This window comes from Rhinopithecus roxellana, chromosome 2 (assembly GCF_007565055.1).
Source record: "Rhinopithecus roxellana isolate Shanxi Qingling chromosome 2, ASM756505v1, whole genome shotgun sequence".
NCBI lineage: Eukaryota > Metazoa > Chordata > Mammalia > Primates > Cercopithecidae > Rhinopithecus > Rhinopithecus roxellana.
The window spans coordinates 170,570,187-170,714,365 of record NC_044550.1 but is presented as its reverse complement, the minus strand read 5'-3'; the positions used below and the strand labels follow the sequence as shown (position 1 = coordinate 170,714,365).

General features: G+C 40.1%; 1 protein-coding gene across 1 annotated transcript; it reads right to left on the bottom strand.

Annotated features, from left to right (window-relative positions):
* Positions 1–36,636: 36,636 nt before the first annotated feature.
* DHX15 (DEAH-box helicase 15) lies at positions 36,637–94,768 on the bottom strand. Its single transcript, XM_010362990.2, has 14 exons — positions 94,501–94,768; positions 86,385–86,820; positions 80,812–81,005; positions 66,082–66,241; positions 64,512–64,730; positions 59,191–59,358; positions 52,465–52,551; positions 51,376–51,525; positions 50,336–50,444; positions 49,603–49,794; positions 46,551–46,673; positions 42,056–42,246; positions 38,741–38,910; positions 36,637–37,203 (listed from the first exon to the last, which is right to left on the bottom strand). The coding sequence occupies exons 1-14, from the start codon at positions 94,569–94,571 to the stop codon at positions 37,086–37,088; spliced, it is 2,388 nt and encodes a 795-aa protein (XP_010361292.1). The 5' UTR covers positions 94,572–94,768; the 3' UTR covers positions 36,637–37,085.
* Between the last annotated feature and the right edge of the window lie 49,411 nt (positions 94,769–144,179).

The window sequence follows — 144,179 nt, the reverse complement described above, 5'->3', positions numbered from 1 at the left end:
CAGGGTTTGATTGGCCTGCCCTTTGAAGCATCCAGTCTGGAATATTAAGACATCAGCAGCCAGGTGTGGTGGCTTCTGCCTGTAATCCCACTATTTTGGGAGGCTGAGGCAGGCAGATCACTTAAGGTCAGGAGTTCAAGACCAGCCTAGCCAACATGGCAAAACCCTGCCTCTACTAAAAATACAAAAATCAGCCAGGCATGGAGGCATGCCCCTGCAATCCTAGCTACTCAGGAGGCTGAGGCAGGAGAAACACTTGAACCTGGGAGGCGGAGGCTGCAGTGAGCCGCAAGTGTGCCATTGCACTCCAGCCTGGGTGACAGAGCGAGATTCTATCCCACAAAAAGAAAAAAGACATCAGCATTAATCAACAGGAGAATAAGGAGATTCCTGAGGTTTCACAAACTGCACATATTTGTGAGCCTATTGGGTACTGTCACCATATTATGATTAAGATCTAGATAATACTTGGCACATAATTTACTAAGTCTCTCCACAAGGGCAACTTGGAAAATTCAGAGGAATGACCTTTGATCTGTTTACTCCGATAGACAGAGGGAGAAGGCTAACTGGGCCACCCATGACCACCTTTGACCTTTCTCAACTCTCAGTTGATGTCACTGTTGTGGTAGAGGCCATTGGGGAAAAATTCTTTCTCTCTCACTTTTCTTCGTCGGTGGCAGTAAATTGTGTTAAGAATGGCTCTGACTACATTTATATCCATCGCCTACCTTCATCCTCCTTCCTCCTGTTCTCCCCATTTTACAGACGAGGGGACCGAGGTTCCGAGAGGTCACACAGCCAGGTAGGCAGCTCGCCCTGGGCTGGGTCCTTTTTTCGTTCATATACTCAGTCCCCACAACAGTCTTCAAGCCTTTTTGCCTCAGGAACCACTCTTTCTTCCATTTTCCCCTGGTCAGCTCTGACCTGGTCTTCAGATCTCAACTTGTGTCAGTTCCTCAGTGAAAAGCCGGTATTATGGGCTCACCAAGCTCTGTATCTTCCTCCTTCATCCTGCCTATCACAGCTACAATTGCACAATTGTCCATGTGACTGTTGGGTCCATGTATAAAGTCAGAGTAAAGAGCCCAGGCTCAGACGTCAGGGACGTGGGTTTAGAAGTGAGTGCCACCTCGGCCGGGCGCAGCAGCTCAAGCCTGTAATACCGGCACTTTGGGAGGCTGAGGGCGGATCACGAGGTCAGGAGATCGAGACCATCCTGGCTAACATGGTGAAACCCCGTCTCTACTAAAAAAAATACAAAAAACTAGCCGGGCGCAGTGGCGGGCGCCTGTAGTCCCAGCTACTTGGAGGCTGAGGCAGGAGAATGGCGGGAACCCGGGAGGCGGAGCTTGCAGTGAGCTGAGATCCGGCCACTGCACTCCAGCCTGGGCGACAGAGCGAGACTCCGTCTCAAAAAAAAAAAAAAAGAAAGAAAGAAAAGAAGGAAATGAGTGCCACCTCTTTCCAGCTGAGTGTCTTTGGGCAAGTTATTTAGCCCTGCCCATCTCAGTTTCCTGGGGTGTAAAATGAGAATCATAATAATAACTACCTCATAGAATGGCAGTGATGTGAAATCAACTCATGTTGCTAAAATTCTTGGGGAAAATGCCCAAGAGACAGCCTGCGATACATGTAGAGCGGGGCCAGAAGGCCATCTCCTAGGCCACACCAAGCCACACTGCAACCTCCATACAGGCAGGATGGTGTCGCGCTTGGCAAAGCAGGTATTCCACAAACATCTGTAGAATTCAATGAAGTACTATCATCATCATCACCATTATCATTCTCATTTTACAAGAGAGTGTTCAAGTCGCTTGCCCAAGGTCACATGGCTAGTTAAGACACTGAGCTGACACTCGCCTTGAATCCTATTGCTCTTCCCACCTGGCTATTCTGCTGGCCATAGGGTCTTCTGGTCTCCCGTGGAAAAAAATCCACAGTCCAGGCAAGACAGGGAACAGCGGGTTGCAGAAGCTTAGGGAGGAACCATGCCAAGGTAGGTGCACCTTCATACCATCTCCCAAGTCCCACTCCCTACAGAATTTCTGTCTGAGCAGCCAGAAACAAAGATGGCAGCAGAGGGGCTGAAGGTCATCCAGAGTAGGGAGAGAGGGGTCTTGGTGGGCCCAGATCTCCCAGCACCAGGCAGTGGGTTCTCACACCAGCCTTGGTCTCCTGGGCACAGAACGAGGACAGGGATAGGAGACCTCCCTCTCAAATGCCCTGGAGTTTTTAACTTGTTCCTGCATTTTCCTGGGGGACTTGTGTGTGCTCCGGGCCTAATGATTTCCTGTGAACGTTCTACCCGGGGTGTATTCCTATGTCTTCAAAGGAAGGGACTAATCCAGCCAGACTGTCTCCATTCCCCTCCTTTTACCCTCTTGGACCAGACCAGCCTGGCATTTTTTTCTCTTGAATTTAAGAGCCTTGCAGACACGAGGATCCTTTTAGCTTTTAACATATTTAATAATTTATTATTTATCTGATATTTTTGTAAATGTGTTCCTCAGATCGTGCCTTTGCATCTCTAGTTTCCAATTTGCACCTACCTGTCATAGTTCATATCATAATCCCTTGATTCTCCAAAGGCAGGGTTTCCTCTTTTAACACTTTTTTTATAGTCCTAATGAACTTCTATGCTTCATTTACTCAAGAAGACATCTCTCTCTCCCTCTTTCACATTTTCCTGCTCACAGGCATCCAAATCATATGTGTCACTAATACAGTGTTGATTTTTCCTGGGTTGGTTCTTTTTTTAAACATGTTTGCCCTTCAGCCTGCTATTAACCAGTTTCTTCCTACTTTGAAAAACCCACTCTTTTAAATTTCATCATTCAGTCTTTCCTCAGGGATTTTACCCTTTATTAAGAAGTCAAAACCAATTTTGGAGCAATCCTGGATACCAAATAGTCTCCCGAATCACTTGTCTCCTCCCTAGCTCTGGCACAGAAGTGGGCACACAGCAGTGACCTAATAAATACTTGTTGGTTGACCAGGTGGCCAACAAGTGATTTTCAGAGAGGCAGATTGGAGTCCTGCTTAAGTACATGGGTGTGACATCAGGACATGTGGGTTTCAATGCTGGTTTTATTCCACATTTGGCTCTGTGACTTTAAGCAAGCCACTCAAATACTCTAGGCTTCTGTTTCCTCAGCTGTAAAATGGGAATGAGAGTCTTTTCTACCATCTTCCAAAGCTTACTGCAAGGATTAAATACGTAAACCACTAAGGATGATACCTGGCAGAGCAAGCTGTCAATAAACAATAACTTTGATTTCTTGCCTACTGCCTCCTGTTTGCAAGGCACTTACATGATAGAGATTACCGTGAATCCCAGACAGAACAAGGCAATTCACACCTCTCCCCGCACCTCAAAATTAAGAACCACGTGTGAGAAAGGCACTAAGAAGATCTTGCTCCCGGTTGTCCACACAAGCATTTAGATGTGTGGAAACAGCCCATCCATGAGCCCCAGTCTCCTGCTGAGACCTCAAGGCCAGCATCTGTAAAAGGGGGATGGTACTTTGCCCCTTACTGGAGAAAGAATTCACCATCCCTATTCTTAAACCTGTTGCCTTCATTTAAATGATCTATTGCCTTTTTACCCTAACATGAATTGCCCTCACACCAGTTCCAAACAGCTGGTAATAAACCAACTAGGACCACAGTGGCCATCCAGTGCTCTTTAAGGATGGGTTGGCTCAGGTGGCCGAGGCAGAAATGCCCACTAGGGGGCGAGCGTACTCACTCATCGATCCCCGTGGTGGCTCACTCCTGGAACTAGAAAGGGAAGGGGGAGCTAACACGTTCCAGGCATTGTCCCAGGCCCATCTCTGGATGCACTACCACATATAATCTAACACTGCCCCAGCTGAGGAGGTTGTGTTTTCTCCGTATTAAACCTAGGTATTCTGAGGCTCGGGGGGGGGGGGGGGGGGCGCGTAGTTAATTGGCCCAAGATCCCAGAGCTGAAAGTACAAATTGTGATGGAACCCAGGCTTCTCCTACTCTAGCAGGCCACCTCCAGGGTCCCTGTAAAGGGTAATACTCAGCTTTGACCGTTGGAAAGGAAGGTGTGCAGACACCAGACATGTGGACACTGACAAAATGGCGGGTCACATACATCTTCCTCCAAAAAGGGGGATAGGTTTAGGCCTGTGTTTCCCAAAGTGTGCCACACAGAACATAAATCCTGAAAGGTGCTCTGTAAAAAAAGGTCTCTGGGATCGTAGAAGTATTTGAAATGTGGCATTTACTATTCTCTCTGAAATACAAAATACCAATGAGTTTGCTAAAGGTCCTGGGAAGTCCTGCAGTAAAGAAACCTGTTTGACTTTGTTTAGTTGAGCACTTGGCCAGCCTATTGGACATCAGGTTGTTACATACATATGACATCTATTCATTTTTTAAAAATAAGCTTGCTCAGAACATTAGGAACATGCTGAAAGTGAAGGAATGGGAATTCACACATTCAAATAAGGGATTGACATAGATGTTTCAAAGACAGAAGGAACTGTGTCCAAGCAGGGTATTTATGGAAAGACTGAGTTATGAAACAAAAACAGTCCCAGAACCATACAGTAACCTAAAGTCTTTAGGACATGAAGAACCATTTCAGCATTCAGGATGACTCCAAAATGTAATCCAGAAGACAAACTATCATGGTAACCGAGATGTTTCACACCAAGGGGTAAAAAATTTACATTTTGAGTCCTTAATCTCTAAAGCATGCTCAGAGCTGGATCTTAGCAAGGAATGTGAGTTTCTTCATGAACTTACTATTTCATCAACACACATATGCACAATGGAAAAAAGTTTTGCTATGATTGTACTGAATGGCTTAGAGAGTACAGTCCACAGAGACAGATGGTTAGACCCATGGCTGGCTCCCAAAGCTGCATTCTCCAGTTCAGTGAGAGGCCAGCAGAGACAAGCAAGGAACCAGCTGCTTTCCACAGCTGGAACAGCTGCAGGGACTGACCTTGAGAGGCCCCACAGTCAGCACATGAACCCGATGGCTCATGCTGACTTCATGCCTGGGGATGGAGTACAATGAAAAAGAACATCTACTATTCCTGATGGGTTAAAGATGGCCACAAATCCTTTGATACTTCCCCTTTCAATAGGCGGGGTCTAATTTCCCTCCCCTTGAATCTAAGCTGGCCATAATGGCTCACTTGACCAAGAAAATGCAGCAACAGTACTGTTCTGGGACCTTTGTGGCTAAATCATAAGAAGCTTGCAGCTTCTGTCAGTCTCCTAGAACGCTCAGTCCTGGGACCCAGCTACCTTTCTGTGAGGAAGACCAAGCAGCCCCATGGAGAGGCCACATGGAGCCCTGGTTGAGCTCCAGCTAACAGCCAGCACTATCTTGCCAGCCATGTAAATGAGCCATCTTAGAAGTAGATGGAAAACCAGCAAGTCATCGAGCCACACCCTACTCTTCTCACCCCTAAATAATCTGATCCTACATGCATGAAATACAGTACAATGATTGTTTTAAGCCACTAAATGTGAGATTATTTGTTAAACAGCAACAGATAACTGGAACACAATTTTATTGAGCTACTGTAAGTGATGGCACCAAAGTAGGTACTTTGAATATGTTATCTCCTATAATCTTCACAATTTTCTTTAATTGTACAAATGTGAGAATTAAGATTTTGACCTTGGAGAGACTCATCCCAAATCACACAGCAACCCTGTTTTTCCGTCTCCAGTATCTTTAATTATTAGAAAATGTATTAGGGAAAAAAAAATCTACAAAATGTGCTATAGAGAAAATAGGTCGTAGAAAAGTAGAATGAATGGTGAGTTTGTGTGGGTGCAAAAGAAAGCACTTCTGATTCTAGCCTAAAATAAAACAAAAGTTGTAGACAATGGAGAATTCTTATGAAAATATGCCCTCCCTCTGGCTTCAGTTATATCACTGCTATGAGACTGAATAGGAAAGAGGAAATGTTTTCATAATGTTAAAGATTTTTTCCTTTATATTAGCAAGGCCAGCACACCAGCTGGGTCCTTGACATTTGTCTTTACTAAGAGCACTTATGGATTTAGCACCTACTATGTGTTAGGCATTGCCTCAGGTGTTTCACCTGTCAGATAACCACAGGCACATTTCCTTACATTTGTAAAAGCCTTAGAGTTGACATAATATATTTACCCACATGCTCTCATTTCATCATGGGAGCAGATGCTTTTCCTGGGGAGCAAAAGGAGCCAAATTAATCCACAAATGATTAATATTTAGCAGGCACCACCTATATGCCTGAGACATAAGATCATTCCCTGCCTCCTTCTCCCCACTGGCTGGTTTATTCCCCTTTGCTTTCTTACTTCATGGTTCATATTGTATGGTTTATACCTCTTTCCCTCACGAGTCTATAAGATTCTCTTGCATAGCAAAAACCTAAGTACAGTGCCTGGGGCAAAATAGGCAAGGTCTGCTAGTGAAATAGATGGAGGGAGGGAGGGAAAGAGGGAGGGAAGGATGGATGGATGGATGACTGGATGGATGCATAGGTGGGTGGGTGACTGGATGGATGGGTGAATAGATGGATGGGTAGATGGGTGGGTGGGTGACTGGATGAATAGATTAATGGGTGGATAGGTAGGTGACTAGATTAATGGGTGGATGGATGAATGAGTGGGTGACTAAATGGACAAATGGATGGATAGATAGGTTGGTGACTGGATGCGTGGATGGATGGATGGATGGATGGATGGATGGATGGATGGATGACTGGATGGATGGTGGATGTCAGTGGGTGGGTGACTGGTTGGATGGATGAATGGATGGATAGATGGATGTACAAATGGATGGATGGATGGGTGGGGACTGGATGGATGGATGGGTGTGTGAGTGGATAGGTGACTTGTTGGATGGATGGATGGATGGATGGGTAGGTGACTGGATGGATGCATAGGTGGGTGGGTGTGTGAGTGACTGGATGGATGGGTGACAGGATGGATGGGTAGATGGGTGGGTGACTGAATGAATAGATGGATGGATGGATGGGTGGGTGACTGGATGAATGGGTAGATGGGTTAATGAGTGGGTGACTAAATGGACAAATGGATGGATAGGTGAGTTGGTGACTGGATGGATGCATGGGTGGATGGAATGATGGATGGATGGATGGATGGATGGATGGATGGATGGATGGACGGATGGATGGATATGGGTGGGTGGGTGGTTGGTTGGATGGATGGATGGATCGGTGGATGACTGGATGGATGGATGGATGGATGACTGGATGGATGGATGGATGGATGGATGGATGGATGGATGGATGGATGACTGGATGGACGGATGGATGGATGGATGGATGGATGGGGACTGGATGGATGGATGGATGGATGAGTAGGTGAATGGATGAGTGGGGACTGGATGGATGAATGGGTGTGTGAGTAGGTAGGTAACTGGTCGAATGGATGGATGAATAGGTAGATGGATGGCTGAGTGGGTGATTGGATGGACGGATGGATGGATGGATGGGTGGGGACTGGATTGATCAATGAGTGGATAGTTGGGTGGGTGGGTAGATGGATACATGGATGGGTGGGTGTGAATGAAAGGACTGTATGAATAATTAAGTAGTTAAGAGTGGTTAAGACCTTATGGAATCACCCACTCTTTATTGCACTCTTTTTTTTAAGAGGCAGAGTCTTGCTCTGTCACCAGGAGTGCTACAGCCCAATCATGGTTCACTACAGCCTCCAACTCCTGGGCTCAAGGGATCCTCCCACCTCAGCCTCCCAAACAGCTGGTAGTACAGGCATGCACCACCATTCCCAGCTAATTTTTGAATTTTTTATGGAGACGGGGTTTCACTATGTTGTCCAAGCTGGTCTCAAAGTCCTGGGCTTGAGCATTCCGCCAACTCAACCTCCCAAAGCTCTGAAATTATAGGTGTGAGCCACTGTGCCTTGCTCTTATTACAAAAGCTACTAGTTTTGAGACCTTTTGTCTCAAAAGCTACCAGATTTTTGAAGATGAGGAAAAAGATAGTGAAGAGAACGAAGAGATGGAAGAAAATGAGGATGAGGAAGACAATTCAGGGAAAGTCATCAAAACAGGTACTAAGGAAGGGAAAAGATGCATTTAAAGTATTGTCCATTCCTCAAAGTGGCTGAGGGGGGTGGATCACTTGAGCCCAGGAGTTCAAGACCACCCTGAGCAACATGGTGAAACCCTGTCTCTACAGAAAAAAAAAAAAAATATATATATATATATACACACACACACACACACAATTTGTCGAGTGTGGTGGCACATGCCTGTAATCCCAGCTACTCGGAAGGCTGAAATGGGAGGCTAGCTTGAGCCCAGAAAGTCAAGGCTGCAGTGAACCGTGATTGTGCCATTGCACTCCAGCCTGGGTGACAGAGCGAGACTCTGTCTCAAAAAATAATAATAATCAAGTGCCAAGTGTTGGCACAGACACTAGCAGACAAAGCAGTAAGGGAAGGTTTTAAAATGGAAAGAAGACGGGCAGGATGTGACCTGCTGGGGCGGGTGGAGGCTGGGGGAGTGCAGTGGAAAAGGAGGGAGCCCAGTATTAGACAACCAGGTGAGGACACAAAGTGAGAGGTTCCTTCAGGGGCAGTGTGTTTGGGGAATCAGGCCTTGTGTCACTGCGGAGTGCACGTGGGAGGTTGAAAGAAGAGACAGGACAGGCCAGCTGTGTAGACCTCATGCAGACTAAGGAAGCAGAAGTCCTCCTGGCAGGCATAGATGTACATTTGAAAAAGAAAACACAGGGGTTGGAGTGGTAGGAGGGCATCACAGCAGTGGTCTCCCAGTTTTTTTAATGGCTGTTGTGTGCAGAAGGGTTAGGAAGCATCCCATGACAACAGCTACTATTAATGTGCCAAGTGGTCTGCTAAATCATGACATGCATAAGCTCATTCAGTCCTCACCCCAAACTTCTCTGGTGCATACTCTTTTTCTTCCTCTTCTTCTTCTTCTTCTTATTATTATTGAGATGAAGTCTTGCTCTGTTGCCCAGGCTGGAGTGCAATGGCACGATCTCAGCTTACTGCAAACTCCACCTCCCAAATCCTTCTGCCTCAGCCTCCTGAGTAGCTGAGATTACAACCACCCGTCATAGTGCCGGGCTAATTTTTATGTATTTGTAGAGACAGAGTTTCACCATGTTGGCCAGGCTGGTTTCGAACTCCTGACGTCAGGTGATCCACCCACCTCGGCTTCCAAAAGTGCTGGGATTACAGGTGTGAGCCACCGTGCCAGGCCCCTGGTGTGTACTATTATCCCCATTTTACAGATGAGAAAACAGAATCGAGACGTCAAGTATGTTGTTGAAGATCACACGACTCATAAGTGATGGAGCTAGGACTTGAATCCTGATTTTCCCAACTCTGAAAGAGTAAGATAAAACACTGTATCCAATCAATTTCCCATGCTGTTCAAACCGAGCAGAAGGTAGAAGTTACAGGGGCACAATTACAGGGCTCAGCAGAAACATTTTTCTCAGAATTAGAGCCGAGCCAGATTCTTTCCCAAAGAAAGTAACCTGCGGCACTGAAGAAATGGAAGTGGAGGTAGCTGATGGGGAGAGGCATTTGGTAAGAGCACTGTATGGGCGTTTGTCATGTTTCCTCAATGCCCAGCCCTTTAGAACACCCTTCCTATACCAAGCAACACACTTTCCATATTAGGTGACTCTCTTCCCTAAGCCACAGCCTGAAAGCATGTTTTCCCAGCCTCTCTTGCATCTAGGGCACAGACATGACACCAGGTTTCAGCAACTGGAGTGTCCAGACTGTGATTCACGAAGAGGGACATGGAATCCATTTTGCTAAAGAGGCTGTTTTTTTGAGGGTGGTGGTGGCCACAAAGCCTACTTTCTGGCACAGAGCTGGCATTGGAGCTGGTGACAGTGGCAACTTTGGTGAAATCAAGTTCCTGATAGAGGCAAACTAGCTGCTTAGAGGCAGCATCAGTGGTGGATTCCTCATCAGACTAGATTGATGCTTTCAAGTTTGGCTCCTGAATTTTGAGCCCCATTCTGCTGTATCTTAGCAGGTTGATAAGCCCCTAGTGTGCTCTCAATAAACTCCTCTTCAGCCAAATGGACTGGGGGCCACTTCTGTTGCTCCCTGTGTAGAACACTGACCAAGACAAATGCCCAGAGGGAATTCCTATACTGTGCAGAGTTGGACACAAACACCTCTTATCCCTGTCCAGAGCTGATTCCAGAGTCTAGAGAATTTTTGTCAATCAGCTGGAAAGACAATTTCTAGTGACTTTAACACACTGGTGAAATGGCTCTGAAAACTTGAAGGCAAGACCTGTTAGGGGCATATTAGTCAGGGTTCTTCAGGGAGACAGAACCAAGAAGGGAGAAAAACAGGAAAGAAAGAAGGAAGCGGGGAAGGAAGGAAGGAAGGGGGGGGGGGAGGGAGGGGAGGGGAGCCGAGGAGGGGGAGAGAGAGAGAGAGAAAGAGGAAGAAAGGAAGGAAGGAAGGAAGGAAGGAAGGAAGGAAGGAAGGAAGGAAGGAAGGGAAAGAAAGAAGAAAGAAAGAGAAAGAAAGAAGAGGGAGAAGGAAGGGAGGGAGGGAGGGAAGGAAAAAAGGAAACAAACGGAAAGAGAAAGGGAGAAGAAGAAGGCGAAGGTGAAGAAGAAGAAAAGGAAGGAAGGAAGGAAGGAAGGAAGGAAGGAAGGAAGGAAGGAAGGAAGGAAGGAAGGAAGGAAGGAAGGAAGGAAGGGAGGGAGAGAAAGAGATTGAGAGAAACACTGATTTTAAGGAACTGGCTCACAGGATTGTGGAAGCTGGCAAGTATGAAAGCCAAAATCTGCAGGGTAGGCCAGCAGCCTGGAGATCCAGGGAAGAATTGCGGTTCAAGTCCAAAGACCATCAGCCAACAGGATTCCTTCTCCCTCAGAGAGGTCAGTCTTTTTCTCTTAAGGCCTTCACCTGGTTAGATGAGGCTCACCTACATTATGGAGGGTAATCTCCTTATTCACAGTCCACTGATTTAAATGTTAAATCTCGTCTAAAATATACCTTCATGGAAACATCTGGAATAATGTTTGACTATATAGCTGAGCACTGGGGCCTAGCCAAGCTTAGATGTAAAAATTAACCATCACAGGACTCATACCACGCAATGTAATTATTTGATAGAGGTTGATGTACATAAGTATTGATGTAATTATTTGACAGGTTGAGATTCTCATTTGACAAAACACCGTTTTCGTCCCTGTGTGTCTCCGTACTTCACACAGCACTTGGCACAAAGACTTGATGTGCATTTCAGAGTTGGGTGTTTGGATGGCTGGGTAAGTGGTAGGTCTTATTGTCCAGTTCTTTGACCGCATTTTATTTTTCTTCTCTGTATCTTCTCAACATTTTTTATATATTTCAAAAGTGTATAGCCAGGCACGGTGGCTCACACCTGTAATCCCAGCACTTTGGGAGGCTGAGGCAGGTGAATCATCTGAGTTCAGGAGTTCAAGACCAGCCTGGCCAACATGGCAAAGCCCCCTCTCTACTAAAAATACAAAAACTAGATGGGCACGGTGGCATGCACTTGAAATCCCAGCTACTCAGGAGGCTGAGGCACGAGAATCGCTCGAACCTGGGAGGTAGGGGCTGTAGTGAGCCAAGATCATGCCACTGCACTTGAGTCTGGGTGACAGAGCGAGACTCTGTCTCAAAAATAAATACATAAATAAAAATAATTCCCTCTGTTGGCATGGGGAGCAAGGGCGGTTGTCTGGAGCATCACTCTTTAGCTGAGGTGAGTCTTTAAGCACGAGCAGGCGTTGAGTTAGCATGGTGATTAGCCCAGGGAGATGCAGGTTTCAAAGGGTGCACACCCAGCAGCAGAGGGAACAGCATGTGCAAAGAAAAACTAGGAAGAACACAGCGCCATCCTAAAGATGCAGCTAGTTTTGGTGCTGTTGGCTTTGTGGTTATTGCTTATTTTAATATCTCTGGAAAAGTCACAGAAATGGGGTTTAGCCTAGATAAGGAAAAATTGAGCTCCACTGGTTTGTGTGAGGAATAGGTTTCATATCCTCAGGGAACTGATTAGGAAGAAATAGGTTTAAAAAGGAGGGTAGGAAACAAAGAACTTGAAATTGCCACTAGGATAATCAAAGTTGGGCTTGTGCTACAATACCACGGAACTGTGTGTGGAATGTCCTTCCACCCGAGGCAGCCGGGGGGAATGACCAGAGCTGATTCCCTGGGGAGGCCAGACCAAGTGACTTCCACCATTTTGTGGCTACTGTTGGTGCAATGGATGGTGCACCATCAGCCTACGACTCTTCCAGAAAATGCTCCAGTTTAAATTGGCTACAAATACAGTCAATTGTTTGGTCAGTGAAAGTCTGCAGTCTCTATGAACTTTACTATACGCATCTATTTCAATGAGCTAAAATGCTAATGCAACTCCATCCTGTGGAACTATTCCCGGAGGTTAGTCTAAAAATCAGCTTTACTCGACGGGTGAATCAGTTGACCACAAAATCCCACTGAGGAAATAACATTGGGGAAGTACCCAAACAGAATCCTGTTGTGATTTATTTGGAACAATCATTGCTATGTTTTTATTTTTATTTATTTATTTTGAGATGGGGTCTTCCTCTTGTCGACCAGGCTGGAGTACAGTGACGCGATCTCGGCTCACTGCAACCTCTGCCTCCCAGGTTCAAGGGATTCTCCTGCCTCGGCCTCCCAATTAGCTAAGACTACAGGCACCCACCACCACACCCGGCTAAGTTTTGTGTTTTTACTAGAGATGAGGTTTCACCATGTTGGACAGGCTGGTCTTGAACTCCTGACCTCAGGAGATCCACCTGCCTTAGCCTCCCAAAGTGCTGGGATTACAGGCATGAGCCACTGCTCCTAGCCAAAAACATTGCTATGTTTTTAAAACATGGTTTTTCAATATTTTAAAAAGATGCCTTTTAAAATATTGATGGGAAATGACATTTTCCAAGCCTACACTGTCATAGCTACATTGCCCTTAAGAGATACACTTCTTATTGAGAATCTGTTTTCTCCCACAATATTGATTAAGTCAGGACCATTTGCCAGGCATCGATAATATGCTGCCTTCATGGGACTTACTGTCTAGAATTGCTGCTGCTTCTGCCTGTTCCCACTACTATATTTTCCTGAGCTTCGCTTTCTATGTGTTATGAAAGCAGTAGGTATTTTTCATTTATCGTATTTTTAAAATATGATAATTATGTTAAATAGGTTTCTTCAAATGATGCATGCTCCTTATCGCCTGCTGGAATGCAGATGCCATCCCCCTTAACATACCCTCCCTCCAAGACACACCTGCTCACCAAAAGAGACAAACAGATGTTTCTTGATTCTTCCCCTAAATATTTACTTATAATATGGTAGTGGCTTTCACAACTGACCATCTCTTAACTACTCTGTTGGATTCACTGTAAACCATGTAGACTTCTGTAAACAACGTTGATGATTCCCATGGCCCCTGAAATACCTGAAGCTGGCAGCTCCACCTGAGTTTGTCCATGGATTCCCACATATTGAATTAACCCTTTGTTCCCCAAACCTGTCAAAGCCAGTTTATTCATTCACACACAGACATCTGAGCACCTACGATGCGTACACACTGTTTTAAGCTCTGGAGACAATGTAGTGAAAAAGGACAGAGAAGTCCTGCCCTCAAGGAGCTTCTATGCTAGTTATATGCTTCTATGGTTTAATTACATGTTGTAAAACCTATTTAACAATGAATGGGAAGCTGGGCGTGGTGGCTCATGCCTGCAATCTCAGCACTTTGGGAGGCTGAGGCAGGTGGATCACCTGAGATCAGGAGTCCGAAACTAACCTAGCCAAGATGGCGAAACCCCATCTCTACTAAAAATACAGAATTAGCCAGGTGTGGGGGCAGGTGCCTGTAATCCCAGCTATTCAGGCGGCTGAGGCAGGAGAATCGCTTGAACCAGGTAGGCAGAGGTTGCAGTGAGCAGCGATCACGCCATTGCACTCCAGCCTGGACAACAAGAACGAAACTCCGTCTCAGAAAAGGAAAAAAAAAAAAAAATGGGAAAAGAAGTTCTTGTTTCTATGAAAACCAAGTCAAATGTTTTGGCATGACTGAATAGATGCAAGTTGCTTCAAACAAATGCTGTTGAATTTGGCATGGGCCAGACAACCATCAACTATTGGAGAAAACGGTAGGAATTCGAGATTCTGCTTTGCAAATGTCTGTAAGTTCTTCCTGGAATTTTAAAAAACTGAAACTGGAGGTTATAGATGAATTATTTCGGGGTGCGGCTTAGACAAGATAGACAAGGAATGCCACTCAACACACCTAGATGGCAAAGCAGAAAGGCAAGAAGAGAGGCACCTAGAGTGTAAAGGTGAAGAAGGCACTGCCCTCAGGACCACGCAAGTGTAGGGTCAGCACCTGAGAGCAAGCGCCTCATTGAATGTTGTGCTCTTACTTCTGACTTGCCTCACCCTAGTCCCAGCCCTGCCAGATGGCCTCAGGCCTATTTATGCTTTTAAACTCAAATATGGAAGGAGTGTAACATTTTTAAAGATCCATAATTTTATTAACTAACCAACCAGTTCCAATCTGTTGGAGGGAAAGCCTCTACAGTATCAAAAATATTGAGGCTGGGCGTGGTGGCTCACGCCTGTAGTCCCAGCACTTTGGGAGGCCGAGGTGGGCAGACCACTTGAGGGCAGGAGTTCGAGACCAGCCTGTCTAACATGGTGAAACCCTGGTCTCTACAAAAAATATAAAAATTAGCCAGGTGTAGTGGCACACGCTTGTAATCCCAGCTACTTGGGAGACTGAGGTGGGAGGATTGCTTGAACCAGGGGGATGGAGGTTGCAGTGAGCTGAGATCACTCCACTGGACTCCACCATCGGAGACAGAGTGAGACTGAGAGTCTGTCTCAAAAAAAAAAAAAAAAAAAATTGAGCTTGCTGTCCTAATAACAAACATTTATGGAGTACTTTACATGGATTGGTGAATGTTCTAAGCACACTGTGTTAACTCTATGCTATGGTCTGAATGTTTGTGTCCCCTGCCAAAATTTGCATGTTGAAAGTCTAACCCCCAAGGTGATAGTATTAAATATTAGGAGGTAGGCGGAGCCTTTGGGAGGTGAATTAGATCATGACAGGGGAGCCCACATTCATGGGATTAGTGCCCTAATAAAAGTGGCCTCAGAGGGCTAGCTTGCCACTTCTACCACATGAGGACACAGTGAGAAGGTGCCATGCACGAACCAGAAAGCAGGCACTGAATCTGCCAGTGACTCAATCTTGAACTTCCCAGCCCCCAGAACTAGGACACATCTCTGTTGTTTATCAGCCACCTGTTTATGGTATCTTATTATGGCAGCCAGAATGGGCTAAGATACTTCCAGTGCTCAGAACATCGCTGTGTGGTGAATACTATTATTATTGTTCTTCCTATTTTATGCATGAGGAAACCGGCATCGTGAGATGAATTGCCCAAAGTCCCACTGTCCGGCTCCAGAGCCAGAAACAGCAGCACTCCAGATTCCTTTAAGGAACCCCTTCTCCCTTCCTCTCAGGTCACATGAGTCATGTGGGGCTCTACCCCTGTCCAGAGTGAGGTGCAGGACCCAGCCTGGCAGTCAGCAAAGTTCCAGCTCCCTGGCTGAACTGCTTGGCTCTGGGGCGAGTGCAGATCTCAGCTGATGCATCCTGGGACCGGGGCTCCCAGGAAAAGCCTCTGTCTTTTCAGCTGAGACAACTGGCAATGAAGTAGATGATTATTGGGGTCCCTAAGAGGGGTCAGAAAACAAAGCCAACAGAGAGGAAAGCAGAGGCAAGAGGAGGAGAAGGACTATGTCTCAGTGTCCTTGTTGAAGACTTGGATGAGTCTTTTTTTTTTTTTTTTTTTTTTTGAGACAGAGTCTAGCTCTGTCGCCCAGGTTGGAGTGCAGTGTCGCAATCTTGGCTCACTGCAACCTCTGCCTCCTGGGTTCAAGCGATTCTCCTGCCTCAGCCTCCCGAGTAGCTGACATTACAGGTGCCCGCCACCACACCCAGCTAATTTCTGTATTTTTAGTAGAGATGGGGGTTTCACTGTGTTGGCCAGGCTGGTCTCAAACTCCTGACCTCGTGATCCACTCACTCTGACCTCCCAAAGTGCTGGGATTAAAAGCGTGAGCCACCATGCCCGGCCTGATGAGTCTTGCCTGAAGCCAATTTACCCCTGAACTTTTCTGCTATATAAATCAATGGATTCCCATTTTTGCATAACCCTATTTTGAATTGGGTTTTCGGTTGTTCGGAACTAAAGATTTTCTTTTTTTTCTTTTTTTGGCAGGGTCTCATTCTGTCACCCAGGCTGGAGTGCAATGGCATGATCACAGCTCACTATTAGGTATCTGGTCCAAAACCGTAGGTTCTAAGGGAGATTAAAAAGTCTAAGTCATGGTCACTATGAATTTATGGTCTTGTCGGGAGTGACACGTCCACCCCACCCTCTCTGACTCTACCAAAAGTTGAACAATATTAGAATTACCACAGGCAGTGAATAGGTGCCAGTTTGAAGAGGGATGCTCAGTTCACTGCTGAGGAAGGAATAGGCTGAGCAGTTTGAGAAGGGAAGCAGGGGTTTTGGAGGATAGGTAAGATGCCACTGAAGGCTGAGAAGGACTGAGGCAGACAGAGGGAAGAGAGGTGGCATGCTGGGGGTGGGAATGGCATGGACCGATGCTCAGAGGCCTGGGTAGCTTCCATGGTGTGAACCATTTAGTGAAGGAGCCGAGGGCTGCTTCTCAATCTGGGTTCCCCAGAAGCGAACTCACAGTCAAGGACTCAGTGTAGCTATTTAACTTGAGATGATCCCTGGAAATCCTGGTAGGGAAGTGTGGACAGGGAAGGGAAGAAAGCCAATAAAAAGGGGCTTGATCAAGCCCGTTCCCGGAAAGGCAACTGGAGCTCTCTCCTGCTGGAGGACCCTGTGTGGATGGTACCTGAAAATCACCCCAACTTGAAAGGAAGGAGGCTACACAACCTTGCCCCCTCACTGACTCAAGGCTACTCCTGGTGCCATTTACTCTTCCAGCCTGCCCACTGCTGGAAAACCAGGCAGAGCCCCAGGCAGCCAGGCTGAAGTGCTAGGCACACAGAGGGTGCAACTGTCACCAGTCGCCTGAGGGCCTCTGCATGGAGCCAAGAGAACAAGGATTTCTCTGTCCACAGCAGTATCCCCAAAACCCATCAATTCTCAGCCTGGGGAGTTTGGGGCCAGTCAGGGGAATGGAAAGGGAACACCCAGGAGTGCGAGGGCTATTTTTTTTTTAACCCCGGACCCCAGGAATGTTTCAACAGTCACGCTCCAAAGGCAAGGACTGAATCCAGAGAATTGCCCAGTTCGTTCCCAGCTCTGCTGACCTCAGATGGTGAATTAGGGTTCCATGGTGCCCCCAAATGACTCTGCTCCTCCTGGGAAGCCCAGGTAAGCCATTCCCTCAGAGTCACCGGGTTCACCTTTGCCCTCGGCCCAGCACAGTAGCTCAAATCCCTACAATTACGGTTTTAAAAAAGCTGTTGGCCTCGGACCAGGCACTTTTGTTTCTCTCATTTGCAGTGCAAAATAAATGCCGATTTCTTGTTGGCAACCTGCGGTGCACTTGAAGCATTCCATGATTTAAGCACTGTCCTCGTTTTATGGAAAAGGATTCGAGGAAGAAATAGACAAACCACACGAAGAATATCGGTGAAGTGGGAATATTTATTCACTTAGGAAGCCCTTAAGTTAGAGGGTTCTTACCACAGGCAAGAACTTTCCTCAATTTCCAACAAATATTTAATGGGGTCCCTGCTTTGTGCCAGGGTAGGGAGCAAAACAAAGCCCTGGCTTTCATATATAAATAAAGATACATACTTTTCTATAAAGAAAAGTAAAGTCAAGCAGGGCAAGGGGGAACCCTGTGACAGGGAGTGTTTTATTTGAAGTAGGCCTCTCTGAGCAGGTGGCATCTGACTAGAAACACCCAAGAAGGGGAAGGAGGTGCAAATGGAGGCCATGCAGGTACCTGGGGGGAAGGTTATTCTAGAAAGAGGGAAGCAGAAGGCATTACCATGGTGATTAACAGCTTTTGCATAAACATGCGATACTGGTTGCTTTAGTTACCTACGACTGCTGTAACAATTTACACATTCATTGGCTTAAAATGCCACAAACTTACAAGCTTACAGTTCTGGAGGTCAGCAGTCTAAAGTAGGCCTTGCAGGCCAAAATCAAGGCGTCAACAGATCTGCATTCCTTCTGTAAGTTCTCAGGGAGAACCTGTCCCCTCACCTTTTCCAGCTTCCAGAAGCCGCCGGCATTTCTTGGCTCATGGCCCCTTCCAGGCATCACTTTGCTGTCATCATACCTCCTACTTGGTGACCCTCCTGCTCCCTCTTGTAAAGATCCTACGATGACATTTATCCTACTGTAAAATCTAAGACAACCTTCCCATTTTAAGGTCCTTTATCTAACCACATCTGCAAAGTCCTTTTGGGAACAGAAGGTAATATATTCAAAGGTTCCTGGGATTAGGATGTGTACCACTTAAGGGGGCTGTTATTCAGCCTACCACACTAGCATTCGGCTAACAGTTGGCTAGTCAGAATGCTGGGACCTTCAGTCTTCAGGGCCTGCTGGCCTGGGGCGGAGGATGGACAGGAACAGACCCAGAAGCAGGTGACTGGCATGTGAAGCACTGGGGAGGCTGGGCACAGAGAATCAGAGTGAGGTTCAGGCAGCCTTAGTCCATCGGGGGCCTATAGGTGGGGCTCCCAAAGGCAGGAGGGCCACAAATGTGCCTCCAGGTGAGAAGCCAGGCATGGAGGCTGAGGAACAAGGTAAGTGACAGCATGAAGAAATAACCGGCCAGATCCAGACAACTGAGAAAACCTGAATATGGATATTGCAGAATTGTCCATTTTATTAGTTGGCATAATGGCATAAGTGATGTTTTCTTAAAAAAATCCTGATTAGGCAGAGCTGCAAGCTGACTTTTGAGTGAGATAGCTTGTGGTCTGGAATTGACTTTAAAACCTTCCAGTGAAAACAACTAAAAAAAAAAGTGGGGGGAATAGCTGAAACAAGGTTGGCAAAATGTTAACTGTTGATGCAGGGGATGGTTACATGGAAGTTCATCATAAAACATCTACATATTTGTGCATGTTTGAAAAATCTCATTAAAAACCTAAAGTCTTTTGGGAAGAACCAAATGAGGGTTAAGGGAAGGAAACTGGCTTTTGAATTAGAAAATGTATATGCACATAAAGACATATTCAAACTCGCTAGTAATCAAAAGAGATGTAAATTAAAACAAAGAGATATTAACTTGGCAAAAATGAGCAAGTAGAATAACACCAGTTGCTGGCAGAGATGTAGGTGGACGTGTCCACGGGACAGGCATGGTGAAGAGCAATATGGTCCTATTTGCTTGAATAAGCCTGTTCTATGATCTGGCATATAGCACAGAGAGTCTCATAGGGAAAATGTGCAAGAATGGCTCACTGCAGCTTCATTTACTGCAGGGCAAAGCTGTGGGTCAGTCACTGGGAGGGTGGGTCAGGAAGATGTGGGGCTTGTACCCGCAAACAGTATGGAATAACCAGAAGCAACAGACTAAATGTCCCCATAGCAAGAATGGGCCTTAAGGCATTAAGCTGAGAGAAAAACAAACAAAAAACAAAATGATGTCAAACATGTAAATTCAAAATACAGCCCCAAAAAACAAAATATTCATTTGGAAGGACTACATAAACAAGAAAATTCACATGAAACACAGAAGAGTTACCCGAAAGCAGCGATCAGCAAACTGGCTCTCAGGTGCAATCCACCCTTAGCCTGTTTTTGTAACATTTTATTGGAACACCGCCACGCCCTATGTATTGTCAGAGGCACATTACGTGAACAAGCGATGATAATGTGCCATATACTAAAGGGTACATAGGATTCACTCAACCCTCTGCACCCGAACTTTAAAAAAAGAAGGTAAGAAAATTTAGGCTGAGTTTCAATAACTAATAGAGCCTTGGGAAGGCACTTTTCCTGCTTGAGCTGCAGTCTTTAGTGTTCACAATTACAAAAACAGGGTACCGTCCATCTCAGAGATAATATACCTGCAAGCGCCTTGTGAATTAGAATCAGCCTTTCAAATGCAAAGGTTTCTTATTATCAGGGTAACAAGGAGACAGCAATGGTTTTGCAAATGTATTCTCTCAGCCTTCTAATAGAATGTCTTATCCTTTATTTTCTTGCCCACTTTCTATGGTGAAACTAATGGTAAGGAAGTAATTAGTAGGCAAAACAAAGACAAAGGAAACCGCAGACCAACAGGATCCACAAATTGGAAGCAAACTGGGGCAAGCTTGGAAATGCCACAGAGGAGCTAACAAGGGCAAATGGGAATAGGTTTTCCATGAAGCTAAGTGTGATGAGTCTGACTTTGTATCCACTGCCCGTCAGCCCTAGAAGAGGAAGCAGGCTTCATGAGGGTAATGTCACCTCATCACATCTGACAGAGGGATGGAAAAATGGGTGATTTCCTGTAACAGGATACAGCAAGTGTAGCTGCCATGGCTCAGGTGTTGAGCACGTACCAGGCATATGCCCAACATCTCACAGTTGTCTGATTTAATCATCAAAGTACCCTATGAGATAGTTATTACTATTATTATCTCATCTTACAGATAATCATACTGAGGTATCAAATATTGTAATAGGAGGCATCAAAGATTAAGTAATTATCCCCACGTCACCCAAGAGGGAAGTGGCAGAATCAGTAGAGTCAGCCCTACTCACAATCCTAAATGACAGGTATTACCATCACCAGTGAATAGAGGTACAAACTGTCTCAGAGATATGAAGTTACTCAGCTGGGAGTGTGGAGCCAGGACCTGAACCAAACACTGGCTGACTCCAATTGTCCAACCCTTTCACTACTGCATCATAATGCCTACTTGAGCCCAAACGATCATTTCCTAGAAAAGCCCCTTCACCTCTCCGAGCCCTGAGCCTTGTCATCCCGCACAGTATTCCTAGAAAGGAAATGCAGATTGGGTGCAGCTGGAGGCATCACTGTGTGGGTGCTTAGGCAGCTCCGTGTTTACATTCCCTTGGTAAAGACGCCCAGCTCATTTCTGTTGGCTTATTTGAGGGAACACTGTCTGCTGTAGCTAAGAAGCTGAAATTGAAAAGGGGAGGTAGCACGCAATGATGAGATTAGGTTTGGAGGAGGAAAACAGGATCGCAGGTCTGCCTATGACAACTTGGTCAAGTCATTTCTCAAACCTTGCAAAGGGTTGGGTTTGCTTCACTGAAAATGGAGACATTCTTTCCGGCTCCCACAATGATACATACTTCTCACTCATTTAAAAACAGACTTTTTTTTTTTTTTTTTTTGAGACAGTCTCTCTGTGGCCCAGGCTGGAGTGCAATGGCGTGATCTCCACTCACTGCAACCTCCGCCTCCCAGGTTCAAGCGATTCTCCCACCTCAGCCTCTCAAGTAGCTGGAATGACAGACACCCACCATCATGCCCCGCTACTTTTTGTATTTTTTAGAGATGGGGTTTCACCATGTTGGCCAAGTTGGTCTTGAACTCTTGACCTCAGGTGATCTGCCCACCTTGGCCTCCCAAAGTGCTGGCCTCCCAAAGTGCTTGGGCTCCCAAAGGCTTGAGCCACCGCGTCCAGTCCTCTTAATAATTTACTGAATACTTTTTTTTTTTTTTTTTTTTGAGACGGAGTCTCGCTCTGTCGCCCAGGCTGGAGTGCAGTGGCCGGATCTCAGCTCACTGCAAGCTCCGCCTCCCGGGTTTACGCCATTCTCCTGCCTCAGCCTCCCGAGTAGCTGGGACTACAGGCGCCGGCCACCTCGCCCGGCTAGTTTTTTGTGTTTTTGTAGTAGAGAAGGGGTTTCACCGTGTTCGCCAGGATGGTCTCGATCTCCTGAGCTCGTGATCCGCCCGTCTCGGCCTCCCAAAGTGCTGGGATTACAGGCTTGAGCCACCGCGCCCGGCAATTTATTGAATACTTAAACTTAGCTGGGGATGATGCTGTTTTGCATACATTACGTAATTTTATACTTGAATACAAATATAGGAAATAGATGGCTATCCCCATTTCACAGATGACAAAACTGAAAAAGGGTTAATTTCCTCAGTGGACCCAGGATTTGAAAACAACTCTGACACCAGAGCCCATTTTAGCCCAGTGGTTCTCAACCCTGGATGTGTATTAAAAGCAAATGAAGACCCATTAAAAAAATGCCAATGCTTGGGCCCCAAACTTCATTTAACTAACCTGAGATGGGGGCTGAGTTAAGAACCACTGTTTCAACCACGTTACAAAGCAGGACCCTTAAAACTGGCAGTTCCTCTCTCATATCCATGCATAGAAATGTACAAAGGTGAATTAATACAGCTGTATAATAAACTAAGACAGCTTCATAATGTGTGGCCAATTATATTCTTAAGCAATTAACTGATGCTAACTCTCAGCTATTGTATTAATTTATAATAAATGCAAATTAATATATTTGGCTTTGCAATTTAAAAAAAATCTGAATTTGAAAGGTGTAGCATTCTGATAATGCACATCACTTTAGAATGCTGGGTTTTTTTCTTTCTGTTTTTAGTGAAGATATAAATCAGGAAAAAATCAAGCAAGCAATAAAGAGCTCTGGTAAAACAGAGTCCAGCCAGCACTCCCACCCAATCAGGAGTAAGTTAACGTCCAAATTGCTAAGGATGGCTCACTGGCAGTAAGGGCTTTGTTAGGCTGAGGTTTACATCAGGGTAACTTTTTGCAAGGTCAAGGTACACTGGAGTGACCTGCACCTTCTCTCTTATACCCATAATAAGACGAATTAATCCTGAAATTGGGAAACTACACTTCTGCCAGTCGGTATTCCTATAAATGTCTAGGTTTAAGCAGAAACTGGCACTGTATATTGAAGTACCATTTTGTGGCACTTAGTGCTTTATAATCTTCTCATCGTGACCTGGGACAGTTAATATCTCTTAGCCTTACTTCGTATATTATGCAATAAGAATAACACCCTGGGTTCTTCCTAGGATTGCCATTAGAATTGAATGAGCTCCTTGTGCCAGTGTGTCTAGCACAATGCCAGAGAAGGGGCTCACTAAATATCAGATCTCCACCCTTTTCTAGTCATGCTTATGTTCAGTTAATGGAAATGGGGCTTGACTCAGACATACCCTTAAAGGATCTTGGTGCTATCTTCTTCTGTTAAGAGTTAAACAGATTTCATTTTAAATACAATCCACAACTGTACCTTCACCATAAGCCTCATTGTTGTATTCTCCCAGCCTTCTAATAGAAGGTCTTATCCTTATTTCCTTGCACATTTACTGGGGTTAGGTCAAATGGCACAAAACCACATGAGACCTGTGCATGTTGCCCATTAGACAGGATAGGCTAAGTTACACAGTAGTAACAAACAGTCCCCAAATCTCAGTGGCTCCTACAACATCAATTGATTTCTTGCTCATCTCCATCTTGGGTCTGTTGGGAGCTTTGCTCTACGATGCCTCATGCTGGAATGTTGCCATGGCAGGGGGAGAGGGAGCATGGTGGAATGACATTGTGCTTGTACAGCTGCCACACAGATGTGACCCCATCACTTCTGCTCAATCCTGTTGACCTAAGCAAGTCTCACCTGGCCATACGTAACTTCAAGGGGGCAGTGAAACCCTACCACATGCCTGAAATTAGAAATATTTGGAGAACCGCATTAATGACTACCACAGGGATCTTAGTTTACAAAGCATCTGTCGCAATGATTACCCAACTTAATCCTCACAATTCCAAGATGGTAATTAATCATTAAATGTGATCATTTAATTATAAGGCATCAGCAAGCACCAACAAAAACAGAAAACCCAATATAAACAGTTCAGGCAACTCTGCCCACTAGTGAGTGAAAGTGCCTGGAGTGCATGAAATGGGAAGTATGATTCTGTTACTTGCTCAAGACTTGTCTACCTCTCCATGTGTGTGTCACCTATGAGTGAGATTCTGCTTTTGAAAAAGTTATTTTTTTGTACCTGGCCTCTGAATGAAGGCCAACCAAGATTCTCAGCTCCAAAGATGTAATCTTTCAATGTTGGAGGGAAAAAAGGCCATTCTTCCCCTGCAAAGTAATCCAGCATGCTTCCCTATCACACCACCTTCTTAGGGAGACTCAATTTGGACTATATCATGATTTCTGCCTTAAGAACTGACTTTAGAGTCTGCCCCTGGATGAGAGCTAAGACATCACTTCATCATTCTCTAAAAAATGAAGAAATGAACGAAGTCTCAGCAGTCAACAAGGACACTGAGCAAGGAAGTGGCTCAAAATTCCCACCGCTTTAAGGCAAGTCTCCTGTAAGGGAATAGCTTAGCTGTGGCTCTCCCCGTCCAGCTCAGTATTTCAGCGACCTGTTCCACAACGAAAATGGAAAGTGTGAGGCAGGAGGCTAGCAAAGTCTTCACTTTTCTGTTAACGCCCTCAGGAAGGTTTTGGTTTCAAAGTCTGACCACTGGGTGTCAGGCTTCGGGAGAAAGAAAATAGAGATGGTTTATCAACCCCACTTAATTATGCCAGAGAATGTAGGTGAGATTTGCTAAAGGACAGAAAATCGGCTGGCTTAAGTATGGTCAATATGTCTGAAGAAGCTTACTAAACTTTCACTCATCTGACTACACCAATAAATATTTATCTTTTCTACATCTGTACAAATAATTCATTAGACAGCACACAGCGATGCTGATCTCAATCCTTTCCTTGATTTAAAGATTAAAAGGGAGTGGTCAACTTCTGTATCTAGCAATTCTGAAGACAGATAATCTGAAGGCGTCCCTGCAACAAAACACCTAGAAATGTATATAATAAATATGCTTAGGAAATAAGTATGTATTTTTATATGCACAGCTGAGTTTATTCTGGGATGGGAGGAAGGGACTGGAAAAACAGTAAGAGTGATGTGAGTGGGTATGCATTGGAGACACGAAGAGGAGGAATGAGTGAAGTGCTGTAGAACTGAAATTTCCATGTAAACTCTCGGCCTTTAAAGGGATACAGGGATAGGACAATGAAGTTCTCTGCACTGGCTGCAAGTGGTGTAAGGTATACTAAGGTAAATAACCAGCTTTACAGATTCAATGGGCTCTGTGGACCTTTCCCATCCCTCTGCCTGGGGTTTGGAACGCAGTTCTCATCTACTAGTCCTAAACCTTGGGCAGGTTACATAACCTTACGGCACCTCATTTGCCTCGGTTGTGGTATTGTGAAGAACCAATAAACTTCGTGTATATTAAGTGCTAAGTGTACAAAAGCATGGAAGGGGCAAATCAAAAGTGGAAATGTTTTTCTCCCAGAGATCAAGATTTTTCCTTAAGAAAGTCAAGATATGGTTATACATTATCTGCCAATTTAATGAAAAAGAAATAAACATCTTTAGTTATAAAGGACCAGGATTTCATAGCCTTATCAGATGCTGAAGAAATGAGGAAAAAAAGTTTAAAATTAGCAAAGGCTTAAAATTTCCTCCATAGTTATATCACTAAAGTAATGGGGGAAAATGTTCTTTTGATAACTATCATCAAGTTTTATATCCTCCTTTCCTTAGTGCCACTGGCACAGTTCAAAAAGTTTTTATTTCAGGAAAGCAAGAAACCAAATAGGATTATAAAATACCACAGGTACGGCCAGGCATGGTGCCTCACGCCCGTAATCCTAGCACTGTGGGAGGCCGAGGATGGTGGGTCACCTGAGGTCAGGAGTTCAAGGCCAGCCTGGCCAACGTGGTGAAACCCTGTCTCTACCAAAAATACAAAAATTGTCCAGGTGTGGATGTGCACGCCAGTAGTGCCAGCTACTGGGGAGGCTGAGGCAGGAGAATTGCTTGAACCTGGGAGGTGGAGGTTGCAGTGAGCCGAGATCTTGCCACGGCACTCCAGCCTGGTGGACAGAGCAAGACTCCGTCTCAAACAAACAAAAAAACAAAACACAGGTACAGGATATATACTCCATAGAGAGGAAATGCTCTCGCTTAGGATGAGACAAAGTAACAAACTGAATGACCTTGAACAGAACTTGGTTACCTTTGGGCCTTGGTTTTCTTTATGAGGATTTGAAATCAATGACTTCTGGGGTCTCTTTCAGCACTTTCTGATTTTATGAGTTATTCCAGTTGCAAAAGAAACTACCCATTTGGCCCTCCCATTCCATAAAAAGAAAACACACAGTATCATTTCAAGAGTCAGAGTCAGATTCTTGTTTTGAATTTAAAGTGCTACATGACTGCTAAGGTTAAAACTCCTTTCTTTCAAAAATCAGAAAGGTTGAATCATCAGAGGATAAAACCCATCACACCACTGCAAACCAAAATGGATTTTCAACCTAGTAGAAAATGTGAATTGACAAAGCATGCAAAAATTAGCTCAAGTAACCACAACCACCTTCTATGAGTCTCCTGGTAAATGCTTAGGAGTTTAAGTGTGTATTGTTTATGCTGCAAGAAGCAATGAGGTTGAAAGCCTGAATGTGTTATGCCCAGAAACTAGAAACTTAATTCAACAGGGAGAGTCTTCTTCGAGTAAAAATAACACAACTAAAAAATTAGAAAGTCTTAATACGAACTGTTTAATTGTTTTAACAAGATTTGAGAGGCAGCGGTAGGTAAATAAATCACCAACTGGCGGTAAGTCACCAACTGTTAATGTGTCTGCAAGTTTCTTGTTTTTCACAATCACTAGATTTACATACAATTATAGGTTATGGTTCTCCATGTACACATACAGTGAAAGACATTTTCCAAATAACTTTTGATGTAGAATGGAACCTGAGAAAAAAAAATCACTTAAGAAATCAAATCTCATATAATGGAAATACTTTAACCACAGCATTCAGACATTTGACTGTGGATTCCAAATGCTTATCTAAACAGAGGCAACGCAATTAAACTGCCTTCACTCAAAATGGTGTCAGAAGGCAACTACCCTATTTACTAGCCACTGATAAGTTATGACAACACTATTTCATAGCCTGTCACTGTATTTCTTTTAACCCCCCCAGCAGTAGGATTTAGGATTTCCTCAACACTAAGGGCTTATCTCAAATGCTTTAGTGCATGAACAGTAAAAAATCAGAGTTGCAATGCCACATTGAGAAACTAGATAATGACTTGGAAATAAAAGTGGGAGAAGTGATGAACTGCCACTATCTGTTTTTCTAAGTTTTCTATTTTCTAATACAGAGCAAAACTTTAAATGCTAACTACAAAAATAAATCTAACAGGCCTAGCAATTCTGAAGGTAACCCAATGACAATAGAAAACTTTTAGATCACTACTAAGAGGTCTTTATATTGTTCACAAACAATATGAAAATAAGGCTGATACTGTTTATAATTACTAGCTAGATAAAATTTGGCAAAAGACATCTAATATACTTTTTACAATGAAAGTGATTTCTAAAAATGATTCCCTTGATCTCATGCCTATAGAAAAGCTATCAGTTTTTAATATGAAAATAATAAGCTAGTTACCTTACACCATTTAAGTATTATTTTCTGACTTTTCTCTCTTCCTTATGAGACTGGGGAAAAAAGATGTTAGAGGAGAAAAATAACTGTTACATGCCAAATAGTTAATCTTCCCCTGGACACTGAAACAGGATCCTTAGAAAGTACACAATGTCCTGAGTTTCCCTTGGAGACAAATACTTTGGTCGTTTATTTGTAATCAGGCACTGATTTCAGCAGATCACAGCACTTACAAACATTGTCACAGACGGCACAATGTCCATTCATAAATAAAAGGAGGTCTATTCATGAAAAGGTTGTGATTCTTTTCAAAGCATCCAATACATCCTTTCTGGACATTTCCCTTTCAGTATTACCTGGCATGTAATCAGGAAAGGGAAACATTCAGGTAAGTTACAAACTCCAGTCATATTCACAGCAATATGCAATATGGACATTTACAGGGGGAATCAAATAAAAATCCCAAGAGTCACAGTAAATGTTTCAAAGTCCATATAAAGAAAGAAGCTTGGCCAGGCGCGGTGGCTCACGCCTGTAATCCCAGCACTTTGGGAGGCCGAGGTGGATGATCACTTGAGGTCAGGAGTTCAAGACAAGCCTGGCCAACATGGTGAAATCCCATCTCTACTAAAAATACAAAAATTAGCTGGATGTGATGGTGGGCCCTTGTATTCCCAGCTACTCGGGAGGCTGAGGCAGGAGAAACGCTTGTACCTGGGAGGCAGAGGTTGTAGTGAGCCAGATCGTGCCACTGCACTCCAGCCTAAGCAACAGAGCAAGATTCCACCTCAAATAAATAAATAAAAATAAAAGTATTTGCTCAAAGAATGATACTGCATACCAGGACCAGGAGAAAGGGACATAATGATACGGCTCCAGCTCTTAAGAAACTCAAAGTCTAGCAGAAGAAAACAGCTTTAAATACTTGAACAGCTTCCAAGGACAGAGATAGAAAAGACTATCTAAATGATGGCTCCAAGTTATGGAGAAAAGCAGTTTAGTGTAAATAAGCAGAAGAGAATGGGTGGTTCACCTTGCAAATATTTCTAATCCCCAAACCAAGCAAGTGACTTCTGGACTACGTTCACTTCAGACTAGTCATATCACTGCTCTACTTTAAAAACAATACCAAGAAATGATTGTACTCAAAACCTGTACTATAATAAAGCAGCAAGCCACCAGTAAAAATATCTCCCTGTCAGACCCTTGTAGCACTACTTAAGGAAAAGGAAGACCAGGAGTGCAGGAAAGTCCTCTTCCATGTCTGTTTTCTCATGAACATCAAGCCAGAATGGAAAATAATTAGACCTAATTACACACCTTGTCCACGCAGGTGTGTAACTTCTGAACCTTAGGATGAAAATCACAATCTTAGAACCATACTTATCAAGGACATCAACCAAGCATTACATATCCAAGCTCCCCTGGTACCCAGCTCCGGAAAAGTATCAAGGTTGAGGGAGCACTTAGCTAAGCGGAGTGGAATGCCAGCTCTGCAGATAAATAGCCACGTGACCCGGGGCCTCAGTTCTTCTGAAATAAGGAAATAATACAATCTACCCCAGAGATTACAACTTAATTGTAAGGTTCAGTTCTAAGAGTTCCTGCAAATTATTACATAAGTTGTTACTGAGTGCTTTCTTTCCCTCCACCATGCTTATCATTTTTCCTACTGTCTTCAGTCTGCCTTACTGCTGCTTGTTTAAAACACAATAGTAACTGTCCAAGAGCCACCTGTACTGTTTAAAAGTTATCTATACCAAAAGACACCTACTATTACATTTCTCTATGGTAATAAAATAAAAACGGGAAAATTTGCATTTCAAAAACTCTCCTCACCCTGACAAGCAACATAACTTTACCAAAGTTGACATGAGTAGATCCTGATGGGTTATGCATCACTTCAGGGAGACACCTCTAAACCAGCCAGCACTTTTTGTAGAAAATCCTACATGTTTCTCTAAGGTTATTAAAATATTTCTGGAGAGGCAAGGAAGCATAGATTCAGACATTTAACACTTAAGACAATACCTTAAAAGTTACCCGTTCAGCCCTCTGTAAGTGTAAAAAGGGAAATAATAAGAAAAAAGACTATTTCATTAATATAATCTTGGGAAACAATGATTCAACAAAACAGCCAAATATAAAACTTTAAAATGTTTTAGGTAAATATCTTACAAAACAGTCTTCAGTATGTTTTTGTAGTAAGCAGAACCGAGACAGCACACTAAAAAACAAATATCTAAAATAATAACATACTCATCACAAATCAGAGATGAAATTCTAATCATTCCTTTTATTTCTAATCTACTGCACAAATTATATCTATAATTCCTTAAAAATCAAAGTATTTCCCTTTTTAAGAACTCAATATTGGCCGGGCATGGTGGCTCACACCTGTAATCCCAACACTTCAGGTGGCTGAGGAGGGCAGATCACTTGAGGTCAGGAGTTCGAGACCAGCCTGACCAACATGGTGAAACCCCATCTCTACTAAAAATACAAACATTAGCTGGGCATGGTGGCGGGTGTATGTAATCCCCCCAATTATTTGGCAGGCTGAGGCATAAGACTCGCTTGAACCTGTGAGGCGGAGGTTGCAGTGAGCCGAGATCGCACCCACTGCACTCCAGCCTGAGAGACAGAGTGAGACCCTGTCTCAAAAAGAAAAACAAAAAACAAACCAATACTAGGTTCTCTGCTAAAGCTAATGGTGCTAGTGCCATAGTTGAAGTATTTCCCAGCATCTTAGCAACTGTAGTTTTAAATATAATCTAAAATAAAAAACAGACACCTGTGTAACCATTAGAATGAATTTCTATCTATTCATGGTTTTAAGTAACTCAGTCTCTCAAATTGATAGCATGCCTTATTTTAATCTTACCTCAGATTTGGCTGAGCCAAATTTTCTACTTTAAACTGCCTAACAATTCTTTACATAAGTTGCAAATCTATGAGCTGAAATGAAGAAACCTCTCAGCAAAGTCTTCATGTTTATTATTGAGTGTAGAGTATGTTCATCAATGTTACTAACCAAAAACCACAGAACAAGACATACAAAAAATCCACTGGTTCTTGATGAGTTTATGGGTATAACTGCCATGCAAATCCAAACACACTGAATGCATTCAACCCTAAGTAATGATCTTCATTCATCTGCCCCACCTGATGATTCTTTTAAAGGGCAAGATCTTAAAGACTTTACCACTTTTCTACATCCCTGCTACCCATCATCAACCAGGGGTAGCCTTCCACTTCAGTTCTCAGGCTAGCGTGAATTCATCATCAAAATTGTAAGATCTAAGTATGCCCATAATCTAAGGCATCTCTTTGATGATCTCTTGCTTACTCACAATCAAACCACTTTCAAAGTCTCACGCATTACTCCCTCTCTCAAGCCGGAACTTGATCCACCTCAGATTAACAGATACATCCCTCTGTGCCAAGATAAGAGAGACTAAATTTAAGTTGAAGTCCCTTGTAACTTTCCCTTCTATCTTCATCCTGGTCTATGAAAATCTCTCCTATTTTCAAAGCTAACATCACTAAGTTTGACCTCAACTTCAGATTAAGTGTGGCCATAATCCCAGTGTCTCCCATGACACACAGGTACAGGTTTTGCCTAAAATTTCAAGGTTGTCCGTTAACTTGAAGTTTCTTTCCTCTTGGTCTCAACCCTGCCCATGAAACTTTTCTGTTAAAAGCAGGCTTTGCAAGCTTTCCCACTTCAAAACCCTTTCTCACCCAACAATGCCTACAGGTAGACTAAATGAAGGCATGCAAACTGAAGAATACAAGCCTGCCTACAAAGCAGCCGATTACAGTGTGTCGGGAGAAACTTCAGGTAGGCCCGCCCTTGCCAGACTTAGGAGTATTTTGAAAACTTTATGTGGATCTATTTTTACAGAAACGTACTCTATTTCTTTGAAATACTTCATGAGGATCACGTGAGGGCAGGCTGCATCTGGTCCTTTTGACTACCTGCTTGTATCCTCTACCTTAAACTTACGTAAGCTAGCTAAAGACCAAACTACCAATTCCCACAGCTTTCAGGATTCACAGTTCCCATCCACCACACACCTCTCTGCAGCATGAAACTCCACTATCTAAATAAACTATTTTACTTTCTGGCTGCTCCTTCACCCTCCCATCCTCTTATTAAAGGTTCTGTGCTTTGTAATCTACACTATTTTTTTCTCTCTCAGCAGCAGCTAGGATTTCAGATTGATCTGCAGCCTAGATTCATGACTGGCACCCCAAGCCATGCATCTCATATAGCCTACACGAGCTATCTCTGATGGCTCTTTTGCTTTAGCCCACCACTTCATCTCTGCCCCTTTCATTCTGATTCTTCTAGTTCAATCTCATTACCTGGGTTATTGTGTAGTATTTTTTCTAAATGACTTCAGTGAACCCTCTTCTGACAATCTATCCTCTATATTGAACTCAGATGCACACCTAGCCTAACCTTCAAGTTCCTCAACAACTCAACCCCAACCTAAATTCATAGTCTCCTCTGTTTTTACCTAAATAAAGAGATCATGCTCCATTCAAACCAGATTGCTCTTTGCTGTCCTCTTAGCATACCATCAAAACTGACCCTGACCAAAAAGCACAAACCATTAAACCACTTAAGAAAACAAACAAAAACCAACCCAAAACCAAACACTGGACTTGATCAATATTTGTAAAAGTTCTACTCTTTTTGGTTGGGCGTGGTGGCTAACACCTGTAATTCCAGCACTTTGGGAGGCTGACGCAGGCGGATCACCTGAGGTTGGGAGTTCAAGACCAGCCTGACCAACATGGAGAGACCCCGTCTCTACTAAAAATAAAAAATTAGCCGGGCATAGTGGCTCATGCCTGTAATTCCAGCTACTTCGGAGGCTGAGGCATCAGGAGAATCGCTTGAACCTGGGACCTGGGAGGTGGAGGTTGTCGTGAGCTGGGATCACACCATTGCACTCCAGCCTGGGCAACAAGAGCGAAACTCTGTCTCAAAAAAGTTCTACTCTTAAAAAGACACTCTTAAGGAAACAACAGTATAAGCTAACAGGTTAGAGAAACACTTACAAAACAGATTATCTCATAAAGAAGTTAGATCCAGTACACACAAAGAACTCTTAAACTCAACAATTAAAAAACACTAATTATAAAAAGGGCAAAAGTTATGACAAGTTACTTCACCTAAGAGATATAAATGGTAAATATGGACATGAAAAGATATCCCAATATTCCACACCATTACTGATTGGTCATTAGAGAAATGCAAACAAACCACAAGGTACAACACCTACTAAAATGGCTAAAATTTAAAATAAAATAGATACTATGAAATGTTGGCAAGGATAGAGGGCAATCAAAACACCTATATGCTGATGGTGGGGGAGCAAAATGATACAGCATTTTGAAGAACTAGCAGTTTCTCACAAAATTTAACATACATTTATCACAACCCAGCAACCTTGATTCCTAGTTACTTACCCAATAGAAAAACTTATCCATGCCCATATAAAAATCTACATGCAAATAGCTTTACTCATCACAGCCAAAAGCTGGAAAAAGCCGACTTTCTAACTGGAAAACGCATAAACAAATATGGTACGTAGACAATGGAAAACTCAGCAATAAAAAAAGAACTCACTGATATATATGAAATAGATGACTCTTGAAAGGATTATGCCAAATGAGAGAATCTAGACACAAAACACTACACACAGTATGATTCCAAGTAGCCAAACACTTGGAATAGAAGGAAGGATATTAGCTAGAGAGACACATGGGGAACTTTTTGGGGTGATGAAAATGTTGTGTATTGTGGTGACAATTACACACCTGTATACATTTGTCAAACTTTATCAAACTATAGATCTAAAAGTATATAATTGATGCTAATTATACCTCAATAAAGCAGAACTTTAAAAACTGTCTCTGAACCATGACTCTTGCTCTGAAATGCTGTTAATCATCTAAGAAATACTTACAGCTAATTTTTAAGGGACCACTATAAATGCACAAGACCAGAAAAGCACCTCATCATATTCTCTAATATTAAAAGAAACTGCAAAATTCAAATTAATGTTTACATACAATTATTTACTGAATCTGTCAACTTCATTTTTAAATGTAACATTGATAAAAACGGCATTTGAAATAATGTGTAGGTTTCATACTACGAGAACTCTGAGACTGTTAGCTTAAGATATTCCTATCCTGCCTTTAATTTTTTATGTCATTAATGAGCTGTGGATATATTTGAACATGTAGGGTGAAGTCTCCAAAGATTAACACGACCCAAGGTCTGCAAAGGTCCCTTCTCAGCCCTGAGCCACAAAGATTAAAATTCTCAAGTAGCAATTAGGCACCTTAAATTTATACTAAGATTAATATGAAACAAAAGTATGCTATGGTTGCTTGAAAGGTTAATGTAATCTGAAATTGTAGTAACAGAAGTGATGGTAGGCCTGGTCCTCTGGGAAACAGCAAGTTCAACTGCAGTCTGTCCAGCTTCGACCATAGTACTGACTGCAATCCAGAGAACACTTGGCAGAGGTTAACCAAGAATGTTCAGAATAGCTGGAAACAGTGTTAAAGAGAAATGCTGACAGGAAAGAAAACAAACAAACAAAAATACAAATTATTCAGTCTAAATTAAAAATAAGGGAAGATGACAGTTAATTCCAAATATCTAAATGGCCATCGAGTAGCAGAACAAACAGCCTTATTTAATTATGTTCTAGAAGGAAAAACTGGAATCAGGTGTTACACAGAAAGAGCTTTAGCTTAGCATTTCTAAGAGCTATTAGGCAGCCTTCAAGGGTAATGAACTGTTTTTCTCAATGTATCTGGTTAGGGAGGATAGCCATTAAAATTACTTCTAAGTATATGAGAGTACCTTATAAACCTAAAATGCTAGAACTAAGTCATATGCCATATAAAAAACTTGAGTATAGAGTGCTTTTGGATTCCAGTTACACTGATTTATTGTAGGGCATTTTTTATCTTGTCCCATTTCTCGCAAGTTGTGTTAATTTCCTGAACATTTGCAGGGTCAATGGTTCTACTTGCTGATGGCCTTCTTTCCTTGTACCATATCGCAACAAGCAGTTCACCTATTCCAAGTTGACAGATAAGGAAGGTGATCTCTTCAGGTAATCTTCAAAAAACTTTTTAATTTTCTTTTTCTATAGCACAAATAAATTATTTGATAGTCATAGCTCTATGTGAACAAAGGAAACTAACAACTTTGGTGTCCAGTTGCCAAATCTGTAAGATAAGGAGATTGAGAGAAGACCATTTTTAAAAGCCACAACTTTGTCAATAACATCAACGGTAAGAATGCTCCGTTTTAGGCCGGGCACAGTGGCTCACGCCTACAATCCCAGCACTTTGGGAGGCCGAGGCGGGCGGATCACGAGGTCAGGAGCTGGAGACCATCCTGGCTAACATGGTGAAACCCCGTCTCTACTAAAAATACAAAAAAATTAGCCAGACGTGTTGGCGGGTGCCTGTAGTCCCAGCTACTCTGGAGGCTGAGGCAGGAGAATGGCGTGAACCTAGGAGGCGGAGCTTGCAGTGAGCTGAGATCACGCCACTGAACTCCAGCCTGGACAGCAGTGCAAGACTCCGTCTCCAAAAAAAAAAAAAGAAGAAGAAGAACTTTCAGCTTTGGTTAGATGTAGCCTAGAACAACTGGAGATGGTGGGGGATAGACATCATGATAAAAACTCAGCTTGCTCTTTCTACATGGCCATTCTCAATGCACACCCATCATTCCTAGAAGCTCTGCCCAATACCAAACTTTGTTCTAGATATCTAAAAACTCTAACACTTAACAGTTTCTCTGTAACAAAACCTAATGGTCTAACTTCACATTTTACACAGTCCAAGATTAAATAACACGTTACACCACTGAGACCTACTTAAAATTGGATGGTCAGATTATAAAGATACACAACAACTCACAAACTACACTTGCAGCTTAAATTAACAGGCAAAATATTCCTCTGGTGAGAGCTGCCATTTCATTGAGAACAGTCTGACCAAGTGCTTAGATTTTTTCAACATAACTTTAAGAGATTCTGGCAGACAATGTTGCCAATGCTTAATGTTGCATGAATATCTAACCATTTCAAAATGTTGTTGCATAAATATCTAACATTTAATATTTAAATGTAACCTGAAGTATTATTATATCATGTAAATTATTTCATGGGAACAAAATGAGGCACTTATACAAGGCACATTAACTTTTTCAAGCCACGAGGCATCATTTAGTAACACCTACCTACACTAAAAAGCATATTTGTTAGCTTCAAAGAGTTAACTTGCCCAACTCCCTAAGTCACATGCTAGTTACCAAGTATATTTAAATGCGAGGCACACATCTATATATTTCCTTTAACACTTAAAAACTTATAAAGGTAGGAGGGGAAGAAGAGGAAGTCCAGACATTAATGAGTACAGTAGTCTTCACATGAAAATAATTGATTAAAAAACATTTTACGGGCCACATAAAACACCTTAATTTTCATTCCAAAATGAATGTAGACAAGTTTTCAACTTGTCTACTGCCTGTCACAGAAAATGGAAGGTCAAATGTACATTTTAACACACTATAAGAATTTGTAAAACAGATGTAAAATACGCTTCCCTCTTACCTAATACTAATAAACATGTTTGAGAAGCTAGAAGTATAATAAAAACATCTGACAAAAATGTAGTTAAGATAATAAATTATAAGCCTTATGAAAGGAACTCTAAGACAAGTAAGTAGAGAGCTCTCCTTTCATTGTTCTGTCTTTTGGGGTCCAGTTTTCAAATATCACTACACACACTTTACTCCTTTTAGATCGATCACATCCTGATTAACCTAACAAAGCGCTAAGCCATGCTCTTAACAACATTGCTTTAACAGCTACTTTTCCTAAGGAGTACTCCTTGTAGAAAGACATCAAATATGTAGTAAGAGTATAACTATAATAATAAAAAAGCTCCACACTTGAAAAGAAAAACAGCTATACTTAGAGACTAGAACAAAGATACCAAAGGGCTTTGGCCAAAATTAGTATAAATAGACTTTATTGAAGTCAGTGCCTCTGTACTGAGACAGAAGATTGTGTCTACATAAGCACAAGTTGTAACATTTCACAACTTCTAAAAGGAATGTCAACAATTACAACGATCATGCATACCATGGTCGATAATCACATTTTAGAAGCATTTTCAACCATTTCTAAAGAAATGCTTATAACATTGTTATATATAGAACTACTTTCAATAAACTGCAAAACATTGATCGACTTTTCCAGTATGAGCTACAGTGTCAACACAAAAGGGAGGCATAAATGTTTAATTTATGAAATCAGAATGGAATATTTACTGTAAAGAAAAATTAAAAAGCTTTCAAATAAAGGCCATTATCGAACCAACGTGAAGAGCACAACTCGAACTTTTGAGTTCATTCATCTTTTAAAGCTGTCCTCTCAATAACTTCAGTTCTAAGCACTGAATTCAGTACTGTGAATATTCCTTGGATTGAAGTTTGGCAATGATGCGGTCCAACTGTCTTTTTGCTTCACACTGTGGGAAATTGCTCATGTCATAATATTGAGGGGCAATTTTCACCAACCTGTTTAGAAGGGGGGAGAAAAATTTCCAAATTAACATTTAATTGAAATACTGGAGTTGTTAATAGGATAGGCATTATTCATTAATATACTGATGAACCAAGGCAAATCTATGAATTCAAGTCTCATAAAAATACAAATAACTAATCCTTACAAATGGCACTTTTAGAAATGTGTTAAGTATTTTATTTAGTAAGATGTAAATTTTCTGATGTTGAACTTACCATAAACAAACAAACAAAACCCTCAAGATACATTAATGTAAGGATAACAGATAACGTCACTGATTTCTTTACTCTGGCACACTATTAACTTGCCACTCCAAGGATATAGTAATATAACAGGTTCTGTGTAGGAAACATCATGGTATTCAAATGATTGGATTTTCTCATTTCCAATTTTTTTTTAATAACTATAACTCTATACCCCCAAAATACACCTGACTGAAATATTTTATAAAGTTTAGCTATACGTATAATTTTTTTCTCAACAAAGCATTTCAGATAAACCGGTAATGTCCTACACAATTTAAGTGTCAGAAGTCCCAAATCTGTATAAGAAAGCAGTCGTACAATATAAAGCGGTGACAGCAACTAGAATACATGCCTTCAGTCCCACTACTTTTGGCTGACATTTCCTATCATAGGTTATAGAACAGATTCTGGCATAAATAAAAAAAACCATGAAGATGAGGGTTATTTTGCTTAAAATAAAACAATCAGTTCTCACTCTACATTTTGTAAAAGCTAGTATGTTAAAACACAAAGAGTTATCATTTTTATGCCTGCACAATTCCTAAAAACCAATATATAAATAATAAATAGTTGAGAGCTAATTGTAATGGGAGAAATAAAATGTAAAAAAAAAAAAAATTTCTGCAAGCAAGAAACAGTACTGACTTGAGTTAATCACAACAGCAAAAGAATGGCTCCAAAGAAACTCTTAAAAAAAAAAAATGTTTAAAAACCCTTTTTAAAAGTATTTTTGAGAGACAGGGTCTGTCACCCAGGCTGGAGTACAGTGGCATGATCACAGCTCACTGCAACCTCAAACTCCTGGGCTCAAGCAGTCCTCCTGTCTCAGCCTCCCCAGTAGCTGGGACTACGGGCATGCAGCACCACCATGCCCAGCTAATTTTTGTACACACCTATATATATTTTAGTAGAGATGGGGTCTGGCTATATTGCACAGGCTGATCTTGAACCCCTGGTTTCAAGTGATCCTCCCACCCTGGCCTCCCAGAGTCCTGGGATTACAGGTGTGAGCCACCATGCCCAGCCCCTAAAGAAACTTTTCATGCTATTCAAATGTAACTTTACATTTGGCTTCAAATCCTGCCCATAAATATCAACAATCCCACTTTCCACTTATCAAAGGAAGGGTGTGAAAGATTAACCACACCATCCAGTCAATACCCTCATACCTACACAATGAAATATAAATCAATGAGTGAATGCAAGGCCATGACTCTAGCAACAGTCGGGTTCCGTTTTGAGTGAAGTATTAACAAAAAACTATTAGAACAAAAGGTGTACTTACCATTCTGGCTTGATATCTGTACATGTCCGGATGTAATTCTTTGTTGTTAGAACAAACTCATTATAAAGCACCCATTCAGGTTTGTGGTCAAGAACAGTAGAGGGATGCAACTGAACCACCTGGTTATCTTTCACAGTTAAGTAATGCCCTGTTCGTTCTAAATGTGCCACCTGAAACAAAAACCCAGTATATTATTAACACAATGCTTCTGACATACTAGTTGTAAAGCTATCTATATAGTTAGGAAAAGGCAGGCCTCCCTTTTACTTTTCATTCTATGGCTATACTTGTTTATCACTGTCTTATAAAAGCAGAGATAAGCAAACTGCCACCTGTGGGCCAAATCCAACTCAGAGCCTCTATTTGTAAGGTCTGTGAATCCAAAATGGTTTATACATCTTTAATTAGAAAGAAAAAATATCATACAAAAAACATTCCGTGAAGCATGAGTAGCATGTAAAATTCAAGCTTCAGTGTTCATAAGGAAAGTTTTATCAGAACGTAGTCATGCCCATTTGTCTATACCTATTATGCTCCAAGGGCAGGCAGTGTTAGGTAGTTCTGACAGGGATCTCACGGGTCCACAGAGCCCAACATTATTATCTGATCTTTCCTGCCTTAGACCATCAAGAGCAGGCTCTTCAACACTGGGCGCCAACTATGAGTAGACAAACAATTACCAGAATATTCATGTCTTTTTCTTTTTTCTTTTTTTTTTTTTTTTTTTTTTGAGACGGAGTCTCGCTCTGTCGCCCAAGCTGGAGTGCAGTGGCCGGATCTCAGCTCACTGCAAGCTCTGCCTCCTGGGTTTATGCCATTCTCCTGCCTCAGCCTCCCGAGTAGCTGGGACCACAGGCGCCCGCCACCTCGCCCGGCTAGTTTTTTGTATTTTTTAGTAGAGACGGGGTTTCACCGTGTTCGCCAGGATGGTCTCGATCTCCTGAGCTCGTGATCCGCCCGTCTCGGCCTCCCAAAGTGCTGGGATTACAGGCTTGAGCCACCGCGCCCGGCCCTCATTCATGTCTAAGGTAGAAAACTAAAGCCGGGTGTGGTGGCTCATGCTTGTAATCCCAGCACTTTGGGAGGCCGAGACAGGCAGATGACCTGAGGTCAGGAGTTCTAGACCAGCCTGGCCAACATGGTGAAACCTCATCTCTACTAAAAATACAAAAATTAGCCAGGCGTGGTGGCGGGTGCCTGTATCCCAGTTACTCAGGAGCTGAGGCAGGAGAATCACCTGAATCCAGGAGGCGGAGGTTGCAGTGAGCTGAGATCACATCACTGCACTCCAGCCTGGGCGACAGAGCGAGGCGCTCCATCTCAAAAAAGAAAATAAATAAATAAAATATAAGGTAGAAAACTAAAGAGGGCAAAGAGGAAAAGAAAAAGGTAACCTACAAAGACAGGAAAATAAAAATGAAAAGAAGAGCCTGCACGTGCTTCTCTTTCATTTCTATTTTTTTTGGTAATGCCTTGACTAGTGATACTCATCAAAATTGACAAGTTCTCCCTTTCCAATTCTAATATTCTGTGCATAAAGAATGAACATGAATAATGGAAAAGAAACTCAATTTCATTCAAAATATTTACTAAACACCTATTAGGTGTCAGGTATTACAATGCATGTTGTTTCTAATAAATTTTTTGTTGTTTTTAAGAGCTAGGGTTTTGCTATGTCGCCTGGGCTGGCTTCAACACTCCTTATTCCCTACTCAACTTCTCTAGTAGCTAGGACTACTAGAGAAGCACTACTAGCAAGCACACTCTGTGGTGCCCAGCTGTTTGTAACATATTTTAATCTACATAATTAAGAAGCATAATGCTTGAATATAATTTCATCAAAATTTTTTTTGAAATATAAAAAGCAAATTTAAGAACATGTCAAGCCAGGCCTGGTGGCTCACGTCTGTAATCCCAGCACTTTGGGAGGTTGAGGTAGGAGGATCCTTTGAAGCCAGGAGTTCAAGACAAGCCTGGGCAACATGGCGAGGCCCTGTCTCTACACACACAAAAAGGCAAAAATTAGCTAGGCATCATGGTGCGTGCCTGTAGTCCCAGTAACTCAGGAGTCTGAGGTGGGAGGATCACTAGAGCCCAAGAAGGTAAAAGCTGCGGTGATCCGTGATTGCGCCACTGCACTCCAGCCTGGGAGTGAGACCTTGCCTCCCTCACCCCACCCCTTTCCCCTAAAAAAGAAAAGAAGCTGTCAAAAAGAAGCTAGTACATATTAAATATTAAGAATATAGTTAAGAGTTTCGAGAAAGAATCCTCATACCTATTATTCACCAAACTCTAATAAGCCTAAGATATTATATAAGAAGATGCCACAATAAACATTCTTACTGTTACATAGATTCAAATACGGACATCTCCCCAGTCTCCTTTGGTTTTTCATTCTGAGACTGTCTTTAAGCTCATATTCTAGCTATTGAGCCCATCTGGCCTTAAGGGTAAGCCACATCTTGCTTAACAGACACAGCCAAAGAGAATGAACAAACAGGAAACAGACAGAAGAGACCTATCCCAAATCAAGTGATTTGTTTTCAATTTTATCACCACAAAATTTTCTTGCATTTTTCTCAAAGTTTCTCTTATTTTATAAACACCTTAAAATAACTGTTTGCAGTATTTACTTGACAAGTTTTACTTCTGTTTGTATAGCCATTAATACAGCACACTTAAACTAAATAAAATCTTTTAAATTATGTTTCATCTTTATTGCTACTAAACAGACATTTTTGGCTTTTCCAGCATGCAAGGGTCTTGGACATAATTACCAATGATCCACTCTGTAAGAGGACTGTAAATGAAATCCACGTATTTGAATATTTGAATTTGGAGGTGCTTAGTTTTTAGATAAAGACTAAAGCCAACTGTATGTACTTTTGGATCTGCTCAATTGCTTCTTTTTAGTACTCTGTTATGACAATATATTTCCAATTAAGACCTAGATTCAGAGAAACTTTGCACTGATCAATATTCACATTCCTGAAAACCAGGTGCCTAATCATGTCTGAAAGTAGCCAAAGTTTCCATTTTGTACAACAAAGACTCTATTAATAAAATAATTCTAAAACTGATTCCTGTATAACTAGACTACCTTAGCCATTTACTGCATTAATTTGTTACTCATTAAATACTTCAGATTTCTTAGTATATTAATTCACTCAAAGAAACTGGATGTAACAACATTTAAGATTAATTTTTAAGGGCATGCATAAACTCACTTTTGCTTTCGAGTGGATTCAAAGGACTGTTAATAGAAATCAGTGTCATGTGAATACTTAATTATTCATTCCCATATTATCTACATACCTGCATAAAATACCCAGTAACCAAAGCTTTTCTTATATTAATATAATAGTCCCTGCTTGTAAAGTCAGTACTTCGACGAGGCAAATTAAATCTGTCCATAATTCGAGATAGCTGCTGGCGTACATTGTCTGCAGACATCAGGGACCTGTAGTTAATGAAGTTGTCATAACACCACTGAACCGATTCATGATCTAAAAAGGTGGAAGGCGGGGAGAAAAGAGGGGACCATGAATCATCCACACAGGAATATTCTCTAATTAAAAAAATTGTTATAAAGAATAAGCTAAATAAACCAGAAAGGAGATTTACCCACAACATTTTCTTTAAAACTGTAATGTTACCAACTTTCTCAAAGATCTGTAGTGTGATTCAACATTAGAAACAGTAACAAGGCTTTTGGATTTGGATGCCAAAACAATGATTTTGAATTAACTGTTTTTAGTGAATTATTTCACCCATTAACATCCACCTGGCTGTTTCCAAAAGATAGTCTATCAGACAAGGGAAGGCTGGGTGTATTAGGTAAAAGTCACGGCTTGTTCATTTTCAATGAAACTACAGCTTTAGATTAAGATAACTGCAAACAACTGTTGTGTGTTGTTCTTTATGCCTGAGCTGGAGCACCCCAGGACTTAAAGAAGTCAAAGTTTTATCGCAACACATGTGCCTCTAAGCAATTTACCACCAGCAAGTCCTGAAACTGAAGTTTACAAGGATGCCTGAAACCTCCATTCACGTTTAATAAACAAAACCTAAGTCTAAGAACTTCAAGTAATTTTACTACATGTATTATCAAAAGGATATTTCTCTGATGAATCCTTGATAAGCTTCCAACTAGCCTAGTGTTGCTCATTTAAAGAGCTCAACCTGTAGCATCATGAAAAAAATTTTACAGTGACATCTTTTATGTACCAAAGACAGTCACGGCAAAGACCTGCATTATTTATTTCAGAGGACCTTTGATAAATAAAACTAAGAGGGTTATTGTGAAATGGGAGAGAGAAAACAAAAAGTAAAACTGTTGATCCTTCTCTTGCTACTGTGATGTATGCTTACCTTCAGCATATTCTTTTCTCTTTGGTTCTAGGATTCTAGTTATAGTGCATAACTTTGCCTTAATGTTTTGTAGAGACATAACAAATACATAAGTACATTTTTATCCATTACAAAATGCATCCCCATTTCAGAAATTAAGAGTGGGTGGGGTGGAGATAGGAAATAGATCTTTGAATTAAAGCATACAGTAACATATTAGAACACCCATTAATTAATTCATCTGGAATGAGAAATAAAAGGTACCCATCTGAAGCTATTGACATTTAAACCAAAGCACTGAATATCTTTGGGAACTGAAACAGCACACCGTGGAGGTAATTTTACTTACGCTGATGCTCTCTATAACAAGCTGAAAGGCAGGAAAATGCCCAAGCTGGACAATAAAAAGGCAAATTTTTGAAAGGGTTGTTGATTTGCAGACTATGGCTTGAAATATAGTTTTTTTGTGTGGTTCTCAATTTTTAGAATTCATGTACTACAGATGGAAAAATGGCAATTCTAAGTTATTTGTTAAGAACAAATGACTAATAACTAACATCTGATGGTTCTACTGTATTTCTAAACTTGTGAGAAATAATTGCGTAAATGGGAAAAGTAAATCTAAAACTGGGAACATTTTATTAATATAACTTTAGCTGTTTCTCTCTCACCAATACAGTAAACTACCCCTAAGATCTAAAGCCAAATCACTGTCTAATTTTCAGAGAGTAATCTCCCCTCCCCAGACAGAGTAAGGTACTGCAAAATAACTTAAATCTAGTTTTGGATTTCAAAGGGTATTTACATAAATAGTATTAAGACAACATTTTAACTGACATGACATTTTAGCTTCACTATGTAATCAACTATTGTCTGTAACGTAAAACATCTTGACCAGTATCTGAAACACGCTTTTTTTCAAATATACTGAATGATTCAATTAATAATATACAACCATTTAAAAAGCTTTCATGAAAACAAATATTTCCAATATTTTCATATCCATATATATGCATATATTGAAATAATGCATGGGGATCTGGCAAAGTTTTTTGCTTTTTTTTTTAAAGGGCTTCTCTTATTTGGAAAGGTGGCAATCAGTGATGAAAGCATAAACCCTCATCTTTAACTAATAAGGACGGTTCTAGTAAATGTCAAGTCATCACATACTGAAAACCCCTAAAAACCACCAATGACTAACCATCCCTCTGGCAGTGAGAGCTCATAGTACCTCTCACTAATAATTCATTTCTTGGGCAAACAGTAGACTTGAACTTTTCCAACTCTTGTTTACAGGCCACTTGTAGCCTGAGAACCATCATTCATACTTGTCTGTTTTTTCTATTTTATTAGTTGTATTTTGACGTAAAAAGTAGTATTTTGATGTGTTTATCAGAAATAGCTCACACATCTGGTGAGTGGACAACACCATTCTAACTTACTACATTCCCTCTGACTATAAATCTGTTCCTTCTCAAGGCTTTAATAGGTTATGTATCTCTTGGTCACCCTGTATGTTTTGCATACAAGATGAATACGGTAGGTTTTTTGAGTATTTCTGTCTAATCAGGGGTAAGTCTTTAACACTAGGTAATACCAGTATTTGGATACAAGAAAGATTAACTGTTCTAAGGTAACCCATGCGCTGGTCTTGAGCCTTTGGTTTCATAACCACATTTCCCTTAACTTTCATATCTGCCCAGGTTTTTTTGGGCCTGGGCAGAGAAGGGCTCCATTCTTTCTCTCTGCTAGTCATGAATTCTATTCAACTCTTATCAGGGTTCTGGAGTAAGCAACAGACGTAAAGCAAGTTAGGTACTACGTGTGGTGCACACACTGGCCCTCTAGCACTTGTGGACCCCAAGACAAATAAATTCACCATCACCCCCACAGAGATGTGCCAAAGTCAACAGGCTCCCCATTTTAAGAGTATAAATGAGATTTTTATGAGATAATAAAAATGAGTTACAAATAAAACCAGACATACAAAATTGGAATATCAACTTTATAAATTAGGAAACCAATTTCTCATGAGAAGAAACTACAAACTTAGTGACGGAATTCCACATTTTTGGCACGGGGTGATGATGTAGGGCTATCAGTTAAAAAAAAACTGTCAAATCCGGTTGCTCAATTACTCAATTGCTGTATTTTTTTTCTCCTTTGAATTTATTAAGGTTTCCTCTCAATTTTTGTAAATGGTACATTCCAACAGCAGCTAGCAATAACTTCATTATTATTATGTTTCCTCATTTACAAGTCATTGGCAAATGTTTTTCAGGTCACTAAATATTCTCTGATAAGGTAATTTAAAGCTAGAACAATTACTTCATATGTCTACAGCATAACTCACAATTTTTCCACTGGTGAGCATTTGGGTAGCCAATTTTGTTTTACCACCATAAATAATGATGGGATGAAATTCTTTAATTAAATCAGTGTCCACAGAATACCAAAAAATAACTTTTTAAATTATTGCTGGGTCAAAGAGTATAAAGTTGTTAAAGTTCCTGGTAACATAAAATCACATAAAGACCACATAACCCCACTCCCATACATCTAAGGAATATTTTTCTTCAATATCTGCAAATTTTATAGGTGAGAAAATGGTAATGCATTTCACTACCAATAATAATGCCAAAATAATAATGCATTTCTTCGACTAACAGTACAGTTGAACTTTTCCATATCATGTTTACAAGACACTGGTAGCCTGAGAACCATCATTCATACTTGTTCATTGTTTTCTATTAGCTTTATTTTGGTGTAAAAAGTTCTTTATTGCCGGGCGCGGTGGCTCAAGCCTGTAATCCCAGCACTTTGGGAGGCCGAGACGGGCGAATCACAAGGTCAGGAGATCGAGACCATCCTGGCTAACCTGGTGAAACCCCGTCTCTACTAAAAAATACAAAAAAACTAGCTGGGCGAGGTGGCGGGCGCCTGTAGTCCCAGCTACTCGGGAGGCTGAGGCAGGAGAATGGCGTGAACCCGAAAGGCGGAGCTTGCAGTGAGCCGAGATCTGGCCACTGCACTCCAGTTTGGGCGACAGAGCAACACTCCGTCTCAAAAAAAAAAAAAAAAGTTCTTTATTAGTAAAAATGTTAGAGTAATGAATTGTATAAACAATATAAAACTACTCTTAAAATGTAACATGCACAGAAATAAAAGTATATAAAAACTTGCATATTAGCAATAAATGTCATACAAGTCTGTCATTTTTATCACTGTATTTTTCAGGTTTTCTACAACTGGTGCTTTATCCCCTGATTATAAACATAAACAACTTTGGAAAAGACTGGCAATTTCTATTTTAAATGCTAGTCAGGAGTTTTTCTAAAGTACCTCTGGGTTTCTAATGTAAGTTGTCACAGATAATAAATGAAAGTGGGACAAAGAAACATCTTATACACTGCAAGTGACATTTAGACAAAAGAATGTCTCCAATCAAATTTACACTTACTTTGTTTAAAAGCATGGTAGACGTTCAGCAGTGTCAGATGATCTCCATCTATGTGGGCAAATCTCATCTTGGCCTCATCTGCGGCTTTCTTGGCCTCCGTGGGGCGAACAAAACACTGTGGGACTAAACAAGGTTGGTATGGGCCCAACACAAACGCCCATATCGATGAGTCACGCATTCACAGATAGAGGAACAAGGCCTAGCTAGGTCAGTTCACAGAGCATAGGGCAGGGCAGGATGGCCTCCAACTGCATCTTGGACTGTTTACTACCTTGATTTGGTACATCAACACCTAACCACATCTGTAAGACAAGAGGATTTCAAAGCTACAGAGTACCTGATTATTTTAACTAGATCTAAAAGTAGGCATCAAAACAGCTATTCTGAAGGCCATCAGGATACTAAAAAGCTCAACTTATTAAAAAAAAAAACCAGTGCTGATAGCTCTACCAATAACCAGAATAGTGTCAATTGCCTTTCAGCTAACTGTAATTTTTCAAAAGGACATCCACTAAATCTATTGAATGGCCGTGAAAGTTAGGAAGCTACACTTGCCCACTGCAGAGCTAACAACAACTTTGAAACCAGTCTACTGCCATGTTTCTATCAGAATTTTTTCCCTAATACTGTGGCTATTACCAACTGGTGGGTATCACTATTAGCACCGGTGAGCAGAAGCATATGTAAACATAAAAATATCAAGAATTCTTGGGTTTGGATGATAGCAGTAGTGGTGGAAGGTTTTAGCCTCTGAATTAAGAAAATTCAAAAAGGCTGGGATATTCAGCCTAGTGTTTCAGCATTTTAACAAAAGGATTAGAAAATAAAGTCCCAATTTTAAAAAAGGAAAAAACGAACTTATTTGTATCAAAACCTCAATATAAAGCAAAGTCCAATATTTCAAAAGTTGACAATTAGTCTGAAACAGTCATATCAAGGGTCACCAAAATTATGTAACTACAGTTATTTGTTTAGAGCCTCAATATTAATTCACATAAAACTTTAAATTGTTACAAAGCATGTACTACATTTTTTGAAATACAACTTTCCTTAATTCAGTTTAGCAATTCCATAGTCATAAAAGCAATATGAAAATAAAAATACTTAACAGCTTGGGACTTTTTCAACACATTTTAAAAGCTCTTAAAACCTTATCAATGAAAAACTTCATAAATTATCGGTTCCGATAGAAGATAATGGGAATAATCAACAAGATAAAATACAGTATCATATTACTCTTTCCCATACAGTTTCCCCTTTAAAAAGATGCCAAAATAGCCAAATAGTGACAACAAAACATGATCATAATAAATATTAAAACTCTTGCTTAATGTAACTGAAGCAAGGTAATCATAAAAGTACACAAACTTCTCACAGCTGTGAATGTTAATGTGAACTAGCCACTAGAGTTAAGTGGAAATAAATAAGTAGTGCTCTGAAAGGCCTCTACAGATTTGCACTGTTAATATCAGGACCTCAAAACTTCAAAAACTATTTTAATGTCAAACAAAGCATATTACAAGCTTAGCAAACTGTTTTTTGTTCCATGACTTCTTCCTCGCCTCTTATTTGAACACTTTTCCTACAAATGGACCGTTTAAAAACAGTCCATTTACATTGCTGCACATAAATGCTCATTCTCCTGATAAACTAAAGGTTTTTATTTGTAATAAATAAAAATAAGGTTTTTTTAATTACAAATAAAACTGAGATATAGTTGGAAGATTACAACTGCATCACAACAACAAACTTTTTAAAGAGCTAATATTCTTAACTCAAACAACGGTAATCATATAAGTATATCTGGTAAGAGAACCTAGAGAAATAAAAACTAGGTAGATAGACAAATAAGTACACAATCCATTAGTTCTTGCCCCACGCTTTCTCTAAAAACTAAAATCTTGGGAGAAGTACAACTGGAAGAATCTATAAAACAACATATAAGAAAGGCAGACAACAACCTACCACCACCTCCGCAAATGAAGCTACAATTTAATTAAAGTGACTCAATACTGCCCTGCCCATCTGCTCTGAGTCTGATCAGTCATAACTCTGCAAGAAAACATTTTAGCTACTTCTTAAATAAAAAAATTCACACCATTAGAATATACCACACATCTAAACTAAGCCATATTATTTTATATTTAATTTTTTTTCAATTTATCCTTTAATTCCACAGAATATTTTGAAATATTTGCAGCATTAAGATCAATAAACCATTCAGCAATAGGGAGTCAGTTCTCTCCAGTGCTAAAACTAGTAGCAGAGAATATTTTGATTGTCAGTAAGAACTTACTTTCTATTTTTAGCTGTAAGAATAGCCATTCATTTGTTTCTTAACAATATTTCTTTTCCTTTAGGAAAAATCTAATTTCCAAGTTACTATTCATTTGTGGTTTACATTTTGTTACTAAAAACAGCATTATTTCCTTAGCTTAATGGTCCAATTTTACAAAATTGGCAATTTATATATTAGGTATGTTTCTTTTACCAAGTTTTTCTACCATTGTAAAAGAATGTCATTATCAGATTAGATTTTAAGCCTAAAATTATATATTACTATTTCTATTTACTTGATATCAAGTTTGAAATTCATGTTTGTTTGGGTGCCATTGGAGTACATATATAGAAAGGGCTCAACTTAATGTACAGCTTTAAGTTTGCCACAGGCACATTTAATAGAGCCAAGTACTAGAGCAAAGTTCTTCTGGTACTTGCAGTAAAAAAAAAAAAAAAAAAAAACCCACAAAGATAGCAGTGATGGACCTTTAACCAAAGAATTGAGTTACAACTGTGCTCAAACTAACTGCAATTTTTATTAGCACTCAAGGCAGCCATGTTTTACTATCTTTTGTGCACAATGACTTACTTTACTTTTGTAAGTACTATGTCATTACGAAGCTATTTACAAGGTATTTAGGAAACAAAATTAATTCCTTAAAACCATCTATAAAATCCACTATCATACTAAAAATTAAAAAACAAAAAGAAAAGTGAAGTCCACCCAAACTTTGAAGAGCTGGGCTTTTTTTTGTTCCTTTCCCTCTATTACCTGACAACATAGCAGTAATAGATAGGACCTCATTAGAACAGTTGTAGTCACAACTTGCAATAACCATTTTTGCGAGCTGTGGATCTAGAGGAAACTCTGCCATCATGGATCCCAATTCAGTCAGATCTCCATCATCATTTAAAGCAGCCAGATAATTCAAAAGTTCCAGGGCTCTCATCAGAGTTTCAGGAGCTAGGGGTAAAAGACAATCTATTAGACACGGTGCCTTAAGCAAGCAAAAATGTGACAAAGTACAAACTATTATAAGCAATCTCATTTTTCATTCTGCAGTGGACCAAACTCAAACTCAAACTGTCATCCAATTCAATTATACAGATCTAGCAAACAATGAATCATAAAAACATTGCAAAATTCTCCTGTAGGCAAAACTGTCTTCTTCCGAAATACATTAAATAACTGCTAATTCATCAATGTGTTTTATCAGACTGTTTTTTCCCCAAAGAAAAATTAGGAATTCTCACATTTTCATGCCCAGAGGATAATTCAATTTACCTACCCCCCCCATAATAACTTTTGAAGAAAAAAAAAGAATGTGCTCATATAACTGTCACCTTTTTTAGTTTTAATGCTATCACGTAAGACTTAATCTTGATGCACGCTGGATGGAAAAGGCAAAATGTATTTAATACATATATTAAATAGGATGCAGAAAAACACTAAGAGTCAATTTTGGTTAAAAGATCTGATAAAAATGTGTTTTGGTAAGTCATACCTGGTGGATCCATAAAATCAAAATGTACCAAATCATCAATACCAAGTTTCTTCAATTGTAACACAACTGATCCTAAATTAGAACGCAAAATCTCAGGATAGGTGTTATCCTAGCAAAAAACAAAAACATGTATTTGTTATGTTAAACATGCCTCAGTCTCTGTTCAAGAAAACAAAAATCTGTTCACTGCCTCCTGAGCTATTTGTTTTGGCATTACTTCTACACTACTGTCTCAGAAGAGATAAATACTTGCAGACTAGACTAGAGAGAAACCATTTTTCTCCAACTATCTTTATAGTATTCGAAGTGTTTGCTACTGTCCATAAAACTGGAAACTGCAGAAAGAAATTTGTATAGTAGCCTTCACTCATCTGTGTTTTCAATTTCCATGGTTTCAGTTAACCACTGTCACCAGAAAAAATTTAAAGATTCCAGAAACAAACAATTCATCAATTTTAAATTGTGCACCATTCTTAGTAGTATGCTATATACACATATGCCCATTTGTCACTTAACAACCATCTGTTATGAGATCAACTTTTGCAGTATCACAGTGCTTGTGCTCAAGTAACCTTTTACTTAATAATGGCCCCAAAGCGCCAAGAATAGTGATGCTGGCAATTTGGATATGCCCTGAAGTGCTTCCTTTAAGTGAAAAGTTGAAAGTAAGGAAAGAAAGAAAGTTGAAACCTAGTACGGAAAGAAAAAAAAAAAAAAGAAAAACACATCTAAAATAAGAATGTATCTTCTATCAGTGAAATTGTAAAGAAAGACATTTATACATAGTATATATAAGTAAGGTTCAGCATATTCTAGTTTTCAGGCATGGTGGGGGGGGGGGGGGGTCTTGGAATGTATCAGCCTGGGATAAGGGGGTGTGCAACTACCTAAGTTAATTACACCATACATTTCACTCCTGGAAAAGCTAAGGAGCTTTTAATCCTAAAGGGCAAGATTAAGTAAATAAGGCAATTTTCTTCTGGTTAGAAATTCAACTTAACATTTTAAACACATCAGTAGGAAATAACAATACCCCATACCTGCATTTCTGTTTTATAAGCTTTCTCTGTGTAAAGTCTGAAGCATTTTCCAGGTCTGGTACGTCCAGCTCGACCAGCCCTTTGTTGAGCTGACGCTTTACTAATAGCTGTCACCAAAAGGGACTCAACTCTGATTCGAGGATTGTAGACCTATTGGAATTGAAATAACACAAGAGTCTTTCTTCAGTCAAACACAAACTTGTGATCCAACAGAAGTATCCAAAGCCCACAGTTAATTCTAAAATAAACAAAGAAATATTGATAGCCATAAATCGTGCTGCTACAATAGACAACCCATCATCCTGAACCTTCAAATTCTTTTAGATACTCTAATTCGATCATCTGAAAGACTCAAACTAACATGAAAACTTCTTGTCAAACACACAGACAGCTTATATAATCCTTACTCCTCCTAATTTCAGATAGTTTCAGTTCTATCAGGCTGACCTTTTTCCTTGCTTTCTATATGCGGGGCAGTCAAGGATTCTGCCCAAAAAGAAACCTTCACTTTCAAAACTCAATGTTCTGGGTACTATGACTCTGATACTGTTTAATGAAAAAAATTTCCAGCAATAACATGATATGCCTACAAAACGTAATCAATTTATCCAAAAGATACTTGAAAAATAAAACATGTATTTATTAAATAGCCAGTTCACTTGCACTTCACTTCATTTAGTACACAAGCACTGTTAAACTAGAGGAGTAACATAGTACTGTTTTCAAATAGTGTGCCTAGTTGACAGCAGTAACTCTAATGTTGGGTAAGTGAATAAATGACTGAATTGCAGGGATGGAAATCCTGTACTTTATTACTAAACCCATACTGTTAAATGAATATACAAGCCAAAACACCCACCATCACTACACTGAAACAAAGAAATCAAAGCAACTCTAAAAGAAAAAAAAGCCTAGAATTACATATTAAACAGTGTCTTAATTTCTGAGAGCCACCCAGAACATACAGCAGAAATCTGAAAATCAAACAAAAGAAAATAATTCTGAAAGGTAAATTTTAGCCATTAAATGAATGGGTAGTAAGTACTGTTAAACCAACTCTAATTTATAAAGTATCCACTAAATATGTACCTTCTGTTTCGCAAATCCAGGATCAATCACAAACACCACACCATCTATTGTCAAAGATGTTTCTGCTATGTTAGTTGACACAACTACCTGTTAAGAAATAGAGTATGTAAATTATATTACATATCAAATAAAATTAACAGGACTGTTAAAGATCTGCCACTAACTTTCACTAACACAAGGAATTTCAAACCAGCAAATAAACTAGATATATGATTTGCTCTTCAATGGCCAATGCTTTAAAAAGGTAAATTAAAATTTAAGAAACCAAAATTTTGCTTACGTCACAACAGCAACTTCTTTCTCAACAAAGCTATTAATTACTTCAGGTTATCACTCAACTGTGCTACATTTTGCTTAATCAAATTAATTGACAGCATAAAAAGAAAAATACTGATAAAGCAATATAACATGCCTTACAAAATGTCTGATAAAACAGCCCTTATAATTAGTATTCAAATTTCCACAAGTGTATCTTTCAAAATGAAAACTTCGTTATTTATATCACCAAAATTCAACTCAACATTTTAAACAAAATGCCACATGGGAAAAACCTCAAGTTATAATCCAGTAAGAACTGACAGATCAGCAGAATCAAATGTAAATATTTTGGTAAGTGCATGATCTCAAAGGGATGACATGTAATATGCTACTAAATAATACAAAGCAACTGTTAAGAACTGTAATTTTTTTATTGACAGAAAACGTTTAAAGCATTTACATACTAATATGATAGCTTTGTATATGTGCATGTTTTACTATAAATTACATGTTTTAGAAAATTAGTTAAGGACTTAGGAAAGATGTTACATATAATTTTTTCCTTTTAAAACAATGGGAAATGGGGATTCCTCATTAATTTTAACTCAGTACATCTGATTTTCAGGAACAGGTTACTGATATTAAGTTGAAGATGTCTGTATACGCAAGCAATTGATACAGAAGATGAATCAAACAGAGTCTGCTTTTACCATTTGTAAGGGAAGATTAGACATGGATAGAAAGTGTGAGTGGCACCAAAGATACACTGTGAAATTTAAAAAGGTTTACTTCCATAGCAAAGACAAGAAAAGCTTTACTGAAAAATAACAGCATTTAGGATAGTCCTTGAAGGTAAAGTTAAGACCTACTCATTAGAGAAGGAAACAGCACTTAAAGTTCCATCTTAAAAAACACATGTGGGCAGGAATGTCTATGGACACATACAAAAAATGAAAAGATTTATATTTATCCCTATTTTAGTTTAAAAACACTTAATTTTATAAATCAAATAGCTTTAAAAAATCATATGCTTTTGCTGCATTCACTATTTTACTTAAAATAATATTAACAGTTTCATTTTCTGATTTCATGTTTACTAAGTAGTACACTTCCCAAAATACTAGCAGGAAACCTCAGGGATTTAAAAACATAATAGCAATCTACCATCAGGGTATTTCAGAATAATTTACAAGTAAAAAACCAAAATGTTTCCTTTTATTTGTCAGTTGAAAAGACTGACAACTAGCAAAGGAATAAGGAACGACAAGTGGTTTGATGATGTTGCTGAAATACGTTCTTCAGGACATTTAGATGAATAATCAGCAACTAGAACTGAAGCAAACAACAACACACATAAGGTTAACAGGTGAAACCTGAATAAGCATAACCTGCATTTAATATTCTTCTAGAAAGTCCGTTTGTTGTAGTTAAAGAAGTGACGAACTTAGAGATAACTGGCAGACACAGCAATCAAACCTGAGTAGCTAAGTAACTGTGGAAAGGTTTTAACACCCCCAAGCTTGTACTCCTTTTATAACTTACATATTACTTAGTCTATGTAACACAGGGTTATAGTGAATAAATTATGTAAGAATGTGGAAATACTCTATAAAATTAAAAGAAATTAGCCACGCATGGTGGCACATGCTTGTAGTCCCAGCTACCTAGGAGGCTAAGATGGGAGGACTGGTTGAGTCCAGGAGATTGAATCTGCAGTAAGCTACGATGATCATGGCACAGAACTCCACCCTAGGCAACAGACTGAGACCCTATCTCAAATCTATACAGAACCAACTACATGCCTGTAAATACAGAAGACGTCTTCTGGCTTTCTGGAATTCTGGGGTGAAAACCATGGTTCTGAATATATTTATGAAGAAAATCACTTTTAAAAAAGTTGTTCTGGCAAAAAATACATGTCACATATTTCTCCTAGAACAGAATACAATGTGATAAAAATTTCTGATGTGACCAATTCTTTAAAGAGTTACTATTATTAAAAAAAAAAAAAACAATTTTTCTCCACAAAATAATTTCATCCTGTATGTCTTTTGTCTGGGTGTGTGTATTAAATTCTGTAATACTTAACAAGACATGGATGCATGATTCTGCACGTGTTTAAGATGATTTATGCCAAATGATTTATGCCAACTTGGCAAACCCATGTCATTATTGATATTAATAAGAGCCTATTGCCAGCCAAAAGTCAAACCCTAAAATACAAGTGTTAAATTGAGTCCTTACAAAAAAGCACAAGTTTTAGGCCTTTCTCAAGGACTAAAAATAGCTAAGGCTAAATACACACACACACACACACACACACACACACACAGTGCAAAAGCAAACTAATACATGACAAGATAAAAGCTTCTTTGGAACCTCAGCAACTGAGCCCTAAGCATGTTCTAATTGTAAATGGCACACCATACAATCAGGAACCCATCAGGAGACAAAATGACCTTGAATTTGTCGAGGGATTTACATTATGACCAGTAAGAATCAATATAATTGTTACATGCTTTCTAGACTGCAACACTGCAGTAAGTGTTCAAAGAGCCTTAAAAAATGTTCAAATTTCATTGACTAATATGGAACAGACTCTATGGTGAAAAGCTTGGCATCACTGTCAGGACATGCTAAGAGTAAATTTTCCCCCTCAATAACCTGCCTTCTAATATAACTTACTTTTTTTCTAATAGAACCACTTTCCCACCCCTCACCCCACCCCCAATAACTCCACTTCAGGAGTAGAATTCGCAGTACTTCATTTGCCCTACCTGAATACTGTCTGGACACAATAATGCATTTAGTTTAAACTAATTTGGATTTTTAGTCCCCAGGGAACTCTGTGGGGGTCTCCAATACAAGGACATCAACTTATTTGCTTATAAACATCCCAGCAGCACCACAGTAAGCTATCTTCAGACCCTGGATCATCAAGTCTCTCTTTAAAACTATAGAACTATAGAACCATCTCCATAAGGGCCATTTCTCTTTTTTACTGAGCAACTGATGCTCTGAATCGTATTAATTAGCAAAATGCAGGATAAACTATAGAAAAGTCAGCTATTTGTATGAACAAAATTTGTGAAAACTAAATATTTAAAAAATAATTATAGTGGTATTTTAGTAACAATCAAATCCATAAAATAACAATTGTATGTCTCAGTCAAGAAATGCAGAGAAGTTATCTACTGAAGAGTAAACTTGAATGCATGTAAAGAATTACTATAACTTTTAACTTAGTCAAATACTTGAATAAACTTCAAAAATTATCAAGAGGTAAAAATATCTACTCTCGTATTAATATATGTTGCATTCTCAACCTTTCTTGATTGCTAAAAACTTGAAATCATTCACCATTAGTACTGTAACATGTTTAAAAGGCTACTGTTTTATTAGTATCACAATCAAGTTATAAAATCTATTTTGCATAAACTAATAGAGAGAAATAAATGGCACTGCCTTATAAAAGGTACTCAAATATAAAGTTATACAGAATCACAATTTGATGGAAATTAAAATATCACATTAAATATTTTATTTGTTCAAAAACTTGCAATACTTTTATATATTTGCTTTATGCTAGCTACTATCCTTATATTAGAATAAACAGTTTAACAAAAAAAAAATCAAATACTCTGTTTTTCACAATTAGATGCAAACAGTAAGTTTAAAATTACATATGAACAGTAAAACTTCTATAGATCCCTCCTCTATAAGCTAGCCTTGTATGAAACTTTAAATTTGTGCTTAATCTGCTGCACCTCAGAATGTTCTTCCTCATAATGAAAATGATGCAGCAACTGCCAAGGAAGTCTTCCTTTACTCTCCCTAGGACTGTCCAGGGAAGCTACATCAGTGCTCGTCTCAATCTCTAAGATGAAATTGACTCAAGGTAAGGATAACATGATTTCCCAGCAAGAGGTCCTACAGCTTTGGCTGAAACACCATCACTGGATGGCAAAGTGGCATTATAGCTCTTAGTTTTGAAATACAAGCTCATGATCAGTCCTCAGAGTAAGCCTATCACCAACTGTGGCCATCATCACATATCCAGCCATTGCTGAGTCACTCTTTTCAATAAGACAAAATTCTCCTCAGCATCCTAAGGATTTAAAACACAAAAAGCAAAACAGAAACAAAAACCTTAATTTACTTCATAGGCTTAAGACAGCAAGAGCTCAGATGTGTAATTGTAGTACATATGGGCCCATATTTCTCAAAGTAGAACTCAATGAAATGAGAAGTACACAAAAGGATGCACAAACGGGACATCTTTGTTGTACACCAATTTCACTCAATGGCAAACAAACACAGCATTTTAAAAATAAAACAAATACAGATATACAAAGTACACATGATTTCAAGACAAATGAAAACCAGGCAGGCTGAGGGCCGGGCCTGGTGGCTCACGCCTGTAGTCCCAGCACTTTGGGAGGCCCAGGAGTGGGGACTGATTGAACCCAGGAGTTTAAGACCAGCCCTGGCAACATAGTGAGACCCCATGCTGTTTAAAAAAAAAAAAAAGAAAAAAATTAAGGCTCTGCCTGGAGGGTGCATTAACTTCTGCTTATTATATAAATATTTAAGACATGTATTTATCTCTCTCTATCTCTCTCTCTCTCTATATATATAGATAGATAGATAGATATTTCTGCTGATGAGGAATCAAGCTAAAATTAGGCCCACAGAGAATAAAGCACTTTCCAGTCCACAAATCAGCTTCAAAATTATATATTAAAACTATCACTTAAAATGACAAGTTTTCCCCAAAGTTCAGAATACACGTAAGGTAACATGAAAAAAATACTTTAACATGTTCTAGAGACAGGCAAAAAATAAAAGTTCAACACTATGAAGCTATGATTAGACTATTTTCTAAAAGTCAAATTTATTACACTTGATGATCTATGAAAAACTCAAAAGCGGTTTTTTTTTTAAAATATTTCTATCAATCCTTGTTTATTTACATTACACTAGGCTGGTAACTGCACATCCACTCAGTGAATTCTTTCAATTTGAGAAACATATTGTGTTCATTTCAGTTTTATCTGGCCATGTAAAAAATAATCACAATTGTGTTTCTTTATGATTTGTAATTTTTAAGTAATCATCAAAAAATTAGCAAAGATACTAGGGAAAAAAATCACAAAAGAAGTTGTGGGTGTGTTAGTCCTCAATACAGAAATAAGAAAGCAACAAATTCCGATTCTGACTAACAAGTAAATGAGGTGAGGAAAAAGTTCAGGTAAGACTTTCTTCAATATAAATAAACTGAAGAAACTTATAGCAGCTGCCACAAAAGCCTTGTACATAAGTATCTTGTATACATCAAACTTAATCCTTGACAATCGTCCCCCTAAGGGATCAAAGTAACAGCTTTAAAAAATGAAAAACTAGGATCACAAATTAAGAAAATCTTACCAAAATTCACATGCAGCTATTATGTAACCTAATACACAGCTAGGTTTAAAAGTCTACTTGACTCCACTGTCCAGGTGATTTAAACCTTTTAATAAAACTGTGCAATCTTATTTTCAAAGACTCTATTAGGACTCCCAAATCTTAAAAAATAAATAAAAGCCTAGCTGCTGTTTCAAACTGGAACCAGGATGTCTTCCCACCCCCTCAGCAAAGTATCTCAGAAATAGGGCTGAAATAATCTTGTTCCTGTCTGTGTGACAGGATCTAGATGAAGCTTCTGCCTTTAAGGAACTCACGTAGTTATACAGTGTGATCAGTGCTACCTTTTTTTTTTTCTGAGATGGAGTCACGCTCTGTTGCCCAGGCTGGAGTGCAGTGGTACGGTCTCAGCTCACTGCAACCTCCGCCTCCCAGGTTCAAGCGATTCTCCTGCCTCTGCCTCCTGAGTAGCTGGGATTATAGGTATGCGCTACCATGACCGGCTAATTTTTTTTAATTTTCAATACAGACAGAGCTTCACCATGTTGGTCAGGCTGGTCTCAAACTCCTGACCTCGTGATCTGCCCACCTTGGTCTCCCAAAATGCTGGGATTACAGGCATGAGCCGCCACGCCCGGCCACAAGAGTGCTACTGTTATTAGAGGTCTGCACAGAGTCAACATTTCCCACCTATAGACATTACTTGGTGAAGCCTTAAAGAAAATTATGGGCAGAAGGCCAAGGCACCAAAGAAAAAGTGCTTACTTTATACCAAGTGATTTAATAGGAGAAAAGACAGTACTTGGCCAACATCCTCTTTTCTTAACCCATTCTAGCGAATCTTCCATTTGCTAAGGAGGGACTACCTAGGAGAAGCAGTACCCATTCTTACTTTAGGGTCAAGAGATATGCAGAACCCTACAAACGGATATTATTTTGTTGTACAAACCTAGATCATAATCACCCACAACTTAGTCCTTTATAACTGAATGAAGTTTGCATGTCATAAATAATTCTTTCATTATTAAGTGAAATGTTTACAAAGAACATTTCTAATGTTACCTTTCTTCCAATTGCTCCATTCTGTTTTTTGGGAGGTGGAGGCTCAAAAATGCGTTGCTGCTGCTGAGGTGGAAGTGTAGAATACAATGGAATGATTTTAATGTCGCCAACTTCAGGGCCCAAATCATCAACCTCACGCTTTATTCTCTTACAGGCTTCATCAATTTCCTACAAAATAAAAGTGAGTCTAAAAACGAATACTGGAACATTTTTATGTACTATAATCACAGTTCTATGCAGTCTATTTGATGTATGCCATCTTCTTTCACTTCATGGATACCATATTTTCAATTTAGTAACCAAAACTAATTTAGCAAATTTCAACGAGATTTCCAAAACAATCCAAGAAACTTTCATTTTTGTATTCAAATGAATATATAACTGCCTTATTTGCATTCCACACCCCTTTTCTTAGAGTCGGATTTCCTAATTAATTCTCAACAAATTGTACTAAAATTGAAATTTCTCACCCAGGAATATTTAAATGCACTTATGACCTTTTCAATTTTCACAATCTAAAAGAAATTGATGTGCTAGACATTTTAAATAAGCCAATTAGGCTTTAATGTCACGTATCACTAATGCAATTATATGGAAGATTTGCTTCATTGTGCCTAATGAGAACAAACACCTTTACAGTATCAACACAGATATTTAAGAACTAGGCTAACCCAAATGTCTTAGAGCAGCTACAATTTTTTTTCTCAGAAAACTACAGTCACACATTGCTTAATGACAGGAATATGTTCTGAGAAATCTGTTAGGCGACTCTGTTGTTGTGTAAACATTCTAGTGTATTCATGAACCTAGATGGTATAGCCTATTGCTCCTAGGCTACAAACCTGAGGAGCATGTTACTTAAGTGAATACAGTAGGCAACTGTAACACAATGGGAAGTATTTGTTCATCTAAACAAAGAAAAGGCATGGTAAAAATATGGTATAAAAGATAAAAACTGCCAGGCATGGTGGCTCACGCCTGTAATCCCAGCACTTTAGGAGGCCGAGGCAGGCGGATCACCTGAGGTCGAGTGTTTGAGACCAGCCTGACCAACATGGAGAAACTCCATGTCTACTAAAAACACAAAATTAGTTGGGTGTGGTGGCACATGCCTGTAATCCCAGTTACTTGGGAGGCTGAGGTGGGAGAATCACTTGAACCAGGTAGGCAGAGGCTGCGGTGAGGCGAGATTGCGCCACTGCACTCCATCCTGGGCAACAAGAGCGAAACTCCGTCTCAAAAAAAAAAAAGGGTAAAAATCAGTACACCCGTATAGGGTATCTGCCATGAATGAAGTCTGCAGGACTGAAAGCTGCTGTGAGTGAGTACTCAGTGAATGTGATGGCCTAGGACATTCTGTACACAACTGTAGACTTTATAAACGCTGTACATTTTGGCTACACAAAATTTATTGAAAATGTATTTTCTTTTGATATATTTTTCTTTCTTCAATAAATTAACCTTAGCTTACTGCAACTTTTTAACTTTATGAACTTTAATTTTTTAACTGACTCTTTCGTAGTAACACTTAGCTTAAAACACAAACACGCTGTACAGCTGTGCAAAAGTATTTTCTCTTTATATCCTTACTCTATAAGCTTTATTCTAATTTAAAATTTTTTACTTTTTCAACTTCTTAAACTTTTTGGTTAAAAGACCCAAAACACACACTTAACCTAGACCCCCACAGGGTCAGGATCATCAATATCACTATCTTCCAACTTTACATATTAACCCACTGGAAGGTCTTCAAAGGCCAGTAACATACATAGAGCTGTCATCTCCTGTGATAACAATGTCTTCTCCTAGAATATCTCCTGAAGGACCTGCCTAAGCCTGTTTTACAGTTAACATTTTTAAGTCGAAGGAGAACACTCTAAAATAATGATAAAACATGTAGTAAATACATAAACCACTAACAATGTCCTATTATCATTATGTACTGTACGTAATTGTACATGCTATATAGTACTTTTAAACAACTGGTAGCAAAGTAGGTTTGTTTGAACTAGCATCACCACAAAGCAGTGAGTAATGTGTTGTGCTATGATGTTGCAAGGTTACGTTCAGCTCCATTATAATCTTATGGGACCAGCACCATGGCTATCTGAGAACTTTGTCTTGACCAAAATGTTATGTCGCACATGACTATATTCTAAGGCATTTGCATTCAAGAGGAGACATAATGAATATCAAGACAGAAGAAAAGAGAGAGACAGATTATGTATGACAGCTCTGGAAGAGGCAAAGGAACTTAAAAATGGAAGGCAGCACTGCAGACAAATGTATTCCAAATTTTATTGAAGTATTAATTCAATTAAACCCAGAAGTATGTAAAACGCTCACTATATACTAGGCAGCCTCTCCAATAAATGACCCAATCAGAAGCTACCCTTGTCAACAAATCGCGTTTTCCCCCCAAAGGACAATGATACTAACGGGTGAGGAAGAATTTTAGGATGTTTACTTTATATTTTTTTTAATGTCCAACTGTGTTTCTGTATCAAAAAACACAAAGTTCCTTAACACAGTAAGAACAAATAAATTACTTTTCACTTATTTCAAACACACCAGTTTTCTTAAAGGTTATCTGTCTCAAAAATCAACACAGAAAATTACTATTAAAGATTCAATGTTAACAGATCCCCCTTTGAAATCTCAAGTTTCTAATGAAAGTAGATGCTACTCATCTAAATAAAAAACGTAACAAAGCGAATAAATATTTTCTGAAAATACTGCTTTCAAATGTTGTATCTAGATTAGAATGCCCCCTGCTGGCATGCAAATAAAAAATTAAGAGTTCTCCAACTTCAAAAATATTTGAACATAATATAAAACTAGGCTTCCAACATTTAAGAGTATCTGCAATTTTAATTTTACTGTATATATATGAAAAATAAATGGTCAGAAATCACAAAATATCCAGATTTCACACATTAAAAATTAAGTGCTTAAATTAGACATTTGCTTTGTGATTCCAATATTTTAAAATGACAATTCCAACTTTGCTGGAAATTAGATTACCCAATCTGCTAGGAATGCATGGAGCTAAAACAAAATGATGACTATGTAGGATATAAAGGCATCTCTAAAATGTGGAAGAAATCCCGTAACACTTACGTTTTTAGATAAAGTCCTAAACAGTTTTAAAACTTGCAATAAAAATTTTCCCTAAGGTTTGCCAAACTTACAAAAAGTCAACACTATCAGCTGAGAATGCCACAAAACTTATCTGCATTCATCAGAATATAAACACAAATAGGTAGAGGAGGAAAAGGAAGTTTCACTGTCCCAACAGCAGCCATCTGCTTAGTCATCAGCAATACTAAGAATAAAGACAGTTCAGGAGTTCTTTATTTGAGGAAAGATTTTTAACTCCAAAAGCAGCAGTATGTTAGTAAATTAATCTAGACCTTACCACTTAACTCACTGCATGTTGAAAAAGAATTTTACTAAGAAAAATTAAAGACAAAAAATTATTTAATTACAATCACTCTTATCTAATTCCTATCTAGGCAACACTTTAAACTGTTCTCTCTCCCTCCCAAATTAACTTAGGTGACTACAGAAGCACTTTTATTTAGGTGGTCAGAATATGTTCTTAAAAACCGGTTTTAAAATTTTATAAGATTACTCAATTTCATGGAGGCTATTCAGATTTATGAAGAAAGGAGTACTGATTTCACAGTACCATTTAACTTACCAAATAAAAATAACAAAGGTTCACAAAAATGAGAAGGTAATATTTACTTTAGAACAGCTCTACTACTAAACACAACAAATGAAATGTAAACAAAACGTTAGGTTTTCTGCTACCTTCTCCCCACAACTCTACAAATTCAAGACTGGGAACCTAAAGATAATTTAAAGAAGCAATGGTATGCATATAAACAGTTGACAACTAGAGTGGCATTTTATTTCATGAAAGACTTACACTCTAGCACGCATCTGAAAACCCTTCAGCTTTTTACTCCCTTCCATTCCCCAGCTGTGGGATTCACAGTTTAAAAATACTGCACAAAGCTGTCTCAGAGAAAAACCTTTCAGGTCCTTAACCATGGAGGCCATTTGATATTTGATAGAATCTCAATAAGCTTATGTTATCTGAGTATGATGACGACTTTAAATATTGATTTAAAAAGTAAAAATATGGCTGGGCGCAGTGGTTCACGCCTGTAATACCAGCACTTTTGGGAGGCCGAGGCAGGGACAACAAGAGCAAAACTCCATGTCAAAAATAATAAAAATAAAAATATACTATGCACTTTGGAGGAAGTGAGAAACTAGAGAGACCAGACACAGGAGGACAAAATGATTATCCCAACAGTCTCAATACCACCATTACAGCACAAATGCTGTTTATATGCCATCAGAAAAGCATTTTGGGGCCGGGTGTGGTGGCTTGCACCTATGATCCCAGCACTTTGGGAGCCTAAGAAGGGCAGATCACCTGAGGTCCAGGGTTCAAGACTAGCCTGGCCAACATAGTGAAACCCTGTCTCTATTGAAAATAAAAAAATTAGCCAGGCGTGATGGTGGGCACTTGTGATCCCAGCTACTTGGGAGGCTGAGGCAAGAGAATCACTTGAACCCGGGAGGCAGAGGTTGCAGTGAGCTGATAATCATGCCACTGCACCCCAACCTGGGTGACAGAGAAAGACTCTGTCCTCCCTCTCCACCCCAAAAAAGAAAAAGAAAAACCCTTTCGTAAAAGCCTTTTTAAAACTCGGTATTATCCAAATAGCTTCTGAATTTATTTAGCCATTCAAGAATTCCAAAGCACACCTATAAACACCCTATTGAAAATAAGCTTAGAAATACTACATCTGAGAATACAATTTTAAATGAAGTAAATTCTAACTAAGAACTTTTAGTCATCCTTCCCAACCTTCATGAGCATATGGGAAGACAAAACCAAACTGAAGTGTTTTGATGATGAATAGGCACCCAAGTTCACTCACAAGCTAAATAACTGTATGAGGATAACCTGATTTCAAAGCAGCTATGATGCAAATTCATGCCTCAGCATAATACCACTTGTATCCCAGGGATCTCCTAACCTGCAATTGCAAAATCTTAAAATTCCAAAGGCATTTAACACTCTTAAAATAATTAACTATAACACAAACTCTAGTGGTATATAAAAGTATTCCTATAGTATACAGATAAAGGGGGTTATATATTTTACATATTAATATAATCAGGTTGAAGAACATTGAAATAAAAAAAATGATTAACATGCCATGTTCTTATGATTAAAGTTGCTGCATATTAGAAACAGTATGTCAAAAGTTAAATAATGAAGAAAATTAAAACAATACCTCTTGACCAGTTAAGAAAAGAAGAAGATCTCCCTCTTCCTCTTCACACATATGAATCTGGATAACTGTTCGAATTGCTGCTTCAAGATAATCTCTCTCTGGCTCTGGAGTATAAAAGATCTCAACAGGATGTGTACGCCCAGGAATAGTTAAGAGAGGACAGTTATCAAAGTAAATCTGGAATTTTCCTGCATCTAGAGTAGCGCTCATAACTATAACCTGAAAGAAAACAGTAAATTACTTGAAGCTGTCTTCAAGGGTTCTTATGTGGTCTTAAAGTATAGCAATATTCACTATTCTACGTATATATCAGCTATTAAAAAGCCCATGAAAACCTTCAAATAAACTGTAAATGAAAAATCAAATACATAATGGCTGAACTATAGTAAAAGTTATTTACATTTTTAAAAACTTAGAAAGAAAACAATAAATGCATAAACTACAGTATTTCTTCATAAAATACCTTAAAAATCAGATTTTATAAAATTATATGTAATTCAGATTGGTAAAAGAAAACATTAATACATAGGATAATTACTGCTACCATTATTAAAACTTTGCAAATAGGGAAAAACAGAAAGAAAATGCAAAAAAAAAAAAAAAAAACAAATAACAAAAAACCAAAACCAAACCTCAGTGGACCAGATATAAAAAGAAGGTTCCTCCATAAAATGTTTCACTAGAGTTCTTAATTTCTACTTTCAGGTTCTCACTAAAACCTTGGTAGCACAGTAAGTTTAATAAATAATGACAGTACTCACATTATGCTTTAAATATATTTTTTAAAGCACTGATCTAATTTTTATAAACAAAAACATGCTCAGGCCTCAATTTTTTTTCTAAAGACCCAGAATCTTTCTTGCCAGTGCTGAACCCTTGTTTGTTTGTTTCTGAGATAGAGTCTCGCTCTGTTGCCAGGCTACGAACCCTTCTATAACACACATATCAACAAGGGATGAGTCTACATTCTAATGAATAGTAAACACACACAACACAGCAAAAAGGTGAACTTCATAGACTTTGGGGGACAAAAATGTCAGAAAATAGTTTTAGGCCCTTAATCAACATAGTAACAGTGGCCAAGGTACATGTGGTATGGAGAAAAGAAGTAATACACTAGGGTAAGCGACTACATTTCTAAGGAGCTGCCTGTCCTATGTATAGTTATTTCCACTCTCCAACACTGTAAGTTACAATGGGTGTTTGTGATGAGACAAGGACATGGATCTGAGGGACAAAGATTTGATCCTTAAGTAAAGGGGGCCTCTGTACTTAATGAAGGGTAGAGTGAGTAGCGCAGTTACACACATATGTTATGAGATTATAAAAGAACTAGGTGGGTAAGAAATTGAGAAGATTTGGCTTAAAAATGCACTACTAAAAAGGGGGAGAAATATACTTAAAGTCTAAAATGAAGACATAGCAAAGCAGAAACAAAACAAGAAGGTACTTACTAGTTCCTTCTTTTACAGGTGATTTCTTACAGTTGGTTATTGATCAGTATGTATTCCCCATTTTTATGTCCACATACACACATATATAATTAAATGGAGAGAAGAAATTACTTCACCTTTAAATCTGATCTCTGTCTTACAACTTCCTTCAGAACACCCATTAGAATATCTGTAGCCAGTGTCCTCTCATGAGCCTCATCAAGAATTATTACACCATAACGCTCCAGGAGGGGATCATTCATAGCTTCACGAAGTAACATCCCATCAGTCATATACCTATATTCCAAAGAACATGTTGGTTAAAGGTTCCTTTAGGTCATTTTAAAACCAAACTTCGTGACAAAAATGAAATGCAAAGACATTAGGTAAATTAAAAATAAACTTCTGCCCCAAACAAATGTGCTACTGTTTCATGATCAATTGCAAAATTAAGTTTCAAGAAAATCTTTTTTAAGAGTATACAACCAACACGATACGCATTATCAATTCTTGAAAAATATAATACTGAAATGTACTGGGAAGACTTGATATGACCGATTATGGAACATAACGATCACACGGTTTCACACAAATGCCAAGGCAAAATTCATCATTTTCAATTTCTTAAACCTTTTAAAAACATACAAAAATTCAACATACAAAACAAACTAATAAACCATTTTAAGTTGCTTCATGTCACACTACTAAAATGTTACCACATGCAAATAAACATTTTTTGTTAAGCCTTAACAATTCCTTACTTAATAAGCTAACAACAGGCTCTCAGTTCAAAAGGGCTGACAGCACGTGAGTCTGCCATCCTCCTCCCACCCCAAAGAAATAATCTTAACGCACAGAAGGAATTTATTAATAAAAGAAGTGAGATTGAGGGGCAGCATCTACACTAAAGAAATGCTGATACCTAAACTGGAAGATAAAAAACAAATGATGTCAGATTGATCAATGAACCAAAAAGGGAAACCAGGCTTAGTTAGGGATGGCTCAAGTGAAGGCAGCTAATATGGACTCCAGTTATCACAAGAGAGGTGCCACGTAAGAATGAAGGCAATGAGATCAAGGGTCAAGGTTGTATAACTTTGTAGGGGTCGGCTATCTCCTGTCCATTCCACTCTGGTTACTGCTGTCACTATGAAAAAAATATATTTTCCTTTTGGCACCTGGACAAAACACAGTATGCCTTTAGATGCTTAAGTCACAGCTCATTCAGTCAGATTAAAAACCCATTATTTTATTTACAGATTTTAAAATGGTATTAAAAATCTGAAGCCATCATTTATGATTTCACCATTTTGGCTCTTTTTATAATTAGTCTAACCGAATCTTTCATGGACCAACTGGATATTTTTAGCTAATGCCATCTGTTGGAGCATTAAGTTCAGCAAACTGATAGTATACCACAAAAAGAAGTGAATTCTCTTTATTTCACCTAAACTTAATTCTAAATTTAATAAGCTTTTGGCAAACAAATCCATCTTAACTCATTTATATGCTTTATGCTTCTTGTCCTTGGTCATATTTTTAAAAATAAACTACCACATTTCTGGGAGGGACAAACAGCATTAACTATAAGGTTGTTTTATGTAAGACCAGGAAAGAAAAAACTGCCAATTAAACTATGACTCAGTGCCTTAAAAACAGTAAAGCATAGTGTATGAATCAGCAACACTATAGCCAGTAGCTGCTTTGAAATTTCTTTGATCTGAGGACATTTGGTAATTTTTCCTGTCTTTCGATATATCACAGACAAGAGATAGGCAATACTCTTGTACATGATCTTAGTAGCAGTACATTACAGCTTCCTCTATTTTGAGTTAACTCTCTTAGCTTCAATAGAGCTGTCTGTTGATTTGCAGGGCAAAACAAAATGGATTGGTTACTCTTCCAACATTTGCTCAAATACTAGCATATTCACACCCTATTGCTCCATTTCCCAGTCTCTTGATACTCAGTACTCATTTCAACATGGAATCATACTGTAATATTTAATATTTTTGAAGGCATTTAAATTAGCAAATCCTCTCAGTATATACAGACCCAACAATTCACATTCTTTGAGGTGAAAATATGTACAGCTAGATCAAGTTCAAGCATTCACAGGCAATAATTACCAAACTGCCACCAACTACAAGACCTCAGTAGATTGTAAGATACATTGTAACTTCAGACAATAAAAACTTGAGAACAAAGTCACAGAAATGACAAAATATGGCTTTAAGTTGAAAACTTCTTAAAAGCGGTTTTAAAAGTCACCTTCTTTATTTTGATCCTTTTTCTCCTCACATTCCTCAAGCTTTAACCAATCACAACAATATGGAGCAGAGCTAACCAACAGACATTCCTTTTTATTTTTCTAAGGGAAGAAATGTTACAGATGGCAGACTAAAAATACTATGTTAGATTAATGGAAATATTTTATTGTGCTTTATTAACTATGCATATTGCAAGTAATAAGTTAAATGGCCAAAACTTCTGTCATCCAGACAATTCTGAATGGTTCCTCACCACTGACCATCACCCAGTGATCCCATTCCATGAGGTGCTGCACTTAATTACTTCTTGCATCACCAGTTAATATGGGATATTGCTGTTTGTGCAATGAAGAATTTCAAGAAAAATGAAATTTTAAAATTTGGAAGGTCTCAAGAATACAGTCAAACTTACTTCTTTCCCAGTGAAGAAAACGAAAAAATCATAGTTAACTTTTACAGATTCCCAAAACCAGTTACTAAGACTAGGTATCACTGTACTGATTCTCAGTCCTAAGTCTCTACTACATTAACACACTCTCCACAAAGTCCCAGATAAAGGAATACACTGTATATACAAATTTAATAGCAAAAAAAGGTATTTGAAAGATATGCCCAGGTCCTAACCTGTTACTTACCAATGTGACATTATTCAGAAATAGGGTCTTTGCAGAAGTAATTATGAATTTCAGAAAAGATCACCCTGAATTTCGAGTGGGCCCTAAATCCAATGATCAGTATCCTTATAAAATGTAGAGAGGGAGATTTGAATACAAAGGGAAAGCCATGTGAAGATGAAGACAGAGACTGTGGTTATAAAGCTACAAGCCAAGGAATGCCAAAGACTGTTAGCCACCACCAAAAGCTAGGAGAGAATCCTGAAAGACTGTTGCCCCTTAGAGCCTCCAGTTGGAACTAGCCTGCCAACATGCTGTTTTTGAACTTCTGACCTTCAGAATTGTGAGTGAATGAATGTTAATTTTAAGCTATTTTTTTTAAAAAAATAGAAACAGTACCTGATGATTTGCTATATTGTTAAATGCATGAAACCCTCTGCTTAACAACAAAAAACTAGCTTGACACAGAACTCAGGAAAGGCAGAACCAGGTACTGGAGATAAAAACTATAGTCCTTGGCCGGGCGCGGTAGCTCAAGCCTGTAATCCCAGCACTTTGGGAGGCCGAGATGGGCGGATCACGAGGTCAGGAGCTCGAGACCATCCAGGCTAACACGGTGAAGCCCCGTCTCTACTAAAAAATACAAAAAACTAGCCAGGCAAAGTGACGGGCACCTGTAGTCCCAGCTACTCAGGAGGCTGAGGCAGGAGAATGGCGTAAACCCGGGAAGTGAGCTGAGATCTGGCCACTGCACTCCAGCCTGGGTGACAAAACGAGACTCCGTCTCAAAAAAAAAAAAAAAAAAAAAAAAAAAAAAAAAAAAAAAAAACTATAGTCCATTTTCCTTTATGTAAGCGTCAAGTTTTACTACCTTTCTTAGTAGTAATGAAATATTTATCCAGGCTAAGGAGTGAGTCACAAGAGTAAAATTTTAAGTTTGAAGTTTCAATAACGAATTAATAAAAATGCCACAGGATAGTCAAACTCTACACTTTACTGGGTGCCTTACCATCTACACTGTTTTCCGACTGTTTTAGGGCAGAGACTCCCTTAAAAAGTTATTAGCATCACCTGGGAACTAATAAGAACTACAAAACTTGAGTCTCTCACCTCAGATCTACTTAATCAGCAATTTGGAAGGTGGGGCATAGCAATCTGTGTTCTAACAAGTTTTCAAGTGATTCTGATGATTGCTAAAGTTTAAGAAACACTAGTCTAAATCAAACAAGAAGCAGATTACCTAAAGTAGATGCCTAAAGTAGCAAAAACATCCTTGGAGTATGTAACAGTTCAGCTTTTCAATTGTGACTGCCTAATAAAATATACCAAAAACCCAATGTACTGTATAGTATCAACCCAGCTTAAGTAATTTTTTGCAACAGATACATGTAGATGGTGTAGTATAACTATAAGCCAACTGCCAACTATGATCTCGGCAAGATGACGACACCTAACACATCACTAATTTTGATTTGAACAAACCATGGTAAAACATTACATCCTGCATATATATTACTTATTTATATTTTTGTATTTATACATGTATGTGTATATATATGTGTGTATATATATATTTTATGAAACATTGCAAAAAATTATAAACTAAGCCTCAGAAAGGCAAAAAATCATTTTTCTAAAATGAAAACCAGAAATCCCTACCTCAAACCTTATGATCCCTCCCAGCAAAATTCCAGCTTGGTTAAATGTTTAAAACAAAAACAAAATAGTAAAATACATGGATTAAATTATTTAAAACAATATTGGGCAGGGTATGATGCAAAACCTGGACATCATAAAGATGGTTAATTCAATACGTGTACAAAATTCAAGTCTCTGTGTTTTATGAAGTGTTATAAAGCAAAGAAACAGATGACAAACTGGGCAAAAATTGCAACTTATATCCAAAGTGCTAACTCCATTATAAGCTCCTACAAATCAATAAGAAAAAGGCCAACCCACTACAGAAAGATGGGCAAAGCATGAGGAGACACCTAATTCTATCAATTTTATAATACTGCACATTTGGTCAAATTTAAATTCTCTGAAACTGAGATGAATTTTAAAATAGCACCTTAAAAACAGCTGTCAACTACGTAGAAATCCTGAGAAGATGAAAAAAGCACCAGTCTCCGATTCCAAAAAGAAATACAAATGGCTAATATACAAAGATGTTCAATTTCACAGAAAATAAATGCAAATTAAAACCATAAAGAGATCCCATTTTTCACTTACAAGATTGACAAAGATAAAAAGTTTTATAATGCTGAGTTGGCAAGGGTAAAGAAACAGATGCTCATTTGCTCATTCCTTACTGGTAGGAGTATATAAAAATCTCCATGAAGGGCAATCTGCCAAAAGCTGGTAAAATTCAAGTATACTCTATGACCCAAAGAATTTTCCTTGTAAGGAATTTATTTCACAGAAGTGTGTGTGTGAAAAAAATGTGTGTGCAAGTTTGTAAGAGGATACTGAGGACAGCAAATGTTTCTAACAGCAAAAACTGCAAGTAAGAGTTTCCATCAATAGAATTTGTTAAATAAGGTACAATCATAAATGCTATGCAGCCATTAAAAATAAAGCAACTTAAAACCACAATGAGATACCATCTTATACCAGTCAGCATGGCTACTAAAAAGTCAAAAAATAACAAGGTTGTAGAGAAAAGGGAATGCTTATCCACTGCTGGTGGGAATGTATTAGTTCAGCCATTGTGAAAAGCCGTCTGGCAACTTCTCAAAGATTTAAAATAGAAATTACCAGTTGACCCAGCAATCCTATTACTGGGTATACAGAATATAAACCCTTCTACCATAATGACACAGGCATGTGTATATTCACTGCAGTACTATTCACAATAGCAAAGACAAAGAATCAACTTAAATGTCCATCAAAAGTAGAATTCATTTTTAAAAGTAGCACATATACACAATGGAATACTATGCAGCCATAAAAACATGAGATTATGTTCTTGTGGCAACATATATGAAGCTGAAGGCCATTATCTTAAGCAAACTAACACAAGAACAGAAAACCAAATACCTCATGTTCTCAGTTCTAAGTGAGAGCTCAACTTTGAGTAAATACGGACACAAAGGGAACAACAAACACTAGGGCCTACCAGAGGGTGGAGGGTGGGAAGAGAAAGAGGATCAGAAAAATTACCTGTCAGGTAACTGCTTATTACCTGAGTGACAAAGTAATCTGTACACCAGCCTGTAATCTCAGCACTTTGGGAGGCCGAAGCAGGTGAATCACTTGAGGTCAAAGTTCAAGACCCGTCTGCCAACATGGGGAAATCCCATCTCTACCAAAAAATACAAAAATTAGCAAGGTGTGGTGGCATGCACCTGTAGCCCCAGCTAATCGGGAGGCTGAGGCAAGAGAATCGAATCGCTTGAACCCAGGAGGCATAGGTTGCAGCGAGCTGAGATTGCGTCAATGCACTCCAGCCTGGGACAGAGTGAGACACTGTCTCAAAAAAAAAAAAAAAAAAAAAATCTGTACACCCAACTTCTACAACATGCAATTTACCTATACAGCAAATCTGCACACATACCCCTGAACATAAAAGTTAAAAAAGCATAAATAAAGCAACTTGAAAAAGGCATCTATTATAAATGAATGGCACTTTTTAATCCAAGTAATTAGATTTACTGTTTTCCATATTACATAGGAAAGCTTTACAATACACTCAGAGAATTACATGGAGCGATGAGGAACGATGATGAAGGAAATAAAACACCCAGAGGTTAATACATACTTGTTGCAAGACAAAACTGGGTTTAAGTTCCTGTTTTCCTATTATTGTCTGATCTTGGACAATTTCTTCTGTAATGTTCCCTTTGTAAATATGTGAACAGGGTAAAACTTGTTTAAAATAAACAAAACAATGTACATATATAAAGTCCTCAGGACACTAACTGCCTGGCACTTGGGAAATATTCAATAAACAGAGTTCTATACCATACTCGTATAAACTAGCCTCCACGTAATTCATAAATCCTTGGGATAACCATATACTTTATGAAACATAATGAATATATACATAATCCTGTCTCCATCAGTTGAGTCAAGGGAATTACAGCTGACATGAAATGATAAACCCCAAGCATAGAAAAGAGAGTCATATAGATGAACACTAAGTCGTGTGTTTCAGAAGTTTAGAACAAGATGAATCTCACACACACACGAAACTATCAAATCTGTGAGACAACTCTGAAAGACTTAAAAGAGCCTAAAAATCAAGCCTTCCAAAAGACTGAATTATCTTAAATTCCAGAAAAACTTGTGTATTTTCTAAATGTTTGAGTTTAAATTCCAGCTTTAGAATTAAATGGAATTCCAAATGACCCATATTCAACAAAATGGTGTTGGTTAATGTTAACAATAAATGAATCTACAGGTCTTCTGTTTAAATGTCCAGGTATAATTTTTCTATTTACAACTGATTTTTTAGATTAACTCACTGAAATCTAGTCAACCCAAATGAGTGCCTCTATTTAAAAAAAAAGCTTATCAGCATTAATATGCCTAAATAGGTTTATGTGTAGTAATTTCTTTATATATAGAAATATATATATATATATATATATACGTAGGTATATGTTTTAAAGAGACAAGGCCTTGCTATGTTGCCCAGGCTGGAAAGCAGTGACTACTCACAGATACAATCCCACTACTGATCATCTGTGACCTGCTCATTTTCCAACCTGGGCTGGTTCACACTTCCTGGGGCAACCTGCTAGTCCCCCACTCTCAAAAGAGCTACCATATGGATGCCAAACTAGCACACTACATCCCAGAACTCTTGGACTCATGCAATCCTCCTGCCTCAGCCTCCCAGAGTATTGGGATGACAGGCATGAGCCTGTACTTTGCATGAGCACCTGGACTTGTTTACAACCTTAATGTCTATGCAGCCAAAAGAAGATTAAACTACGTTTTTGGGTAAAAACAGGTCACTCAAATGGTAGAGTAAGTTGTTGATTCCATCTGTTAAACGCATTAAATGATCACCTAGAATATACATGTTCTCATTTTAATAATTTAGAACATAATTTTTTATTATTTTCCATGTTCAACATGTAGGACATCCCAGGAACTACAAGTTTTTGGTAGTTCAGAGTTTCAAAAGTAGACCATAAATCCTTTTGATGTCATATTTGTGAAGCTAGACTTTTGATAGTTGCTGTTTTAAAAAGTATGAGGCAAACATCAGTATAGAACAGGAAATAAAAGAGGTAGTGTTCAATCTGTTATCAAGGTTTGAGAAACTGTGAGTGATCAAACAGCATTAACACACTTAGTAAATAATAGTGGTTATTTAAGAATGAAATAACTTTTCTTTCAATGTATGTATATTATTTTTTAAAATAAACATAAATACTTAGGTTATTAGGACCCAACTACTTTGTAAATGGAATTCTGAAATAGTTCTTTAGGCCTGGAATACTATGACAAAATTATTGAGACATTAAGCGTGCTGTCAATTAAGACAGTGTGGGAACTTCAACCTTACTGGAAACCAGCTCATCTACCTAGAGTATCAGGAAATGATTGATACTATTTGCTACTGGCTAGTCCATCTGCCTATCAAAGTCTCTCCATCCTTCTCAACTCAGATGAAATACCTCCTCCTCTGTGAAATCTCTATACATTCAAATTACCTTCTTATTGGCTTGACAGCTTACCCCTTCCCAACCAAGTCAGTGAAGAGCCAGTGATATTAACAGAGTCCTTACATAATGTTTCTTTTATTGGTGAAGGAATAAACAAAGACAGGCTCTAGTTCAATCTGTTATGTTCTTAGCAACCATATTACACAATATGAGCAACACTAACTTACTGTAATCCCAACAGCACTACATACAGCAAAATACTGGTTACAATGACAAACTACTAGATGTAAATGTTCACAAGGAAAGGGAATATATTTTGAATAACTTAGAATCTACAGTGTTTCAATGTTCAATACATCCAACAGGGCAAAAAAGGAAACATCAAACCCTGGATTCTTAAAAAAGCTGAAATGTTTGAGACCACAATCAAAACATACAGCTTTGTTAGTGTAAACAGCTAAAATACATTTATTATGTGTTTCAGAGCTAGATACCGAATCAAGAAAAAATGCCTAAGTTAACAATGGAAAATAAAGAAAACTAAACAAAGATACACTGCCTATTCCTCAAATTTTCACAAAAGGGAATATTCTTTCATCCTCAACAGAACTCAGAGAAAGCTAGAATGAATGTGTAGGTTCTACTTAATATTTTGTAAGATATTGGCACTGTATAAACAAAGAGAGCCTTCTCTATCTAATCCTAAGTACAAAGGTCAAATTTAACAAAATATGTAGAGCCTCTGTAAACCAAGTTAGCTTTCTAGGAATCAGCAAAAGCCAAGAGAATTCTACTTCTAGGGTGACCACAGTAACTTTTTAGTCCTCTTGTAGAAACTGCCTAAGTGTTAAATAACCACATTTATCCTTTATTCCCACCTCTTTTTAAGAGTCCAATAAAATTACCCTTACCTAACTTACGTGCTACACATGAATTAGAACCAAGACTGCCACATAACAGATGTTCAATAAATTAGTTTATAATTGTTTGTATAATTAACGGTCCTTAAAGTGCCACATCTGTTTCACCTTTACCTCCAGCCCTAAGAGCATACTTGAATTGATTCATTCCAGTGACATGTCAAGGTTTAAGTTTACATCCCCAATTGTAATTCAATTATTGTGCTAAAAGGAACTTCATTAAATTGGTTTTCTAAGTCCCTCTCTAACTGGGTTAACTGGTTAAAAAGATCCAATAATTTCTCCAACTGGAAATCTACCATCATCACCAACAAGAATCAGCAATGCTGACTGACAAACCCCTAAACAGAGTGTCATATATGAGGAAGAGTTGTACGCGGACTATTATATTTGATCTCAGAACAACTTTATCAGGTAGTTAGTACCAGTTCCATCTTCTGAAAAAGAAGTAAGCACATGAGGGCTACTTAACATATAGTTAATGTCACAGCTAATAAGTGGGCAGAGCTAGGACAACTCAGACACTGACCCTAGAGGCTATGCTCTAGGATCTATTTCCTTTTGGTTCTCTTCACAAGCCACCTTTTTTTTTCTTAGAGAGAGATGGAGTCTTGCTCTGTCACTCAGGCTAGAATGCAGTGACACAATCCTAGCTCACCTCAGTCTCAAACTTTTGGGTCCAAGTGATCCACTCACCTTATCCAAGTAGCTGGGACTACAGGTACATACCACCACACCCGACTAATTTATTTATACGTAAATCTTTTTGTAGAGCCAGGGTCTCACTATGTTACCCATCCTGGACTCAAGTGATCCTCCTGCCTCAGGCTCCCAAAGTGTTGGGACTACAGGTGTGAGTCACTGCTCCTGGCCTCAAGGTATTTTTAAACGAAGCTGTCTTGTTGGAAACCCACTCTGGAATCTGCGTAAGTAGTCTTTATACAGTTAGTGCTTCAGTCAGCTGTTTCCAGAGGCACCAAAGAATCTGCTATGGCAATGCCCTGTAATTCCCTATCCCATAACCCCTGTTCTGGCTAACCATTACTTTAAATTCAACCCTTGACTTAAATTCCAACTTCTTGGCTGGGAGCAGTGGCTCACGCCTGTAATCCCAGCACTTTGGGAGACTGAGGTGGGTGGATCACTTAAGGTCAGGAGTTTGAGACCAGCCTGGCCAACATGGTGAAACCCCATCTCTATTAAAAATACAAAAAGTAGCCAGGCGTGGTGGCACGCGCCTGTAATTCCAGCTACTCGGAAGGGTGAGGCACGAGAATCGCTTGAATCCGGCAGGCGGAGGTTGCAGTGAGCCGAGATGGTACCACTGCACTCCAGCCTGGGTGACAGATGAGACTCTGTCTCAAAAATAAATAAATAAATCCAATGTCTTCCCACCTAAACTTTTTCTCAAATCATTCTTTCATATAAACACCCATATTCTGCTTCAGAAGGTTAATTACAATGTCAAACTTTTTATTACATTTTTATTTGCTTTAACAAGGACAGGGACTAGATTCACTTTTCATTATTACACCTAGAACTGCCCAACACATAGAAGGTACTTAATTATTAGCTAACTGACAAATCATTACATGTATAAATTATTAGATTCCTTCAACATAAAAATCTCTAATTTTATAGCGTAGGAAAAAATAAAAGGAAGCGTATCACCTAAAATAACAGTAAAATTACCTACCAAATTAACTTCAACCATTATGTTTTTCTACACATACAAGATTATTAAATTGTTTTCTTCTCTAAAAAATTACCAGCTGCTTCAAAAAACAGAAGGTGATTTCCTGAATTAAAATATGTTACAACCAGGCTGCATGTGGTTGGGTGCCTGTAATCCCCGCACCTGGGGAGGCCGAGGCAGGCAATCACAAGGTCATGAGTTTGAGACCAGCCTGGCCAATATGGTGAAATCCTGTCTGTACTAAAAATACAAAAATTAGTTAGGCGTGGTGGTGGGTGCCTGTAATCTCAGCTACTTGGGAGGCTGAGGCAGGAGAACTGCTTGAACCTGGGAGGCGGAGGTCGCAGTGAGCTGAGATCGTGCCACTGCACTCCAGCCTGGGCGACAGAGCAAGACGCCCTCTCAAAAACAAAAAAAAAAAAAGTTACAACTACAGAAAAATGCTTCTTAAAATTCACTGCAAATGGGCTACACCAGAAGCCAACAACCTCTCCTTCCTTATATCAAAATGAATCAGGTTATTTTACACTGACTAGTCACAGATACGGCAATATATTGTTCCCTGATTGGTCAGCTATTTAGGTATTTCATTGGGTTTTTTCTTCATAATTTCCACTCCAAGACAACAGGAAAGTATTTTGCAAAAAGAACGTTTCAGAAGAAAAGGATGGGGACAGCAAACACACAAAAATGGAAATATAAAAACCATTTAGGAGTGGCAGTTTTGTAAACTTACTTGTCCACTGAGACGGGGTAGCTACTTAAGGCTAGACTAACAGAGTGTGCACTAAGTTATACCAGATCCAATCTTCTGAAAAGAGCACAGTATCATATCTACACCCTAAAATTGATGAAAAGGTATCCCAAACACTAAAGAAACTATCTTATGGACCCTTAATCTATATGGGGACAATTTAAAGATGTATTATTTAGCTAAAATGCTCTCAAACTATGGTTAAATTCTGTGCTCCTCAAGCAGAATCTGCCTAAGTTAGCCTCTTTACCATCCTAGAGTGAAAAAGTTCACCCTGGCTACACAATGGATATATAAGTATTTTATATCTATACATGAAAAGAACATTTAATGAAACATTCCCATTAGTTAAGTTCTTCCTATTAAACAGCAAAGAGTTACATTTGAAATTTTTAAATTTTAAGCTTACTGTAATAATACACTCCTTTACTTACATTACTTAAAGGCAACACTAGGTGAGCTCCTAAAAGAAACCCCATTAAGCTTACCCTGTCTTAAGAAAGCTTTTAAAAGTAGTTATAACCTCTAGAAACTGCTCCATAAAAAAAAGTACTATGCCAAAAATACTTTGTTTGAACTATAAAATCTGTTACTTGTCATTCCCTATGAAGTGAACCAAAATCTTTCAGAAGTACTCATCTTTTGAAAGCCTATCCTCCATCCACTTCCTACTACACATACACACAAGCACCAATATTGCACAACTTTCTTGCATCCCAATTTCCAAATTCTGTTCTCAACTCAACTGTGGCTTACCAAGAAAAATTCAATGCAATGTGAATCAAGTCAGAATAATGATATTCCTCCTAAAGATGAGTAAAATCTCCCCCTTATTATCTTTAAGCCCTTGACATTATCTGCGTTTTAAAGTAACATAACATAATGAGCTATGATTTTGCTTATGTAATTAGTTAATTATACTATAATTACCAGTGATCAATAACATGGTATCACCAAACTACAAGAATTTATTCAGTGAAGATTAAGGTTTAAGTAAAAAATATGCCCCATAAAGTCGTAAGGATAAGCTTATTTAAGTATTTTAAAGTTCAACTGCTATTAAATATCACACTGAATAAAAAGTTCTAATAAAAGTAGATAAACCAAAGAATTAGAAAAAACTGGCACATTGGCCGGGCGCGGTGGCTCAAGCCTGTAATCCCAGCACTTTGGGAGGCCGAGACGGGCGGATCACGAGGTCAGGAGATCGAGACCATCCTGGCTAACATGGTGAAACCCCGTCTCTACTAAAAATAGAAAAAACTAGCCGGGCGAGGTGGCGGGCGCCTGTAGTCCCAGCTACTCAGGAGGCTGAGGCAGGAGAATGGCGTGAACCCGGGAGGCGGAGCTTGCAGTGAGCCGAGATTGCACCACTGCACTCCAGTCTGGGCGACAGAGCGAGACTCCGCCTCAAAAAAAAAAAAAAAAAAAAAGAAAAAACTGGCACAACTATTGAATGAAGACTGGATATTTTGATCAAATAAATTGTTTTAAGTTATGATAGCTCTGTTTTAAGAAACTATCTCAGAGATACACACTGAAATATTTATATATATAATTATTTGGTATCTAGGATTGCTTCAAAATAACATGGGACAGGCAAAGGGTTTGGGGATATGAATTAAATAAGATTGAAATAGTTACAACTTGGTGATAAACACATGCGGTTTATTATTCCATTTAATTTCTGCGGCCGGGTGTGGTAGCTCACGCCTGGAATACCAGCACTGTGGGAGGCTGAGGCGGTCGGATCACAAGGTCAGGAGTTCGAGACCAGCCTGGCCAACATAGTGAAACCCCATCTCTAATAAAAATACAAAAAGTTAGCCAGGCGTAGTGGCACACGCCTACGTCCCAGCTACCCAAGAGGCTGAAGCAGGAGAATTGCTTGAACCCGGGAGGTGGAGGTTGCAGTGAGCCAAGATGGCGCCACTGCACTCCAGCCTGGGCAACAGACTGAGACTCCATCTCAAAAAAAAAAAGACTCTTGTTTCATTTATTCCATTAACACTATATATCTCTCTGACAACAAAGACTCCTATCACTGCCTACACAATGCTCCAAAATGGTTTTTAAAAACCTCAGGGAGAAGATTACATAGATATGATTTTTTTATTTTTTTAAAGAAATGTGGTCTTGCTATGTTGCTCAGGTTCAAATGCAGTAGCTATCACGGCATGATCAGAGTGCACTGTAGCCTTGAACTCTTGGCCTCAAGCAATCCTCCTGCTTCAGCCCACCAAGTGGCTAGGAATAAACAGGCATATGCCACTGAGCCCCACTCAAACAAGTCATGTTTAAAAGGACTTAAATGTCACATAAATACAGAATAAGCAGAAGCAACCAGAGGGAAATAAGACTTGAGAAAGAATCATCATCTGGTAGCATATATCTCAACTTATGCAGAATGCAAGTGTAAGACAATAAAAAGTTGGTAGAGTTAAAACATTAGAAAGCTCAACATGGTAGTCAATCATCTGCAGCACAGCTACAGAAGAATGAGGTCCTAGAGGCAGCTCTAAGAGTGTGTTACAGAACAAAAGACTCCTCTTTTTAGCTTATAACAGATACACGGTAATAAGTGCATAATTAACATTAAAAGTCCCCTCTCCCCTAAATAAATCATATCCCATCCTATACATTCTTCTAAAAGTAGTTATCTTTTACTAAGACATGCCACTTTCCTTTTCTTTCACAATTAAGTCATACGCCATTGTGTCTACTAAAACCACACATTTTACAGTATCAGTAACATTTCACCTAAAATGCAGAACCAAGTAACTAAAATCTGACCTTTGAACTTCAATTTCTACCAAATATCTATATATTACCAATAATCTATAATTAAAATAAGGTCATGTGGTAAGTCTAAGAAGGCCTACTTTGGACAATTCTAAATTTGGATGACATAAGCCTGCACTAGCAAAGTCTTCTACCTAATGGCAGAAAATGGCAAACAGAGAAAGAAAAGCATCTTTAAAGATATAGTACTTACTTAAGAATGGTTTTCGCACTACTGCAGTCTTCAAATCGAATGGAGTAACCAACTTCCTGGCCCAACATTACATCCATTTCATCAGCAACTCTCTGAGCCACACTCATTGCAGCCACTCTCCTGGGTTGGGTACAGGCAACTCCTCTCTTGGGTCCTGGTAATGATCGCATGTACTCCACACACCACTGCGGAATCTATCAAATAATTTCACATTTAAATTAATTCTATTCTGCCTGCATATCAAGCATATGTAACATAAAACACTTTATCTCATTCCAATGATTTAAAAACAAATTCAATTAGGCAAATGACAAAAAGATTTGTGACTCAAATCTTGTAACAACACAAGCTCTCTAAACCAAGGAACAGTCATGTATAATACTGATATGACACATACCCCTGAGCTGGGTATACACAGTCAGAGATGCACTCGACAGGGTGAACTATCCCATCATGAAGTATTTCCCTATGCAATTTTAAAAACTCCAACTTACTACAAATTCTACTTTATAATGTTTCTAAGAAAGTGTAACTTTTAAATTCTTATATAATTTGAGTTGCAAAATCAAGTAGAAATCATATCCCCCCTCTGAAGCTGTACTTGTATTTAATTCAATTCAAATTTGGCTGATAAGCCAGCAGAACCTAACTCTTAGCATCCCACTCTTTGGTAATCCTATCGTTTTCCCCTCAGGAGCAGTATGCACAATGGCAGCACCTTAGGTACCATCTTAAAGTCAATTTTAAGAACTGCCAGTCTCAAATTTAACAGGACTTAGAGCAGTACCACTTCATTAAGGGTGGCCAAAGGGGCGGGGGACCCCCAAGCACAAGTTAAGTTGGGTGCCTTGATGGTAGTACATTTCCCCCCCCAGTTCCATTATCAACATAGCTAATGGATTCCCCAGTTTTACAGTTTTCCAGTCACTTAACTGGAAAAGAACCATGGGGAAAATGTAAGTGCTCACATTAAATGGAAATCTACTGCTGGAAGAGCATAATTGGTTTACATCAAAGCTTCCAGAAGCCTATCAGACTCTAATGCTACAGGAAACATGGAGTTTTCTGCACAGTATCAGTACAGTAAAACTGATGAAGAATATTGGTAGCTGCACTATTATTACATTTTAGTTAGGTTGCTTCTGCAATTTGGGGGTAACTTGTCACTGACAAGTATCTGAAAGGGAGGTTTAATTACGCTGATTCTCTAAAAACATCACATATATCTTTAAAACACTTTAAATGAATAAAAATAACTAAAGGAGTGGTATCTATCGGGTTCTGTAAATCCACAGACCTATATATATCCTCAATTCAGCAACCCTTTCACAAGGGCAAAATGTACTTTCAAAGATCTAGAAAGTGAAATTCAAAAACCACTCACTGGTGAACTAAAGATATTTAAAATTATTTCAAAATTCTCAAGACAAGAATGTTCAGATCTTTTGTTTGTTTGTTTTTTGAGATGCAGTCTTACTCTGTTGCCCAGGCTGGAGTGCAATGGCACAATCTCAGCTCACTGCAACCACCGCCTCCCAGGTTCAAGTGATTCTCCTGTCTCAGCCTCCCAAGTAACTGCGACTACAGGTTCATGCCACCACGTCTGGCTAATTTTTTGTATTTTTAGTAAAGACGGGGTTTCACCATATTGGGCAGGCTGGTCTCGAACTCCTGACCTCAGATGATGCACCTGCCTCGGCCTTCCCAAGTGCTGGGATTACAGGCATGAGCCACCATGCCTGGCCAAGAATTTTCAGATTTTTTAATTCACTCTGCTAAAATCGACAGCTTACCTCCACTTGAAAAACAAGACCAACAAGTTAACTAGCAGCTCTCAGGACCCCTGTACACTCACTCTGAAAATGACCAACAAGGATGCCAAACTACTAATAAATTTACTGTGTTAAGAAATTAAAACTGAAAAATTGCTAAAATATTTATTAATTGCTAACAATAAAACCTCATTCTGTTTTAATACAAAATAACACTTTCTATAAAAATGACTACTTTTCAAACAAAAAAACTTAGCTAGAAGAGTGCATTTCCTTATATTTTTACAAATTCTAGGACCCCTGAAATCGTTTCAAGGACTTTTATGAACTCCCAGGCAATAGCTGGAGAACCAGTCAGTTAATGCATCTGTTCACATTTCTAAGGAAAATAACATTAAGAAGAGAAGGAGGTCCTGAAATATGTAGGCTACTGGTGTATTCAAGCCAGGGATGATCAGTTATATTTTTTTTAAGACGGAGTCTCACTCTGTTGCCCAGGCTGGAATGCAGGGGCGCAATCTGGGCTTACTGCAACCTCTACCTACAGGGTTCAAGTGATTCTCCTGCCTCAGCCTCCCAAATAGCTGGGATTACAGGCATGCGCCACTATGCCCAGCTAATTTTTGTATTTTTAGTAGAGACAGGGTCTCACCATATTGGCCAGGCTGGTCTCAAACCCCTGACCTCAGGTGATCCGCCCACCTCAGCCTTCCAAAGTGCCAGGATTACAGGCATGGGCCACCGCACCCAGCCAGGACTAAGTTATTTTAAAGCCATTCCTCCTTTTCAGCTTCTTCTCTTCCTCCATTTGAGGTCATCTTACAAACTGATCCTCGGTGTTCTAGTCTTCTTGTTTCACACAATATCCTGTGAAGTTTTACATGTTCTAATTTCTAATATTAACTATAATTCATCAATGCCAATCCTAACCCTAGCTTCCATCTTAGAGCTAACGGTCATTTCCACCTAGTTAGTATCTCAAATTCACACATTCAAAAGCAAAACCATTTCTCACCTTCCTCCAAAATACTTGTTAATTCCTAATATCCTGACTCCAATCCATTCTTTATTTTCTATTCCCATGGCCCTTCACAGAATAAACTTTTGTTATGACCTCTTACATGGTCTATCATCAATATGTTCACTAGATAGGATATTTTTTTAAAAAAAATCCTCATCATTCCTCTTCAGTTCAAGAGCTCTGATGGCTTCTAATCTATGTAAGATATATTAAGGCTCAACTTAAGCTGCAGTCTCACCTGCCCCACCTCCACCTTCCCAAACCCTCTGTATTCTGGCCACAGCATATCTGCATTCCCTTAGCTCAACATGTGTCCTTGCTCACACTGTCCCTTTGGCTGACCTAGCTTCAATTCCTTACTCATGTGCAGTTATGTGTTTACTAAGCAGCAATGTGAAACGTCTTTACTGTAGGTCTGTCAAAAGTAAAAGTCATGGTCCGGTGCAGTGGCTCAGGCCTGTAATCCCAGCACGTGGGAGGCCAAGACAGGCCAATCACTTGATGTCAGGATTTAGAGAACAGCCTGGCCAACAAGGTGAAACCCCGTTTCTATTAAAAATACAAAAACAATTAGCCAGGCATGGTGGCGCACACTTGCAGTCCCAGCTACTCAGGAGGCTGAGGCAGGAGAATCACTTGAACCCAGGAGGAAGAGGTTGCAGGAAGCCAAGATTACATCACTGCACTTCAGCTTGAGTAACAAGAGCGACACTTTGTCTCAAAATAATAATAAAAAAAAAAGTTAAAGTCCTTACTTTAGATTTTGTTTAGAGAATTTTTCTGACAAGAACAAATCACCAAAAAAAGACTGGCTTTAATGGTTTGAGTCAAAGTTTAATAAAAGTATGTTAGGAAACATTCGAATGAAATTCACTTTTTAAACTGTTTGGTTTCCCTTCAAATCTCCCTGATGTGCTGCAATCCCAAGTATTCAAGTATCTTTACCCCTCTAAAAGTCAAATATTAATCCAAATAATCACAAACCTCATCTTGAGTTGACCTGACCTCCTTCTACACTAACCATTAATAAACTCATCTCTGAAATGAGGCTACCTATATCAAACCACAGAATAGCAGTATGAAATATAACTTTAGATATAAAGACAAAGGTACAAAGTTTTAAACGTTGAGCCCACCAAAATCCACAACCCAACCCAGGACAATCCGCTAAACCTAAGTTTCTCATAAACCTAAACCTCATTTTGCTCATCTGTAAAGCGGTGATGAATATCTTTCCTGCAGGATTATAGAAAAATGTAAATAAGCTAATACATGTAAAGTATACAGTGTCTGGCTTTACCCAAATGTCAATTAAATAGTAAGTTCAGAGTTACAGTCTTTCATGTATTCTGAAAATTCTTTAAATTTCCGTAAGGTGATTTTTGAATACCCTAACATCAATTCTAAGTTTTCCTTCATTAAAAAAGAAAAATTGGGAAGGGTAAGGCAGGAGGATTGCTTGAGCTCAGGAGTTCAAAACCTCAACTCTACAAAAATTTTATTTAAAACTTAGCCAGGCACTGGCGGCACATGCCTGTGATCCCAGCTACTTGGGAGGCTGAGGCAGGAGGACCCCTTCAGCCCAGGAGGTTGAGGCTGCTTTCACATCACTGCACTCCAGCATGGGTGAAAGAGACTCTGTCTCAACAACAATTAAAAAGAAAAGAAAAAGTTACTAAGGCTCAGTCTGTAATAAAAGCTTCCTACTTTTGTTGCTACAGTACCTTCAAAATGTCTATGCACATGTAACTTTAGAAAAAGATAAATTGTGTATGCAGTATGTTCAATCTTTGCATGGTAAGACAGGTTAATTATTAAATTTGCTTCAATACTTTTCTGAATTTTTCAAATTTTCTACAATGATCAGGGACCGCTCCTTTTGAAACCAAAAGAAATTTTTAATTGATGGTTCAGGCTTAAGTGTATAAAGAATTACTTCTCACCCACAGCAAGAAAATGCAAATTAAAAAGTACACTAGAATGCAATTTTTCACCTATTGGATTTGTAAAAATTCAAGTTCAATAATATGTTTTAATAGTTTCCCACATATGTTCTCATACATGCTCATGGAAAGGTAAATTAATACACTCCCTCTGGAAGGCTATCCAGCTTTCTGTATCACAATTACAAATGATCTTCTGACCCAGCAATTTCTGATTCCTACAGAAACACTTGCCCATGCAAAACAACCATGGGAAACAGCCTAAAAGTCTATCAACAGGGGTCTAGTTAATAATAGCCCATCCGTGTTTAAAAAATATCCTAGATATATTACAAATAAGACACTAGTAACAGTGTTTAGTTCTATGGGGGGGACGACTAGATGGACAAAAGTCATGAGTATAGACTTCACATTCTTTTAGCACTTCATTTTTTCGAAAAATAGATACTTGCATGGCTCAAGATACTATATTAAACACAAACGACAAAAATCTACCCCAGTGGTTGATTTCTCCACCCAAGCACCAGAAAATAAACTGTGTGTCCCTAAATCTGTACCACCCTAGAGTCAAAATGGGTGGGAAAGCATCACTCTGCCATACTTAAGGTAACAAAATTTGAAAAGCAAGCACCACTATTTTCCCCTAGACTCAGAGGAGAGAGGTACTCTCTAAAGGATTTCCACTCTGAAATTCAGAGTGCCAATTAAACATCAAAGCAGCTATTTTTCAAGATGTTCCATAGGACAGACAAGGGAAATGACCACCAGAATCAAACATGCAACGTTTGCTAAACTTAAACATAAATGAAATATGTACCATGGTATACAGTAACTCACCTGTGTTGTTTTACCAGACCCGGTCTCACCAACCAGTACAAAGGACTGATGTCTAACCAGAATATCTGTAAACCTATCCTTGTATTCCCAAACAGGGAGCTGAAGCCGTTTCTTTAGAATATCATAGTATCGAGGAGTATGGGGTAAGTTGGTGAATGGATTAATGCACTGTGGAAGTGACGTGTGACCTGCATGTCCGGCGTGCGCTGAATGAGCAGAATGTGTCGAATGCGTTGAATGCGCTGAGTGGGTTGAGTGAGCTGAATGGGAAGCTTTTAAAGGTGGTAATCCAGCACTGATAAGCATAGCATTCGTTGAAGCTCGCAACTCCTTCTCCTTTTCCTTCTCCCTCTCCCGCTCTCTATCTCCTCTATCGCGTTCTCGGTCTCGATCTTTAGACCGATCTTCACGATCCCGGTCTCGATCTCGATCCTTCCTAAAAACAAAAATTTAGAATTCAGATTCTGAATTTTAAGCAGAATGTTCATGCTAGTGTTATAATCACAAAGACAGTAAATGTCCAAAATTCAAATGAGTAAAAAAGCCAACGGATTATGTAACTATCAGAAATAATAAAAAATACCCTACAATCAAGGGCTTCTCATCTTTCCCTTCCTTGCTGATGCCTCACCTTCCTTAACTTTTAACGTAAGGTTACAAGAACTCAGTCTGCTGCAAGTAAAACCCCTCCTACTTAGACAACAGAAATCAGATATTGAGAGTAGGATGAAGAAAGGATAGGTACAAATTGAGCAAAAGAAGATGGCATCTCAATCTTTCTCAAATTCTCCTTCAATTTGTGAAGAGGTACTTTTGCACTAAAAGTATATTCAGAAGTTAGCACAAACACTGCTACTGGACATAAAGACAACTCCACCTCACATTATTACAGTCAACAGTGGTGGGTTTTGCTCAATACTTTTATAATCCACATTTAATAAATTATTTTAATATTCCTTTCTTTGCCATAGGACAATGTTTGGTTGTAATGCAAAGTGAAAAGAGCATAGTACAATGTTATACATATCAACATCTCAACTAATACAAATATGAATTACAGGACTGCAGAATTTGTTTTTTTAATTATACTTTCCAGCACTTCCCCAATTTTGTTCCGTAAATGTATACTGCTTTGTAAGAAAAACTGAAATTAAAACACTTTTATTCCTTCTTCCTTGTTTACGCTTGCATTTTAACCTTAACAGCAACAGTAAAAAACTGAAAGCACTCTATAAATCTATGTACCTTGGTCTACCATAAAATGAAACATAATCAAATTAAAAATAAGCTTCAATGAATAATATCAAGTTGTTTAACATGTTAAAATTACACAGGTAGCCACTCTATTAAACTTGGGTCAATTTTAAGTAGTCAATTCTGGTATCTATTTCCAGTTATTAGAGATTGACCTTACTAAGTCATTTTAAAAGTATCTATGCTAAGAACTTCACAAGCAGAAGGGCTGCATGTTGTTCATATGCATTGTGGCTGAAAGCAGCCTCTGGGTGACTGGTGGTGGAAATAAAATAAAATAATCTATGCTTGTTCATTCTACTAATCCAGTTTACTACAGACCAACTACTCCAGCAGAGAAACTTGCCTCAAGATGTTTAAACCCAGACTTGAAATAATGAGGCATGATGGAGCTATGACACAAGCCCCTAAACATGTCATTCTTCCTTACCCACAACACACAAAAGTACAAATTCCCTGTGCTCCAAGTACAGTTGTGTGCCATGCACAAATTTACTCAAAGAGAGGAAAAGCCAGATATATGCATATATAAACATGAAAAGTGATTTTCCCCTCTTCCATCCCAATGTTCACCTACAAAATTCAGACAGCATACAAGCCAGAACTGTATGAAGCCTCTCATCTCACCTGGCATAAACAGAAAGAAAATCAATGGGAAAGAAAAGTCAATGGATAACTTTAAAAACATAAAATGAAGTCTCACAATTCAATACTTGAGAGTCTGGGCCTACCTTCTGAAATATGCCATCAACCATCTTTGCTTCTCCTGTTTCTGGTCTAAGGTGACTGTTAATTAAATAAGTGTTTACATTGCTCCAAAATGCCAATGAGGTGAAGTTTACAATAAGACTACACAGATATGTACCCATTAAAGTGAGAAACACTGTACTCACATATGGTTCAAATACTAGACAGCTTAAAGATCATGGAACATACAGCTAGAAAAGAACTCTTAAAGCACATCTGGTCTATACAAAAAGGATTCATGTTTCTAGTACTCACTCAACCATGGGGGAAGGAGATCACAAAAAATAATTCAAACAATTTTCTTTTTTGTTGAGATAAGATCTTGCTCCGTCACCCAGGTTGGAGTGCAGTGGCTCACTGGATCATGGCTCTCTGCAATCTCAAACTTCTGGGTTCAAGTGGTCCTCTTACCTGAGCCTCCCGAGCAACTGGGACTACAGACAGGCATGCACCACCATGCCTGGCTAATTTTTTTATTTTTGTAGAGATGAGGGTGTCATCATGTTGCCCAGGATGGTTTTGAACTCCTGGGATCAAGCAATCTTTTGCTTCAGTCTCCCAAAGTGCTGGGATTACAGATGTGAGCTACCATGCCCAGCCTAGTTTAATGATTTCTATACTTCTAGCATAGTACTAGGCAATTAAGACATGGACCTAACCTTTCAAGAGTTACAAAATTTGGGGGAAGAGCGGTGACAAAGTAAATCATGTATTACATATTGCCTTAGTTTGTTAAAAGTAATACCTATACTAACAAAGATTTTTTTCAGGGGCCCACTTCATCAGAAACTTCATTACCAAACCAAACATAGGATGTATAAAATATATTCTAAAGATAAAAAGGTTAGCTGCTGATCAAGCAATGGAGACAGCTGTGGTAAAGACAAAAGGAATGCTGGAATCACAGTTGCAAGACACCACCTCAATTTACTGACCTGCAAAATGATAAGCATTTTCAGATACTTTTAGTCTCAGATTAAGGTAAGAAAACAGGGAGGATGCAGGAGGCAAATTCAGCCACCTAGAAATGTTGCTTATGGCTCAAACTACCTACCTTCGATGAAAGAGGGAGGATACAAATGAAAGGTCAGTAAAGGGGGGAAATCAAACCCTCCACTTCATAAATATTTATCAACTATTGCGCAATGTTTTCTTTTTTAAACAGGTATTTTTTATGATAAAGGAGTTTTGTTCTTAAAAGTTTACTAGTTGAGGTATAAGGGTTTTTAAAAACTGGTGTCAAGTCAGTGCTTCAGACACAGCCACAGCACTAGCAGGGAGAGAGATGATATGACACAGTTGTTTAACATACTGTTCTGTACTGTGTCTCAGTTCAATCCTGGCTCAAGACTTAAGCCAACTAGAGGATCACAGTTATTTCTTCCCTTACTTATAAGATGTGGCTATTAATATGTCTTGTAGAGTATCAAAAGGATTAAATGAGTTAATGTGTGTGATGTGCTTAAAAGTGTTGTCTGGCACATTGCAAATGCCCAACATTGGTGGTGGTGGTTATTATTATTATTATTCTGAGACAGAATCTTGCTCTGTTACCAAGCTGGAGTGCAGTGGTGCAATCTCAGCTCACTGCAACCTCTGCCTCCCTGTTTCAAGCGATTCTCCTGCCTGTGTCCGGAGTAGCTGGAACTACAGGCGCGTGCCACCACACCCCCCTAATTTTTGTATTTTTAGTAGAGGCGGGGTTTCACCATGTTGGCCAGGATGGTTTCAATCTCTTGACCTTATGATCTGACTGCGTCAGCCTCCCAAAGTGCTGGGATTACAGGCGTGAGCCACCATGCCCAGCCAATATTGTCTATTATTGAAGATCTTTTTAAAGTTCTAATATCATGTTATAATCCTACATAGAAGGCAAGATCTGGTGACTCACGCATATAATCCTAGTGCTTTGGGAGGCCAAAGTGGGAGGATCACTGGAGGCCAAAAGTTTGAGACCAGCCTGTGCAATATATTGAGACCCCATCTCTACAAAAAACTTTAAAATCTCTACAAAAAACTTTAAAATTAGCCAGGTGTGGTGGCACAGCTGTAGTCCCAGCTACCTGGGAGGCTGAGGTGGGAAGATCACTTGAGCCCAGGAGTTTGAGATTGCAGTGAGCCATGATCACACCAGAGCACTCCAGCCTGGGATACAGAGGAAGACCCTATATCTAAAAAATGAAAAAACAAAAATTCTACATGGAATAACAACAGGCACTGAAGTACTGCTAATGAAGATGTAAACTGGTCATCAAAATCATGATATTTTAAATAAGCATTACTTTTCTTTTTTAAAAAAGGCAGAATCTCACTCTGTTACCCAGGCTGGAGTGCAGTGGCACAATCTTGACTCACTGCAACCTCTCCCTCCCAGGTTCAAGCAATTCTCCTGCCTCAGCCTCCAGAGTAGCTGGGATTACAGGGGTGAGCCACCACGCCCAGTTAATTTTTCTATTTTTAGTAGAGACAAAAACACGTTCTACCATGCTGGCCAGGCTGGTCTTGAACTCCTGACCTCAAGTGATCCATTCACCTAGGCCTCTCAAAGTGCTGGGATTACAGGTGCTTTGCCATCGCACCTGGCAATAAGTGTTGCTTTTTATCTGTCAATCTTATTTCCAGGAACTTCTCAAGGATGTGTGCAAATATGTATGTATAAGGATGTTCATCATACTTCTCATTTATAAAATAGCAACAAGTGGAAAACTTCCTAAACATCAATGAATAGAATACTGGTTAAGTGATGTCATACCTTTACAACTGGAGTACTATGGCAGCCAATTTTTTTTATGTTTTATTTTTTTTGAGACGGAGTCTCGCTCTGTTGTCCAGGCTGGAATACAGTGGTGCAATCTTGGCTCACTGCAAGCTCCGCCTCCCAGGTTCACGCCTTTCTCCTGCCTCAGCCTCCCAAGTAGCTGGGACTACAAGTATCCACCACCACACCCGGCTAATTTTTTGTATTTTTAGTAGAAACAGGGTTTCACCGTGATAGCCAGGATAGTCTTGATCTCCTGACCTCGTGATCCACCCGCCCTGGCCTCCCAAAGTGCTGGGATTACAGGCGTGAGCCACCACGCCCTGCCTATGGCAGCCAATTTAAAAGCATAATATATACCTACAGTTAATGACATTTCTGAGTGGGAAAAAAAAAATCAAAGTACAAAATGACACGTGTTGATCCCACTGATGTTAAATTTTATAGCTCATATTTTTGAGTCAATACGCAGGGATCTTAAAAAATGTTCACCAAAAAATGTTCTCCAAAGACGGAGATGAAGATTTTAGGGAATGCCTTTTTTAAACCTTTGAGTATAAACATCTCTTATGTTCCCGTGGTAAGTTCATTTAACCTCATCTACCATATAGGATTGTAGTGAAAATGTGCACGCTCTACAAATGTTATCACAGTATTAACGTATTAGCATTACTTTCCCATAAGTAACAGGAAAAAGTCTTATCAGGTGGTAATATCAAAAACCAACATCAAAATGAAAAACGTCCCTAACATGGAAAACTTTTTTCCATACTTCAACAGTAAGTTGTCTCTTGGTAATAATTGTATAGTGAAGACTGTGGGTTGACAAAAAGAAGAAATGAGGCCAGAATACGCAACAGAAACCTATAATAACTTCACCTGATTTCAAAGTTAAAATATGTCAGGAATAAAATAAAGCCTTATATAGTTTGGGAGCATTAATGTAAGTGAAATCTCCCACTGAATTACCTTCTCAGTATTGGAGACATCCTATCTGGCAGTGGAGTTTGTAAGACTGACAAGCTTATGCTCTCAGATAAAACCACTTGCTGACTATCAGGGCAAAAAAAAAAAAAAAAAAAAAATCTGCAGGATTGCATGGCAGTCAACAAGTGACTTAAAATTATGGAGTATGAAAAAAAATCCTGATGCTGATAAACACTGTAAGTCCACCGTTAAATAAAGCCAGTTCTATGATAAATGGCACTCAAATGACATAGAAATGAGTATTAAAACTTCCCTCTACAATTTCTTATAACTTGAGCATTATTCCGAAGATGAACTCTCCTTTATCCATAGGCAAATTCTAAATAATATACAAGGGAATCATAAAGCTACCATTAGACCCCGAAAGTCGACATGTTTACTAAAGGTATCTGTTTTTGCAAGAGATAGTAAACAATTGCACATACATATGGTGGGACCGCTAATCCCAAGAGAAGCATTTTAAATGGTGCACATATGCACAAATACAAATGAATTCATTCATTCCCTCCCAGAATATTTTGTTCCAATCTGACCTCCTGTTAGAGACATCAGTTCCAGATGACAGCAATTTATTTTTGCTTCAGAGAAATCAAGAACTAAGTGTTCCCTACTTTACCAACCCATTATAAATGTCATTAAAATAGGCTGTAATGAGTCTTAACTACAGTACTGAACTGTGTGCTGCTGAGTGAAAATGATAAAGGCAGGGTTCCAGATCCTGCTGTAAACTTGCCCAAGCCACCTTAACTGTTCTCCATTTCTCATTCCTTGAGTGGAGCTGTATAGTCTTTTTTAAGTTGCTCCCAGCTCTGAGAGTCTGTGACATACAGCTCAGAGGCATTAACGTTTTGTGGGGGGTAATGGTGGGGGACAGTGATAGCCTAAAGAGAGTCTGTCTTACAGTGTCATTGTCTTTTTACAATGCCTAATATCGCAAACTAAACAACTCAAAAAATTGTGACATGCTTTTGCTTTGTATTGAATAATTCAACATATGGGAAGGTCTCAGAAAGTACACCCTATCCTGGCTTATACTCTACAATGACACTAAACATATCCCTAGAAATCAATTTCAATGAAGAACTTCAGCTGAAAATTTCAAAAAAGCTAGACAAGGGGACTTGACACCGTGATTCTGTATCACAAGTACACAATAAAATGATAAAATTATGCAAAGTAACAAGTACACAATAAAATGATAAAATTATGCAAAGTATTTGGATATTCGGGTTTTTGTGGGTTTTGCCTGAATTATCCAAATAGGTCTTTGTACTTCAGCAATGAAAACACACACGGGACAAGAAATAGATTTTCATGAAACTGCTTGTTAACTGCTAAATTCCTCTGTATCTTTAAGGAAAGGAATCTGGAACACCATGAGTTTGTGTAAGCATTTCAATTCTCAACCTCCACATGGGCGGTGTTTCGCCATAAATACTAAAAACACATTTTGAACATGATCCCTGTATTTCAAAAGCTACTTATGAAGAAAAGTGGGACATGCATAGAAAATAAATGATGAAAAGAAAAAAAGAATGCCTTCTAATCCCTCCCCATGGGATGATGTTCGGTAACCAGTTTTAACCAAAGCAGGAAATAGAGGAGATGGCGGGAGCGTAGGCAGAGGGCGGAAGTTTGCTAGTATCTACTTTGAAGTGTTTGAATGGACCAAGGCACGCTCTCTCCCGCCAAACTATACACTCAGTCGCCCCAAAACACCAGCCTTCCAGCCCATCAGGTATTTTACTCCACCTTTTCCTTTCTCCCGGCAGGTCCTCTACTCCCACTTCCCCAGAGAACTCCCATTTGCTGGCTTCTCTCAACTGCCGCCACCCCCACCCCAGCCTACATTAGGATCCACGCGCTGCTCTCACTTTCCGCCCTCCGCCTTTCCCGTCTGGAGTGCCTGGCCGCGCCCCCACTCAGGCCCTCCCCATGGCCCCTCTGCCTGGGAAGTGCCTGGTGCCCTTGGAAGCGAATACTGCCGCCGCGCCCTCCCCCACTCTCTCCCCCGGCTCCAGGCCTTCCTCGGGAACCGAGACCACGAGGTCCGCGGTTCACTCCCGCCCCATGCCCTCGAAAGTGATTCCTGCTCGGTTCGGCCTGGGGGAGGAGGCGCCCTCATGGCCACTGCAGGCCTCTCCACCCTCCGGATTGGGTTGGGCACCGGCCCCACCGCACGCAACTCCCCGCGCCCTTGCCGGGCCGAACGGGCGCCGCGCTTCTCCCACCCGCCGCTGGTGAACCCAGCCCAGAAGGAAACAAAGGCTCGGGCTCCAGGACCCGCTCGGCCAGGCCAGTCCCAGACCGCTTCCTGCCAGGACCCCAACAAAGCCCGAGCTGCTGCCTCGCGCCCCCGGCCTGGCTTACCCATCGGTCCCCGCACGCTTCTTGCCAGAGGGGTAATCCTCCCCTAGGTCCAACCGGTGCCGCTTGGACATCCTCGCACTCTTCGAACGGGCGGTTATTAAGGAAGAAAGCTGGCTGCTGTATGGGCACAGTGGAGGACAGCCACTTAACTCTGGAGGACCCCCACCCCTCCCGCTACTACAGCCCACACGGTGCGGCCGGAACCAGGAGCTAAAATGGCGGCGGCGGCGAGGGCTGGGCCTGCGCGCGCTTCCGCAGCGTGCGTGCGTGCGAGCGAGGTGCGCGCGCACGCCGCCCAAAGGCGGGAACTCCTGTCCCGCCCGCTACCTCATTGGTCCGACCTTTCTTGGGTCTCCTCCCTCTTCCCGTAGCTTTCCCCTCCTAGGAGCGGCTGTTAGGAACAGCCTGAAGGCCTTCACTTTCCATTTCAGTCTATGCTTGCCCCTCTGAGTCGAGAAGTTGAGGAAGTCTAGTCCTAGTTAGGAAATCCTATTCATCTCTATTACCCCGGCTTTAAGGGAGTCTCAGACCCAGAGAGGTTGAGAAACGAAGATCGTACAACTAATAAGTGGCAGAGCCGGGATTGGAACCTAGCTATTTATTAACTCCAGATCTGGAACTTGAGGCCACTGCGCTCCTCTCAGTTGCAGAGGGGCCGCGCGCGGTGGTTCACGCCTGTAATCCCAACACTTTGGGAGATCGAGGCAGGCGGATCACAAGGTCAGGAGTTCTAGACCAGCCTGGCCAACATAGTGAAACCCCCGTCTCTACTAAAAATACAAAAATTAGCCGGGCGTGGTGGCACACGCCTGTAATCCGCGCTACTCAGTAGGCTGAGGCAGGAGAATCGCTTGAACCTGGGAGACAGAGATTGCGATGAGACGAGATCACGCCAGTGCACTCCAGCCTAGGCGACAGAACAAGACTCCGACTTGGGGGAAAAAAAAATCAATTGCAGTGAGGAAACTGAAGTGAGAAAATGTTAGGGCTTGTCATGATCTAGTTTACCCTTTTCTTGCACAGCACGGACACCCATGCACTCAAGCTATAGATGTTTTTAGCTAGAATACAGAGAATTCGCAGTGAGGGCATAATTTGCTTTTTTTTTTTTTTTTCTTTTTTTTTTTTTTGGTTTTTCTTTCTGTGCCTATTAATGCACTTTCACAGTGTTAAATAGCACCTGCAAGGTAGTTGTTATTCTGTAGACGTGGACGCAAAGGCTGTGGAAGGTTAAATCTCACGGCCACAACGGCTGTACCTAAAGCTGTAACAAGGAGGTGGGGCAAGATGACTCTAAGGAATTTTGTGGATCTCTCCACCTAAAATATCTCTGCTTCCTCAGTTGCATTCATTCCCAGAAGAAATGCACAAGAAAAGATCTGTGGGCTATCTGCAGCAGGGTGATCTCTGTTGTTCATGGAATGACTTGGTTTGGCTGCCGTGGAAGATCATACTCTGGTTCTTATCAAAGTCTCAGGACTGCAATTGCTAGGATTAAACACAACTTAAATATTGCAACTGATGAGGGGTTTGTGTGTTTGTTTTGAGACAGTCTTGCTCTGTCGTCCAGGCTGGGGGACAGTGGCACAATCTCAGCTCACTGCAACCTCCGCCCCCCGGGTTTAAGCCATTCTCCTGCCTCAGCCTCCCTTCGTAGGTGGGATTACAAGCTCCCGCCACCCTGCCCGGCTACGCGCCTGGCTAATTTTGGTATTTTTAGTAGAGAGGAGGTGTCGCCATGTTGGCCAGGCTGGTCTCAAACTCAAAAAAAGGAGGGTTTTTATTTGTTTGTACCAAATCCACATGGCAAAGTCAACACAAAGAAAAATGAGTATCTTTTTCACTTGTAAAATATTCAGTACAACTTTCTATCGTAAATGTACAGTAGTCCCCACTTCGTCCCTGGTTTTGCTTTCACAGTACAGTAAGATATCCTGAGAGAGAAACCACATTCCCATTGCTTTTATTACAGTATAGATGCTCCTTGACTTATGATGGGGTGATGTCCATCGTAAACCCATGGTAAATTGAAAACATTGTAAGTTGAACATGCAGTTAATATACCGATAAACCCATCGTAAAGTCAAAAAATCTTGTCGAACAATTGTAAGTCAGGACTGTCTGTATATTGTTATAAATGTTTTATTTTTAGTTTTTAATATCTTAATGTGCGTAATTTATAAGTTACACTTTATCATAATTATGTATAGGAAAAATCTGAAAATGATGAGTTGGCCTATTATCTGTGGGTTCCTTATCCCTGGATTCAATCAACTGCAAATCAAAAATATATTTTTCTTTAAAAATGGATGGTTGCATCTGTACTGAACATGTACAGACTTTTTCTTGCTCTTTTCTCTTAAACAATACAGTATAACAGCTATTTCCATAGCAATTACATTGTATTAGGTATTATAAGTAATCTAGTGATGATTAAGTATACAGAAGAATGTGCCTAGGTTATATGCAAATGCTGTGCTATTTTATATCAGACACTTGAACATCCGTGGACTTTAGTGTTGGCAGTTTCTCCTGGAACCAATCCCCAATGGATACTGAGGACGATTATATTGACTTTTTTCAGATCATGATGTATAATCACTGGATTGTAAACCTGCAAGAATTTCCATCTGATTTTTCTCTCTTTGCTTAATTTTACAAATGAGGGAACCTGAACCCCTAGGTCTTATCAAAGTTCACACAAACAGTTGGTATCAAAGTCAGAATAAAATACAGATTTCACTTCAAGTATGAAAATCCCAGTCTTCACGTTTCCAGTTTGATGACTACCATAAAGTGCTCTAAAATTTTGGAGAAATAATCAGGGAAAAAAGTTAGAATTCCACCTGCAGAAGTGCTCCACTCTAAGAGATGTCAGCCTCTCATAAATGGTAAAAGAGGAACTGAAATCAAGGTGATGAGACTTTTCCCTTGGGCCTAGAGTATAGCTAAAAAAAAAAAAAAAACATAGCCTTATCAGTTGTGTTGTGACCTGAACGATTAAAGAAAGGCCCTGGGCAGGAGCAGTGGTTCACACCTGTAATTCCAGTACTTTGGGAGGCCGAGACAGGCAGATCACGAGGTCAGGAGTTCGAGACCAGCCTGACCAACATGGTGAAACCCCATCTCTACTAAAAATACAAAAATTAGCCAGGCGTGGTGGCACATGCCTGTAATCCCAGCAACTCAGGAGGCTGAAGGCAGGAGAATCGCTTGAACCTGGGAGGTGGAGGTTTGCAGTGAGCCAAGATTGTGCCATTGCACTCCAGTCTGGGCAACAGAGCGAGCAAGACTCCATCAGAAAGATGGAGAAAGAGAGAAAGAGAATGCGAGAGAGAGAGAGAGGAAGAAAAGGAAGAGAAGGAAGAGAAGGAAGGAAGGAAGGAAGGAAGGAAGGAAGGAAGGAAAGGAAAGGAAGGAGGGAAGGAAAGAGAAAGGCCCTACTTATCAAGAAGGAAAGGAAGAAAGGAAGGAAAGAGAAAGGCCCTACTTATCAAAGGATGGTGGCCTCTGGAATCTAGAATAAGGGGAACAAGTGGCCAGAAGCTGCCGGGTTGTGCACACTCCTTGGGAAGAAGGGCAGAATTCTAAATGATCCACCCTGGATTTTCAGACATCATTATCCCTAGAGTAGAGAAAGGGCACCAACCAGGCCCTCCACAACTTGGCTGGAAATATTTCCAGAGAATATCCTATTTCCCTTACTCTTCCTCTTTCTCTACCAGGCAACCCTCTGGTCTATGGCATGGACTTTCTCACCTAGAGGAAATGCCTTATGCAGCTAACCAGCTGCAGGTCTCAAGCCAACCTAAATCAATAAAAAATAATTGCTAATAGCAAATGCATACAAAGCACTATGAGCCAGATGCTGTTCCTCACACATTTGAGCCAAATTGAGACTTACAGCAACTTCAAGTTTAGTCCAACAGCTGAGGAAACTGTTACTCAAAGAGGCAAGTATTTTGGCCAAGATGACAGTTCTGAGAGCCCAGACAGTGTGTATGCTTAATTGCTATGTTCTGCTGCGGCTGATAAATAGATATTCTCATTCTACTTTATCTGTCTAAGGTGTGTTTACTGAGGATAAGTTCTCCCAGTCTGACAAGATGAACATGGACTGATAAAATTTCTGCATTGTCCATGTAGAGAACTAGTTTACAGAACTCTCAGTGGACAAGTGGGGATTTGGAGGATTTGAACCCAGTCCAACTCCAGAGCTGCACTATTGACCATTGTACAGTATCACTATTACCATTTATTTATTCGCTCAACAAATATGTATTAAGCTCGCATGTCAGGCATTGAGTTAAGTGCTGGGGAAAGAGGAAAGAAGAAAATAGCCATAGTTCTTGCCTTCATAAAACTTGGTAGAGGGAGAAAGATAGGCACTGAACAGCTAAACACATAAATAACTATGTTGTTATCACTATGATAAGTGCTGAAAAGGCCAGCTACAGAGGACAGGCATTGTGAGAGCATAAAACAAGTGGCCTTGATCTAGATTGAGGGTTAGGGAATGCCTCTCTGAGAAAGAAACGTTTAGACAAAAACCTTAAAAATGAATGCAATCCCAGCACTTTGGGAGGCCAAGGCAGGCAGATTACCTGAGGTCAGGAGTTCAAGACCAGCCTGACCAATATGGAGAAACCCCGTCTCCCTTAAAATTACAAAATTAGCTGGGCGTGGTGATGCATACCTGTAATCCCAGCTACTCAAGAGGCTAAGGCGGGAGAATGGCTTGAACCCAGGAGGCGGAGGTTGTGGTGAGCCAGGATCATGCCCTTGCTCTCCAATCTGGGCAACAGGAGCGAAACTCCATCTCAAAAAAAAAAAAAAAAAAATGCAAATTGTCCAGGCAGAGAGAGCAGAAAGCATTCCAAGCAGAGGAAACAGCCTGTGCAAAGGCCCTGAAGCTTTAAAAAGTCAGGTGCGACCCACAGACAGAGAAAACGACATGGATGTGTTGAGATGAGGAAGTTGTCATCTGTGATCCTGCAGATGCAAGAACAGGGCAAATCATGCCCCATCTGAGGAGTCCCGTTGAGGAGGTAAGCCTTTATCCTTCCTAAAACAAGAGGAAAACAGAAATGAGATTTAAGTGGGAAAACAATATGGTCACTCATGAGGATTTGCCAGGATCAATCCACCTGTCTCCCTCTTTGAATCCTCTTTAGCGACAAAATGCTTACAAATTTTAAAGAATTTTCAGTACTATTTTTAATCACCTTATCCTCTCTTTAGTATGTAAGAGACAGAAATAGTTACAAATGATAGTGGCGCTATGGCTTGCCATCACAGTCTCGCTTCCATAATGAGACATCCCTCAGCTCTGGGAGTGCTTGCCACCTGCACACAATCCTCATGTCAGCCCTCTACCGGAACTTCTGTGGCTAAAAAAACCTGCCATGCCCAGGGGCAGCCTGAATACAATCTACAGGTATAAAGGCCTGGTCTGTCTACCAACTCAGGACAACTGTGAGCTTCAGAGCATCTCAGTGGGATCAGCTGAAGCCTTTGTTATAATGGCATCTGATGTACCCCAAAGCAATTTGGCCAGTAACAATCCAGAGTTACCTCCAATCCCATAAGTTAAGGACACAGTCCCAAACAAGACTGAAGATGTCCCCACTCCAGACACCATCCATAAGTTCAGGGGTCTGCAGGCCACCAGCACTTCTGCCTGACTGACTACAAATTCAGAGTTTCTCACAACTCCATCATATTTGATAATTTACTAGAATAACTTACAAAACTCAGGAAAGCACTATACTTACGGTTGCTGTTTTATTATAAAGGCAACAAATCAGAGCTTTTGTGTCCTCTCCCCATGGAATTAGAACATGTGACCCTCCCTCACATCCATGTCCTCACAAACCAGGGTGTTCCACTGAGCTTCAGTGTCTGCAGTTTTCACTGGGGTTTCATTATGTAGCCATGACTGATTGACTGAATAATTGGCTTCATGATTCAACTCAATTTCCAGCCTCCTTTCCCTGCTTAAAGGTCAAGAGATTGGGCTGATAACATGTGGCTCAAAGCTTCAGCCCTTTAATCACTTGGTTGCTCTTTCTGGGATGACCAGTCTCCATCCTGAGTGATCTCCTTAGCACTAATTCAGATGTGGTCCAAGGGCCCAGCATAAAGAGTAACTCTCTTTAGCGAATAAAGGGAATACATAAACCTAAAGAGAATACATAAAGAGAATAAAGGGAATACAAAAACCGGGATACATAAACCGGGAAGTCACTGCATATTCTCTAAAGAGAGCAACAAAGATACTCTTACGACTTAGGAGGCCCCAAGGACGTAAAATGAACCAATCCCATGAATCAGGGATAAAGGCCAGTCAAATTCATTGTTATGCAACAGCATCACAGTCAACTTTTCCTTATCTGATTCTACTTTTATCTTTTCTTTCCACTGATATTGATCCCAAGTGTACTTCTTAATAAACTTCCTAAATGCCAATCTTTGCCTCAGAGTCTGGTTTTCATGGAAGCTGACCTAAAAGATTTGGTGCCAGAAGTGGTGCCAGAAGGAAAGCAGACATTGTGATTGGATTTTGGAGTTGGTCATCCATTGCTGGTTGGCAATGAATCTGTGGTGGAGGTAGGACACAAGGAAGCAGGGCAGTTGTTAAAACTTTCACCTGTAGCTTACTGGGAAAAAAGCATGTGGTGTACTGCAAAAGGCATGCAGTTCTCACACATGGGGGAACTAATAACTCTAAGCTCCCTAGAATTTGATGGCTACTTGCTAAGTAGAATTAATGTTTTGGGGAGAGATAATGAAAGGCTGGAAGTGATTTATCTGCAGTCCAAAACTAAGCATGAAAACCAGAAATCCTACGAGGGAGCATATAAAAAAGTTTTCATTTCTTGCAGTGGGAAGGCAGAGAAAACTGAAAAGCAGTTCCAGGACCCAAACATAATAGTAGCAGAAAATTAAGTGGAAACTTCCAAAGAAGATTCAACTCTCCACTTAGGCAATTGTGATATACCAAGGTTACAACCCTGGATGGGAAAGAGTGGGACTCTGACACATGGGTGGGGACATTTGGGTAGATGTACTTGAAAAATTTTGAATCCCTAGATTCCCCTCAACCCACTGAGTCTGCCAAAGTACCCTACCTTTCCATATTAAAAGCTCATGTTCATCTCTTATAAAATGATGCAGAAGTTTCCTCTCTGCAGAATAACATCTACCACCCTTTTCAGGATACATAAACCAGGAAGTCACTGCATATGATATTCCAGGGACATCACTATATATGATAAAAGTGTATCATAAACATCCATCTTTGGCTTAATTTGGCTGTTCAGATTGAGCACTTCTTTGATGGTTGCCCATTTAATTTCTCCCAGATGCCTTATTTAATTTATTGTCTCCAAAACCTCCGTGAGTAAAGCTCCTTTGACTGCCATTTCTTACAGGGGGAAGGCAGAAAAAAGTATATGATATAAGTATCACATGACACAAAGTCATATCACTACATATGATATTTCAAGGACATTTGATATGGTGTGGCTGTGTCCTAACCCAAATCTCATCTTGAATTGATGCTCCCATAATTTCCATGTGTCGTGGGAGAAACCTGGTGGAGGGGTGAGTCTTTCCCATTCTGTTCTAGTGATAGTGAATAAGTCTCAGGAGAGCTGATGGTTTTATAAAGGGGAGTTCCCCTGCACATGCTCTCTTGCCTGCCACCATGTAAGATGTGCCTTTGCTTTTCCTTTGCCTTCTGCCATGATTGTGAGGCGCCCCCAGCCATGTGGAATTGTGAGTCCATTAAACGTCTTTCCTTTAAAAATTACCCAGTCTTAGGAATGTCTTTATTAGCAGCATGGGAACAGACTAATACAACATCAGAGGACTCATAATATTGGCATGTAATCCTACTCAAAGAAGCTATAGGGCCCAGCCAACAGGTACCAGCAGGAACCAGGAGAGTAGGCACAGGACCAAATTCTTTTTTTTTTTTTTTTTTTTTCTGTTGCCCAGATTGGAGTGCAATGGTGCAATCTTGGATCACTGCAACCTCCACCTCCTGGGTTCAAGCGTTTCTCCTGCCTCAGCCTCCTTAGTAGCTGGGATTACAGGCATGTGTCACCATGCCCAGCTAATTTTGTATTTTTAGTAGAGATGGGATTTCTCCATGTTGGTCAGGCTGGTCTTGAACTCCCAACCTCAGGTAATCTGCCTGCCTCAGCCTTCCAAAGTGCTGAGATTGCAGGCGTGAGCCACCACCTCTGGCCAACGACCAAATTCTGAAGGTTATGAATGGCAGGGTGGGGAAGTGGAGCATACAGTTAGATAAGGGGGAATTTATCAAGTTGGTAATACTCTCCTAGCATACAGGATTTAACACTCATGCAAGGATCCTGGGTGATAGTGTGAACACACTTAGGATGTCATCTAGAAACACAGAGAAATCAATGGCTCACAGTACACCAGGTTACATACAGATGCCAAAACTGCTTTGGTTTACATTGTAAGGAGGGACTAAATGGCTCAAAGAAGTGAGCATGCTGGAGTGAATATACTTACATAAAAATGGAAAACCCAACAGATCAATATATTTCAAAGGAAACTTCAGAGAATATACCACTTACCAAATCAGTAAGGAATGATCTGGTTAGAGAGGAATCAGCATCACTCTAAGACTCAACAGTGGTTCTCTCTGTAGTCCAGGGTGAAGGCAGAAGAAACCATCTCAAAACTGGGTGCACTAAGAGCAGTAGAGATGATAGAACCTTGTGACATTGAAGTGACATGATGGCATTCAAACTTCAAAAGCCAAATGGACACTGCAAGGCAAGAGTGGCAGTTCAAGGGGCTTTACCCACAGATGTTTTGGAGATGACAAATAAGCCATCTGGAGCAAAATAAATGGGCAACCATCAAAGAAAATCTTCAATCTGAACAACCAAATTAAACCAAGAATGGATGATCAAGAGGTTAAAGGCTGATGTTGTGATACAAGGTCATGATCACAAGCCCAGTTTCTGGACTTGAACCAGTTTTTGGACCTAGAATATATTTAATTGGAGGGAGAGGGACTGTCCCTAGAAGAAAGAACTCTGCAGCATCAGAACAAGTGTACACAGTAATAATTCCCCAAGTCCTTCCCTCAGGTGATCCATAGCCATTTACTTAGATAGTCATACACTGGGGAAAAGGGAGTATCCAAATATTTCAAGGACATCATGGACGCAGTGTGTAAAATGACATTGATACCAAGAGACTCAGAGTTTCATTATTGGCCCTTTCTTAGCATGGAGATATATGGAAGTCGAGACTGGATGTCTGGCCCAGGTCTAGCTCATGGTAAATCTACAGCATTCTCAAACTACTTGCCATGCCCCAAGTATACAAACATACACATAGAATATACATCCTTAGTAGTTTGTGCAACCCCGATATTAAATTCTGGATCTGTAAGGGGTAAGAGCTATCATACTGGGGAATTCCAAGTGGAAGTTTAGGAAATTGCACACACTTCCTATCCCCTGAAAACTCAGCCAAGATACTAAATAAAAAACAGCCCAGGATGGAATTACCAGTTTCAGCTCTGGCATGTAAAGAACTTGGAAGTTACTGCTCCCATTCTTACAAGAAGAAAAGCTGAACAAACTGAAAACCAATGGCTTTTCTTAGAGCCATTAGAGAACCAGGTTGCAGGGTAAATTACCATGCTGACATCTGAAGAGACATGCAAGTTCAAAGAGTCACAGCAGAGATCTGCTTACTTTGAGCAGAAGCAACCAGAACCATAAATTGGTAGAAACACTTAAGTGGTTACTTTGACAAATTTCTAGAGGCCGAGTATGAACTGTCTAGATGATGAGAAACTCCTGGGTATTTTAATGTTAGAGAGACCCCCAGACTTTAATGGGTTTTCCTCCAGAAACCCACTCAGTTTGCACAATGAAAAGCCGAGAAAGATGTCCCTGTGGCTCGGGCAGAGAAAGAGGAAGAGTAACCATTGTGAAGCATGCCCAGAACATTGTCCACATAGAAGTCCTACTTTTCAGGGAAAAGACTTTATGGGAGCCTTATCCCAACTTGGAAATGGGCGTTTCACCTACACCCAGCCCGCTAGCCTTTTTGTCTACCTAAGGAAATTTTAAAAAGCTAACAAACATTTGTGAAGGTCACAGCTCAGGGACATAGGCCTATTAAAAGACTAAGATTTAATTACAGGATTACAAAACAGCCCAGACAGAATGCCTCACACCTATAATTCCAGCACTTTGGAAAGCCAGGATGGGCACATCACTTGAGCCAAGGAGTTCAAGAGCAGCCTGGGCAACATGGTGAAACCCCATCGCTACAAAAAATACAAAAATTAGCTGGCGTGGTGGCAGGCGCCTGTAGTTCCAGCTACTCAGCAGAGAAGCAGGGGCGGGTGTGAGCACTGAGGCAGGAGAATTGCTCAAGCCTGGGAGGCAGATGATGCAGTCAGCCGAGATCGCACCGCAGCACTCCAGCCTGGGTGACAGTGAGACCCTGTCTCAAAAAAAAAAAAAAAAATTACAAAACACTTTCCCTTCCCACTCCTTTCTACCACACCAACATAACTCTAGTATAATAGCAGTGGATTGCGGCTGGAAAAGCTCCAAGACACAGACTCTAACTGAGGAAGCGTTCTCAGAGAATCCCAAAATCAACAGGGGAGACTAGAGAACACTAACGGAATTGGAAACCTCTAGCCTCTCTAGCTATAGCAAACATTAAACACAGTCCAACTTCTAGCCAGATTAACATAAAACCTAACATTAAATGTCTATTTACTTCGGTACCTATTACTCGGTACCTATTACTCAATGCATCACACTAGATTTCAACAAAAAATTGCAAGGCATACTAAAAGACAAGAGAAAACATAGTCTGAAGAGACAAAGCAAGCATTGGAATCAGACTGAGATACGACATAAATTTTGGAGTTATCAGACAGAAAATTTAAAATCACTATGATTAATGTGTTAAGGACTCTGATGAAAAAAGTAGACAACATGCAAGAGCAAATGGGTAATATAAGATAGATGAAAGAATAATAAAGAAATGCTAGGAATAAAAAATATTAAAATATAAATGAAGATTGCCTTTGATGGGCTCATTAATAGATTGGATGTGGCCAAGGAAAGAACCCATGAGTTTGAAAATAGTTCAACAGAAACTTCCCAAACTGATATGCAAAGAGAAGAAATAATTGAAACCAGAACAGAACATACAAGAACTCTGGGACATTTCAAAAGTGTAACTATGTGTAATTGGTACCAGAAGAAGAAGAAAGACAAAACAGAGCAGAAGAAATATTTGAAATAATAATGGTAAAAATTTTTTCCAAATTAATGACAGACATACAACCACAATCCAGGAAGCTAAGGATGGATCAAACAGGATATATACCAAAACGCATATGACTAGGCATATCATACTCAAACTGCAACAAAGCAAAGACAAAGAGAAAATATTTAAAGAAGTGAGAGAAAAAAATTTTTTACCTACATAGGAACAAGGATAATAATCACAGTGGACTTCTCATCAGAAATCTTCCAGGCATAGTGACTCATGCCTATAATTCCAACACTTTGGGAGGCTGAGGGTTGGGGACCACTTAAGCCCTCCAACGGTAGTTCAAGAGCAGCTTGGGCAACATAGCAAGACCCCATCTCTACGTGAAAAAAAAAAAAAAGAAAGAAAGAAAGAAAAGAAAAGAAAAAGAAACCAACCAAGCAAGAAAAGAATGTAGTAATTTTAGGTACAGAAAAATTATCCTTCAAAAGTGAAAGAGAAATTTTTAGTCAACAAAAAATGAGAGAATTCATTGCAAGCAGAACTGCATGCAAAGAATATTAAAAGAAGTTCTTCAAGGAAAAAGAAATGACATAAGTCAGAAACTTAGACCTACATAAAGGGAGAGCATTGGAGAAGGAATAAATGAAGGTAAAATAAAATCTTTTATTTTTTCATTCTTAATTGATCTGACAGATAACAGTTTGTTTAAAGTATGAGTAACAATGTCTTGGGAGATTAGAGCATAGAGACAAGTGAAATGAATGGCACCAATGTAATGAGGGATGGGAGAAAGTGGAGTTATTCTGTTGTTGTAAGTTACCTACACTACACGTGGAGCAGTATAATGTTATTTGAGGATGGACAAAGATTAGGTTAAAATGTATATTGAAAACTCTAGGAGGTCAGGTTGGGGAAGATGGTGGAGCAGGAAGCAAGATTAATTTGTCTCTCCATGCAGGCAACAATTGCACTGGCAGAATCTGTCTTACCTAACTACTTCTGGAGTCTATTGAAGGCTTGAAACTTCTAGAGGAAGGTTTGGAATGTAAGTTGTGGTTAATTTCTGTCAATTTCAGCACTTAGCACAGTAGCAACTACCTATCCCTCACCACACATCTGCAAGGCAGGCAGCAGTGCATAGGTTCCTGAAACAGTTTACAAACAGTTTGGGGGGGTTGAGCAAAAAGGACTCTGTCCTTCAAGTATCAGTACTCTGTGCTCAATCGCTGAATATCAATGTTTTTTTGTTTTTGACAGAGTCTCGCTCTGTCATCCAGGCTGGAGCGCATTGGTGCGATCTCAGCTCACTGCAGCCTCTGCCTCCTAGGTTCAAGTGATTCTCCTGCCTTAGCCTCCCGAGTAGCTGGGATTACAGGCGCCTGCCAGCACACCAAACTAATTTTTGTATTTTTAGTAGAGATGGAGTTTCACCATGTTGGCCCAGGCTGGTCTTGAACTGCTGGCCTCAAGTGATCCATCTAGAAAGTGCCAGGATTACAGGCGTCAGCCACCAGGCCTGGCCCTGACTGTCACTTCTGAACACAAAAGTTCAGAGAGATACAAAGAGGTGAGTGGCCATTATTGTTGCACCTACCCCGATTTGTTGCAAACTCCTCCAGCTCAAGTGACTTTGGGGAATTTAAAAAGACAGCACCTTTCCCTCCCTACTTCATTTTTTTCTTTTTCTCTCTTCTGGACCCAGAGATAAAAAAACAATGACATTAAAAACAACACATATAAGAAAAAATAGAAAGTGACTAAACATGCCCAGGGTAGGACCCAGAAAAGACCTGAGAAGACCTTAAGTTTATACCTCAGGTTGACTCTTGGCCCAGAGACAAACTACAATAATTAAAAATAAATAAACAAAAACAATAAGAAAAACCAGCAAACCCTGGGAAGAAGGAGAATCCGATTTCCAGAGTTATCACATTATTGAATTCAAATGTTGGGTTTTCAACGACAAAAAAAAATCATAAAGCATATAAGGAAACAGGAAAATATGGCCTAGTCAAAGGAAAAACAGTAAGCAGAAACTGTCCCTGAAACAGACTTGATGGCGGATCTACTAAATTGTCTTAAACATGCCAAAAAAAAAAAAGAAACCTAAAAGAAAAGATGAAGAAAGTCAAAAGTAGTGTATGAACAAAACGGAAATATCAATAAAAAGGTAGAAGAGCCGAAAAGAAACCTAAAAGAAAGTCTGGAGCTGAAAAACCCAGTAACTAAAATGAAAATTTCACTGGAAGTATTCAAAGAGAGATTTGAACAAGTAGAAGAAAGAATTAGCAAATTTGAAGATAAAATAATGGAAATTATTGATTCTGAGAAATAGAAAGAAAAACAACTTAAAAAAAGCAAACAGATCCTAAGAGACTTATGGGACACCATTGTAGCAGGCCAGGTTTCCATTAGCAACCAGAACAGTTTCCACTAACTGTTTACTGTAATTATGATGAAGCCATAAGTTAAACAGTAAAGAACTGGAGAAACTGGTGCCTGAGTATTAGGGCTGGAATAAGAAAACAAACGCATTAAGATCCAGCCTGGGTTTTCTCAGACCCTAAAGTCTGATCGAATAATAAAAGCATTCTTACACATACACCTTGTACCAGGGCCCACTTAAGATTAAGCGGTGGCTCATGCCCGTGATCCTAGCATTTTGGGAGGCCAAGGCGGGTGGATCACCTGCGGTCAGGAATTCAAAACCAGCCCTGCCAACATGGTGAAACCCATCTCTACTAAAAATATAAAAATCAGCCGGGTGTGGTGGCACATGCCTGTAATCCCAGCTACTCAGGAGGCTGAGGCAGGAGAATCGCTTAAACCCAGGAGGCAGAGGTTGCAGTGAGCTGAGTGCACCATTGCACTCTAGCCTGAGAGACAAGAGCGTAACTCCATCTCAAACAAACAAACAAACAAACAACAACAAAAAAAAAACAGATTAAGAAACTTTCCAAGACTTCAGAGAAAGCTTCCCAGACCCTAGACCCTAGTTAAAGATCAGATATAGAGTGAATGAAACACTCCTGTTTGTAGATGCAATTCCACATGTAGCATGGAGCTTAAAATGTGTATCAGCACTAGAAAAAAACTTGTAACTTTGAGTTGGTCTGGTGAGTTACTCCGACCTTCTCCCTGTAACTAGTTGCAGAAACAAACTCCCTTCTTTCTCAGCCTGTCTGCATCTTGTTATTGGATCACAGAAACAAGCAGCCAGAACTTGTTCTGTCCAGGAACAAATCTGGCGACTCCACAGGGATGGATCTGTGCTCAGTGGCCAGTGGCTTGTAAGTCGACAGTCATCGGGAGACTCCCAACAGCTGCCAGGTAAGGTTTGTCCTGGGGAGTCTCCCAAGGACCTTCTGGGATGCAAAAACCCCCTGTCTCTCTATTACTGGGGAACAACAGAGGCTGGGAGTGAAGCTGCTCAAAGGGTTAAGTAAAACCTGATCGAAAGCTGGGAGTCTATTGTTTTCTGTTTGCAATCATGTAGCCATTTTTTTCAGTACTGTTGAGGAAACAATAGGACTCCTTTGTATACCTGGTCATGATTAATACTGAGTGTCAACTTGATTGGATTGAAGGATACAAAGTATTGATTCTGTGTGTGTCTATGAGGGTATTGGCAAAGGAGATTAGCATTTGAGTCAGTGGGCTGGGAAAGGCAGACCCACCCTTAATCTGGGTGGGCACAATCTAATCAGCTGCCAGCGAGGTTAGAATACAAGCAGGCAGGAAAATGTGAAAAGAGAAACTGGCCTAGCCTCCCAGTCTACATCTTTCTCCTGTGCTGGATGCTTCCTGCCCGTGAACATCAGACTTCAAGTTCTACAGTTTTGGAACTCAGACTGGCTCCCCTTGCTCCTCAGCCTGCAGATAGCCTATTGTGGGATCTTGTGATCATGTGAGTTAATACTTAATAAATTCCCCTTTATATATATATATATATATTCCATGAGTTCTGTCCCTCTAGAGAACCCTGATTAATACACCTACTTTACAAAGTTAGAGGACCTATTTGCATTTGTTCGTGGAAATTCATTCGTTCTGTTGGTCTGATATGAAGTTTAGAGTACTCAGTATGGGCAACACTGCATCTATCCCTACAGATAGTCCTCCTGGAAGAGTTTTGTCAGATTGGAAGCACATTGGTTATCCACCAATGACAAGAAGACTTAATATTCTGTTTTAACACATCTTGGCCAACGTATGTTTTGGGGTCTGAGAAATGGTAGCCAGTTTTTGGATCTTTAAATTTTCATACCATTGGCCGGGTGCGGTGGCTCAAGCCTGTAATCCCAGCACTTTGGGAGGCCGAGACGGGCGGATCACGAGGTCAGGAGATCAAGACCATTCTGGCTAACACGGTGAAACCCCGTCTCTACTAAAAAATACAAAAAACTAGCCAAGCGAGGTGGCGGGTGCCTGTAGTCCCAGCTGCTCGGAAGGCTGAGGCAGGAGAATGGCATAAACCTGGGAGGCAGAGCTTGCAGTGAGCTGAGATCCGGCCACTGCACTCCAGCCTGGGCGACAGAGCGAGACTCCGTCTCAAAAAAAAAAAAAAAAAAATTTCATACCATTTATCAATTAGAATTGTTTTGCCAGAGGTCAGGCAAATGAGGTGAAATACCTTATTTCCAGGCATTAGCGATGCTATTGAAAAGGGAAAAAAACTAATGGTGCAATGCACTGCTAAGTCTGTCCTGACTCACAACAGGAGGAAGAGAAAAACCTCTGAAACCCAACTTAGTGAGTAGTTAATGAATACCCTAAACCCCACAGTGGCTACTGCTGCAGCTCAGGAAAGAGAGGGAATGCCACCCCTAGACTATAGGAAGGCAGCAGGGCTACGGTCTCCCTCTAAGACTAGGCAAGGTACTAATTTTGGCCAGGGAGTCACTGAGTCTGGAGCAGGGCAGTTCCCACTATAACAATATTCAGTAGGAGTCAATCAGCAAGGAGCTCCAGTCAACATTATTGGGCCTGTAATACCACTGTATTTGCTACCCAGTGCCCGCCTGGGCAGATGTGCAGGCTCTCCTAAACATTATGCTCGCTGCAGATGAGCAGCAGCTGGTTTTAAATAAAGCGAAGGAAGAGGTGCAATGACTTCATGATGAAAATTCAGACAACACAGATCCTGATGGAGCAATTCCCCACAGGGACCCTAACTGGGATATTGTAGAGGACATACATCCCACTGTAGCTAACCCATATACTATGTTCATTTCTCTTCCTGGAGATTATAAATGGTTTACAGTATTGGATTTAAAAGATGCTTTCTTTTGCATACCCATAGACACAGAAAGTCAACTGTTGTTTGCCTTTGAATGGACAGATCTTGAAGTCGCAACGTGGTTTCAGTATCATTGGACCGTGCTCCCATTGGGATTTAAAAACTCTCCAAATATATTTGGGGAAGCCTTGGCTTGAAATTTAAAGAATTTAAAATTGGAAAATGGTGTGTTGTTACAGTAGGTGGGTGATTTACTAATACCTAGCCTCCCTGAATGGGAATGTCGGAATAATACCATTAAAACTCTGAACCACCTAGCAACCTGTGGGTATAAGGTTTCAAGCAAAAAGCCTCAAATATGCCAACAAACTGTGGCATACTTAGGTTTTCTCTTACAGAAGGGAACCAGAGCTCTAACAGTGGAAAGGTAAAATGCAATTGCTTCCATTGCAGCACTCACTACCAGAAGGTAGCTGAGAAGATTTCTAGGCATGGCCGGGTTTTGTTAGATCTGGATTCCTAACTATGAACTACCAATGAAGCCACTATACAGTCTGTTAAGGGAGCTAACAATGATGCCTTTGACTGGGAGCAAAACACCAGCACCCATTTGGACAACTGAAATGTAAGTTAACCTCTACCCTATTCCTGGGGCTCCCAAATCCTCATAAGCCCTTTCAACTGTACATGCATGAGAGACTGGGTCTAACACTTAGGATCCTTACACAGAAATTAGGAGAAATATTGCAATCAGTAGGCTCAGTTTCCTAAACAACTGAATAATGTAGCCAAAGACTGGCCCCTGTTCAAGGGGGGTCACTGCCACCTGCCTACTATTAAAGGAGGCTGAAAAGTTGACTTGGGGTAGCCTGTCACTGTCTATGTGTCTCACCAAGTACTAGTGTTACTAGAACAAAAGGGAGGCTACTGGCTGATAGTGGGCAGATTGAGCAAATACCAGGCCACACTCCTAGATGAACCCACAGTAAAATTGCAGATTACCAGAGCCTTGAACCCAGCTACTTTACTTCCCTCTACCAAAGAGCCAAAAGAACTTATGCATAATGTTTACAAATTATTGACTAAGGTGTTTTCCAGTCACCCTAATTTAAAGGACACAGCCCTGCCATATGCAGACTGGACATTGTTCATGGATGGGAGCAGCCTGGTAACCAACAGAAAAAGAAATGCTATATATATCATGGTAACCTTTTCAGAGGTCACAGAAGCCAGTACTTTACCACTAGGAACCTCTGCACAGAGGCAGAACTGATTGCCCTTACGAGAGCCCTGCATTTGTTCCAAGTGAAAAAGGCACTTGGAATCAATTGGCAACTACACTCAGCATGGAGACCACAGTCTTCTGGACAGACTGAAAGGAAAATCCAACACTAGAAACAGTTATTGCCACACTGTGCCAGGAAACTCAACCAAAATGAATTCAGGTACTTGGCATTGCATTGCTCTGGGTACGAATGCCCTCCCCAGATGTGGGATTAGGTTAGGTCCTATGAAATGATATATGAGAGACCCTTTACTGCTAATCCATCTTGGGTTACTAGGGTGCCCCTTAATAAAAAGTCAACCCTTAAACATTGTGTTACTCACTTGGGACAACTTCTTAACGTTTTGCATAAGCTTGCTTTCAGTAACAGCATTATGAACTCAGCAGAGCCACACCACTCATTCCAGTCCTGTGATCAAGTCCTGCTAAAGAATAGATGGGAACGGGCCCAACCCAGCAGCTACAGGATAAATGGAAAGGGCCCTACTGGTGCTGCTAACCGCCAGTTCAGCACTGAAACTGGCGGGCATCAAGCCATGGATCCACTACACATGGTAAAGAAGTTCCTGCCAAAAGAAACGTTCACAACAGAGGACCCCAAGATAGCCAAATAGGAGGCAGAACCCCTTGAAGGCCTAAGATTTCTGTTAAAAAAATGATAAGATTTTTCTTTATAGTATTTTTTCTTACTTCATCTTTTGTTGTTTCTTTCTATACTCCTAACCTTTTCCTACAATGGTGTATTAGTTTGGACTCACACTGCTATAAAGATACTACCTGAGACTAGGTAATTTACAATGGAAAGATGTTTAATTGACTCACAGTTCTGTATGGCTGGGGAGGCCTCGGGAAACTTACAATCATGGCGGAAGGTGAAGGGGAAGCAAGCATGTTCTTCACAAGGTGGCAGGAGAAAGAGAGAGAGCAATTCCCACACTTTAAAACCATCGGCTCTTGTGAGAACTCACTCATCATCATGAGAACAGCATGGAGAAAATCACCCCCATGATCTAATCACTTCCCATCAGGTCCCTCTCTCGACACATGGTGATTTCAATTGGAGATGAGATTTGGGTGAGGACACTGAGCCAAACCATATCAAACGGGCATAAGACTATGCAAATAGGTTACGGCAAGACTCATGCTGGGTCTGTGGTCTATTACCCCTCTCTAGCACCAAGGCACTGCTTTGGTGGGTCTCCCCCATACAATGAAAAGATTAGGTTTCTTTATAGATCTTAAACAATGAACAGGTTGCAGATGACTGGGGTAACTAGAAAAAATATTTCAGAGTGGCCTATAAAGAAAACTTCAAATGATCACAGGTTCCTCCTTGAGCTGCAGTTAAAACCAATTCCTGATAACTCAGGAAACGTTGTTTTAGCTTTTAAGGATATGCACCAACAGATCAAAGTAATCTCTAGTCCTGCACTATCTCTCAATGAACTGATAGCATCTTGGTTTGATGGGGGACCTTCCTGTGGCAGAAAATTCTTGTTGTCTTAGGTGTCCTCCTCCTGGGCATAAGTATAACACTATGCTGTGGACCATATTTTTTGTTTGTTTGTTTGTTTTTGAGATGGGGTCTCGCTCTGTCACCCAGGCTGGAGTACAGTGGCAAGATCTCGGCTCACTGCAAGCTCCACCTCCTGGGTTCACGCCATTCTCCTGTCTCAGCCTCCTGAGTAGCTGGGACTACACTCACCTGCCACGATGCCCGGCTAATTTTTTGTATTTTTAGTAGAGATGGGGTTTCACCATGTTAGCCAGGATGGTCTCGATCTCCTGACCTTGTAATCCGCCCACCTTGGCCTCCCAAAGTGCTGGGATTATAGGCATGAGCCACTGCGCCTGGCCATTGTGGACTATATTGTTGTTGCATGCTGTTCCAAAGCATTCCTTGAGCTCATAAGATCATGTTTCAACAAGTACTGCCTTTGAGTCCCTGAAGTTGAGAACATTACCAATGCCAAATAAACATCTTCTATTCCAGTGCCCCCAACAATAACCCTCTCCAGCAGGAAGTAGCCAGAGAGAATACATTCCTCACTTTCTCTTAGTTTGTCACGTCATAGTTTGTACTCTTGTACTAATCTTTTAATAAATCAGTGCTTGGGAAAATTAACTAACATGATAGAAATCATGTAAAACTTGACAGTGGGGATTGTGGTGAACTAGGTTTCCATTAGCAACCTTTATTATAATTTTGATGAGTGCACAAGTTAAACATGAACTTATCTTAATATTAACTTCCTCCATACTATGTGTGGAATTGCAACTACAAACAGGAGTGTTTCATTCAATCTATATCTAATCTTTAACTAGGGTCGCAGGTCTGGAAAGCTTTCTCTAGAGTTTTGGAAAGTTTCTTAATCTTAAGTGGGTCCTGGTGTGAGGTGTATGTGTAAGAATGCTATTATTATTCTTTAGGGTCTCAGAAAACCCAGACAGGGTCTTAATGTGTTTGTTTTCTCATTCCAGCCTCATACTGAGGCACCAGTTTCTCTAGTTCTTTAACGTTTAACTTCAGCATTCATCAAAACTCTAGTAAAGGGTTAGTGGAAACTTACTGTTCTTGTTGCTAATGGAAACCTGGTCTGCCTGCCACACCATCAAGTGGACCAATATACACGTTATGGGAGTTCCAGAAGGAGAAGAGAGAAAGAAAAGGGAAGAGAGAATATTTCAAGGAATAGTCTGTAAACTTCCCAAACTGTACTTCTTGAAAGTCTCTTCATCAAAAGACATTATCAACAGAGTAAAAAGGCAACCTACAGAATGGGAGTAAATATTCACAAATCATAGCTCTGATAGGGGATTAATATCCAGAATATATAGGGAACCCCTACAATTCAGCAACAAAATAACAAAAAACCTGATTTGGAAATGGACAAAGGACTTGAACAAACATTTCTGCAGAGAAGATATCCAAATAAATACATAAAAAGATGCTCAACATCACTAATCAGTAGGGAAATGCAAATCAAAACCACAATGAGAAACCACTTCACACCCATTAGGATGCCTATTATTCTTTTAAGAAAGAAATCAACAACTGTTGTAAGGGGTGTGGAGAAATTGGAAACCTGTGCATTGCTGGGGGCAATGTAAATTGCTCTGACCACTGTGGAAATATATAGAGTATAGAGATTCTTCAAATATTAAAAATAGAATTACTTTATGTCTTAGTCCATTTTCTGCTGCTAGAACAGAATATCACAGATTGGGTAATTTACAAAGAACAGAAGTTTATTTGACTTACAGTTTTAGAGGCTGGAAAGCTGAAGAACATGGCATCATCATCTGGCAAGGGTCATCCCACATTGGAAGACTAAAGGTAGAAGCAAGGGCATGAGACAGAAAGAAAAAGGGGCAGTAACTCACTTTGGCACTAACAGCATTAGTTTATTCATGAGAGTAATGCCCTCATGATCTAAACACCTCTTAAAGGCCCCACCTCCAAATGCTGTTACAATGGCAACTACATTTCAACATGAATTTTGGAGGGGGCATTCAAACCATAGCACTATGTGATCCAGAAATTCTATATTTGGGTATATATGCAAGATAATTGAAAGCAAGGACTCAAAAAACAGATATTTGTACAAGAATGTTTATAGCAGCATTATTTACAGCAGCCAAAAGGTAGAAACAATCAAAGTGTACACTGGCAGATGAATGAATAATGTCATATAGGCATAAATGGAGTATTATTTAGCCTTAGAAAGGAATGAAATTCTGACACATGCTACAACAGGGGTGTCCAATCTTTTGGCTTTCCTGGGCCACATTGGAAGAAGAATTGTCCTGGGCCACACATAAAATGCACTAACGCTAACAGTAGCTGGTGAGCTGGAAAAAAAAAAGGTTCATGCACAAATCTCAAAATGTTTTAAGAAAGTTTATGAATTTGTATTGGGCCGCATTCAAAGTTGTCCTGGGCCTCATGTGGGCCACGGACTACAGGTTGATCAAGCTTGTGCTGCAACATACATGGATCCTGAAAACATTATGCTAAGTGAAATAAACTACACACAAAAGAACAAATATTATATGAGTTCACTTCTTTGAACTACCAAAAGTAGTCAGATTCATAGGCGGAAAGTAGAATGGCAGTTGCCAGGGGCTAAGGAGAAAGGGGGAATGGGGCATCATTGTTTAATGGGCACAGATTTTCAGTTAGGGAAGAGTGAAAAAGTTCTGGAGATGGATGGTGGTAACAGTTACACAACAATGTGAATGTACTCGATGCCACTGAACTGTACATTTAAAAATGGTTAAAGGCCGGGCGCGGTGGCTCAAGCCTGTAATCCCAGCACTTTGGGAGGCCGAGACGGGCGGATCACGAGGTCAGGAGATCGAGACCATCCTGGCTAACACAGTGAAACCCCGTCTCTACTAAAAATACAAAAACTAGCCGGGCGAGGTGGCGGGCGCCTGTAGTCCCAGCTACTCGGGAGGCTGAGGCGGGAGAATGGCGCAAACCCGGGAGGCGGAGCTTGCAGTGAGCTGAGATCGGGCCACTGCACTCCAGTCCGGGCGACAGAGCGAGACTCCGCCTCAAAAAAAAAAAAAAAAAAAAAAAAAAAAAAAAAAAAAAAATGGTTAAAATGGTAATTTTATTATTTGTGTATATTTTACCATGATAAAGCATCTTGGGAAAAAGTATTAAAATGGTTGCCTCCTTAAAGACCTAAAAGACAAATAGTCTGTGGTTCCCATTATATCTCCGTTTAGATTAACCCTCTGGCCTCTGCAAAATTCAGACAGATCATGGAGAATGGCAGTGGATTATCACAGACCTGACCTATTATTTTAACAGTTTCTCCAATTACAGTTTCTGTTCTAGATCTATCTTTGTTAGAACAGGTAAGCATGGAGTCAGGTACATGATATGTGGCCAATGATTTGGCAAATCTATTCTTTCTCTATTCCTATAAAACATAGAATCAGAAATGATTCATGTTTCTTTGGAATGCACAACAATGTTCATTTACAGCTTTGTCCCAGAGCTATGTTAACTCTGCTGTCCTCTGTCATAACATAATCTGAAGAGACATGGACCAGCTGGAGGTGCTGCAGAATAAATAGCACACTGGTCCAGGAAATTGATGACATCATGTTAGTTGGACCAAATAAACAAGAGTGGCTAGGAGGTTGAAGGCCTTGATAATTCACAGGCACTCTTGACAGAAATAAACCTTAAAGATTCAGAAGCACACTGCATAGGTAAATTTTGAAAAGTCTGGAGAACTGTCTGGGGTATGTTAGGACATCCCCTACAAAGTAGAGGAGAAATTACTACATCTTGTAGTTCCCATCACAAGAATGGAAGCACATTGTGTGCTAGGTAGGCCTCTTCAGATTCTGTAGGCAATGTATTCCCAGAAGTACACTTCCAGCTCACATACTGGATGACACAATGGTTGCTATTTTTCAATGGGACCCATGGCAGGAAAGGATTCCACATCAAGTCCAAGCTTCAGGGCAAGCAGCTGGTCTCTTGGACTACATAATCCAGCAGACCCTATGCTATGAGGAATATCAGTATTGTGAAAAGATGACATGTTGATTTTATGACAAGCCCTAATGGAAGAATCACAACATAGATCCTGCATAAAAGCCATATCATGGCAACAGAGAATTATATACCTTCCAAAAAATAAATGTTGGAATACAACTGGGCCCTAATAGAGACAAGTGCCTCACTATGGAGACACCAAAACTACCTCTCATGAGCTAGGCTCTATCACACCCACCAAGCGATAAATTAGGATGGGTCTAGATGGAAGAGGAACATCTAGGATTCAACATCAATAAAACCAGAGGGCACAAGCAAGCCGAGTGAGCAGGTAGCATGCAGGTAGCTCATGTCATCCACCACTGTTACACAGCACGTCTTCCCCAGCTCTGGGAATATGCGGGAGCAGGTTTGTACCAGTTCATAAGAGTTTCTTGTTAAATTTTCAGGAATCTTGCAAGCCTGTTGATGCCACATTGGTAGGCTGAAATTCACCATAAGTACTTACAGAACGGAAAGTAGTTAATACTACAAATTGGGTCTTAGCTACTTGCTAAATATTCACCACCACATCACTGCTCAGTTCACATCCGTGACTACATGCAGGTCTATAATGACAAGTTGATGTAAGAGCTTGATTCACAAATGACTCAACTTGGTATACTGGTACAAGCTAGATATAGATGATGGCTGTACAACAGCCCCACTCAGGATAGTCTTGAAAGGTAGTGGCAAGGGGAAATCCTCCCAGTGAGTAGTATTCCAGGAAGTCCGCCTGGTCAGTCATTTTGTGTGAAAAGAGAAGTGGCCCTGCAGTTAAATAGACACTCAGGGACTCATGGGCACTGTGATACAGCTTGACTAGGGTCTTGGAAGGTCTTGGAAGGTGAACACTTGGAAGATTGGCAGGCAACAAGGGCTATGAACATATGGAAGTAAATGAACTTATGGAAGTGAGCACAAAGTGTAAAAATCTTTATTCAGATGTTAAAGCCCATCAGAGCATCCAGGACATAAGAGGCACTAAAAAAACAAAAACAAAATCAAACCAAAAAAACTACATGTCATTCAACTGGTAGCAGCCAGCCTCCATCATCAATATGAGATCCCACATACTATTGTGTCAGACAAAGGGACTCATTTAGTATTAAAGGAGGCACAGAAACAGGAACATGACCACAAGATTCAATATTCGTATCACATAGCAAGAAACTGGTCCTGACAGAAGCACCAGATCAGAGACAGTGCCTTACAAGATGGCTTGCCATCCCTCAGAATGCAGTGCGCTTTCTAAAGGAATGACCTTTACATGGTGCTATTTCCCCTGTAGGTAGAATACATAGGTCTAGGAATCGAGGAGTAAAAGTGAGAATACCCTTATTTTCCTTCACTCCCAATGATTCATTTTAGGAATTTGTGCTTTCCATTTTTGAAACTCCGAGTTCGTTTTTTTGTTTGTTTGTTTGTTTTGTTTGTTTGTTTGTTTGTTTGAGACGCAGTCCTGCTCTGTTGCCAGGTTGGAGAGCAATGGTGCGATCTTGGCTCACTGCAACCTCCACCTCCTGGGTTCAAGTGATTCTCCTGCCTCAGCCTCCTGAGTAGCTGGGACTACAGGCGCATGCCACTATGCCCAGCTAATTTCTGTATTTTTAGTAGAAATGGGATTTCACCATGTTGGCCAGGATGGTCTCTGTCTCTTGACCTTGTGATCCACCCGCCTCAGCCTCCCAATGTCCTGGGATTACAGGCATGCGCCACTGCACCTGGCCAAAACTCTGAGTTTTTAACAATTAAGAGTCCAAGTTCTTAAGGAATACGTCCACAAAGATTGTGACCTGAGTTCTTTAAGTTTCTCACACCAAAAGGCCAGGACAAGAAGAAGAATTAAAATTCTGGCAGAAGCAAATGGCCCCGTCGCCAGGAGGAGGTAAAGCTGCTGATACACAATAAGGGCAAGAAGGAAAAACATGTTTTCCACCAGGTGATCCATTTGAGTACCTTGGTATTCTGTGAAGCAATGTTGATAGTAAGCAGACAAGTGTAGCAGCCACAGCCTGACAAAGACATAGGTGACCAGGGACTCAGATCCTTAGGAGTTGATGGTCTGGGTCATACTTACATATAAGCCACCAGGACCAGCAGAGGTGCTAGCCAGGTTTAAGGGGTCAAATAGATGACTAGTAGTACAGGGAGACAATGAGTATTAACCGCAGCACTGAAATCTACTGTAGCAGTGCTATCTGTGGATGATCCCACTCACCTTCATTCTCTTAGGTTTCCCCAGGGAAAAGGTGCTCCAGAATTCTGGAGAAACTGTTCCTAAAACTTATACAAAGAAGTGGCTCTAGGCCAGTTACGGTGGCTCACACCTGTAATCCCAGCACTTTAGGAGGCCAAGGCAGGTGGATCACCTGAGGTCAGGAGTTCCAGACCAGCCTGACCAACATGGTGAAACCCCGTCTCTACCAAAAATACAAAATTAGTTGGCCGTGGTGGTGCGTGCCTGTAATCCCAGCTACTCAGGAGGCTGAGACACTTCTCGAACCTGAGAGGCAGAGGTTGCAGTGAGCTGAGATGGAGCCATTGCACTCTAGCCCAGCCTAAGCATCAAGAGTGAAACTCCATCTCAAAAAATAAAACGAAGAAGAAGCAGCAAGAAGGAGAAGAAGTGACTCTAGGCAATGCAAAGATTGGACTGTAATAGATCCTGGAATGTGCCAGCCAGACCTCCTTCAAGAATGAAGGACTGATTTCCTCAGCATTTGCAAGGAGTGCTGTCAGCAGACAGCCCTCAGTTGTCAGCCTCTCCTCATCTGGAGAGAGCTACCTCACTCTAGGACACATCCCCTCCCCAGGACAGCCTGTGTCTAATGACTGATCATTATGGGAATATATGCCCGGGCCCCTCCCTTCATAATCTGGGCCAAAGTGAGAGGGCTATCCCAGCTTTAGAGTTCTCTTTGGAATCAGCTTAGGCTTTTTAAAAATAACTGCATTGGCCAGGCACGGTGGCTCACGCCTGTAATCCCAGCAGTTTGGGAGGCTGAGGTGGACAGATCAGCTGAGGTCTGGAGTTTGAGACCAGCCTGACCAACATGGAGAAACCCTCTCTCTACTTAAAATACAAAATTAGCTGGGCGTGGTGGTGCATGCCTGTAATCCCAGCTACTCAGGAAGCTGAGGCAGAGGAATCGCTTGAACCTGGGAGGCAGAGGTTGCGGTGAGCCAAGATCACGCCATTACACTCCAACCTGGGTGACAGAGTGAGACTCTGCATCACACCCAAACTTTATCCTCTGCCCAATACCGATTTATTGACTTTTTCTTCACTGGTGTGAATCCCAGGAGTCTTTCACAACAAACTTTCTGTGTGCTAATCTCAGTTTCCAAGACTGCTTCCCAAGAAGCCCAACTTAAAATACTGGGGTTGGTTTCTTCATTTTCAATTTGAATAACCTCCTAACAAATTCTGGATGAGTTGTCAGAGAGTTTGAAAGGTTTATGTTTTCAGCTGGGCGTGGTGGTTCACGCCTGTAATCCCAGCAATTTGGGAGGCAGAGGCCGGCGGATCACTTGAGATCAGGAGTTTGAGACCAGCCTGGCCAACATGGCAAAACGGTCTCTACTGAAAATACAAAATGTAGCCGGGCATGGTAGTGCATGCCTGTAATCCCAGCTACTCCGCAGGCTGAGGCAGGAGAATCGCTTGAACCTCAGAGGCAGAGGTTGCAGTGAGCCGAAATTGCGCCACTGTACTCCAACCTGGGTGACAGAGTGAGACTCTGTTTCAAAAATAAAAAAGTAAAAAAAGAGAAAGGCTTATGTTTTCAGTCATTCATTCAAGAAATACTTACTTTACACCTATTACATATTAAGCACAGTTCCAGGTGCTAAGGCTATAATGATGAAAAAGATAAAGAAGATTCCTGGGCTCGTGGAGTTTCAATTCTAGTAGAGGGTAACAAACAATAAGCAAGTAAATACACAAATAGGATAATTTAATATATTAATGAGTGCTATAAAAATAATATAGGGCAGTATGATAGAAAGTGATTGGAGGTGCTGGTGGTGTGAAGGACTGCATTGAAAGTGGGTTTAGGGAGGGGTTCTCTTAGAGGATGGCATTGAGCTAAGACAAAATGAAATCAGGTTTTTTAAAAAACTGGGGAAGAAACTCCAGGCAGACAAAAAAGCAAGCATAAAGAGGAAAAGGAGTGTGAGTGTGTAAAATATAGGTGGCATACAGTGGCTTATTCCTGTAATTCCAGCACTTTGGGAGGCCAAGATGGGAGGATCACTTGAGGCCAGCAGTTCAAGACCAGCCTGGACAACATGGCAAAATCTCATCTCTACCTATGAAATACATGAAAAAGGTTGTCATGAATGGAGGTAGTGAACAAGATGAAGTAAACTGAGAGGAGGTCAGTGAGGGACGCAGGAGCCAGATAGTGTTGGATTTCATGGGTCATTGTAAGGATTTCAGATTTGTTCTAATTTCAATTGGAATCCATTGGAGGATTTAAAATAAGGGAGCAATATTATCTGTTTTATTTTTCTGTAAGTCACTTCAGCTGGCATTGGAGAGTCAGCTATGAGGAAAGAATGAAAAAGTGGAAGCTATTGAAGTGTCCAGATGAGAAATGATGGTGATAGCTACGGTCTGAATGTTTTTGTGCCCCCAAAATTCCTTTGTTGAAACCTAATCCCCAACATAACGGTGTTAGGAGGTGGGGCCTTTGGGAGGTCATTAGATCATGCAGATGGAGCCTACATGAATGCCCTTATAGAAAAGCCTAAGAGAGATTCATCACCTTTTCTACCATGGGAAGAAGGCATCATCTGTAAACCAGAAAGCAAGCTCTCACCAGATATTGAATCTGCCAATGCCTGAATCTTAGACTTTTCAGCCTCCAGAACTGTGAGAAATAAATTTCTGTTGTTTACAAGCTATTCAGTCTATGATATGTTGTTATAGCAGCCTGAGTAGACTAAATCAGTGACGAAACCTAAGATGGTAGCAATTAAACAGGTAAGATGTGGTTGCACTTGGGATATACTTGAGAGGAAAAGACAATAGGACATGGCAACGTATTGTCTCTGCAGAAGGTTTGAGAATAGAAGGAAAGGAGAGGAATATAGGATGTCTGATCAATTGACATGTAACTATTTATTGAGATGGGGAGGATTGTGGTGAGTGGGGATGAAGTGAATGAATCATGACTCTACTTTGGCCATACTAAATTTGAGATGCTTATTAGACATCCAAAAGTAGATATCAAGGACTCAGCTGTGTTTAATCTTAGGGTTGGAGATGTAAATTTGGAAGTCATCAGCATAAAGATGTATTTAAAAAATGCAAGTAGGTGAGATGACTTTATCCACATAGAGAAGTAGAGTGAGAACCAACCCTGGTGTTCTTGTATTCTTTCATTTGCCAGTACAGACAGCTGAGAAGTATTAACCACCAAAACCAGCAAAATTGACAGAAGAACCAACCATCCAAACCATGTCCCTTAAGTCAAGAAAAATCAACGTCTGAAGAAAAAAAATCTTAAATGTTTCTAAGAAGCCAGGTGTGTTAGGCAAGATTGTGGCCCATGATCTTCACCCCCTAGTGTTTTACCTGTAATACTATGTTATAATTGCAGATGAAATTGATGTCACAGGCCGGGCACAGTGGCTCATGCCTGTAATCTCAGCACTTTGGGAGGCTGAAGTGGGAGGATCACTTGAGTCCAGGAGCTAGAGACCAGCCTGGGCAACATGATGAAACCCTGTCTCTACAAAAAATAAAAATTAAAAAAAAAAAACAAAATTGGGCATGGTGGTGCACGCCTGTAGTCCCAGCTACTCAGGAGGCTGAGGTGGGAGGATCACTTGAGCCTAGGAGACAGAGGTTCCAGTGAGCTGAGATTGCATCACTATGCTCCAGCCTGGGCAACAGAGTGAGACTTCATCTCAAAAAAAAAAAAAAAAAAAAAAAAAAGGAATTGATGTCACATGTCACAAACTCTGAGATAGAGAGGTTTTCCCAGATTATGCTGGTGGGCACATGTAATCACATGGACCTAGAAAAATGGAAGAAGGCAGAATAGTCAGTCAGCGAGATGTGATTGATGAGGAGGTAGGAAAGATTCAAAGCAAGAGATGGACCCAACCCAGCATTGCTGGCTTTGAAGATCAAGGAAGGAGCCATGAGCAAAGAAATGAGCACGACCTCTAGAAACTGGGAATGACCTTTAGCTGATAGCCAACCAGGAACCAGTCCTACAACCACAAGAAACCAAATTTTGTCAACAATCTGAATGAGCAAAAAAACAAGATTCTTCCCTGGAATTTCCAGAAAGCAACATAGCTCCGCAGACACCTTGGTTTGAGCCTGGTGAGTCCCCTGTCAGACGTCTGCCTCACAGAACTGTAAGATATTTAAATGTTTATTGTTTTAAGCTGCTAATGTGTAGCAATATGTTACAGCAACAATACAAAACTAATACAGAAATAAGATGGGACAGACCATGGATTTGGAATAATGGAGGCCATGGGTGATCTTTATATGAGCTGTTTCAGAAGAGCGATGGCAATGAAAACTCAAATGAAGTGAGTAAATTAGAAACCAAAATAGTTGTGTCACTTAACAATGAGGATAATTTCTAAGAAATGTATTGTTGGGTGATTTCCTTGTATGACCATCATTGAATGTACTTACACAAACCTAAATGGTAGGGCTTATTGCTTCTAGGCGGCGAACCTATACAGCATATTGCATACTGAATAATGTAGGCAACTGTAACACAATGGTAAGGATTTGTGTGTATAAACAAATCTAAACACAGAAAAGGTACATTCAAATTGTGATAGTATAATCTTACAAGACCTCCCTCGTATATGCCATCCGTTGTTTAGCAAAATGTTATGAGGTGCACAACTGTACACAGACAATTATTTCAAGGGAGGCAGAGACATGACACAGAGCAACAGTTTAAAGCATGGGTTCTGATACACAGTCCAGGCCCTAGAGAAAGTGTTTCACGTTGGTGAAAAATAAGATTGGGTTCCCATAGCAAGAAGGGATGTATATTAATATGGAGCACTCTTAGGCTATCTGTGGATTGCCAGACAGGTCTGCTGCTAATATATGAGGGATCTGGGGAAAGGACATAAATGAATGCTCAAGGCCTGTGCATACTTCCCTGTATGGATACGCCAGCATAATTGTAATGGTTGTGGTCTAGGATCCTACAGGCAGAGACTCCAAGTGGCCACATTTCCTTGGCCCTAAAGACACCTTGCCATGTGAGTGAGTAGAGCTTCAGGCCTGAGGAGAGCTACAGTGGAGCCCTACAGCCCAGATCTCATGGCAGGAGCCCCGGTCACCTGGGTCTAAGGGAGGTCCTGCTCCAGGTTCTGGTACTATGTGTCAGTTTCTTCCCCTTGGATGATAGTTGTGTATAGTGTGCAGTAGGAAACTCAGGGAAGCATCTTGTTAGCAGCGCCATACAGGTGCTATGTTAACTGGGAGACAAGTAAGAATGGAAATCTATAAAGAAAACAGAAAGGAACAGAAAATGAGGAAGGCAAACCCATTAGACTGTGAGAGACAGAAGAGGGACCGTATGATATCCACATTTGAATTCTCAATAAAATGCCTTGTTAAGTGTATGGGACAGCTTCACTTTCCATTCCCAGCTTTATGCACTTTGCAGACACACCTTCCTTTTGCTGAAGTACCAGGAAGGAAGATAGCACTATTTCTGTAAACTCAGTGAGAGCCTGACATTCATTGGTCCATGTTTCTCAGTTGGATGTGATTAATGAGTCTCTCTGTGGCCTGGTCTTCTGGCTCTTGTTCTGTTGGATCTGCACAGCCACAAATGGAGTCCATTGTCTTTTTCCTACTTCTCAGGGTAAGCTTGCCAAAGCAGAGCATCTATCTTATTCCCACCTCCTGTTCCCACAAGAGGGAAGAAATATTAGCCCTACTATCAGTCTCAGGTCCAAGATATAGTTTTGTGTGTGTGTGTGTGTGTGTGTGTGTGTGTGTGTGTGTGGTTTTTTTTTTTTTTTAAGACAGGGTCTCACTCTGTCACCCAAGCTACAGTGCAGTGGCATGATTTCAGCTCACTGCAACTTCCACCTCCCCAGTTCAAGCGATTCTCCTGCCTGCCTCCTGAGTAACTGGGATTACAGGTGTGTGCCACCATGCCTGGCTAATTTTTTGTGTTTTTAGTAGCGATGGCATTTCCCGTTGTTGGCCAGGGTGGTCTCGAACTCCTGACCTCAAGTGATCTGTCCGCCTCTGCCTCCCAAAGTGCTAGGATTACAGGTGTGAGCCACTGCACCCAGCCCAAGCTATAGTTCTTGATGAGTTCTCTAAAAGCCGATTTCTAAAAAACCAATTCATCAGTTGATGCACTGAATGGCCCAGTCTCAAAGTCCTTAGAAGTCTGATTTGAGTCTTTTCTACAACTTCTATGTCTCTCCTTAACATGTTCATGCTTTCTTCCTAACTTCCTGGACATATCTGTGATTACTATAATAATTTAATATCACTACCTACTAATTTAATCATCTGTGTCATTTCCAGGTCCTCCAGGTCCATTTACAGGTTGATTATTTAAATCCTCATTATGACTTATATTATTCTGCATCTTTCATGCCTGGCAATTTTATTTTCCAGTTTTGTGGAGATATGATATATAAATAAAAATTGTATGTATTTAAAGTGCACAACAGAACGTTTTGATATATGCATATATGGTACAAGGATTACCACAAGCTAATTAATATATAAATCACTTCAGATAGTTTTGTGTGTGGTTAGAAGACTTGAGATCTACTCTCTTAGCAAATTTCAAGTGTATAATACATTATTATTAACTATAGTCACCATACTGTACACTAGGTCTCCAGAATTTATTCATCTTATAACTTAAGATTGCACCCCTTGACCAACATCTCCCACATTTCCCCCACCCACAGCTCCTGGCAACCACCATTCTACAGTCTGCTTCTATGAGTTTGACTTTTTTAGATTCCGTATATAAGTCAGATGATGCAGTATTTGTTTTTTGTGCCTGGCTTATCTCAGTTAATATAATGTCCCTCAGTATCATCCATTTTGTTGCAAGTGACAGGAGTTCTTTCTTTTTTAAGGTTGAATGGTGTTCCGCTGTATATGTGTGCACCACATTTTTTTAATCCATTCAACTGTTGGTGGACACTTGGGTTGATTCTGTATCTTGGCTATTATAAATAGTGCTGCAGCTAACATTGGAGTATTTTATTTCCTTGGATGTATACCCAGAAAAGAGATTGCTACATCCTATGGTAGTTCTATTTTTAATTGTTTGAGAAAACACCACATTGTTTTCCATAATGGCTCTACTAACTCACGTTTCCACCATCAGCCCACAAAGGTTCCCTTTTGCCCACATCCTCACCAACACTTGTTATTTTGTCTTTTTGGTAATAGCCATACTAACAGGTGTGAGGTAACAGCTTGTGTTTTTGTATTTGGGTTTTCCTGATTATTGAATATTATGTTGAATACCTTTTCATACATACCTGTTGGCCATTTATATGTCTTCTTTGGAAAAATATCTCTTAAGATCTTTTATTCATTTTAAAATTGAATTATTTGGGTTTGTTTTTGGTTTTTGCTAGTGAGTTGTATGAGTTCCTCATATTTTTTGGGTAGTAACCCCTTATCATATATATCAGCAGTCTCCAACTTTTTTGGCACTAGGGACCGGTTTTGTGGAAGACCATTTCTTCATGGACTGGGCTATGAAAACTTTTTCTTGAATTTTTTCAGGATGAAACTGTTCCACCTCAGATAATTAGGCATTAGATTCTCATAAGGAGTATGTAACTTAGATCCCTTGCATGCACACAGTTCACAATAGGGTTTGTACACCTATAAGAATCTAATGCCACTGCTGAGCTGGCAGGAGGCGGAGCTCAGGCGGTAAATCTCATTTACCTGCCACTCACCTCCTGCTGTGTGGCCTGGTTCTTAACAGGCCACAGACCTGTACTAGGGGGATCCCTGGTATATATGGTTTACCAATATTTTCTCTCATTTTGGAGGCTGTCTTTTCATTTTATGATTATTTCATTTGCAGAAACTTACACAGAAACTTTTTAGTTTGATGTAGTTTCACTTACTTATTTCTGTTTTTGCTTTTGTTGCCTGTGCTTTTGGTATCCTGATAGTCAACAAAAATTGCCAAGATAAGCGTCATGGAACTTTTTCCTGTGTTTTCTTCCAGAAGTTTTACAGCTTCAGGTGTCAGGTTTAAGTCTTTAATATACTTTTACTTCATTTTTGTGTTAGATAAAGGGCCAATTTCATTTTTCTGCACGTGGATATCCAGTTTCTCAACACTGTTTATTGAACAGACTATCCTTTCTTCATTGCATATTCTCAGCACCTTTGTCAAACAGTTGACTGTATATGTGTGGGTTTATGTTTGGGCTCTCTGGTCTATTGATATATGATTTTATGCCAGTATCATATTGTTTTGATTAAGATAGCTTTGAAATCACAAGTGTGATGCCTCCAGCTCTGTTCTTGCTCAAGATTGCTCGAGCTACTCAGGATCTTTTGCCATTCCATATTAATTTTAGGATCATTTTTCTCTTTCTGTGAAAAGTACCTTTGGAATTTTGATATGAATTGCACTGACTCTGTAGATTGCTGATATGATTTGACTCCGTGTCCCCACCCAAATCTCATCTCGAATTGTATTCCCCATGTGTTAGTGAGGAACCTGGTGGTTGGTGATTAGATCATGGGGGTAGTTTCCCCCATGCTGTTCTTATGATAGTGAGTTCTCCCAAGATCTGATGGTTTAAAAGTGTGGCACTTCTGCCCTTGCTCAGTCTCTCTCCTGCTACCATGTAAGACATGCCTTGCTTCCCCTTTGCCTTCCACCATGATTTTAAATTTCCTGAGGCCTCCTCAGTCATGCAAAGCTGTGGGTCAATTAAACCTCTTTTCTTTATAAATTATCCAATCTGAGGTAGTTGTTTATAGAAGTAAGAAAATGACTAATGTAATTGCTTTGGGTAATATGGGTATTTTAATAATATTAATGCTTCTAATTCATTGATATGGGATATATTTCCATTTATTTGTCTTCAATTTCTTTCACTAATGTTTTAAAGTTTTCATAAATAGTTCAACAGTATATATAGTTCACTTCCTTGATTAAATTTATACTTAATTGTTTCATCCTTTTTGTTACTATTATAAATGGGATTGTTTTTAATATCTCTTTTTCTAACAGGACATTTTAAGGACATTATCTGTATCTCTTTTTTGATCCTTTATTGTCAGTATGTGAATATGTTACTGATTTTTGTATGTTGATTTTGTATCCTGCAACTTTACTGACTTATTTATGAGTTTTTGACTAAAAGTCTATTTTGTCCGATACAAGTATAGTATTATTCCTGCTCTCTTTTGGTTGCCATTTGCATGGGATTTTTTTTTTACCTTCCTTTACAGTTTCAGCATATGTATGTCCTTAAAGTTATGGTGAGGCTCTTGTGAGCAGCATATAGTTGAGTGTTGTATTTTTATCCATTCAGCCATTCTATGTTTTTTGATTGAGAAATATAATTTATTTACACTTTGAGTACTTATTGATAGTTAAAGACTTACTATTACCATTTCATTAATTATTTTCTTGCTGTTTTGTAGTTTCTTTGTAGCTTTCTTCCTCTCTTGCTATCTTCCTTTGTGATTTGATAATTTTCTGTAGTGGTACGCTTTAATTCCTTTCTGTTTATCTTTTTGTGTATCTACTATAGATTTCTGCTTTGTGGTTACCATGAAACTGACATCACAAGTCTTATAGTTATAACAGTATATTTTAAGCTGATAGGAACAACTGTAATAACATATAAAAACTACAGTTTTGATTCCCCTTCCACTTTATTTTTAATGTCACAACTTACATGTTTTTATATTGTTTACCTATTAAAAATTTATTAAAGCTATACTCATTTTAAATATTGTGGTCTTTTAACTTTCATACTAGAGTTACAAGTGATTTATACACTGCCATAATAATATTAGAATATTCCAATTTGACTATATACTTACCTTTACTAGTGAGTTTTATACTCTCAGATGTTTTTGAGTTGCTAATCAGCGTCCTTTCAACTCAACTTGAAGAACTCCCTTTAGCATTTCTTGTAAGACAGGTCTGGTGATGATAAACTCCCTCAGTTTTTATTGTCTAAGAAAGTTTTTATCTCCCTTTCATTCCTGAGGGATATCTTTGCTGGGAAAAGCATTCTTCTTTGACAGTTTTTTTTTTTTTTCTTTCAGCACCTTGAATATATTATTTCACTGTCTCTTGGCCTGCAAGATTTCTGGTGAGAAATTATTTGTCAGTTTTACGGGGTCAGGTTCTTTGTATGTGCTGGGTCTCTTTTCTCTTGCTGCTTTTAAAATTTTCTTTGTCTTCACTTTATGTCAGTTTGATTTCACTGTGTTTCTTTGAGCTTCATTTACCGGGATGATCATATCTCTCTCCAGATTTGGGAAGTGTTCTGCTATTATTTCTTTAAATAATCTTTCTGCTCCTTTCTTTCTTCTTCTAGAACTCTCATAATGCATACGTTAGCTTTCTTGATTGTGTCCTATAAATTCTTTCTTCATTCCTTTTCATTCTTTTTCAATTCTTTTCCTCTAACTGGAAAATTTCAAGCAATCTGTCTTTGAGTTCACAGATTATTTCTTTTGCTTAGGACTGTCATTGACATTATTTATTGTGTTTGTCACTTTATTCATTACATTCTTCTGCTCCAGAATTTCTGTTTGGTACTCTTTCGATTTCCATCTCTTTGTTGAACTTTCTGTTTTGTTCATGTATTGTTTTCCAATTTTGTTGAGTTGTGTATGTTTTCTTTGTAGCTAGCTGAATTTCCTTCAAACAGTTGTTTTGAATTCTTTATCAGGTAATTCATAGATCTCTATTTCTTTCAGTTAGTTACTGGAAAATTATTATATTCATTTCATAGTATTGTAGCAGGATGAGCCACAGACAAAACTCAGACACTGGGTTAAAGAAGGAAGCTGCTTATTCAGCCAGGAACTTCGCAGACTTGCATCTCAAAAGCCGAGTTCCCTGAGTGAGCAATCCCTGTGCCCTTTAAGGGCTTACAACTCTTAAGGGGGTCCATGTGAGAGGGTTGTGATCAATTGAGCAAGCAGGGGGTACATGACTGGGGGCTACATGCACCAGTAAACAGAACAAAACAGGACAGGGATTTTCTCAATGCTTTTCCACACAATGTCTGGAATCTATAGATAACATAACCGGTTAGGTCAGGGGTCGATCTTTAACTACCAGGCCCAGGGCATGGCACCAGGATATCTGCCTGTGGATTCCATTTCTGTCTTTTAGTTTTTACTTCTTCTTTCTTTGGAGGCAGAAATTGGTCATAAGACAATATGAGGGGTGGTCTCTTCCCTTATTCCCTTCTTTGAGAACCTCACTCATTAGTGGGAGTTCTTACTTTCATCCTTATTACCCATGTCTTCTTGCAAGACTGATTAATAGTGATTCATATAGTACACTTGTGCTAAGGTAGTAACTTTTCATTACTTGAAGGAGCAAAGGCAGCACACATGTAAGCAACAAGCAGGTTAATATTACTATTATAATTCCTATTATAGGAGTTTTAAATTCTCCTAGTGCTGGAAACCATTTTCCAAACATGGACCTAGGATTAAACCCATGGCACACCTATACGGGCACATGTGCCAGCTTTGTTGTATCTTTATATCTTCAACTACTTGCCCTTGGTCATCTATGTGCAGACAGCAATTGGTCAGGTTAAATTTTTTATAGACCCCTCCTTCAGCTGCTAGCAAGTAGTGTAGGGCTTGTCTATTTTTATAGATAGCATTTCTAATCTGGGTTTCTGTTTGGGCTAAAACAGTTAAAGCTCTGCCAGTTTTATTAGTGATTATTTCTAAGAACACTTGTAACTGTATTATTCGGTTGAGCATATAAATGGGGGCTCGGTATCCCCACGTGTCATCTTGTGCCCAAATGGCAGGCCCATAGTACTGTATGATTTTTTTAGGGGGCCACTCGTCATCTTTCCAGTCACCTATAGCTATGCTTCTCTTTTCTCAGGAAGAACAGACAGGGAAGCCTAGGAGCTCACCTGTTTATATGGGCAGTAGGAAAAAAGATGGTTTAATGGTGCCAATAACACAACTACCTGCCCATTGGTCAGGTAACTTGGCATAGGCTTTATGCCCACATATGTGGCATAATCCAGTGGGGGCTGTCCAGTCCCAATGGGACTCCAGGTGAGTCCACATGGTTTGCAACTTTGGAAATTTACTAAATGAATTTCTTTTAGTGTGGTTTGAACTTCACCAGGTGGCTGTTTTATAGTACTATTACACAGTTTTTACCCAAGTCAGCTGAGTCTTCCCACAGGAACGGTGAAGTCTTTCCTCACCCTTGCTATGCGATGTTGCCTAATAATTGAGGTTTTTCAGAATCCAGAAGTTGCCAGTCTTTAATCTTATTTTAAAAACAGTAGTCATAGGGGGATCGGATGGGTTATAGCACACATCAGGCTGGTCACTTCCTGGGCTACATACCTTGTATAGCATTATATAAATAAGTTCCTTTTAGAGTCCTGGTACACTTATAATAACCATACAATAATAGGACTGTAGCAACCTTTTGTCCTACCTCAGTGACTTGATGTATATACTGGGAACAGTCCTCAGTTTGAGGAAGGTCAGTTGAAGTCCTTGCTGTACAAGTCCAAATTTTAAGGAAAACGAGTCCTGTGATGAGTTTTCTCATGCTTCGGCCATGCATGGACCAGTCAGCTTCTGGGTGTGACTGGAGCAGGGCTTGTTGCCTTCTTCAGAGTCACTTTGCAAGGGTTGACGAAACTGCTCCCATCCACATACAGCTCCCCGTCTACTGATGTTTAAGGATGGTCTTGGAGGTTGGGCCTGCTAGAATAAACTGAGTCTAACACCTCCACACACTTATGTTTAACTGGGCTCTCTGATACTGGGAGCAAGGTGGTGGGGTTTAGGTTGTTGCAAACTTCAATGGTTTTGCAGGAATTTTCACAGAGCAAGCTTTGGTATCTAGTTAGTTTAGCATTAGTTAGCCAATGATATCCTTTGGTATTTATTAAAGTCACCACAGCATGGGGGGCCTTTATGTCTAGGTTTTGCTCAAGAGTTAGCTTATCTGCTTCTTGTGCTAGCAGGGCTGTTGCTGCCAAGGCCCTCAAACATGGCGGCCAACTCTTAGAAATCCCACCTAGTTGTTTAGAGAGGTAGGCCACCAACCTAAGCCAGGGCCCCCAGTCTGGGTCAAAACTCTAACTGCTGTTTTTTTTTTCTCTCTGATACATATAGTGTAAAAGGTTTTGTTAGCCCAGGTAGCCCCAGGGCTGGGGCCAACATGAGTTTTTCTTTTAACTCATGAAAAGCTTGTTGCTGTTGGTTGTAACAGATGTAGTTTATTTAATTTACATATTTATTAACTGTCACCTACCAAAATTATTTGATTTTGGGCTTTAAATTGATCTGGTATTCCCCATGGGACTCCAATTGCATGTAAATAGATGTGAGAGTTGAAAGACCCATAAGGGTCTTCTCTCACTTTATGATGCCTTATTTTTCCTCCCTCTGGTTGATGAAATGCCAGGGTGAAAGGGATAGCCAACTGGACTAAAGCACAAGTGCCACTCCAGTTATTCAGCAGAGCACCCAGTAAAGGTCCACCACAATACCACCACACATCCACTCAGGGATAAACAAGGGCTGACTGATTGATAAGCTCTTGAAAATTCTTAAGCTCACTGCATCCCTTCAGGTCTCCAAGGAAGGTAAGTTTTCTTCCTGTCGTGAGAGACACAAGGTGAACTTAGTGTTGGGAGAGAGAAGCTGGATGACCCTCGGGGGCTGACTTGCAGGGGTCCGGACTTCAGGATATAGCAGAGAGAGCTTGGCATGACTTATTACTCCAGGCTGTAGAATCCCGGAAAACAGCTACCATGCAGCCCACACCTGGTCAACTGTAGGCCTCTGGAACTGCCATGTGCACAAGCATACCAATTGCTTTTTTTTAATATGCATATGGAATATTTGATCCATTCCAACCAGGCATTTGCATCTTAGTATCCTGTCTTAATTGACAACATTTGTTTTAAGTCTTTAACTTCTATGATCCTCTAGTAAAATGAATGTATGATTTTAGGAAATTACAAAAACCAGTTGGGGCATTCCATCCTTGCTCTTTAGTGGTCCACAGAATGTTGGACCAACTACAGCATACAAGTTTTACATCGGGGGGCAAGAATCCTGGTTGTCACTGGGGTCTTTATCAAAATCTCCATGGATTAAATGGTCCCGATTTACTAATGCCCACTCTAAGGAGACGGGAAGGACAGAGGTACTTTTCTGAAGCAGAGAGCTGTTTTTGACTTGGCAAGTTCCCATAGGGTGTAACAAGGCAAGCATTAAATGCAATAGTTTGAGGAGAAGTTGACTTGGTTATGTTAATGACTAGATGGTCAGCAATAGAGCAAGGAAAGAAGAAAGAGTAATAGAATAGATGAAGGAGTTAAATTTTTCTTAGCTTTAGTTTGGTAGGGTTTCCCCCTGGGACTATGGCACACAACTCTGGAGGGGGTGGTGCTTTCCTGACTCGGGTATGATGAGTCCATCCCCTTTCCACTGTGTTAACAGCAGTCTCGGTGGTTAGCAGCACAAGGTAGGGTCTTTCCCAGGCTGGCTCGAATTTTCCTTCTTTCCACCCTTTGATGAGAATGTGACCTTCACGCTGGTGCTGGTTTACCGGAAATTCTAGGGGTGGTACATGTGCTAAACCAAGTTTATAATTTTTAAGAAATTGACCTTTTGTTTTAAATGTGGGGAGATCAGCAGTGGACTTTATAGTCATTGATGCCTTTTTACTGAATAATTTCCTTTAGCACCTATTTTTATTAGTTTTTAGACCAAAGAAATCCAAGCACCATTTTATATTTCACAGTGCTTTCTGTATGATTTTTATACCAGATAAGCTAAATTTCACCTTTATATTAGTGTGTTATTAATGTTAAACTTCGTTTTAATAAAATCTTATAGACATATTTATTCAATTTTTAACGTCGGACCATAAAGTAAGATTTTTACAGACCTTTTTAACCTTTTATAATTTTTGTTAAAGAGCAGGTTAGTGCTTGGGAGGCTGAGGCAGGAGAATGGCGTAAACCCTGGAGGCGGAGCTTGCAGTGAGCTGAGATCCGGCCACTGCACTCCAGCCCGGGCGACAGTGCGAGACTCAGTCTCAAAAATAAAAAAATAAAAAAAATTTTAAAAAGCAGGTTAGTGCTTTAAGAAAAACGCATTGTGTTTTTATTTTAATGTTCAGTTCACAGAAAAACTGGATGATACCCCTTTAACTTTAGCCAGTATGTTTACACACAGAATTTCCTTTACAATTAATGTTTTAAAACTTGCTTAAACTCCATCCTGGCTAACACGGTGAAACCCCATCTCTACTAAAAATACACACAAAAAAATTAGCCAGGCGTGGTGGCGGGTGCCTGTAGTCCCAGCTATTCGGGAGGCTGAGGCAGGAGAATGGCTTGAATCCAGGACACAGAGCTTGCAGTGAGCCAAGATCCCACCACTGCACTCTAGCCTGAGTGACAGAGCAAGACTCCTTAAAAGAAACAAAACGAAACAAAACTTGCTTAAACCTTCAAAACAAATTTTTTTTTTTTACGTTTTAATGTAGGTAAAAATCCACATTGTTATGCTTCCTTATAATCCTTTTACCAAAGGTATGTTTTACTTTCCTTATGCACCTTGCACATAAGCTGTTTCTTCAATAGTTTTACATTCAGGAGACCTGATTACTTTTAAAGCATACAACATTTCTTGCATAAATTCTTTTTTTATAGGTTTTTTTCACGACTTTCGCAGACAATTCCTCCACATGCCTCAACTTCCTTATTACAAACATTTCTTTCTTTAAACAACCAGTTAATTTATTTCAGAACAAGAATTTACCATATAACATTCTTTTTACATAAATTCTGCCCCCACTTTTTTTTCATTTTTTCGAAGATGATAATCATTCTTTTCCAAAGCAAACTTCCTTTATGTCTGTGGACTAGACTGTCTAAGGCCATAAGATTAGAAGTTACTATAATACATGTTACACTGTTAACTTTAGCAAACTTTACTTTTGTTAAAAACCTTGTAAGTTTGGGATTTCAATTATCCTTTGCTATTAATAAGACCTTGATTAGTTCAAATTAACTTAGAATTGGTACAGATGGCTTTCCCCCCCCACCCTTTCAATTACCCAAGAGGAACCATCTATTGTCCTGTCCTGAAGGGAGTTTCTCCTAGGTCTGGTCAGACCTTTGTATGGTAATTAAGATTTAGATCCCCTGTTAAGAAACCTGCTGGGTTAAGGGAGTTTTCAGTGGTTAATGTTAAATCATCTTTGTTTTTTTTGTTTTTTTTTTTTAAACAGAATAACCCTATATTTTAAGATTTTTAAGTTAGTAAGCTACCTTTTTGCCTTTTTTGTTTGTTTGTTTGTCTTTGTTTTTTACTTAGGATGCTTTAGAACTGATGAGGCGTGTTCACAATGAGGTTTCTCTAAAAGTTATTTTTCTGTTTTCTTCTGTTAGCAAAGCAGTTGCTGCTATAGATTGAATGCATTTGGGCCATCCACAGGTTACTGGGTTAAAGATTTTTGATAGGAAGGCTATTGGTTATCAGTGACCTCAGTGCTTTTGGAATACACCGTTATTTACACTGACAACAAAGTGGTATTTGGGTGTTACGGGGTTACAGAGAATACCTTCAGTTATCAATTATGGGTTTTAAATTTACCTTGGCTTTCAAAGGAATAGAGTACACTGTTTTTTTTCTTTTTCTTTTCTTTTTTTTTTTTTTTTTTTTTGAGACGGAGTCTTGCTCTGTAGCCCGGGCTGGAGTGCAGTGGCCGGATCTCAGCTCACTGCAAGCTCCGCCTCCCGGGTTTACGCCATTCTCCTGCCTCAGCCTCCGGAGTAGCTGGGACTACAGGCGCCCGCCACCTCGCCCGGCTAGTTTTTTTTTTTTGTATTTTTAGTAGAGACGGGGTTTCACCGTGTTAGCCAGGATGGTCTCGATCTCCTGACCTCATGATCCGCCCGTCTCGGCCTCCCAAAGTGCTGGGATTACAGGCTTGAGCCACCGCGCCCGGCCATGTTTTTTTTTCTTAACTACTTGTGTATCTCTCTCTTGCTTTCTTTCTTTCTCTCTTTGACTTTCCGTCTCTCTGAATTTCCTTGTGACTCTGTCTCTTCTCTCTCTGCGTCTCTCTTTCTCTCTCTCTTTTTTTTTTTTTTGTGAGGCAGAGTCTTGTTCTGTCGCCCAGACTGGAATGCAGTGGCATGATCTCGGCTCACTACAACCACCACCTTCCAGGTTCAAGCAATTCTCCCACCTCAGCCTCCCAAGGAGCTGGGATTATAGGCACTTGCCATCACGCACAGCTAATTTTTGTATTTTTAATAAAGACGGGGTTTCGCCATGTAGGCCAGGCTGGTCTCAAACTCCTGACCTCAGGTGATCTGCCCACCTCGGCCTCCCAAAATGCTAGGATTACAGATGTGAGTCACCACATCTGGATTCTCTCTCTCTTTCTCGCTCCTTGATTCCCTTTTTGTCTCTCTGTCTCTTCCTCTCTGTCTCTTCTTCTCTCTCTTTACCTCTTTTCCTCTCTCGTTCCTCTCTCTCTCTGCTGGTCCTTCCTTGCCTCTGCCAGCCACGTATGCTGCTGTTCTCTCAAGCGGGGGTGGTGGGGATCTAAAACCAGCTGTAACCAAGTGTCTATGTACAGGAACTGGTCTACATGCCCTGGCTTACAGGTTACCTTGTGTCATACCTTTGAAACAAGATATCTGTCCAGGCTTCCTTCTGATGGCCAACCCACCTCTAATGCTGGCCACTCTATTTCACACAAAGTTCTAAGTTTTCCTGATGTCATAGTAACACTGTAATCTCCCTTAAATCCTTTCTTGAAATTTTCAACATAGTTCCTAGTGGGGTGGGCTTACTTTGTGACTGACCCATGCTTCCTTGAGACAAAACACCACACTAACACCACATACATGCCAAAAAACAAAGAACGGGTAAAAAGGGCACACACAGACACTTTTACAGTTTACACCAAACCAGAATCAAAACCCAAATCAGAGTATCAAGAAATCCAAACCAGGTCAACACCAAAACCAAAGTATCAAGCAATCCAAGTCAAGTCAAAAACAAAAACCAAAGTGTCGGTATAGGCACACCGTGGGTGATCAGGCCACGCTTCCACTCAAATGGAGTGGGCAAGTTCCAAAGGCCAGACTTACCAAGTTTCAGATGTCCGGACTCCAAGTGTCAACTCCTTCCCAGTTTTCAGCAACTGTGTTGATCCTCACGGGGGCCTGCCATACTCTGCTCTGGCGAGGCATCCTACCGGGGCAATTGCCTACCTGGGAGCACTCTTTGGATCCACATCACTCAGGCTGGTCGGAGTCCCCTGCAAGAATGTTCCACAGGGCAGGCCTAAGTTGCCTAAGGGGCTGCCTCCACTGTCCGCCAATCACCTCGCTTCCCAGTCAGGGAACCAAGAAATGTAGCAGGATGAGCCATAGACAAAACTCAGACGCCAGGTTAAATTAGGAAGGAACTTTGTTCAGCCGGGAATTTCAGCAGACTTGCGTCTCAAAAGCTGAGCTCCCTGAGTGAGAAATTCCTGTCCCTTTTAAGGGCTTAAACTCTAAGGGGTTCCGCGTGAGAGGGCTGTGATCGATTGAGCAAGCAGGGAGTACGTGACTGGGGGCTGCATGCATTCGTAATCGTAATGGGAACGGAACAGAACAGGACAGGGATTTTCACAATGCTTTTCCATACAATGTCTGGAATCTACAGATAACATAACCGGTTAGGTCAAGAGTTGATCTTTAACTACCAGGCCTAGGGTGTGGCACCAGCAGTGCTGGGCTGTCTGCTTGTGGATTTCATTTCTGCCTTTTAGTTTTTACTTCTTCTTTTTTTGGATGTAGAAATTGGGGATAAGACAATAGGAGGGGTGGTCTCCTCTGTTAGTATCATGTTTCCTTGATTTTTCTTTCCTTGCTTCTTTTTTTTTTTTTTTTTTTTTTTTTTTTTGAGACAGAGTCTTGCTCTGTCACCCAGGCTAGAGTGCAGTGGTGCAATTTCAGCTCACTGCAAGCTCCACCCCCAGGTCCACGCCATTCTCCTGCCTCAGCCTCCTGAGTAGCTGGGACTACAGGTGCCCACCACCACGCCCAGCTAACTTTTTGCATTTTCAGTAGAGATGGGGTTTCACCGTGTTAGCCAGGATAGTCTCGATCTCCAGACCCTGTGATCTGCCCATCTCGGCCTCCCAAAGTGCTGGGATTACAGGTGTTAACCACTGCGCCCAGCCCTTGATTTTTCAATTACATTAGTATCTTGCATTGTTGTTTTTGTTAGTTTGTTTTGTTTTTGTTTTTCATTTGAAGACGCAATCATCCTCTCCAGTCTCTGTTGACTAACTTTGGGAGAGAAATACCTGCACTATTAGGCCTGAATAGGGATTCTGAGGTTTTCTGAGTCCTTTCCTATTAATGGGTCTGGTTCACACTTCTTGTTACCACTTGTGTAGGCGGAGATTCCTAAGATTGTATTCTTTCTCTTGATCTTTTTTTTAGGGCTTTTCTCTGAAATGGTCAAGTTTATGTGCCTTGTCCCAATCTCACAGAGTTAGGATGGCTTTCTGCACATGGTCATGAGCCATCTGCAGAGACTTGTACTTGCATTTGTGGTGAGATGCATAAGGACCATGGGGTGGAGAAGGGTGGGACATGCAAAGCATTTAGGGTGCCTGTGAGCAAGCTGAGGGATTCTGTAAACAAAGCATTTCCAGTAACCCATAGGAGGGCTTCCTGATGGAACCTGCCAAGCAAGGGAGCTAGTAAGATCCATGGCCCTTTATTGAGTTCTGAGCCCTGGTTAATACGAATCCCCAGCTCTCTTCCTTGCTCCCAACTTTCTGAACTTTTTGGCTGTGCCAGTCACCTCAGTATTCTGTGTAAGGTAAGAAAGAGGTGGACCTCTCGAGTAGCACTCTTCATGACTGGATAAGTCAGGTACTTGCTTGCTATGCATTCACTTTCCCCTATAGGAGAAATTGCAGGCTGAAGGAGTCTCTCTTGTCACTAAACTGTGCTGCCTTGGGGGAAAGGTAACACAGTTAAAGTGAAATTGTTCTTCTTACCCTCTTCAATGCATCTATTATCAGACTTTTTGCTCCACAGTGTACTAGAACTTGTCTGCTGGACTCTCAGACTCCCACAAAGGTACTGTCATCTAGGGGTAGTTGTCAAAATCAATGCTTCTGTGTGAAGATGATGGCAGAAAACCCCTATCCTGGTATGTTGAATGAATTCAATCCTTTCAAAGCTTGCCTTTATGCTTTGTCAGTTGGATCCAGACCAATCTTTAGCCTAGGGCTAGTTCTGGCTATTGCTTTACCTGATCCATTCTGGTGATCTTCCCCACACTTCATGTAATTTTCCCATACATATTGCTATGGACTGAATGCTTGTGTCCCCCTCAAAATTCGTACAGTGAAAACTTAAACCTTAATGTAATGGTATTCGTTGATAAGGCCTTTGGGAAGTAATTAGGGTTAGATTAGTTTGTGAGAGTGGGGCCCTCATCATGAAATTAATGCCCTTATAAAAAGAGGAGGAATTGTTACTTCTGCCTCTCTATATGCAAGTAACAAGGAAGGTCATGTGAGGACATCACCAGGAAGAAGGTCCTCATCAAGATCCTGACCATGCCAGCACCCTGATCTCAAACTGCCAGCCTCCAGAATTGTGGGAAATAAGTGTTTGTTGTTTAAGCCTCCCAGTGTATATTCCAGCAGGCCAAGCTGACTAAGGCACACATAAACTGATTGATACTAAGCTAAACTCTGAAGGGGAGCCCTCTGCAGATCTTCAGGGTCCTCCCGATGTGGCTCATTACTCTTTGGCCCTGCCTCACAAATCCTAGCTCCTTTGACCCCTTCAGACTCTGCACTCTGGGTGCTCCTTCCATGAGATACAGCTGAGAAATTCTCTCCTGGCAGTAAGCTGGCAACATTAGAGTTCCCCTTATTTTATTTTCTTTCTCTATGTTGTCCTTTGTCCAATGCCTGAAAATTGTTATTTTGTGTATTTTGTCTAGTAATATGGTTGTTTAGGGAGGAGGCTGAATCTGGGCTCTGTTGCTTCCTCATAGCCAGGAGCAGATGTCTTATAACATGTTAGTAAAGTTTGTCTACATTATAGACTCTCAGGATATGCTGCAATATCTGGTAGGGAAAGTCTTCCCTCATTTTTCTTATTATTTCAAAATTTTCTTGGCCACCTGAGTCCATTTCTCTTTTCCATGATTGTCTAGCCAGCTTACTAAATTTCCTTAAAAAGTCCTGTTAGGATTTGGATTGAAATTGAATTAAATTATTTACTAACATGAAACATGACTGATAGTCCTACATTTTCATATACCTTGTCCTTGGATGAGAAAAGTTAGCACAAAAAAAAACAAAACAAAGGTCAAGATGGGCGGATAGCCTGAGGTCAGGTGTTCGAGACCAGCCTGGCCAACATGGTGAAACCCCATTTCTACTAATAATACCAGACGTGGTGGTGGGCACCTGTAATCCCAGCTACTCGGGAGGCTGAGGCAGGAGAATCACTTGAACCTGGGAGGCAGGTGGAGGTTGCAGTAAGCAGAGATGGTGCCACTACACTCTAGCCTAGGCAAAAGAATGAGACTCTGTCTCAAAAAATAAAATAAAATAAACAAAATAAAATGCAACTGAAGAGCCAACTCAGGACATGCTGGCTAATTGAAGACTGAGAAGGAGCTGAATGAGATGGCAACTCCACTGGATGAAAACATTAAAATTCAAAAGAGCAAGGAGGGAGAGTGGTCTCTGGGATTGTTTGTTAAATGAGAATACGAGAAAGCAGAGAAGCATATACTGTTTTCTACCATTTAATTAAGAAAGAAGAGATACACATACAAATACATGCTACGTGTGTATATACACGTGCATAAATCTATATCTACCTATATTTAAAAATGGAAGTCCTGGCACGGTGGCTCATGCCTGTAATCCCAGCACTTTGGGAGGCCGAGGCGGGTAGATCATGAGGTCAGGAATTCGAGACCAGCCTGGCCAACATAGTGAAACCTCATCTCTACTAAAAATCAAAAATTAGCCGGGCATGGTGGCATGCGCCTGTAGTCCCAGCTACTCAGGAGGCTGAGGCAGGAGAATCACTTGAACCCTGGAGGCGGAGGTTGTGGTGGGCTGAGATGGTGCCACTGCACTCCAACCTGGGCAACAGAGGGAGATTCCATCTCAAAATAAATAAATTAAATAAATAAAACTGGAAAGTAATTATAGAAGCAGCTTTGAATGACTTTATTGGGCAGTAACAGAGACAGAAGCTGGACTTTTCTGGATATATCTTGCTTATAGATTACCCTTTAAAACCATATATATATTACAAAATCATATAACAAAGTTATTATTATTATTACTTTGTAGAGACAGGGTCTCACCATGTTGCCTAGGCTAGTCTCAAACTCTTGAGCTCAAGTGATCCTCCTGCCTCAGCCTCCCAAAGTGCTGGGATTACAGAGGTACCATGCCTGGCCAGCAAAGTTAAATTTTAAAAAAGCAATCCCTTAAAATGGAAAGTAAAATAAAGCAAATGAACCCAACACAACTGGAATTAGGTTGGTGGCACAGTCACACAGAGAGAACCTATTTAGAGCAACTTGAAAGCACAGTAATTTGATAGCCCATCCCTAGTGGGATACTCCCTAAGGGCAAAAAGAATTGCAAAAAGTATCTTAAGCTGCACAGAAATCTCATGTTTCAGAACTAGTATGAAAATCATTATTTTGAGACTGTAGTGTATACAAAGAGGTTTAAAGTAAGCAAGTCATTCTGCAATTTTTCAGTGTGGGAAAAAAGATATCGATGGGTTAGACAAAAACCCTGTAGTCGAACTGCAACTATTAGTATAAAGTCACAACATACGTAATCTTATAAACAAATACCATTTTCTACTCTGTCTACTGAAAAAACTCAGAAACAATAACTAAGCCCATAACGCCAAATGCATAAATGGTGTTCCCAAATACCATTTTCCCTGGAAGATAGCAGGGTCCCTTGCATTACAGCCTTGACAGGTCTAGGGCAGGAAACACACAGCCTACCATAAGTACCTGAGCTTTCTTTTCTCTGGTTTGACCCCAAAGGTCCCAGGGATGTGTCCAAAGAGTCCAAGATCCAATCTGAAGAAGTTCTGTCCCATAGGCCAATGAAACAAAAAATAATAGCTATCATAGACAAAAAACAAATACGTATGTTGATATCCACTAGTTTATAATGAAACAGACCAACAAAATAAAACACAGTAGTCCCTGTTATAGGATTCTGGGAAACCAACTCATCTGAAATTAGTTCCTTATCTTATTTCCCTGCATAACCTGCACCTCTAGGTACCAGATGGTTGAAGAGGACATTGCACCATTGTGGAAGAAACTTCTAAAGCTGCTTCAGTTAACAATGAGAAGGAATGATGGAGTCAAAATATCACCACTGTGCAAGTCCTAACAGATCAGTGGATATAGGTGTGCTAAACAACAAAGAGAGACGATCAGACTTCCCATGTCACCTTCTATGACAAATATTGGCCTGAAAATTGAACCTGAGTCTGATCAAAGTGCTAGATCTAACCACCAACATTCAGGAACTACAGGAGACAGAAGAATACATTAAATGACACCATAGAGGTACACTTATCAAAATTTGGGTTAGGAAAATGCTGCTGGACAACCTATTTTCTCTGGTAAATTGCAAGAAAACGTATAACAAAGGAGATGTCAACAGATTAAAAAAGATTTAAACACCTATCACTACCAGCTGCAATTTATGGCCTATTTAGAGCCTAAGTCTAAAAAATAAATTAAACAATCCTGAGACAATTGGAGAAATTTAAGCAGTGACTAGATATTTAATCATATCAATAAATTATTGCTAATTTTTAAGATATAATAAATGGGAAAGAGAAAGAAAGAAAGAAAGAAAGAAAGAAAGAAAGAAAGAAAGAAAGAAAGAAAGAAAGAAAGAAAGAAAGACTAAAACTTTTACAAAGTAAAAAACTAATAATATTCCCCTAAATAAATATAG

What these genes read in the sequence shown, in the direction of transcription:
- DHX15 (XM_010362990.2), bottom strand. Translation starts at nt 94,571, where the DNA reads ATGTCCAAGCGGCACCGGTTGGACCTAGGGGAGGATTACCCCTCTGGC. An exon ending in TGATTTTATGGATCCACCAG is followed by an intron (nt 49,795 to 50,335) that starts GTATGACTTACC and finishes TTTTACCCCTAG; the next exon opens with CTCCTGAAACTCTGATGAGA. An exon ending in ACAGATATCAAGCCAGAATG is followed by an intron (nt 37,204 to 38,740) that starts GTAAGTACACCT and finishes CCTTCTAAACAG; the next exon opens with GTTGGTGAAAATTGCCCCTC.